Source organism: Spermophilus citellus (assembly GCF_964194105.1).
Source record: "Spermophilus citellus genome assembly, chromosome: 13".
NCBI classification, from domain to species: Eukaryota; Metazoa; Chordata; class Mammalia; order Rodentia; family Sciuridae; genus Spermophilus; species Spermophilus citellus.
In genome coordinates, this window is record NC_138193.1 from 20341842 (window position 1) to 20486020 (window position 144179).

Sequence of the window (144179 nt, forward strand, 5' to 3'; positions counted from 1 at the left end):
TGGTGTGTAGACAGACGTCCACAATGTGCAGTGGTCAGACCCAGCTGTCAAATGCTTGTCATTTGTCCCTCCCCTTATGGTCCTTCCCCATCCTCTGTTCCAAGGTCCCTGATCCTGTCACATCTCTATTCTCTATTGAGCAGCTCACAGCCAATTTGGTCTTTTGGTCAAACTTCTTGAGTTTACCTTGATTCCTGGTGAACATTTCTCAGCATCTAGACTTCTGCCATGAGCAGGTTAGTCTGTCCTGTAGAGGAAAATATTGTGCACTGGGTCCCCACAATGTGGTCTGGCATTGACAACAGATGGGCAGCAGGAAGAAAAAGATCCAGGGTTCCTCATCCTGGTGGGAGAAGGTGCCCACCCTGCAGAGTCTCCCAGGTCAGTGGCTGAGCCTTTGGGGGTCTGTGACTCAGTCTCTTGGTTGCTCACAATCATAGTCTCCTCCTGGTCCCAGAGATGAGATGGACATGGTCTAGAGCCCAGCTCTTCAGGAGCTGAGGACACCCTCTTAAAATTAAGAAAGAGAAGGTGGAAATGAGTGGATTCAGACCTCCAGCTGCACTCAGGATAAAGAAGTCCATCCTTCCTTCCCTACAGACAGCTGTACTCATATAACTGCATTGCACCTGTGACAAGGACATGGACATTAGTGCCCTGTCCCCTCCTGTCTCCATGGCATTTCACATGTGCTCAGTTGCCCCCTAGTGTCTTCTGTAGCAAATGGCCCAGTGAAGACTCCCCAGCTGCTGTGGAGCCAGGTCTCCTCAACCTGTTCATCCTGGGGTGGCAGCCTCTGCTTCCTTGGATCTCGTGGTCCTGTCTCTGTTGAAGGTGCTGTGCCAGTGGCTCTATAGAATACCCTCACTGAGGACACAGTGTCCCTCAGAACTGAATTCTGCTCCTGCATCCAGCATTGTGGTCACTCTGCTGCCATAAAATAGCACCCCCCCCCAACATTGGGCAGCTTTAAAAGAAATGGACTTTCCCATGGCTGGAATCTCAGGCAGACATTAGGGCACCACAGGTTGTTCTTCTCTCCTTTGGCTCTCAGATGGCCATCCTCCTGTGTGTCACGTGGTCTTTCCATGGTTTCTCTGAGAACTAATTTATCTTCCATTTTGACACCAATCATATTGGATTAGACCTCTTGGTGTCTTGGGAGTTCTCCCAGCTCAGATAGCAAGGCAGGTCTACATGTGTCCTCATAACCCACAGGGTTGAGTTACACTCACTTGTTCCTTTGTAATCCTACCCTTTCCCTCATTTTAATGGCTTCTTCCCAATAAAAGGATTCAGCACATGCTCCTTTTTTTATTTCCACAGACTCCCATAGGTCAGAAGAGTCATCTCAGGATCCCCCCAAAAGGTATTTCTCTATCTCTGTGTGGTAATTTCGTGCATTCCAGTTTACTTGGAGTGATCTTGAATGTTTATTCATAAGACGCGACTACCGCTGAGCCACAACTCCAGCCCAGCATTATCATTTTATAAGCTACATGTTGGATTTTTTTTCCACTAACTGAACCCAGAGGTATTAACCACTGAATAACATCCTCAGCCATTTTTAATATAGACAAAATGTTTGACTAATTTGCTAAGTTGCTGAAGCTGGCTTTAATATCATGATTTACCTGCCTCAGCCTCTCAAGACACCAGAATTACAGACATGCACCACTGTGCCTGGCTTTGATATGGACTTTCTAAAAAGCCATTTCAGATCATTTTCTCTCCAGTATAAATGTAGTAAAATGATATTGGAGCAAAAGTTCTCAGTATTTCAGGAAGTACTGACTATGGTACAGGAAGATAACTTGTCACTGATGTTTGAATTAAGGTTGAATAAATTTTCTTGAGTATGTAAGATACTGGTTTCCCCTCTAATTTCTTTTGTTTATCATTCTCTATTTCACAAGGTCTTTCCCCTTGTTCCTCATCAGTAAGTATGTGGGATGTACAGTCTTCCTGAACATCACCTAACTTTAACTCTCTCTATTGGGTTCTTTAAATAAATGTCCCTTTAGTTGTCCTCCCTCCCTTATTGTGTTGTGGAGAAAATGCCTTCACTGGTGATCAGTGTTCGTCAGGCAAGACCATATCCACTCACTTTATTTCTGTCATAATCAGGTGTTACCTGCTGGTGACCCTTTGTTCTGTTTCCTCTTTTCTGATATTTGCATATCCTCAGTGAGTTGACAATTAAAATTGAAATACTTTATTTTGAAAATGGACCACTGCACTTTCTACTTCTCACAAAAGGATTATCAAAACCTCATATGTAAATACAGGGAAATAAAGACAGAGTTGTGGTGGGTCATTGATTTTTAAAATGAAGGTATCTATGTCACTGAGTGAGGGCCATCCAGGCATAGCTCATAGCTGAGGTATGACAATCCCCAGTGTTTTCTATTTGTTTTAGTAGACAGGCATTGCTTTTCTTAAATATGGTTACATTTACAGGGCAATTTACCATATAGAGAAGTGTTCCCATATGCCTGCTCTACATACAGATTTTCCTATTATTTACATCTTGCATATTTATGTTAGATTCATTATCATTACAGAAACAATATAATGGTAACCAAGACATTATTACTAACTGGACTACTTGTTTTTTATTTCTGAAGAAATTGATAAAATATACTGTTGAGTGTCCATCATTATTCCATATTATTAACAGTGTCAGAATGTAAAAGTTCTCTGTTCTTCATCTCTTCACTGTCTTCTATTGCCCCTGAATCTCTGGAACCATTAATACTTTATTGTCTATTTTTTTTTTTTTTTTGCATTTTTCAGAGTGTCACATAGTTGAAGTCACAGAGGTAAGGCATTTAAAACCAGCTCTTCTTTAAGCAGTATGCATTAAATATGCCTCCGTGTCATTTCATATTCGTTAGCCCATTGATTTTGTATTTTGAACAACACACCATTTAATGGAAATGATACTTTTTAATTAAAAATATGTAAGTGCTTACTGAAGGATATCTGGTTTGCTTCCTGTTCTGGGAAACTGTGAATAAATAAAGTATGAATATTTTTATTTTTGTGTAATCATGGAATGGAACTCATTAACTCATGCACACTAGGGAAGTACAGTACCACCTTGCTGTATCCACAATTTAAGACCTTATAAAAATGTGCATGTAGGTTTTCATGAAGGCATTAGATCTCAATACCATTAGAAAAATATCATAAATGTGGTTGTGAGAATTGTGGTTAAGACTGTGTTTGGCTTTGTAAGAAAATGTCCAACTCTTCCAAAGTGGCTGTACAATTTTGTTATCCTGCTAGGAATGAATGAGAGTTCCTGTTGTACCTCCACTTACACAAAGCAGTTGGTATTGTCAGATTTTTGGATTTACCCATGCTTGTTTTTGTAATTTCTAGTTCTAGTAATCCAGCTGCTGAAGAGGCTGAGACAAGAGGATGACAAGTTCAAAGCTAGTCTCAGCAAAAGTGAGTTGCTAAGCAACTCAGTGAGACCCTGTCTCTAAACAAAATACAAACCACAGATGGGGATATTGCTTGGCGATCAAGAGCTCCCAAGTTCAATCTTCTGTACAAAAATAAATAAATTATTTTTTTTTAAAAAGCAGTATCTTTAGTGTGGCCTTGGTCCTCATGGTGTGAACCGTGCAGCATGACATCCTATGACATAGAATGCTAAGCAACTTTTCCTATGTTTATTTTTTGTCTCTATATACTCCTGCTTTTTTTTCCTTTTATTTTTTGATTGCTTGTAGTGATGTTTATCACAGCAGCTAATACTTTTTGACTATTTATATGCCAGACATTGTTTTTGGTGAGTAACTAATTTCTCTTTTCCCTCACATTATCCTTATTAAGTAGTATAATTATGATCATCATTTTATGAACAAAACATTTGAGGTCCAGGCTGGTAAAATAATTTACTCAAGATTTTACTGCTACTAAATAAGTAGAATCGGATAGAATCAGATCCCAGGTAATCTACATCTTGTACAAATATCCTAATTATTATACTCTGCCCCACTATGGAAATGAACAAGTGATACTAATCAATGCATTGATACTAAGCCCCACATTAGCCTTTGTAATATGCTAGCTAATCACTGCATATCACTGCAGACAATAGTATGACTCAGAGATGTTTATGTCCCTGCTTGATAGCAGAAAGAACTGGGAGTACTAAAATCTCATGTCAAATAAGCTGCATGGTTCACAACATGAGGACCAAGAACACATTGAAGATACTGCTTTATCATAGGGAATCTAGGATTCAGAAAATCCTTTTTTTTTTTTTTTTATACTGGAGATAGAACTCAGGAGCACTTGAACATTGAGCCACAGCCCAATCCTTTCTTTGTATTTTGATTAGAGAGAGGGTCTCATTGAGTTGCTTAGCACTTAACTTTTGCTGAGACTGGTTTGAACTTGACATTCTCCAGTCTAAACCTCTCAAGCAGCTTGATTACAGGAATGAACCACTGTGCCTGGCTCGTATAATGTTTTATTAATCTCTCTGTCAAAATGTATTTTCTACAAATTTATTTTGAACCTGTCAATAGGTACACAGGGTGCCCAAGAATCCACTTCCCCCCACACTTCTTGTCTTTGGTTTTCTCATTTATAAAACTGAGCACCAGATAATGACTCTCTTATTGAAATAGGGTCCTTTTTTCTATTTTGTTGTTTTTGCTGTTGTTTGGTTCATATATTTGTATATAATGGTGGAATGTGTTGTTATATATTCTTACATGCACACAGTATAACAATATAATTTGACAAATATTATTCCCCAGCACTTCCCTCCTCCCTCAATCTCCCCATTTCTTTAATCTACTGTTCTTTGCCAAGGGAAGTATATGGCTATAGGTAGTATTATCTAAAACTCTAAGGTCAGCCAAACATGACTTATTTTGGCAAGAGCAAAACAGAGGGTTTAGCTGTCTGGATTGTAGATTTTATTACATCTACTATAGAGAAACAAATGGGCAGAGTAGATATGGATATTCTGGCATTTCCGGTTATGGTTAGCTCTTAAATTTATGTCAGAATCAATAAGGTTGGAATTAATAGAGAAAAACTTATGTAAAGTTCCTTCACAATTGGCCACTGCTACAGAAGGTGGCTTAGTGACCAAAGCTCAATTTACCTGATGTGAGGCCTAACTGTTAGCAGTGAGAGGTGCATACAATATGTTCACCATCATAGGTCCAGGAATGAGGTTGCCACCAGGCAAAGGGGCCAGTCTGGTGGCTTGGTCAAAAAGGTATTTAATATTACCCAGGTTACTTTAGGTGAGGTCAATTTGCATTGTTGAAATTTTGCCTTCAGGGTTTTTCTACAGAGTTAGTTTCTTCATCTTTTTGTTGATGGTTTTAAGGGTCCAGGTATTGACTTTTATGGTTAACAAATACAAACCCTCAAACTCATGGTTAGGAGGATCCCTGAACCATCCCATGCATTAGTTATAGGATCCTTCCATGAGACCATAGGTCCCTGAGAGGGGGACCCAATCAATACAAGATTTTGACATTGAAATTAAAATTAAAGCAAACAAGGTTTGGTTCAAGGCATCAAGAGGGGATTTGTATAGTTTTCTTCCTCTATTTTGTAGCATGGTCTTTAATTTCTCAAACATTATTTCTACGATGCCTTGAGCCTGAGGGTTAAAGGAGACCCAAGTTATGTGGCATATTTACCAATTTTTGCAAACCACCTGAAAAGTCTTGCTAGTATAGACTGGGTCATTGTCAGTTTTAATAGACATGGAAATATTCATATTTCCAAAACATTTAAGTAGATGGGAGATGGACCTCTTTTGTGATTTCTCCTGTGGAGGCTGTGGCCATTACTCAGTCTGAATAGGTATCAATGACTACATGAATATACTTAAATTTCCAAAAATGCATAATATTTGGAATCCATTGGCCATAAAGCATTAGATTTTAACTCTCTGGGATTTACTCTAACAGGTTGTAAACCATCAATGGGAAGAAAGAATGCACACTTTTTGCAGTCTCTGACTAGGTACATATATGAATCTACCCCAGTGAATAACATCATCAAGTAAGTTAAAAAAAGTGGGGGTTCCAATTAGAATAATATATATTCCATTCTTGTATAATTATACCAAAATACATCCTACTGTCATGTATAAGAGACCCACTAATTTAAAAATGCTTATTTTATTTTTTAATATCTTTAATTAGTTTTTTTTTTTTAATGTTGTGCCAAGGATTGAACCCAGAGCCTCACAAGTACTAGGCAAGCATGCTACAACTGAGTGACAACCCCAGCCCCTTGCTTATTTTAAATATATAAATGCTTCTTAAACTTAAATGACACATTGATTTATTATAATTTCAATAAATTTTCTGCAATGAAGAAGAGCACTTTACAATAACCTAGCGAAAATATAAATTTTTTTCATGATAACTATTTTCTCTTGTATTTTCCATTCAAATCTTGACTGATGGTGTTCTGGGTTAATTGTTTTAACAAAAATATTTTCCAAGTGCAGTTTCAATCAAGTCACATTTGCCTATTCATGAAGGTACATAAACCAAAACCTTCAGGAATTTGTTTGATTTAGATGAAGAAGGAAATGGTAACTAGATCATAAGAGTGGAGATGTTTTGCACACTGGTTAGCAACTATCTAAATACAGCCATTGGTAAGAAAGTGACTTTAAATTTGAAAACATGGGGCAGATTTTGTAAAGAAGAATCAATACCCCAGGTGTTTCAGTGCCTCAATGAATATGATGTAAGAGAAGTCATATAAAGAATGTCATATAACAAATATTCTAGCATCATACAAAACACAAGTTTTCCAATTTTCTTAAACTTGTTTATAGGAGACAGTTCTTTTTTTCCCATTGGTGATAGATATTCTAACTGCAATGTTACAGGTTGAATTTAATAGGTTGTGAGTTTGATAGAATCTGATTTAAATGAAGGTCATGTGGATGAACAAAAATATTGTAAACTTTTGAAATTCAGCACTTGAAATACAAAAAAAAAGACTTGGAAATGGGCATGTTGGGATCATTTTCCTAGAAGATTCCTATATTGTTTTAAAAAATATTTTTATTTGTAGATGGACACAATACCTTTATTTTACTTTTATGTGGTTCTGAGGATATAACCCAGTGCCTCATGCTTGTTAGGCAAGCACTTAACTACTGAGCTAATCCCCAGCCCAATATTTCTTATTTCTGCTTAACCAAACATGAAATCCATATTTTGTGGTAAATAATCTTTATGTAAGCAAAAGTACTTCAGATACTGTAGATACAAGCAAAATAAGACACCATCTTTAATTTTAAGAAATTTGCAGGGAAGATTGAAAATCAAACAAATACTGACCATTAAATAATATAACTTATGATACAAACTAAAACATAATGTATTCAGGCTCAAAGACAAGGGTAAGATCTGAGCAATTTCATGAGGTAAACAGAAGTAAACAAAAATATTACTCTGAAGAATAAGGTATGTTTGATTTAAAATTTATTTTTTACTTATTTTTATTTCCTTTTCTTTCTTTCATTTTTTTGAGCTGCAACAAGGGCTTTCTTTGTGGTAGGCCATTGAAGCTCTTGATGTGAAATTAAGATCAAGAATAAAATCCTGGGGCTGGGGATGTGGCTCAAGCGGTAGTGCGCTTGCCTGGCATGCGTGCGGCCCGGGTTCGATCCTCAGCACCACATACCAACAAAGATGTTGTGTCCGCCGAGAACTAAAAAGTAAATATTAAAAATTCTCTCTCTCTCTCTCTCTCTCTCTCTCTCTCTCTCTCTCTCTCTCTCTCCTCTCTCACTCTCTATTTAAAAAAAAAAGAATAAAATCCTGCTTTACACAGAGGGTAGTAGATTGACTGAAAGCATTTTAATAAAAATCCTGCTGCAATCAAATACTCCTATTTTTCTTCCAAGAATCCAGATAAAGATGAACAAATATTTCATTTGTATTTCCATAAGAAATACCTTCTATCCTCAAGCTGGAATTGGAATCTCAGCAGACACATTTCTGCTTTGCCTTTACATTGTCACTGTCTTTGTGGGACCCAAACCCAGGAATACTGACCTCCCAATCTCCCACATGGCTCTAACACACATCCTCATGCTCCTTACACATGGGACTTTTGGTATCTACAGATTTTGGAGAAGTGTAGGACAGTTCATGTCAGTTCAAATGCAAAGTGCTTGTCTTCCTGGCCAAGGTCATGAGGGGACTCTCCATCTGTACCACCCACATGCTGGGTGTGCTTTAGGCCATCACCATCTACCTCAGTGGCTCCTAGTTGGCCTGCTTCAAATTAAAAACCACAAATGCCCTCCAGTGACTAATTGTTTTCTTATTAATCCTCACCATCTCCATCTATACTAATCCAGGTTTTTAATACTGTGGCCAGACCAAATAAAATGCAGCCTGGTCTTCTATTTCTCACTGACCACTGTTCCTTTCAGCTCATGAACTACAAGCACGGGTTCCTCTTTTTATTGCACTGATGGCATACAGTGATCTCTAGTTTTGAGGCTGTATGGTTCTTTCAAGCAGATACATAATAATAATCTTTCATAGATGTAAACAACAATCGTGTTTTTTCAAAGCTCCAGATTTTCTCCATAAAGTTCCCCAGAAAAAAAAAGAGCCATTCATGCCCTTCTGCTGTCCATCATGTGTTTTGACATCTAGTATTGTTTGAACTTCATCATCTTACCATTAATAAGCATAGTGTGAGCAACTTATCTCATCTTGAGATGTCTTCAAAGGCTTGGTATCAATGGTGATGGCATGCTCAGTCCTTTTGTGCTGATCTATGCTGACACTCAAATAATAAATCTATGCAAATTAAATGTAGAAAAAAGTATGCTTCTGACAAAACTGATCAAAAGCAACTTTGTCATTCTTATTAAAATATTATCTATTTCAGAAAATTTTACCTCTTATAAAAATCAATGAAATAGAATTAAAATCTTCTATTACAACAATGTTATCTAAATAGATAACAAATAGCTTGTGAAAATTTTTTTTCTGTATATGGATCAGTTTTTTCAACATTTGCATTAATTTTCACTGTATCTTACACCATTTGTGTATCATAAAGTTTTATGAACTTTTTATGTAAATTTTTATGTACTTTGTATCTTAGACACTCATATTTGGTCTATGTTTTTTGTCTTCCTGCATTAAAGTTCCTGATATTTCTTTCAGTGAAATTCTATTAGAGGAATATTGATGCTTTTCTCTTTTTGTCTATTAATATGCACATGCTGATATCAAAGCTACTCAGGAGTCTGCAGTAGTATTGCAATTTTGTGGAAACCTTGGGTAACTTAGTGAGACTCTGTGAACACAACAGGTAGAAGATGGATCTCGTTGGTGGACCACCTTAGAGGTTCACTTCCCTATACAAAACTACTACAACAACAAACTGAACAACAGAAATACAATAAATACCATGAAATAGTACTTCATGAACAAGAGAATGCCGGCACTATTTTAAAAATAGAAGTGTTGGTCACCATGTGAACCAATTAGAAGCCACACACTTCTGTTCAGAATATAAAAAAAATAGTATAGTAGATATAGAAAAGAATTTGATGATTACTAAAATTTTAAACAGAATTACCACATGACCTACCAATTTTATTTCTAGCTATATTTTCAAATGAACTGAAAACAGATATTCAAACATTTGAACATGAATATCAATGACATCACCATTTCCATTAGAAGATATATGAAAATCTAAATTTTCATTAAGAATGAAAACAAATGTGTCTATGTATTTATATGTATCCTTGTCTGAATAAGCACATGTACATATATATGTTCATATTCATATATCTATATCTCTTTATAGCATCCATATATGTTTGAATATTATTCTGCAATAAAAATGAAATTGTGTTACAAGTGACCATGTTGACAAATCTCAAAAATATTAAGAAAAGTAGACAAAATCAGACATGAAATTTCACCTGTGCTATAACTACATTTATATTAAATACTCAAAATTTGTAAATCATAGAGTTAGAAAGGAGAGAGTTTGTTGCCAGGGGCTTGGAAGGCATTTAAGTGAGTGTTGATTAAGTGATTATATAATTTATTTTCAGTATTTAAAATGTTTAAATCAAAATAATTGTGGTAATTATACCACAAAAGTATAAATGTGACTACTTAACTTATTTTTGATGGGCTCTTTTATGAAAATTCAACCTCAATAACACCAATAAGAAGAAAAAAAATCTTTAAAATACTGAAGTCTATATAATCATAGCTAGAGGTGACAGAAATGAACTATGGAACTGGAAATAACTTTCTTATCCTTGTATTGGAACACATGACCACAGTAACTGCATTATGTAGAACCACAAAAATAGAATCCTATATACAATGAGTTATATTCTATGTATGTATAATATGCCAAAATATATTCTATCATCATGCATATCTAAAAAGAACAAATACAATTTAAAAAAAAAAAAAACTATGGATTTATAGTCACCCACATTTAATATGCATCACCAAACTAAAGCATGGATGGTAACACTGGATACTAGAAATCAAGAGCCTTCTCTGTGTCAGGCAGTATTCTTGATTCATTATTCATTTTGTCCTTATCTTTCAAGTATCATGAGTCCTGATTGGAAGACTTCTGATCTCACAGATGAGCAAACTAAGTTTGAGGGATCACTGATTGTTCCAAGATCACTATCTATGCAGACTAAGGCTCTGACAATTAATTTGTGTGATTTCCAATTTACTGTATCATGTATCACAATACAAAGTCAGTCAGGTTTTTATGTTTGTTTGTTTTGTTTTGTTTTTTGTTTTTGTTTTATTTTGTCCTCCCCCACCCTTGGAGGAGGAAACAAGAGGTAGAAATACAACAGGGCACCAAGAACCATCTGCATAAACTATCAATGTTAAAAACTTGATTGTGGTCATTGTTACACTGGTAAATAGGTATCTGTAAACATGAATTATATATGTATGAATTATATGTGTATAGTTTATTGTATTTCAGTTTTATCCTAATACAATTGTTTTAAATTTGAATGAAAGAAATAAATATATTCCTCAGAAAAACAAACTATATATTTGGAAAGCATAGGAAAAGATGCTGAATATTATATGTCATTAAAAAATTACAGAGCAGCCACTGCCATGAAGGTCAAGCTGTGCAGTTTTAGTGGGTACAAGATGTATCCCATATACAGGAGTCACTATGCAAGGACTGACGGAAAGGTTTTCCAATTTCTTAATGCAAAATATGAGTTGGCTTTCCTATCCAAGAGGAATCCTCAGCAGATAAACTGTACTGTCCTCTACAGAAGAAAGCACAAAAAAAAGCCAGTCAGAAGAAATTCAAAAGAAGAGAACCCAACTTGAAGCCAAATTTCAGAGGGCCATCACTGGTGCATCCCTTGCGGATATCATGGCCAAGAGGAATCAGAAACCAGAAGTTTAAAAGGCTCAATGAAAGCAAGCTCTTAGGCTGCCAAGGAAGCAAAACAAACAAACAAACAAACAAACAAAAAGGCTAAGCAGGCATTTAAAAAGATGGCAATGGCTGCTGCTAAGACTCCCACAAAGGCAACACCTCAGAAAAAGACTGAAACCTGAGAAGTTTTCTGCTCCCCGAGTTGGTGGATAATGCTAAATTGGCAGATGAGATTTTAAAATAAAGATGTGACTCTTTTAATTGGAGAAATGTTAAAATAAGGCAATAAAGATGTATGATTGAATGCTAGCTTTGCTTTGATGTGTTTAGGACACACTACACAGACTGAAAGTAGTGGAATCTTGCATAGATTTAATCCAAGTTGACTATTCAAATGCTCTTTTCCTGTCATTTCTCTATCCATGATGGGCACATTTGGTTTTTTATTGGGTTTGAGTTTTACATTGGGAACCCCCCCTTCTCCCACCATTAGCTATTATCTGATTTGATGGTGCCAAAAATTAATAGCTGTATTAATCTCTTTCTCCCAGAAAATAACATCCCCCTTTCTATTCTGGCTATATATTCTGTCTCTGAAACCAGGGACACTGAATAAGAGTATATTTTACCTATTCCCAGTCCTAGTTTGTTGAGCTAGGACTTTTGACAAAGCTGTGCCAAATAAAATAAAATTGCCTTATGATCAATAAATGTGTAATGAGATAAGAAAATATTATAATTTGTGAACAGGCTTGTACTCTATAGATGTCTTTATTATCTGCCCACCTGTGCTGAGTTGCAAGGATACAACAATGCATAAGCCATGTCTTAAACAATTTTTCTCAAGGTAGAATTATGGTGCATGTCAACATTTTCTTCATCCCCAATTATCCAAGTTAATGGATTACTAATTTTGTTTCTGGTGCATGTTAAATTCAGGCATTATTCTAATTGTTGGGTATAATAAATAGGTTTGGGGAGAAAAAAAAAAAATTACAAATTAAACAGACTTATAAAAATTTATAAAATTTTATACCTGACAATATCAAAAGCTGTCAAAGATAGGGAACAAGAGGAAATCTCATACATTGCTGTTGAGATAGCAAAATTGGACAGCAACTCTGGAAGACAGTTTGGTAGCTTCTTAAAAATCACAATATACACTTAATATGGCCCACTAATTGTATTTCTCAGTGTTAATTCCATGGAATTGAAAGCTATGTCCACATACAAGTGTCCACAAAACCAAGATACAAAGGTCCACAACTTCTTCACTCATGATTGCCAAGAAAAGAAAGCAGCTAAAAGAGATTTCAGTAGCCATTTACCTCTTATTAATGTAAAGACTTTGATACATCCAAACACTGGAGGGTCACTCAAAAAATTTAATAAAATGAAATTTACTATCAAACATGAATACACATGGAGGCATTATTAATACATATTGCCAGAAAGCATATATTGTCTAAAATGCATTCTGGAAAAGTAAAACATTAAAAATGGTAAACATTGCCAAGAAATCAGCCAGAGTAGATGTTAAAGAGGTGAAGAACAGGAACTTCTGGCGTGGTGAATCTACTCTGTAAGATGCCATCATGATGAAAATTGACATTATTCTTTCTCAATGCTTTAAAAATTGTAAAATTAATTTGTTAATATATAACTAAACTATTTATTGCCGTTAATAATTATTTAGTACCATCACTATTGGCAAAATATTTTGATTTTGTACTTACATCAAATGTTTATCAGTAATATACAAAAAAAAAGTGGAAACTCTGAATAGGGAAGGCATATGGGAACATGGTCCTATATGATTAATTTTTCTGTAAATCTACAACTCTCCTTAAAATAAAGTCTGTTCATTAAAACAATCAAAGAAGGCTTCATGATATTCCTAGCCTCAAAAATATCTGGCCCTAGGACTGGCCCTCAACAATAATATTTGTACTGATAATTAATAATTTCCAACAACCCTTTCTTTCTTTCTTTCTTTCTTTCTTTCTTTCTTTCTTTCTTTCTTTCTTTCTTCTTTTTTTTTGTATATTTTTTCTGCGAAGTGTTGCTGATCTTTTCCAACAAGAAAGTCAAGAAAATCTATTTTTTCTGTTTTAATTATCTTCTTAGAGAACAGTGAACATAAGCCCTTGGTGAATAACCTAGTACCTTACATTAAAAAGATGCTTATACCTCAATAAAAATAATTATTTATCACTCTGCTCCACAAATAGTAAATCATTAAATACTAAAAAAAAAAGATGTTCTAAACTTATTTTACTAAACTCATATTCATGAGAAAATTATCTGATATATTTTTTAAGTCCACCTCACTTCCAATATGCTACCTATAAAATGAGATTACTTTCTTTTTCTTACCCAATACACTTCTGGTTGAAATAAATGAAGATAGTCCAAGTAAAGGGGTTTGCTGATACACATTAAGGGGCAGATAAATTGTGGGTGATATTACTGAGAAACACAGTCCTATTGATCAGATAAATAATAGGCATTTGGTGATAGTGATAGCTCCATAATCTTTCTTCATTTTTTTAAAAAAAATACTTAACAGGGGATTCCAACATGGCGGCAGGCGCAGAGAGATCAAGTCTCTGACCTCTTCAGCTGTGCAGGCATAGGGAGTCGTAAACAACCTAAATCTGTTTGCTCAGGATCACTAGGCAATGCTGAGCTGACATGGATCTGGGGCGAACAGTCTGGGCCTCTCAGAACACACTCTGAGCCCGCATCAGCTGAATTCAAGCTCCCATTCACCTGCTTCCCGAAGACAAACAGCTGTGACTCAGCACTAATCCATCCAGCTGAAACAACTGGTCAGCCCCTCTGATCCCATGGAGGTAAATGCCTACCGAGCCTTCATAGGTAGTGGCCACATGTTTGAAATGGGGCTTTGGAGAGACAGTAAGGACCCACCCATTGCATTGGTCGCCCGGCAAAGGGAAACAAACTGTCACCATTTGCAAGAGATACCACCATGGCAGAGAACTGACGTCATCAGACTGTGGCAGAGGAGATACCTTCATTGAAACCTGCGGCTACAAGTGTGTAATACCCTAGCCTTCCCTCTCCACACATCAGGGAAACCTTAAGGGCCCCTCCCAGCTCTCCCGTGAGGGCCCCTCCCAGCTCGCCCATGAGCACGATAGCCAGACCCAGGGAATCAGAGGTGGCGCGGGACCTGCGGCACGGAACTACCGCTCCCACAAGTGCTGACAGCTGAGTTCTCTTGCACCAGCTACCGGGGGAGTGGCTACTGGAGGGCAAGTAAAATTCGCTGAGGATTCTCAGCCCCAAGCTCTACAAACTTAGGGTCTGAGGGAATGGCAAACTGGAAGAGTGGGCCCAGTCGTTCATGAAAACAGGGCTCCCGGGAGTAGCGGACCTGGCGTGTAGCCAGTATTATGGTAAGCGGCACCCGTGAGAGGGGCCTGGCCAGAGGAAAAGTGGGAAGTGACTAGACACAAGAGGAGGCCCTAGGCACTCAGGGTTGAAGACTCGCCCAGTCTGGGAGGAGCTGCTGCACAGTGATTGGTTCCCGTATATTGACAGGAGAAACTTGGCCTGGTTGGCACAGCGCCACCTAATGGAAGAGAAGTTAATCAAACTCTAAGACTGCATTTATTAATTTTTTAAAATTTTTTTCTTTTCTCTTTTTTTTTTTGATTTGGGTTTTTCTTTCATTCTCATTTTTATTTCTTGTTGTTTTTTTAATTTTTTTACAATTATTTTAATTTTTTTCTTCTAATTTTAATTTTAATTTTTTTATAATTTTTTTTAATTTTTTTTCTTTTTTATTTCCTATTTTTTTCTTCTTTTGTCTTTTCATTTCTTTTCAATTATCTTATCCCCCCTTCCTTGAATTCTACCTGCTTACTCTCATTCTCTTTAGTGACTTCTTCCCTTACTTTCTAATACCTTTCCTCCCAAGCATCTAAAAAATTTATAGGAGTAAAGAGTAATTCATCAGTCAAAGAGAACAAGAAGTAACATGAGCAGCTTCAAAAAGCAAGGAAGAAAAGGAGTACCAACAATGCAGACAGCCTAAATATTCAGGAGGACCTAGAGTCATCAGTAAAATGGTCATATAAAGAACTCAAGGAACACCTTAGACAGATGGAATGGAACCTTAAAGAGGATACAAGACAGCAAATTCAAGCAGCAAAAGAACACATTGAGAATGAATTACATAAACAGATAAAAGAAGAAGTTAAGCATCTTTATCAGGAGGTAGAGATTATAAAAAAATAATCAAACAATAATTCTAGAAATGAAGGAAATGATAAACCAATTTAAAAACTCAATTGAGAGTATCACTAACAGAGTGGAGCAAGTAGAAGCCAGAACATAAGATAATGAAGACAAAATATATCATCTTGAAAACAGTCTAGCCAACTCAGAAAGGCTGGTAAAAAATCACGAGGAAAACATCCAAGAGTTATGAGATAACATAAAAAAAACAAACTTACGAGTCATCGGGATAGAAGAAGGCACAGAGATTCAAACCAAGGGAATGAGTAATCTGCTGAATGAAATAATTACAGAAAACTTTCCAGAAATAAAAAAGGAAACAGATATACAAATTGAAGATTCATACAGGACACCGAGCACACAAAATCACAGTAGACCAACGCCAAGACACATTGTTATGAAGATATCCAATATACAGAACAAAGAGAAAATATTAAAAGCTACAAGAGAAAGGAGACAGATTACATTCAGGGGTAAACCAATAAGGTTAACAACGGATTTTTCATCACAGACACTGAAAGCAAGAAGGTCATGGAACAATGTATTTCAAACACTGAAAGACAATGGATGCCAAATAAGAATTCTGTATCCAGCAAAATTAAGCTTCAGGTATGAAAATGAAATAAAAATCTTTCATGATAAACAAAAGTTAAAAGAATTTGCAGCCAGAAAACCAGCATTGCAAAGCATTTTGAGCAAAAAACTACATGAGGAAGAAATGAAAAACAATAACCAAAACCATAAGTAGGAAATGCCTCGGTAAAGACAGAGGGCGAGGGGAAAGATAATCATGGAGAAACAAACTAAATTAAAAAAAATAATAAATAATCAAACATGGATGGAAGTACAAACCATATATCAATAGTAACTCTGAATGTTAATGGCTTAAACTCTCCAATAAAGCGACATAGGCTGGCATCATGGATTAAAAAAACAAATCCAACAATATGCTGCCTCCAGGAGACACATCTGATTGGAAAAGACATACACAGGCTGAAGGTAAAAGGATGGGAAAAAATATACCATGCACACGTTCCTCATAAGCAAGCAGGGGTGGCCATCCTCATATCGAATAAAATCGACTTCAGGACCAAGTTAATCAAAAGGGATAAAGAAGGACATTATATACTGTTAAAAGGAACCATTCAACAACAAGACATAACAATTATCAATATTTATGCTCCAAATAATGGTGCTGCGACATTCATAAAACAAATTCTCCTCAAGTTCAAGAATCAAATAGACCACAACACAATAATTATGGGTGACTTCAACACACCTCTCTCACCATTGGACAGATCCTCCAAACAAAAGTTGAATAAAGAACCTATAGAACTCAATATCACAATCAATAACCTAGACTTAACTGACATATATAGAATATATCAACCATCATCAAATGGATATACTATTTTCTCAGCAGCACATGGATCCTTCTCAAAAATAGACCATATATTATGCCATAGGGCAAACCTCAGTAAATATAAAGGGGTGGAGATAATACCTTGCATTTTATCTGATCATAACGGAATGAAACTGGAAATCAATGATAAAAGAAGGAAGGAAAAATCCTACATCACATGGAAAATGAACAATATGTTACTGAATGATCAATGGGTTACAGAAGACATAAAGGAGGAAATAAAAAAATTATTAGAGATAAATGAAAATACAGACACAACATATCAGAATCTATGGGACACAATGAAAGCAGTTCTAAGAGGAAAATTCATCACCTGGTTGTCATTCCTCAAAAGAAAAAAAAAAAAAAACAACAAATAAATGAGCTCACACTTCATCTCAAAGCCCTAGAAAAGGAAGAGCAAAACAGCAGCAAATGTAGCAGAAGGCAAGAAATAATTAAAATCAGAGCGGAAATCAATGAAATTGAAACAAAAGAAACTATTGAAAAAATTAACAAAACTAAAAGTTGGTTCTTTGAAAAAATAAATAAGATCAACAGACCTTTAGCCATGCTAATGAAGAGAAGAAGAGAGAGAACTCAAATTACTAACATACGGGATGAAAAAGGCAATTTCACAACAGATGCTACAGAAATACAGAAGACAATTAGAAATTATTTTGAAAACCTATATTCCAATAAAATAGAAGATAGTGAAGACATCAATAAATTTCTTAAGTGATATGATTTGCCCAGACTGAGTCAGGAGGATACACACAATTTGAACAGACCAATATCAATGGATGAAATTAAAGAAGGCATAAAAAGACTACCAACCAAGAAAAGCCCAGGACCGGATGGGTATACAGCGGAGTTTTACAAAACCTTTAAAGAAGAATTAATACCAATACTTTTCAAGTTATTTCAGGAAATAGAAAAAGAGGGAGCTCTTCCAAATTCATTCTATGAGGCCAACATCACCCTGATTCCGAAACCAAAGACACCTCAAAGAAAGAAAACTACAGACCAATATCAATAATGAACCTAGATGAAAAAATCCTCAATAAAATTCTGGTGAATCAAATACAAAAACACATCAAAAAATTGCGCACCATGATCAAGTAGGATTCATCCATGGGATGCAAGGATGGTTCAATATACGGAAATCAATAAATGTTATTCACCACATCAATAGACTTAAAGATAAGAACCATGTCATCATCTCGATAGACACAGAGAAAGCATTCGACAAAGTACAGCATCCCTTTATGTTCAAAACATTAGAAAAACTAGGGATAACAGGAACTTACCTTTACATTGTAAAAGCTATCTATGCTAAGCCTCAGGCTAGCATCATTCTGAATGGACAAAAGTTAAAGGCATTCCCTCTAAAATCTGGAACAAGACAGGGATGCCCTCTATCACCACTTCTATTCAATATAGTTCTCGAAACACTGGCCAGAGCAATTAGACAGACAAAAGAAATTAAAGGCATAAAAATAGGAAAAGAAGAACTTAAATTATCACTATTTGCAGATGACATGATTCTATACCTAGAAGACCCAAAAGGGTCTACAAAGAACCTACTAGAATAAATGAATTCATCAAAGTGGCAGGATATAAAATCAACACGCATAAATCAAAGGCATTTCTGTATATCAGCAATGAAACTTCTGAAACGGAAATGAGGAAAAACACTCCATTCACAATATCCTCAAAAAAAATAAAATACTTGGGAATCAACCTAACAAAAGAGGTGAAAGATTTATACAATGAAAACTACAGAACGCTAAAGAGAGAAGTAGAAGAAGATCTTAGAAGATGGAAAAATATACCCTGTTAATGGATAGGCAGAACTAACATCACCAAAATGGCAATATTACCAAAAGTTCTCTATAGGTTTAATGCGATGCCAATCAAAATCCCTACGGCATTTCTTATAGAAATAGATAAAGCAATCATGAAATTCATATGGAAAAATAAAAGACCCAGAATAGCAAAAGCAATTCTAAACAGGAAGTGTTAATCAGGCGGTATAGCGATACCAGATTTCAAAATATATTACAGAACAATAGTGACAAAAACAACATGGTACTGGTACCAAAACAGGCGGGTGGACCAATGGTATAGAATAGAGGACACAGAGACTAATCCACAAAGTTACAACTATCTTATATTTGATAAAGGGGCTAAAAGCATTCAATGGAGGAAGGATAGCATCTTCAACAAATGGTGTTGGGAAAACTGGAAATCCATATGCAACAAAATGAAACTGAATCCCTTTCTCTTGCCCTGCACAAAAGTTAACTCAAAATGGATCAAGGAGCTTGATATCAAATCAGAGACTCTGCATCTGATAGAAGAAAAAGTTTGGCTCCGATCTACATATTGTGGGGTCAGGCTCCAAATTCCGTAATAGGACACCCATAGCACAAGAGTTAATAACAAGAATCAACAAATGGGACTTACGTAAACTAAAATTTTTTTCTCAGCAAGAGAAACAATAAGAGAGGTAAATAGGGAGCCTACATCCTGGGAACAAATTTTTACTCCTCACACTTCAGATAGAGCCCTAATATCCAGAGTATACAAAGAACTCAAAAAATTAGACAATAAGATAACAAAGAACCCAAGCAACAAATGGGCCAAGGACCTGAACAGACACTTCTCAGAGGAAGATATACAATCAATCAACAAGTACATGAAAAAATGCTCACCATCTCTAGCAGTCAGAGAAATGCAAATCAAAACCACCCTAAGATACCATCTCACTCCAGTAAGATTGGCAGCCACTATGAAGTCAAACAACAACAAGTGCTGGCGAGGATGTGGAGAAAAGGGTACACTTGTACATTGTTGGTGGGACTGCAAATTGGTGCGGCCAATTTGGAAAGCAGTTTGGAGATTCCTGGGAAAGATGGGAATGGAACCACCATTTGACCCAGCTATTGCCCTTCTCAGACTATTCCCTGAAGACCTTAAAAGAGCATGCTACAGGGATATTGCCACATCGATGTTCATAGCAGCACAATTCACAATAGCTAGACTGTGGAACCAACCAAGATGCCCTTCAATAGATTAATGGATAAAAAAATGTGGCATCTATACACAATGGAGTACTATGCAGCAATAAAAAATGACAAAATCATAGAATTTTCAGGGAAATGGATGACACTAGAGCAGATTATGCTTAGTGAAGCTAGCCAATCCCTAAAAAACAAATACCAAATGTCTTCTTTGATATAATGAGAGCAACTATGAACAGAGCAGGGAGGAAGAGTAGGAAGAAAAGATTAACATTAAGCAGAGACATGAGATGGGAGGGAAAGGGAGAGAAAAGGGAAATTGCATAGAAATGAAGGGAGACCCTCATTGCTATACAAAATTACATATAAGAGGTTGTGAGGGGAATGGGAAAATAAACAAGGAGAGAAATGAATTACAGTAGATGGGGTAGAGAGAGAAGATGGGAGGGGAGGGGAGGGGGGATAGTAGGGGATAGGAAAGGTAGCAGAATACAACAATTACTAATAGGGCATTATGTAAAATTGTGGATGTGTAACCGACGTGATTCTGCAATCTGCATTTGGGGTAAAATTGGGGGTTCATAACCCACTTCAATCTAATGTATGAAATATGATATGTCAAGAGCTTTGTAATGTTGTGAACAACCAATAAGAAAAATTCAGTTGGAAACAAAAGAAGCTAGGGCAGAGACTGCATTAAAAACATAAAAAAAAAAATACTTAACACTTCCCATGTTGATCTTCCAATTCTGAGCTATTGTAGTTACTAACACTAACCTACCAGAAACAAATAACATGGTCTGTGAGTCATATCTTTCCTGATCAAGTTCCATTATGCTCACAACAATATTTAGTAGAGTTTTGCATGATCAGGGCCAGTCAGCACCTTCCCTTACATTTCTCAGACAAGGTTAACAGAGAAGTGGTTCTCATTTTCGTTTCTAGAATGGGAAAGAGAAAATCCTGCATGATTGGCATCAACGTTTTTTTTTTTTTTCCACAGTTCTTAAACTACCTGCTCATGGCTAAGCTGGACTGTACAGTAGCTGAAGAAATTATCTTCAAGCACAGATTGGTTAATAATGACAATGTATATCTGCTAAATGTTCAATATGATGAGGGTGAGAGAATGAGAAGATAGACTACAATGGAAAGGGGAAATTGAAAAAAAAAAAAAAAAAAACTGGCTCCCTCAGGAAGAAGGTGCTTTAACCTATCTCCATTCCCAAATGAGAAAAACCATTAGTCAAATTTCTTCCTTCCTTTCTCTCTTGTCTACTTTCTTCCTTCCTCATTTCATTGGTTATTTTCTTCTTATTTCTCATTTTCCATCCCTTCCTTGATTTCTTTCTAAGAGAAGATGTCTCAGTTCATTCTTCATATTTACTTCTCAGAAACTAGTCATTTGGAAAATAAAGCTCTATGAGAAGCATATCCATTTATATAGGGTGTCATTACTCTAAATTGTTTTCAATTGAAAGACCTGAAAAATATATTGTAAGAGTATACACACTCACATGAAACATTAGTTTGGGATTTATAAAAAATTATATTCTTATACACCAAGCCATACATATCTGGGGTATAGTGAGAGGCCTTACATTGTTTTGCTAGGATCAGAATAAAAAAAAAGAAAAAGAAACATGACAACAGAAATAAAAACCAAATTATTTTCTATCACATTACTGACTTTTCTGTAATAAAAGCAGTTTATGATAATTTAAAGTTATTTTGTCTTTTCTTGAAAAATATTTAAACTTTCAAATGAATTTTTACTTATTTTTTACCCAAATACCAAAGGATGATTTTGTTCACTGAAAACTTTAAAGAAAAAATGTTTTTCAAAGACAATTTAAATTCATTTCATGAATGACAGCAGACTTTGGGTGTTCAAGTAAAGTAAGTATTTTCTTTTCTTTTCTTTGATGGATTTTTATTTATTCATTTATTTATATGTGGTGCTGAGAATAAAACCCAGTATCTCACACATGATAGGCAAGTGCTCTACCACTGAGTTCCAACTTCATCCCCTACATATATACTTTTTGCTTGTATTATTGTACATAATAGTTGGGTTTGTTTTTACATAATCATACATACATGCATGGGATATAATTTACTCCATTTCAGGCTCCAGTTTCTCCCCTTCTCTCCCTTCTCCTTCTACCTATTCTCCTTCCTCTACTCTTAAAGTAAGCATTTTGTATAGAAGTTTTTTGGTAATTTTAAAGAGAAAGGTAATTGGGTCATCAGAGTACAACTTTGCCCCAAATATCTCAATCCATACATTGATATCAGGATGGCCAAAGCTTGGGAAAAAAAGAAAATTTTTCTTGAAGAAAACTCAAAGCCCTGGGTACCTACTTTGTACCCATGAGTCTTTCAGGCACTGAGTGACTATTCTAGATGAGGCACCAGAGTTAAGGAATACTGCAGCATTATTCAAAGTATAGCCATTTATCTGAGAAGACTTTCTGTTATTACTGAATTTATTCATGGGAAATAGTCATTTTCCCTTCTCAGTCATAGATGTGTAAAGAACAGTTTAACAAGTTGAACTTGACAGTTTCTTCTACCACAACCTGGTTTATTAGTTTCCCTTGAAATGAAGAATTTTTATTGAATTTATTAAAAATATGTGTGTAAACTATTGCCTTCTACTCTGTCCTCAGCAGCAAGAGAACTGATGTTCTATTTGCTTAAGTTCATTGCTTTCTACAAAACATCTCTAGGCTTCACATTTGGATTTCCAGCTAAATTCAGCATGATGTTTATGATAGTGCTTCCCTTATTTCCCTATCTCTTAACACTGTGATCTTTTCTTATATTCTCCTACTTTACAAACACCTAAATATTTTACTGTAGTAATTATCCCAATGTGTGTGCATGCATGCCCACACACACACACACACACACACACACACACACACACATGAAAAATGTTGATTCCACTTCTCATGGAACTTAGCTTTAAATTCAGAAGCATTTCATGATCTACATCCTGCTCCCATGGGACTCTGTCACTTCCCTTGACTGATCCTCATGTGTTTTATTTATTTCAAAGCTTTTTACCTTTATTTCAGGAGCATTATGTCAAGAGTATAAGTAACATTAAATTTCATTGGAAATAAATTTGTAATATTGGAGAGTTAGATTATTAAAATATTTTATCCCATCATTTCATACTTCCATGCAGAGACTCTGATAGAAATTATAGCTACTTTAAGTATTGTTTGGATCAAAAATTTAAGATGTGGGCTAAAAACCTTGAGTAAAATACCCAAATTGGAGTCATGGCTGTGTTATTTAATGCAGTTTTACTAAGTGACCACAAAACTCTGGAGACACACACACACACACACACACACACACACATTTTTAAAGAAAGGAGTCTTGGAGGTGTCAGTCCTCTCCTGGGGAAAACAAAAAATGTTTAAAAATATATTGGTTTTTGACAACTAACATTTGTCAAAACAAGTTAATTTAGGGTAGTCATTTATCCTCTAAAGCATGAAGTCTTGAGTGTACTACATTGATTCTCCCAAGCCAGGCTTTATCACAAGCCTAACAACTAAGATAAACCCAGCATCAGAGGAATTATCAGCCCAGTTCTACAAGAAGTTGAAAAAAGAATGAACACCAATTGTTCTAAAATTATTTTATGAAATAGAAAATAGCAAAACCTTCTAACCTCCTTCTATGAAACTAATATCAAACTGATGCAAAAGCCAGATAAAGACAAATCAAGGAAAGAATATTTCAGACCAGTATTCCTGATGAACAAAGATGTAATAATTCTCATTAAAATTATGGCAAGCAACATACAAAATCATATTAAAAAGATATTACAACATGACCAGTAGGGTTTGTCCCAGGGATGCAGGATTGGTTCAACACATGGAAATAAATAAACATTTTTTAAGTAAATAGATGTAAAGGCAAGAGTAAGAAAATTATCTCAATAATTGCAGGAAAAGCATTTCACTAAATACATGGTCAAAACATTAGAAAACTATGTATAGTAGAGATATATCTTAATACTATAAAAGCTGTCTATCATAAACACAAGGGAAACTTATACTGAAAACAGAAAACTGGGAGAACAAGGATTACAAACAGGAATGTGGACCCACAGCAAAACAAAAACAAAAACAAAAGAACAAAAGGGCAGAGGGCAGGGGTGTTAGAAGGACAGAAGGGGGTAGCCAGAGCAAGGAAAAGGCATAGTATTTTTTTCTTCTTCTTCACATTTCTTTCAAAAACAAACACAACACACATGCACACACAACTGTTTCTTCCCTATTAGAAACATAATTAGTGCAAAATCGAACACTCTGTTCTTCTCTCTTCAAAAGGCAAAAAAAAAAAAAAGTAAAAGAAAAGGCAGGCTAGAGGCTGCTCCCCAAGAGCCCGCTTACACAGGAGCAGCCAGGGCGCTCAGGTTTGTGCAACACAGGGAAGCTTGGGCAACAGAGGCAGCTCCAGGTGGAACAGAGGCAGCGTGAAGGGGGCGTCATTTGCTCGACCCCTAAGGAGCAGGGGGTCCAGCTTGTCAAAGTCCAGGGTGCCCTCTCCAAGTTCTGGGAACCCCCGGGGATATCCCTGGGGACAATGCTCTCTCTGTGTCCTGGGTCCTGGGCATCCTCAGGGAGGGGGTCACCAGGGCCACATCCTCTCCAAGTACTGGGAGCCCAAGCCTCCCCATCAACCCACCCCTCAAGGAGGGGGTCACACACACATCAAATAGAGCAGTAATCTCCAAGATATATGAAGACCTCAACAACATTAATGTCAAAAAAGAGACATAACCCATCAATAAATGGACTAAGGAACTGAACAGACACTTCATACAAGAAGAAATACAATTGATCAAAAAACATATAAAAAAGACCATCATTTTTAGCAATTAGAGAAATCCAAATCAAAACTATTTCAATACTTCATTTCACTAGAATGTAGTCATAATGGCAATTATCAAGAATACAAGCAATAATAGTGTTCATGAGGATATGGAAGAAAAAGTACACTCATACATTGCTGGTGGTCACATCAATGTAGAGTAGGTCATTTCACAATGTCTAAACTAGGGAACCAACCTATCTCCCTTCAACAGAAGAATACATAAATAAAATGTGATACACACACACACACACACACACACACATACATACACACACACGCGCGTGCGCATGTGTGTGTGTGTAATATTACTCAACCCTCAAAATAACGAAATTATGCCACTTGCAAGCAAATGAATGGAACTTGAGAATACCATGCTAATCTAAAAAAACAACAGAAAAGTTCCAAGCACTGAATATTTTATCTGGTGTGCAGATGCTAATTCACAGTCAAAGGGACTAGAGAATATTAAATGCACTTTGGATTAGAAAGAGAAAAGAGTAGGGAGGAAAAGAGGTATGAGGTTTTGAAGGATAATGAAATGGATCAGATATTATTACCCTGCATGCTTATACAATTACATGACTGGTGTAATTCTACATCATGTGCAACAAGAAAAACGTGAAGTTATACTCCATTTATACATGCTGTGCCAATGCATTATACTGTTATGTATAGATAATTGTAACAAATGCCAAAAAGATAGAATCAAACAAATTGCAAACTATAAAAATTAAAACACTGTTGTACTGAAATAGAAGGCAATGTACAGACCAATGCACAGAAAAGAGAACAAGGATAAGCCCGGACATTCACTTCACAATCATCTTTGAGGAGGGGGTCAATAATACAGAATGGATAAAGGATAGTCTCCTTAACAAATGGTGCTGAGGACACTCTATGTCCACATGGGGAAGAAAGAAAACCAAGACTTTTCTTACACCATATCAAAACATTAAGTCAGAGAGAAAAAAATATAACAGTGAGACGTGAGTCTGTAAAATTCCTGGAAGAAAATACTTGGGTTCCATTTACTAATCTTTTTCCATCCTACTAAGGTGGCAAATATGATATTTACTCTGATTTGATCACTACACAGTGTTGCATGTATCAAAATATCATGCTATACCACACAAGCAAATGAAGTTGCTATTTTTCAATCTAAATTAAAAAAAAAGAAAGAAAGAAGAGCATAAGTTTGTGAGCAAAATATAAAAGAAAACACAGAAGAAACACTTTACAACATTGCTTTAAGAAATGGTGCTTTGGCTATGACAGTAAAACGACAGAGGACAGAACCATAAACAGACTAGTATAATTTTATTAAACCAAAAGCTTCTGCACAGCACACTAATGCATGAACAGGGAAAATATTTAACTGTTAGAATGAGAGAAATTAATTACACATCACCTGAGAAGAGTATAAAGTCTAAAACACACACAAAAAAATCCCTATGAAAAACCAGTACACAAGCTGGTCACATTGGGACATACCTTGAATATCACTGGTTTGAGAAGCTGAGGTGGCAAGATCACAAGTTAAAAACCAGCCTCATCAAGTTAGCCAGGCACTAAGAAAGCAACTGAATGAAACTGTGTCTCTAAATTAAAAATAAATAAATAAATAAATAAAAATTCTGGGGATGTGGCTCAGTGGTTAAGTACTGTGGATTCAATCCCTAGTGGCAAAAACAAAAGGAAACAGAATAGTATGTTGTTTCCAAAGGAATGTGATTCAGGTAAAATGGGTGCTAATCTTCAATGGATATAAAAGTTTAATAGTATAAGATAAACAACTTCTAGATATTTGCAGAATATTTCTGTACTTACACTTTACAATACTATAATGTTAACTTATATATGTTTTCAGAGTACATATATCCTACTTAGTGTTCTTACTATTGTGCAAGAGAGGAATGAAGGAAGCAAGTGATGGCGGGAGGAAAGAATGATGGAGAGAGAGGAGGAGGCAGAAGACAGAGAAAGGAGGCCTAGCCCCATGATGCTCTTCTACATAGTCAGGATTCCTGCTCAAAGTGGACCTGTCCTTTATTGAATATTGTGCTATTGCTATCATAATTTTATTGATTATATCTTACTACTTACTTTTCATAAGTAAATTCCAAGAAGACTTGGACCACAGGTATGAACACAGCACACAAATGTAACCTGCAGATATATCTCATTTGGCCACCTCATGCATACTGAGATTTCATTCCCATCAATATAGAAGTCCAGTGGGCCAAGGAAATATGGGAGCTAAGAGAAAGTTGGGTACAATGTGACCATGTCCTATCCACACGTAAGTAAAAAAAGGGAGGATGATAAAACCCAGGGAGACCACACATTAATGTCCAAACAGAATTAGATTTAAATATAGAAAGAAGACAGCTTTGCCACTCAAGGTACTTCACTGTGTCAGCCCATCTCTCCAGTTGAGGATAAGGGAAAGTAGGGTGATCCACAGTCACTTTTCTTCCAGTTATTTCAAACTCATTAACAAACCAGGTGGAGAAACTTTCACAGTTATCAAGGTGTAGTAAAAACAATTGCACTTGTTCTGTGTAACATATTCACTTCTTTGGTATTAATGAACCCAACATGTATGTGCAAGCTCTACAATGTGACTTGTTAGTAAGTTTGCATTTAGACTTGATGTGGTATACTTAAAGATGAATGTTAGAAGTCTTGCTAATAATTAAAAATGTTATAATAAAAGGACAATTATAAGACAGACAAACTGTACCATGATATATGAAGAGATCACAGAAGAAAGAAATAGATTTCTATGGCATGATGTCAATGGAACAGGTCACCTGCTTTTAGACAGGGACTCTAAGTTTTCATTTTGCATTGGACCTGAAAAAGTACATGTTTCCCTAAAAATACCAGTAAAAAGGTGTATATTTCCCTGGAGAAAGTGCTGATTCTAGGATCTGGTAAGATAAATTAAAAAATTAGCCTTAACATATGAAGGAGGAAGAGAAGAAAGAGTAGGAGGAGAGTCTCCCAAGGTGTCCCATATGTGGATTTCTGAAAAGTGACATAAGAACTAAGGTAAAAGATCCTGAAATAGTGAAAGTTGGAAAAATATGAGCAATAAAACAAAAACCATTTACAGTAAATTATAAGTGAAAGCAGCAAATGAGTCTATATTTACTGATAAAACATAATAGACTTCATTGATAAAAAGTGATGGAAACAGACAACTCTTTTATATAGAAGAGTTCAAAACAATGCAGGATAATAGCATCCCCTCCTACATGTGGAGCTTAGAATCCTTGTCATTTTATGGATGGGCAGATTCAGTGACTTGATTGCAACAAATAATGAAGGAATAAGGAAAAAGTATTACATTCCCAAAGAATGAACCTGGCACAAATGACTTTTGACAATGGATGGACTGTAGCACTTTAAATGTTTCAGTGACCATCAGGTAACCTCATCATGCTGTGACAACAAGGCATAACAAATCCATACTATTCCTTCCAAAATTATTATTTTTTAACAAATAACATAATTTTATTTTCTCATAGTTCTGGAGACTGGGATGCACAAGATCAAGATGCTAGCAGGTCCGGCTCTCTGGTGAAAACTTGAATACACATTCTTCTCATCAGTGCATGGAACAGTCTCCAAGATAGATCATAAGATAGGCCCCAAAATAAGTCTCAACACATGTTAAAATATCAAATTAATGTCATTTAATTTTTCAGTAAAATGTAATAAAATTAGAAATTGATAACGAGAAATTATTTGGTTTATTTTTCATATATTTGTATAGTTTCCAGTGTTTCACCTGCATTTGACTTGATTTTTTGCTCCCTGCAATTCTGTTGACAGTAAGTTGACATCATTAATATAAGACTTTGATTATTTGTGCCACTGTTGCCTTTAAAACATTGAAAATGGTTTAAAGATGAGCTATTTTTTCCCCCACTGGCGAGAATTAACTCACCCAGTTCAAGGAAATAAAGATTTGACCTGGAATACAAACTGATATGTATAGCTTTACTTAAGATTAAATTTTATTTTATTTTTTTATTAGTTGCTCAAGACAATACAATTATCTTGACATATCACACATTTGATTCAAATAGGGTATTAATTCTCATTTTTCCACGTGTACAGATTGCAGGATCACATTGGTTATACATCCATGAGTATACATACAGCAATCCTAGTGTCAGTTGTATTCTTCTGCCCTCCCTATCCCCCCTCCCCTTCCCTACCCTCCCATCACATCTCTCTACCCATTCTACTGGGACACTTATCTCTCTCTCTTTTTTTCTTCCCTTCCCCCTCAAACCGTCGTATATGTCCATATATGTATGTTGTGAAAACATTCGGATCTCCCTCCATCTTCCATGCAATTGCCCTTCTCCCTCCCATTCCCTCCGACCTCTTTTCCTTCTTTCGTGGTAATCTTCTTCTCATGCTCTTCCTCCCTACTCTGTTTTGAGTCACCTCCCTTATATCAAAGAAGACATTCAACATTTGTTTTTTAGGGATTGGCTAACTTCGCTTAGCACAATCTGCTCTAATGCCATCCATTTCCCTGCAAATGCAATGATTTTGTTATTTTTTAGTGCTGAATAATATTCCATTGTGTATAAATGCCACATTTTTTATCCATTTGTCTGTTGAAGGGCAACTAGGTTGGTTCCACAATCTAGCTATTCTGAATTGTGCTGCTATGAACATTGATGTAGCTGTGTCCCTGTAGTATGTTCTTTTTAGGTCTGTTGGGTATACTCAGAGAAGGGGAATAGCTGGGTCAAATGGTGGTTCCATTCCCAGCTTTCCAAGGAATCTCCACTTATTTAATTAGTTCTCTTTATAGGTGATTGACAGTGACCATTTTCACAAGCAGGTAAAAAACCATAAAAATACTCTCTCCCTCAGTGTTGAGTGCCTACCTTTCAGTGATCAAATAGAATAATTAGTTTTAATTTGTTTTTAATTAACAAATATTTATTGCATATGTTAATGGAAGTGAGCATAATAATTCCAAATGCATGGTACACAGGGATCATATCAAATTATCTATCTTCTACTTTTATCCCTTTCCCTGCCCCAGCACCCTTCCTACTATCCAGAAATTACTACATGGCTTCCATATTCCTTTTAAAAAATCAACTTCAGGGTATAGGTAGCAGACATGGTAATAGAAAAAAAGATTTCTGCAGCCACAAACAAGCAATTGCAGGAATTATCTCTTTCCACATCTCAGAGATCATAAATGTTAACATCTGACTAAGTCTCCCTTTATCTCATTGTGCACAATTAGAAAAACAATCTCCAGCTATTGCCTTCACTAAGCTGACCTTAATTTTTCCATAAATCATCCAATTGCCCTCAGTTCCCACAACCTAAAAACAGGAATTTCAATGAGATCATCATAAACCACTATGGTGCCAAATCTCAAGGTCTCTCCTTTGCCACCCTGTAGTTCACTTTTAGTGGTTTCCAGAACACAAGGTTCTGCCTTTCTTTTTAAATTTATCTCTTCCAGAAATCCATGTCATTACATTTCCCTGGTTTTCTATCTCCTTAACTGGATGTTCTCACTCTCTGCCTTTTTCATAGACTTTTTCTTCTCCATTGATAAATATAGGTTTCTCTGAGCCCTACCTCAGAGAAATGGTCCCTGTACTTCTATATATTCACCCACACCCAGGGTCATGCTCAGTCTCATGGCAGTATTTTCCAAATTCCTCTGCCTCCCAAATATTCATTTTCTTCCCTGTCCTCTTCTGTCACCTTCAGACATGTTCAATTGGATATCCAGGAGAAATCACAACATCAACACAAAAGCTTTCTTCAAGACTAGCACTCTTTTCCCTGCCTCATGTGGTCTTTCTACCCCATACAGGATTGGGTATCAGCAACTACCCTAGAGTGCTCAAGTCAAAAATTCAGCAATTGTCCTTGGTCTTTTCACCATTACACTCACCCCAAACCATCCCCAAACTTGCTTATCTTAAAGACAATATTATAAACACATATGTGTGTGAGACAGAGAGATTCATATATTCAAAATCATAAATATATAAGTATACAATTATATGTATATTATATATCTATAAAATATATAATTATAAATAAATAAATCAGGTTAAACTACTTTTATTCCTATTACCAAGTCATGCCATCATATTATATCATACATATTCTATTGGTAGTCATACCCATGGGGACAAGTTCTGCTAAATGGTCACAAATTCTCATATCAAGGAACTTAAAATCTGCTTTTGCCAAAAAAAAATGATTATTCACTTAGGCCTACAGATGCCCAATAAGTGAGATAAAACTTGACATCTCTGAGATATATTTATTCTATTTATTGGCTTATAATAATCACAGCATAGAAAAGAGAAAGAAATACTTGCAATATTAGTAAGGACTCCTGAAACATCCCAGGCACAATAGGTGTAGGAAGAGGCCATGACTGAATTGAAACCCTTACCTCACTTCTGAATAAAATTTTGAAAAAAAATACACATACAAAATACACAGACACACACACACACATACACACACAAAAACATACATATATACACTGAGTAGTAAGTGTAATACTCCCTTCCTTAGCTGAATGATTAATTTCATACATGCAATTAATGAAGATTTGTACGAAAAAAATGAAAAAGCTGCTTGTAAAACAAGTAGTGAAGGGCTTTTTAATGTTTCATAACCAAGCCAGCCAATAAGTAGGCAGACACTCTGGTGGACACTAGAAACCTAAATGGCTTTGCAGATGTGTAAATATTCATAATCAGTCTCATTTCATCTCTTTGTACAACAACAACAACAACAACAACAAACTACCACCACAATGTTCTACCATTTGTTTGATGGTACACGAAGCTAAAGCCTTAACAGTATTTTTAACTCATTAGATCATTCGAAATTAAGCACTCTTTCGAGTTAATCTGCAAATTAAAAAAAAAATTATAAAACTAAATGTTTTTTTTTCATTTTATATCCTTTCACACTTTTTGAATAAACATTATATTAAAAATGAAGCTAGATCACAAGTTAATAAATGTATAGATATTTATTTGCTATCAAGTTAGAATGATTATTTCTCCATGAATTATGCTGTAATTGATAACAATTAAGAAGAAGCTTAATTTAATCTACCTCCCCATCCCTAGTACAAATTTCTCTCTAGCACTTCTGACACCTTTACCTATCATACTGTGTTCAATACTGCAAACTTCTGGAACATTTATGTAAAATGCTCCAAAAGTTTGGAACATTTTCTTAGTGGTATCTTCCAGAATGGTTCTATGAAACTTTGCACTAACATTTGCTCAGCCTAACAATTTCTTAAGACAATGAGATATTGATTCTTCATTTTTTTTGTTTCACCCAAACTTGAAAAGCATCTGTTATGATTAAAATCAATATAAAATGAATATATAAATTACTTTTCATAAAACAAATGAAAAGTGATAGCAGCTGTCACATTTTCTAAGGTCATTAGTAATTTTAGAATTTTAAAACATGACTTTTACATATATTTCAGGTTTGTATTCCTGTTTCAATAACAAAAGTAGAAATACATGCTAAATAAGCTTAAAAACAGTCTGCATTAAAACAGTGTTTTTTTAGACCTAGTTGGACAAATAAAAAACTGGGCTTAAAGAGGAGACTTGATTACTCATTTATGCCACAATTACTTAAATAATTTCAATTAAAATCTATTTAGCAAATTGTCTTAGAAATATCTCTTTTGAACATCAAAACAAAAAAGCTTACTCTTATACTTACAAAAAAATTCTTCATAAATCTTTACATAAGTACAGCCACTTGGCAGAAAAAATATATTTTTCTCCAAGATTACATCATTTCACGATTTTTTTAAAATTATCATCCTTGACACCTTTGCATTCAGAATATTGTCTTTAGATTAAACATAATTAGTTTTTAAAAATACCAAATATTCTTGTTAGCCACTTAAATCTACAAACAAAGAAAACCTGTCTACCATTATACAAATATATCGAATGTAAGATAGGCAAGAACACCTAATCACAAAGTGACGATTCTGTAATAGATTGCTACTATTAGACAAAAGTAAATAAAACTGTCATGATAAGATAAAAGAATAAATATAAATAAGCTGTGATTACTGTTTTGTCATTAGAGAAAGGAATATCCATCATAGCTCAATAAAAATTGGAGGGAAAGCCCACAGCTGCACAAGTAAAGAACAGGCCTGATCAAATCACTACTAGAAGCTAGACACAATTCAGGGATAAGAGTGACATCTAAACATCTATCAAAGAATAGAACAATGGGCTGCAAAAAGAAGGCAAGTGTTTTTTTAGGTTCAGGGTATGCAACATACTGAAGAATAATATTACATGGGCACTGGGAAAAATAATTAAGCTATTCTCAAAACAGCTCTTTATTAAAGACTGAATTAGGACTATTAAGTGAGGATATTCTTTTCAAATCATTGGTAGTCTTAATTTGGTCACTTAATATGTAAATGGTCCCAGCAAGTATAATCAAGTGTGTCTCAAACTTTAATGTTTAGAGCAAATTAAAATCTAAGGACACAGAGAAACCCAGGAAAATGTCATGCAAACCTGGAGACAGAAGATGGCAATCTACATGTCAAAGAGTGCACCTCAAAGGAAATCATTCCAGCAATTACCTTGATATACAAATTCTAGAATTAGAACAAATAAATTTCTATGTAACCCCATCAGTGCATTGTCTTACATCAGCCCTGTGAAACTAATGCAGCCCATTTGGACACACATACACTGTCCCTCCCCCTGGCTGAATGAATGTACAATTGGATCACATCACCTTTAAACAGCATTGAAAGTCTGACCTACTGCAAGAAAAGACATTTCTTACTAGAATATTCTTTTTTTTTAAAGAGAGAGTGATAGAGGAGAGAGAGAGAGAGAGAGAGAGAGAGAGAGAGAATTTTTAATATTTATTTATTTTTTTTAGTTCTCGGCGGACACAACATCTTTGTTGGTATGTGGTGCTGAGGATCGAACCCGGGCTGCACGCATGCCAGGCGAGCGCGCTACCACTTGAGCCACATCCCCAGCCCCTAGAATATTCTTAATGTATGCAAAAATACAGCTCCTTACCTGTTGGGGATATAGAGATTTGTGGTATGGCACACTAATACAAAATATATACTATTTTACCTCCTTAATTAAAGTAACTCTTACTTCTCTTCGTGTCAAAACATTCCTGGTGAGGATGTTTGCATATAATTTTCATAAAAGAACTAGAAGGCCAATGGAATTTACTGGTACATGGGCTACCTGGGGCAGATGGCTAAAACAAAAACAGTAACATTACAAAAGAAATATTCAGTGCCCCCAAAATACTGAAATTGATGTGAATGTGATTTTTCTGTTATTTCTACTTGTATGTAATCTGAATATCACACCTATTATGTTGTCAGGAGAAATAATACAGTCCAGATTATTTTGGAAAAGGCATGTAGGTCATTCAAGTGGTAAAGTTCTAAAAGTTTAGAGGATTCCCAATCATAGGTATTTGTTCTGGCATATTCTGACCAACTCCAGGTTTTTCCTGTGGAGACAATTCTCCAGAAGGCTCAGCTAACCTCAGACCACAGATACCATTGTGGGTTTTGTGGTGCACTTGCTCTTCAGGAGACAGAATTAAAATGTCGCTTCTTGATGGTCTACAAGAAGCTCTGCAAAGAGTTTGTCTTACATGTAGGACAGCAGTTAACCATAACCATCATGGCTGTTTCCACAGGTGAAACTCCCACTGAAAATTTTTATACACAGATTAGAAATAGATGAATATATGCATAGGCCTCCATATATTGGATTACAGAATAAGGTATTTGGATAATTATTTCAGTAGAAAAACTAGAATCCAATATTTAAATATCCACCCTACCACACATGTCCCAATATAACCTAATTCTGCCATTGCATGTGCCTGCAATTACTACCCACCCCTACACACAGAGAGAGAAGGGGGAGGTCAAAAGACATTCCAGTTGTGATCCAAGATGAGGACATGCCTGGATTGCTCTTCTCTGGATTGCTCTCTTTTACCTGTAAATACGTCCTGATACCCCGGTGTGAAGGCTGAGACAACATGTAAATATGCTCAGGACATTTTTGTGCCTAGAACCATGGAAGGTTTGCATACATCATAAAAACATATTTTTCTCTTGTGCATCTCCATTTAAATGAGAGGAATAATGCACCCTCTCTGGAATGTGTGTGGCTGGTTACCAGAGTTCTAAGTTCTATTTGGTTATAATGCTGAATAATTGAGTTTGATTCTTCAAAGTTTCATCACCTAGGCCACTTCCTATACTAAGACCACGACAAAACATTCTTAAGAGTGCTGAATTTTTGTTTTTTTATCTGTGTAAAAATACATAAATGGATATGGTCTTTTAGTCTCTTGGGAAGTTGTCAATACATCTTGTAAAAGAACTATAAGCCCAGTGGAGTTGACTGGTACATGGGCTACCTGGGGTTGGGAGCTAAAACAAAAACAGTAGCAACAGAAAAGAAATATTAAGTCCCCAGTAAACCCTGACAATGATAAGTGCACCCATTGGTGAAGGCTTCCAGCAGGCTCGGCAGGTGCCCTAGAGTAGACTTGGACCTGGATGGCAACATTAGAGCTTGATTTTTTCTGAGTTTAATCTGGAGGCAGAATGAAAGGATCAGAACAGAAGAGACATCAGAGAGCACAGACATGTGTACAACCCAGCTGTCTCTGAGCTCCCTTGCTCTCTTGTGAGGCATTTTTTAAGAAAAATACCTGTGGTTGCCGCATGATGTCAGCATTGCACAGACCAAGGCAAACCTGTGCACTTTGTCTGGCTCCCCCCCCCGCCCCCACCTCACCTGAAACTTGGGCCCTGGGCGCTCACCTGCCTTTCCTCAAAAGCAAAAAAGAATCTGCCCAGGGGTGCTCTGCCCAGGGGTGCATCCATAATTAGAGCTGGACACTCTGCACTTTACAAAGAAAAAAAAAATAGTATTATTAACTGCTAACCTTTGCCTGCTTGTTTTGATGCAAACAGAGCAGATCTGATTCAAAGCAGAGTTCTGTATCTTACTCCCCAAATATCAGGGTTTCAAAAAACTCACATATTACAGACAATACTAATTGTTAAGAGAGTGTCAAGGGTCTCTCTCTTCAAAGAGAAAAAAAAATATTTGTCTTTCATTGTGAATTCAGGAAAACTAATTCCAGATTTTTCTAATTCTATGAATAACTCCATATATGTGCCAATAAAAAAATAGCTGAGCTTAATGCTAGCACAGACCCTTGGTCATGGCACCCTGCTCCTCTGTGCCCTAGTTAAACCATGGGCTTCCTTGAGATTACCTGCGTCCTTGGATTCCTTCACCTACATATCAATGCAACAGGGGTGCAGTCCCTTCTGCTCCTCTTTGCAGCATTCTGAACTTCTACCTCATTTTCAGGACTGAACACCTTTGCATACTCCACGTGGGTTGAGACTCAGAAATTTCTGGAATAAACCTAAAGACATTTCATTATCAGACAATGATGCTATCAATTTATTCCTATGTTCCTATGCGTTATTTTTAAATTTACGTTATTTTAGTTGTTCTTCTTAATTAAATATGTCATAGAATTTATTTTGGTAAAATTAAACAAGCATAGAAATTCCTATTTATGATTCATAATTGCCAGACACATGTGAAGAACTGCATTCGATCCTCAGCACCACAAAAAATAAATAAAATAAATAAAGGTATTGTGTTCATTTATACTTATTCTAATTCTGAATCTCATTGTTGTGGGTGGATATGATGGTGGAATTTATTTATATATTTTTATATGCATACGGCCTAAGGTATGTTACATTCATTCTTCTGTCATTTCAATTCCTATCTATTCTATCTTTCTTGAATGCTTCTTTGGATAATCTACTGAACTTCTCCTCTTTCCCTCCCTCATTTATTGTGGTTTAGCCTGGACACGCCAGCAAAAACATTTCACCTATTGTTTTTTTTTTTTTTTTGGATTCTCTTTTTTCACTTAGCATATCAGTCTCCATATCCATTTATTTACTGGCAATGTCATAGAGTCATTCTTCTTTACGGCTGAGTAATATTTTATTGTGTGTATATATACAACAATTTCTCTATTCATTATCTGTTGATGGGCATCTAGCTTGGTCCCATAGCTTAGCTATTGTGAATTGGGTTGCTAAAAACATTGGTGTGGCTGTGTTACTGTAGTATGCTGATATTAATTCCTTTGTATATATGCCAAGGAATGTGATAATTGGTTCAAAAATCCTAGTGTTTTTTTTTTTTAATCTGCATACTGCATTCCACAGAGGTTACACAAATTTGAAGTCTCACCACAATTTTTGAGTGTTTTCTTTCCCCCACATCCTCACCAAAATTCGCTTTTACTTATATTCTTGATAATTGACATCATAGTTAGTATGAGATGGTATTTAGTTTTAATTTGCATTTTTCTAATTGCTAGAGATGTTGCCTTATTAGTGTTTTTTTTTTTTTTACTTTTGCTTCTCAGTAACAACATCCATTGTATTCTGGGGACCAGTTTTGCTTTATTTATGAAGTGGGGACAGGATTTCACTTGAAAGATTGACTGGGAAGTTTAAGGCACATGACCATGAGTCCAGGAATGACTTGTACACAGTTGTCTTGCCCATGATTATGAGAAAAAAAATACATATGGGGAGAGAAGGGAAAAGGGAGAAGGGAGCAAGAAAGGAATGAAACATAGTGGGGCCAAAAACCACACCTTTCCTAATGAAGTGTAGGTGAATGAAAACCAGGCCTGGTCCTCAGATCTTGGGGAGAGAGATGGGTTATTTCCCCAAAGACCAGTTCCTTAGCTAAGCCAAGCTTAGACTGGTAGCAATGTGCCCAAGATGCTCCCAGCTATGGTGTGCCATGTATCTCTGGAAGTAAAAACTTGAGGTAAGTATCTTCTTGAATTTTCAAGGTTAAATTAATGCAGCAAGCCTTTAGGGGCAATTTGGTCCAGGAGCTGAGCATAATGCTGGCACAGACTCTTGGTCATGGCAGACATGACCCACACTACCCTTGTATTTTCTGGCCAGTAGAGGTAGCAGTCCCAACAGGGAAGGGGACCACAGCTCTAGTTTTATACCAGTGTTAACAAGTAGCATGTCAAACTATAGCTTTACACAGAGCTCATGAAGGAACTCCCTGTGTGATTCTGTTGGCAAAATGAGCAGCAAGAAGAGAGACAGAAAAACAGACACAGAGAACTGCGGCTGTGGCACATGGCAGGTACTAGTGACCTTGAGTTCTCTTACAATACTGAAAAAGGAGCAAGATGTAATTGTATACCCCCTGAGGTCAGGGTCAGAGCTCAACCCCCAAACAACACAAACACATTCATTCTCATTGGAATGTCCATTCTAAGCCTTAAAATTGAAAAAAAAAATCCTCAAGACCACATACACTCTGCAAAATACAGTGTCATTCTTCTTGGTGTGGCACCTCCTATGAAGCAGGACAGGTTAGGCACCTGGATGAGCTTCCTAGCATAAATTCTTAGGGACAGCTGTTTAGGGCATGCAGGCTGGAGTTGGGTATCCCAGGCCACTCTGAGGCACTGAGTGGTAACAGGGATTAGACTTGGGTCATATCTTTCTATATTTGAATGCACTAGTCCAGAAGTTCACTAGGTGCACTATAGTTGTATATGGGTTGAAACATTTTGCTCAAGAAATGTAGCATCACCTAGCACAGTAGTAATCTCATCACACATGCAATTAACTATTTTTTTTTTTTACATATGAACATTATCTGAATTAAACCATCCATATTTTTAAACCATCATTCTTGGGTCTGCATAAGAGCCTTTAGAAGAGTTGCACCATAGATACCCAGCCATATTGCTATCTTGGATGATTAGGTACCTTATGATTTTTAGCTATTCAAAAAATAATCTGTAAAATATAAACATTTTACCCCAAATAATAAAACAAGAAGTGAGTGTAGAGAAAGTATTCTTGGTTGGGGAATGATTTCTGTTCTCTCCCATCCCTTTTCAACAAGATCACACTTTCTTGGAATTCTAGGTTTTTGGGAGAATATCTGTCCTTAAATTGTTTGGACCTCTGCTCCTTAGACTCTTTGTGTCTCTCACCCATACTCAGCTGTCTTTCTGGTGTAGTTGTACTGAGTTTGAGTAGATGGGATGCACTGACCCCCTAAGGATGACCCTTACCAAACTGAGAGAGGAGCCAGACTTAAACCCAGTTGTGAAACAGGGCTGAGAAGAAGGGAGCTAAGTGGCCAACTGTGAAAGAAAAGCCACAACCTGCCTTCTTGGAGACAGAATGACTTCATATTGATTCCTGAGACAGAGGAAATGTCCTTTATGTGCAGCCTTCTGGTTTAAGCAGTCACATGAAGCCTTCTCCACCCACAGGATAAAAAGTCTTGGAGTCTTCAGGATGAGGGCAAGGTGTGGTGGGGTTCTTTAGATCCTTTTGTTTTTTCAAGTTTTTTTTTTTTTTAATTTCTATTTCTATAGGATCATTAGCTACTAGGATGTCATGTGGTTCATCTGCTAGGTGAGAGAAAGTCATTATGACTACATGGCTGTTCCACAGAGACTAAACAATTTTAGAAGGAGAAGTTTTCACATTCTACCCTTAGAGAAAGGAGATCAATGTCATTTGTGATAGAAATAATCACAGTTGAATAAAAGAAAACCTGTGCAAGGAATCAGGGGATATTGATCAAATATAGCTCTATCACAGCTGTTTTTGCAAGATAGTTAGACCAGGTCCCTGAGGACTGACTTTTTTCTCTTCACAGTGACTGGTATTTGTTCTTACTCTCAAAGGCCCTCCTTGATTTGGGGGTTCGTGGCCTCTGTGTCTTCCCTGATATTTGGTCTAAGACAGACATTTGTGCAGCAGGTAGGCAGAAGAAAAGTGGGCAAATATGTGTATAGCCTAGCACTGCCGGGCTTCCTGGGTACACTGTGCAAACCTGGTGACTTCTTCCCTGGGCACTTAAAGCAATAATCACACTAAAGGTAAAATGGGAATTAAAACATGATACAATGTTCAGGCAAAATAGTGCTAGAAGAAACGAAGGCCCCTGAATAAATTTATATACCTATAAAACTATGTGTTCAGGAACTAGGGTTGCAGTGGCCAGGACCTAGAGCCTGAGAATAAGGTGTGGAGACTTGGACACATTTTGCGTAGGATAACATGGCATCCTGGTTTAGAGGAGCTGGTACTTCCTTAGACTTGCTCTTAGAGTGCAGAGGAAATTGGAGGAATGGAAAACTGCATGTGCAGGAGGAGCATAGGGTTCATTTGTGTTCTGGTGTGACCTGGTAGCTCTAATTTTCCAAGTTGATTCTGAAGACCCCACCTCAGTTTTGGGATGATATTAAATGGTGAACAGATGGCTAGCCATTCATTTAATACTTTTATCAAATTTTAAAACTATTTTTTATTTGAGGCAAGCATTACTCATTTTGATTTAAAACTGCCACAAACACTTAAGGTTTTGAGGGCATTTCTGTAAGTATAACAGGCAAGTTGACTTAAGAAAAATAAGTGAACAAAAAACAATACTAATGCCAAAACTGCAAAGGTGATGTGGGAATATATATATGTATCAATCACTAGAAGGTATCAGTAGGCAGGAAGCCTCCCAAACTCAGGAACAAACTTACCAGTACAGGGCCTATGTGAAGTTTTATCAGGGAATCTCTATCTTTCCTGCTACCCCTCTTCCTCCTCTATGTCAATGAGAAGCTTCTTGTACTTGATACAGACTAGCCTTGAGCTGGGAGGTCAAGACTGATTCAAAACAGTCTGGATTTGTCTTTATATTCAGGTCTACCACGTTCAAGGCCAGTGGCCTTCGACAGGAATTTTAACCCCCTCTGAGCTCTGTTTTCCTCATCTATGAAGTGGGGATGTCCTGAGCCCTGAGTGCTTGAACAGTGTCATGAACTAACATAGACTTCTCAGCTCCACAGTATAGACAATTGCTTCCCTGAAGATCAGAAGGGAGTCTAATGTGTTATTTGTCTCCAGTGTCTGTTTTCTCTTCTTCCAGAAATTGCTTGTGTTTTTTCCTGGGAATCCCCTTCTGCATTCCACTCCATATGGGGTGAGTCAGACAGGTTACCCAGACCAGGAAGTCTTAGCATGAAGCCCCCTGAACAAGCGGCTCTTAACCTGCCAAGTTGGTTTGAGCTGGTCAGAACATACTGTTCAAGAGGCCACAAATAACTGTAGAAAGTGTAGAAAGTGAGCATGGAAACCTTATTGCCCTGTAATGAAATGGGAAAATGAAATGGGAAGTGAGAGATGAAAGGACACTGATTCCTGAAATCAGCTGTGCCTAAGTCAGAACTACCTACAGATATTTTACTTGTAATAGAAAACAAATTTGGGGCCAGGTGCAGTAGCACATGCCTGTAATCCAAGTGGCCCTGGAGCCTGTGGAAGGAGCATCCTGAGTTCAAAGCCAGCCTCAGCAATACCACAGTATTAAGCAACTCTCTCTCTAAATAAAATTCAAAATAGGGCTGGGGATGTTGCTCAGTGGAGAAATTAACTCTGAAAGTGTTTGTTTGTTTGTTTTATTGTATTAAACTCACACTTATAAGTGGGCATACATTTATAGCCAATAATTGTTTTTAGTTTCAGGCAAATTCTTTTTTTTTACTAGTTCTGCAATGCATATTAAAACCACATCAACTGAGATACTTTTCTTGAGTGAGTAGAACAGGTAAAGCAAGGTTATTGTTTCCAGTTTCTTGAGTGGCCCTTGAGCAGGGATAACTTCTGATTGGCTCTATGTACTAGTGGTTTGAATAGGCTAAACAGAATTTGTGCGTGGAGATCAGATCATTGCTTATTTCTAAACTAAGAGTTGTTTATTGAGCCAAGCATTTACCAGAGCCCCTTATGCTGGAGATACAGGATGGAACTGATTCTCTGATGGAATTCTTCTGGTTATCCAGTGCACAGCCTTACCATTTGTTTTGATAATTTTCTAGCATAAAACACCTCACATGCAAATCTTTATTTGAAAGTGATGAAAATGTACATGTATCTTGTGGAGACATCTCATTCCTGGCCTCAAATACTGTGGATGATGACCATCCTAACCTCATTGGTTATTTGAACACAGAAGTGGGAACCAAAGATCTTTGCTGCACAGGAACTGGACTCAACCTTATCTCCTGGTGGTCCTAACCACTAGAGTATGAGGAAAAAGACAGTCACACCATTTAGCTTTATCTTAGCTCTATCTTTTGGCTTTTTCTGAAAGAGCTGGAGACTACAACTCTGTAAATCTTGAAAGTGTAGCTGGAGCAAGTTTAATGTAGATCATGAGAACTTTTTAAATGTTTAATGATACAAGGTTGGTGACTTCATATAAACTGAGACAGTAAGAAGGCCCCCTTCAAACTCTAATTTTTGTAACTAAGAAAGATTTCAGACATTTCACTCAGAAAAACAAGCATTGGTTTATTGAAGGGATAAACAGGGAAAGGGGACACTCTCATAGTAGATAATGGGTCCTCTGAGAGGAGAGAGAGACAGGGTGCCTTTCATGCAATCCACTTTTGTTGGGTATCCCAGAGAAGTTTCCAAAAAGTACTACCCAGGACAACTACTTGACTTTGAACTGACAGCTGGATGACATCCAATTGTCAAGTCCCCACTGCTATGATAACTTTAGGTCACCTTGGCCAATGCAACTGATTCTCATTGAATTCTTTTTTTTTTTATTTATTGGTTATTCAAAACATTATAAAAATTACAGAATCACATTGGTTACACATCCAATTTTGACATAATGCCATATTAGTAACTGTGGTATTCTGCTACCTTTCCTATCCTCTTCTATCCCCCATCCCCTCCCCTTCCATCTTCTCTCTCTACCCCATCTACTGTAATTCATTTCTCTCCTTATTTTTTCCCATTCCCCTCAAAACCTCTTATATGTAATTTTGTATAACAATGAGGGTCTCCTTCCATTACCATGCAATTTCCCTTTTCTCTCCCTTTCCCTCCCACCTCATGACTCTGTTTAATGTTAATCTTTTCTCCTGCTCTTCCTCCCTGCTCTGTTCCTAGTTGCTCTCATTATATCAAAGAAGATATTTGGCATTTGTTTTTTAGGGATTGGCTAGCTTCACTTAGCATAATCTGCTCTAATGCCATCCATTTCCCTGCAAATTCCATGATTTTGTCATTTCTTAGTGCTGCGTAGTACTCCATCATGTATAAATGCCACATTTTTTTTTATCCATTCATCTATTGAGGGACATCGGGGTTGGTTCCACAGTCTAGCTATTGTGAACTGTGCCACTATAAACATCGATGTGGCAGTATCCCTGTAGTACACTCTTTTAAGGTCTTCAGGGAATAGTCCGAGAAGGGCAATAGCTGGGTCAAATGGTGGTTTCATTCCCAACTTTCCCAGGAATCTCCATACTGCTTTCCATATTGTCTGCACCAATTTGCAGTCCCACCAGCAATGTACAAGAGTACCCTTTTCCCCACATCCTCGCCAGCACTTGTTGTTTGACTTCATAATGGCTGCCAATCTTACTGGAGTGAGATGGTATCTTAGGGTGGTTTTTATTTGCATTTCTCTGACTGCTAGAGATGTGAGCATTTTTTCATGTACTTGTTGATTGATTGTGTGTCCTCCTCTAAGAAGTGTCTGTTCAGGTCTTTGGCCCATTTGCTGATTGGGTTGTTTTTTTATTGTTTAATTTTTTGAGTTCTTTATATACTCTGGATATTAGGGCTCTATCTGAAGTGTAAGGAGTAAAAATTTGTTCCCATGATGTAGGCTCCCTGTTTACCTCTCTTATTGTTTCTCTTGCTGAGAAAAAAAAGAAAATTTAGTTTAAGTAAGTCCCATTTGTTGATTCTTGTTATTAACTCTTATGCTATGGGTGTCCTATTAAGGAATTTGGAGCCCGACCCCACAATATGTAGATCGGAGCCAACCTTTAGTTCTATCAGATGCATAGTCTCTGATTTGATATCAAGGTCCTTGATCCATTTTGAGTTGACTTTTGTGCATGGTGAGAGGAGGGGATTCAGTTTCATTTTGTTGCATATGGATTTCTAGTTTTCCCAGCACCATTTGTTGAAGATGCTATCCCTCCTCCATTGCATGCTTTTAGCCCCTTTATCAAATATAAGATAGTTGTAATTTTGTGGATTGGTTTCTGTATCCTCTATTCCATACCATTGGTCCACCTGCCTGTTTTGGTACCAGTACCATGCTGTTTTTGTTACTATTGCTTTGTAGTACAGATTGAAATCTGGTATCGCTACACCTCCTGATTCACACTTCCTGCTTAGAATTGCTTTTGCTATTCTGGGTCTTTAATTTTTCCATATGAATTTCATGATTGCTTTATCTATTTCTACAAGAAATGGCGTTGGGATTTTGATTGGCATTGCATTGAACCTATAGAGAACTTTTGGTAATATCGCCATTTTGATGATGTTAGTTCTGCCTATCCATTAACAGTGTATATTTTTCCATCTTCTAAGATCTTCTTCTATTTCTCTCTTTAGGGTTCTGTAGTTTTCATTGTATAAATCTTTCACCTCTTTTGTTAGGTTGATTCCCAAGTATTTTATTTTATTTTTTTGAAGATATTGTGAATGGGGTGGTTTTCCTCATTTCCAGTTCAGAAGATTTGTCGCTGATACACAGGAATGCCTTAGATTTATGCGTGTTGATTTTATATCCTGCCACTTAGTTTCTTTGTAGACCCTTTTGTGTCTTCTAGGTATAGGATCATATCATCTGCAAATAGTGATAATTTAAGTTCTTTTTCTATCTTAATGCCTTTAATTTCTTTTGTCTGTCTAATTGCTCTGGCCAGTGTTTCAAGAACTATATTGAATAGAAGCAGTGAAAGAGGGCATCCCTGTCTTGTTCCAGATTTTAGAGGGAATGGCTTCAGTTTTTTTTTCCATTTACAATGATGCTAGCCTGAGGCTTTGCATATATAGCTTTTACAATTTTGAGGTAAGTTCCTGTTATCCCTAGTTTTTCTAACGTTTTGAACATAAAGAGATGCTGTACTTTGTCAAATGCTTTTTCTGCATCTATCGAGATGATCATATGGTTCTTATCTTTAAGTCTATTGATGTGGTGAATAACGTTTATTGATTTCCGTATATTGAACCAGCCTTGCATCCCAGGGATGAATCCTACTTGATCATGGTGCAGGATATTTTTGATATGTTTTTGTATATGATTTGCCAGAATTTTATTGAGCATTTTTGCATCTAAATTCATTAGGGATATTGGTCTGTAGTTTTCTTTCTTTGAGGTGCCCTTATCTGGTTTGGGAATCAGGGTGATATTGGCCTCATAGAATGAATTTGGAAGTTCTCCCTCTTTTTCTATCTCCTGAAATACATTATGGAGTATTGGTATTAGTTCTTCTTTAAAGTTCTTGTAAAACTCTCTTGTATATCCATCCGGTCCTGGGCTTTTCTTGGTTGGTAGTCTTTTGATGGCTTCTTCTATTTCCTCACTTGATATTGGTCTGTTTAGGTTGTTTACATCTTCCTGACATTGGATTCTTAACCATAAATTCTTGCAGATTTTAGAGCTAGGAAAAAATATTTTTATCTCTCTGGGTTTAAGAATGTGGTACATGGAAAGAGTCACAAAAGTTCCCTTCTTAAGGGTAACACAGCTTCTTCTTATGGACATTATTTTATACCCGAATTTTTCCTGCAGATAACAGTTTACTGAGGAATGTGATATACCCTGAAAACTTAAGTCAGGCTGGGTTGCAGGTTAATTTCTTCATGATAGAAAAGCATGTGGGGGTCAGCACAGTGATCCCCACTTTTATAGAATTATTCCCTGAACCTCATGCTCTCCCCACTCAAATCTATCCCCTATCATTTAGCAAGAAGTAGTTTAGCCTAAGTCATACTATGGTTGATCCTGCGTCCCAAAGACTGGGCCCCAGACAAACATCAGTTTTACCAGAGAACTGGATAGGAATGTGAATTCTCAGGTTGCAGTTCAGCCTTCTTATATGAGACTCAGACTGGCTCAAAAATCTTAATTTTAATTATCCATTCAGTTGTATGGTTGGGGCTTCAAATCTGTGCCCTGATTTAGTCTCTACTCCAAGAACAATTTTTTTCACCACTTTACAAAAAAAAAAAAATTATTATGACCTCATTAACTTACAGCTTAATGACTTGCATCCAAAATTGTCTAGTTTCAGCCCTGATGGACAGACCCTGAGATTTAAGGGGCTGGGTGCATGGATCTCTACTGCTGAGATGTTCAGGGAATCCTGTTGCAATGACCGCATTAAGACCATCAATCACAACACCCACAGCTAAGAGTCAAATCCCTGTAAATATTTTAACTGTTACTTCTCTTCCAGAGATTAAAGCAACACCAAATCTCTTTTTTAAAAACTCTAAAGGGGGCTGGATTTGTGATTCAGTGGAAGTGTGTTCTCATAGCATGCATGAGGCACTGGGTTTGATCCTCAGCACAACATAGAATTAAAATTTAAATAAATTACATCCACCTCAAACTAAAAACAAAATATTTAAAAAAATAAAAAAAAAAAGAATCTCTAAAGGCCATGTTACTGCACTATAACCATGATAACCATGGACCATGGTTTTCTTAAATAAAGATTCTGGATCATGATGTACAGATACCCACAGTTGCCTGATAAGACCACTAGATGGTGAGCATGTCTTTTGTTTTGTTTTGTTTTCTTTTGTTTTTGCCAAAGGAGTGCGCTCTGCAGGTGACTGGGGGCTTCTGTTGGTTGCTTCCATCATTTTCCCTGAAGTGTCCTGTGCTGGAGGCAGGTTTTACTTCAGATTCTAGGAAGTTATATGAAGCTAGGGTCTTTGACTACAGTACTACTATAGTACTGTAGCTGGAAATTTATTTAGAATGGTACAGGTCCTCCTCCCCATATAGGACCGGCAGACTATTTCCCCACAGACTGAAGTCCTGGTGGTGGCAGAGATATGGTCATAGGCGCTAATAATACCAATCTGGGGGAGAAAAGTAGAGACAATATTTTCTTCTGCTGAAAAGTATAATCTGGTTTTATGAACACCCAGAACATGTGGCCTGCCTTTTTTGATGCTTTAACATGTTTATAAGGAAGGTAACTGAGAAGGTAGGAAGATATCTTGAATTTGAATCTTGGCGTACAAGCCTAGCTCTACTCCAGACTATTGTGGACTTTATCTGCTAATGTATCTCTTCTGCAAACCACATTTACAACAATGGTGCAACAGGAACAGTGCCTGCACAATTCCCACATTCCAGGTGCAGTGCCCCCCCTTTCCACTCACCTCTGGCAGCCCTTTGTGCTCCCCAGCTCTAAGAGGGGGAAGGCCTAAGAGAAAGAAGGGGCTTCAGTGCCTCCTCATGAAAAAGATCAAGTGGTACACGTTACAGATGTAGTTGCTCTGGCCCTTTAGAGATTTATAGATTTTCCATTGCCCTAAGAGTGCCTTGAGTTTGTTTTAAACATATGTAGAAGATGCACATACAAGCAGTACTGAAGAGGCATTTGGGAAGCTCCAGGGTTGGTCAGGAGATGAGGGTGTGGGAGATGATGGATAAAATGGGAAAGAGACTTTCTTGTATCTGTGCAGGAAGAAAAGATGAGAAAGCATAAGTGGATTTAGGCTTAGTATGTCATAATTTCAGTGAGCTTTAGGGTACATGAGCCATCTCTGTTATTCTGGTACCTGGACATGCCATGATTAGATCAGACAAAGCTGACTTTGGATGCTGGGAGCGTAATAGGAAGGATATTGGTAGTATGGAAATAATATTAGTTAATTTTCACATGAACAACTTGGGAAGATGGCTAACTATTTCTAAGAATTAACTCTCTACAGAAGGTCATGACTGGGTGATGTAGAGTATGCCTGGGTGTGGTGGTCCATACCTATAAATCAAGGGATTCAGGGGACTGAAGCTGGTGGATTTGAAGTTCAAGGTAAGCCAGAACAATTTAGTGAGACCCTGACTCACAGTGAAATTTACAAAAACACATCTAGGTATCTTCTTCCGGTATAGTAGAACAGCTGTAGAATGCTCTTGAGTTAAATCTCCAGTACCTTCCTCTGCCCCCAACATACACACACACACCCACACACATACACACAGTCAAATAATTTATCCCCTTCATGGTCAGCAAAGCCCCATTGTCAAAGAAAGAGAGTCCAGGCTGTAAAAGGCTGTGGTAACACAAGTACATTCTATTTCCAGAAAAAAAAAAAAAAAAGGAAATGACTCTGTAGGTCCTTCTAGAGGCTTGCCCTCTACTCCCTCAGGCAAGAACCTGTTTGTGATTATTATTTTTTTTTTCTTCACTGACCCTATAGACCCTTCTGGGTGATTGCAGAGCAGCAGGACTTTTTGTTATAATAGAGTATCTTCCAGTGAGGCATAAAGCTTGGCCAGCAGAGCAGAGAAATCTAATGACTGTCCACAGTCTCTCCTCTGTCCTTTGGTCCTCAATTTATCACCAAGTGATACCTTCCTGGGGCAAGCTCAGGATGTTTGGGACAAGGCAAACTACTCAGGTAGAGAGATGAGGGCAGGGGCCTGGCTTTGAATCTCACTGGACCTTTTTTCCCCTCTGGTATAGCAATGTGGAAGGGGAAAGTGAAACACTGCACAGAAAATTGTGGAATGTGCAGGATCAGAAGTTAAATGTTTTTCTTGTAGATGGCAAGGTAATGTCCCAGGCCCCCTGCTTCAGCATGGAGTTGCAGATTCTGATCGTCTGAATATGTGTGTGTGTGTGCACGTGCGTGTGCGCATGTGTGCACGTGAATGCAGGTGAAGTCCTCAATGACTCACTATTCATTCCTGGAATAGAAGAGCTGGAAAGACTACATCCTCAATGGGGTTTCTGCTAAGGAAGAATCTTGTCTGATGTTCAAGTACAGGCATCTGGCTCAATATTGACAACTGACCTGAGACTGGTAAGGTTTGGGAAGGATGGGAGAACTCTTGGTCAGAGAGTTAATAGCACCACAATCAGGGCCAAATTAATAATTCTCCTGCCTTCAGGATTTAGGTTTCTTCTGATAATATGCTGTGTTTCTCCTTTTGCTCCTTCTTTTGTTTCTTTCCTCCTTCCTCACTACTTAGAGACAATCACTGTGCTTAAAGCACTGGGGAGAAAATAATAAATTAGAAAAATACCAGTGGTTTTTTTTTTTTTTTTCCAGCATGTATGATCTACCCCAGAGTTCCTGAGCCTAAGCATGGTTAAACTTAGAGACCAAAGACTTATTTTTGGCAAGGGGCTTGCCAACCATGATGATGTTTAGTAAACCTACTCCCTACCTTGAAAATAAAAAAAAGCCTCTAAAATGCTCAATGTCCACTGGGTGTAACCACTGCCATGGCTGAGAACTTCTGAGCAGTGAGGTATAAAGCTAAGTTCACACCTGCAGTGGAGTTTGCAAGGATGTCTCTGTGTCTTCTCGGGGTCTCTTTTATTTAGAGCTATGATCTTCCTAACTTCCTAAGCTTTGCCACATTATTGATATTTGTATGGTTTCTCCCCAGTATGAATTCTCTGGTGTTGTTCTTTTATTAACCGCTTTGTCACCTTCTTTACGTTTCTATGGGTTTTCTCCAGTGTGAATTCTCTGGTGTTGACTAAGTGATGATTTTTGAGTCTGAATTGTGATCATGAAGTAACTACAGCTATTATCATTTTTTTTTAAAAAAAAGCTTTTTAAATGTTGCAGTTGTTTAGACTTATGCACAGCAAAAACCTGAGTCTGATGACCAAAAAACCTGAGTCTCTTTGTCTTTTTTTTTTTTGTTTTGTACTTGGGATCAAACCAAAGTGCTCTCTACCACTGAGCCACATCCCCAAATCTTTTGATTTAGAGTTAAGATCTTCCTAAGTAGCTTAGATTCTTGTAAAATTGCTGAGGCTGGTTTTGAAACTGTGATCCTCCATCCTCAGCCTCTCCTGTTGCTTGGATGAAATGTTTGTAGCACTGTGCCCAGATGAAGACTGAGTCTTCCAGAATCCTGAGAGAACCTGAAGTACTGCAGTGGAAGAGATTTCCTCATACATTATTGACTGTTAAAAACATCATTCCCTGGAAAGAAGCACCTTGAGGAGCCGAGGATGGATTCTGGGAAAGATGTTAACTATCTGAGCTTTCACAATGTGGCTTGGGACAGACATTTTTCTTGGGTGACACAACTGTATCCCTGCAAGTGTTACTGTCAGGATGGACTCATCAGTCCAAATGCTTTTCATTGACACCATTTTTTAACAATTCCTTTTTTTTTTTCAAATGTAACACAATCATTGATTTAAAAAGTGTGCAGGGCTGTGGTTTTAAGAGAAAAAAGGGCAACAATGTTTCAGCAGGAACTGGCTCAGTGTTCTCAAAAACAGATGTCAGATATATGCAAGCAGAGCAACATATTGGTACAAAGACACACAGTGCTACCCCTGGTCTGCTAGTATCTGCTTTAGTATGTTCAGGGGTGGAAAAAGGTAGTATGCTTCTTTCTCATATGTGCAAACCCTCTGGAGGATCAGGGGCTCAAAGTCATGGATGGAGTCTCAGGGCTCTCAGGGTCATAGACAGGCCTCCTGCTGTCTATTCAGTGTGAGCATTCATACCCACTACATGTGTAAATTTAACCACAACATATATTGTATTTTGCTGTTTAAAATCTTTGTTTCTCAGCACCTGGTTTTCAAACTTGTGAACTCTGCATTTGATGTAGAAACCTAAGATGTATCATTTGAAAAGCTAGAATCTGATGCCTGAAGTGTGACAAAAATATCTTTTTAATGCTTTTTATGCCCATAAAATCCTGAGTGAAATTTAACTAACCTCAGAGCAAAAGACATTGACATGCATGCTTGTCATCCAAGCAGCACAGGAGGCTGAGGCAGTAGAACCACAAGTTCAAACCCAGCCTGAGTACTAAAAGTGAGGCCTTAATCAACTCAGTGAAACTGTGCCTATAAATAAATACAAACTAGGGATGGGATGTGGCTTACTGTTTGAGTGCCCCTGAATTAAATCCTCAGTATACCCCCAAAATAAAATAAATAAGACATTGACAAAGGAACATGCTGTCCATCTGAGGTTATGGGAAAAACATTGATGTGATCATAGACTTCTGGCATAAGATGGTTTTATTAATGTGTCAGTTTGACACAAAAGAGGCCTTTAAGTACAGAGATAGCTTTGGAAAAAAAAATATGATTTGAATTTAATCAATTCAAACAGAAACTGATGAAAGGACAAGTGAACCTGGAGAGGTCCACAGAAGGAAAGAGGGCCAAGGGTCCAAACATGCTTCCTGCCCACTTCCATGGGCTCCTGTGTAATGGCCAGTTGGGCAAGGGTTGAGGTTTCATGGAGTGAGCACTGCAGAGCTATCTCTGAACAATTGTAATGTTTCTTTCCAGTATGAAGTTTCTGGTGACCAATGAGGTGTGATCTTACAAAAAATGACTTGTACAGTCTATGGATTTGTGAGAATTGTCTCAAGTATGAATGACCTATTTCTTGTTAACAATTGAAGCACACTTAAAACTTTGCCACATTCATAATATTGACATGACTCTTATCCAGTATGAATATTTGGTGAACAACAATACTTTTCCTAATAAAATAGCTTTGCCACATTCTTTGCTTTTGTACGGTTTCTCCCCAGTATGAATTCTCTGGTGTTTAGAAATGTGGGATCTTTGATAAAGAGCTTTGCCATATTCTTTACAATAGTATGGCTTTTCCCCAGTATTAATTCTCTGGTGTCAAATAATGTATGATTTTTGGTTAAAAACTTTGCCACATTCATTTGTATGGCTTTTCTCCTATATGAAGTCTCTGGTGTTGACTAAGGAGTGACTTTCAATGAGAAGCTTTCCAACATTGATATTTATATGGTATCTCCCCAGTATGAATTCTCTGGTGTTGCGTAAGGTATAATCTTTTATTAAAAGCTTTGCCACATTCTTTACATTTGTATGGGTTTCTTTCCAGTATGAATTTTCTGGTGTCTAGTAAGATGTGATTTTTGAATAAAAGCTTTTCCACATTCTTTACATTTGTATGGCTTTTCTCCAGTATGAATTCTCTGGTGTAGAGTAAGGCGTAGTCTATAATTAAAAGCTTTGCCACATTCTTTACATTTGTATGGCATTTCTCCAGTATGGATTCTCTGGTGTACACTAAGGTAATATTTTGAATTAAAAGACTTGCCACATTCTTTACATTTGCATGGCTTTTCTCCAGTATGAATTATCTGGTGTTGAGTAAGGCTTAGTTTATAATTAAAAGCTTTGCCACATTCTTTACATTTGTATGGCTTTTCTCCAGTATGAATTCTCTGGTGCTGAGTAAGGCCTGATTTTAGATTAAAACCCTTGCCACATTCTCTACATTTGTATGGCTTTTCTCCAGTATGAATTCTCTGGTGTTGAGTAAGGCGTGATTTCTGATGAAAAGCCTTGCCACATTCTTTACATTTGTATGGCGTTTCTCCAGTATGGATTCTCTGGTGTTCACTAAGGTGATATTTTGAATTAAAAGCCTTGCCACATTCTTTACATTTGTATGGCTTTTCTCCAGTATGAATTCTCTGGTGTTGAGTAAGGCTTACTCTATGATTAAAAGCTTTGCCACATTCTGTACATTTGTATGGCTTTTCTCCAGTATGAATTCTCTGGTGTTGAGTAAGGCTTAGTCTATAATTAAAAGCTTTGCCACATTCTTTACATTTGTATGGCTTTTCTCCAGTATGAATTCTCTGGTGTTGAGTAAAGTGTGATTTTCGATTAAAAGCTTTGCCACACTCTGTACATGTGTATGGCTTTTCTCCAGTATGAATTCTCTGGTGTTGAGTAAGGCCTGATTTTTGATTAAAAGCCTTCCCACATTCTTTACATTTGTATGGCTTTTCTCCAGTATGAATTCTCTGGTGTTGATTAAGGTGTGATTTTCGATTAAAAGCTTTGCCACATTCTGTACATTTGTATGGCTTTTCTCCAGTATAAATTTTCTGGTGTTCAGTAAGGTGTGATTTTTGATTAAAAGCTTTGACACTTTCTTTACATTTCCAGATTTTCTCTCTGGTATGATTACTGTAGTGTTTAAAAAGGTTTGAGTAACACTTAAAGACATTTTCACATTTCTTCAATTTGTAGGGTATATCTTCATTGTAAAGCCTATGGTTTTTAGTAATGGATGGAATTTGAGTAAAATATTTTTCACATTCTTTACTTATGGAGGATTTATCACTGCTCTGATAAACAATTGAGGGATCTTTAAATGCTTTTACATATTTTTTAAACTCGTAGGGGTTCCCACCAAAATTAATTCTCTGGAGTTCAGGAATTCTTGTAGTTTTATTAAAAATGCTTTCACATACCTTATATCTGTAATTTGTCTCTTGATTATGAAAGCTTGGATAAATAAATTTTGGGCATGGATTAAAAACTTTTTCACTTTTATCATTGTAAAGCTCTTTTAACTGATCACATGGGTGTTTTCTAGGATTTAAAAAAAAAAGGAAATTTTAATGACTTTCACAGAATTTACATTGTTTTACACCAAATCTAATATACTGCTAATTACTTTGGGTAGAGATTGTCTACAGGTCCTGAACAGAAATATTTGTGGATATTTACAAAATGGTGCATTTCAAATTATTCCACTTACTAACTAAAGAATGAAATTGACTACATAGAAAATTTTGTATCTTTTAGAGGAAGGGTATAATTACAAAATGCTGTGCAAATATATTTAAAAGCACACATGAGTCCTCAAATATGACTGCCATATGTGTTGTTGTCTCTTTCCAGCTAAGCGAATGCCCCATATCCCTACAGTTCCAACTTGCCTCAAACACACAATTGTTTGGTTTTAATTTGCGGGAAACCCTGCAGACACTGGAACATAAACATGGCGCTTATGTGCCAGAGCATTTTCATTAAGCCAAAGACCAAACTGCATCTGAGCTGGGCTGCTCAATTTTCCAGCAAAAATATATATCACTGAGGGTGTTGTTAAAATTCTTTCTATGTAACTAGCTCACTGAAATCAGTTAGAAAATACTTTGGATTTGTTGAAAACATATTCCTTGAGATGCACAGATGAGTAGTGCTATGGCCTGAGATTTAGTTCACTGGGGACATGTATAGGATCCAGGAAGTCTCTGGATCCTACACTTGGAAACTTTTTCTCATTCCACCCACAACCACAGAATGCATAGATATTTTGGGTATTCACTTGGAGACTGGTCAAAATCCCTATTGATATGAAAGATGAAGCAGTGCATGTCAGATGGATCTGCTTGAAGATATCTATGAACTCTGCATGGAATTTTTTTTTTAAAAGCATGGAATCCATTAGGAGAAAAAGACTGGTATCTGGGAACTCACAGTTGAAATCCAGCTTGTTTGAGACTATCCAATACATGTTATATACTACCTAGTTTTGTCTAAATTCAGCATGGCACTAGAGATGGTATCATCCATTGGAGCCACATAGCCACAGCATCATAGAGATGGGTGAGACTTGCTAGAATGCCAATCTACATGTCTAAAGAAAGAATTTTACTGTTGAAATTTTATTCCTACCTTTGATGTACACTCCCTTAAATAAAGAATGGAAAAACCATCTAGTCATCTTTTTTTAGATCTTATGTGGTCTAGAGAATTTATAAGGTGCTTTACCTCTTTTATCATAAGTTATGGCCTTGTGTCATATTCCTTTATTTATTTATTTCAGATATTCATTTTTTTTTCAGGTGGCTCATCACTTTCCAAGAAGGAAATGACTCAGGTGGAATGCTTGAAATCCCATGACATGGAGTGATTATGCTAACTTGTAAGTCATGAATAGATAGGTAACTACACAAAGAGTGCTTCAAGTTGAATTAAAATTATAAATATTTACAAGCAACCTTGACTCAAACCATCAAGTTTCAGGGAGAAGGGTCTACAAAAATGGTATCCTGAAACAGTAGACAGAATCATGGATTGACAAAGACATTATAGATCTTTGTTCCCTAAGGAGGAGAAATTTCATGGTTAAGACATGCCCCATTCAAAGGTGGTCTTACCTCACCAATGTGGCTGTTTTAATTGTCTTAAAAGTTTTACAATTACAAGCTTTAGTCTTTCATTGTTCTTCATTAGCCCCACACCTTCCCTACTGCTTATGCACAAGGCATATTTTCTACTCCTCAGCATGAGCTCAGAAAAGTGTCAGAAGACTTACATTGTTCTCATAAGACCCCCATGTCTGCTTTTGAGGTGTGATGCATTCCTGCAAGCCTTTTGGGCTTTGGGTTTTCTGGGAGACTGTGCTAGAAGTTCCTGAGTCTTTCCTTTGTTTCAATTGCTGTACATGACAGATGAGCTGTATGCTTATTTGATGTGTTTTAGAAGGACATTGCTGCTCTCTTCTATTAATCATTAATGCATTTAAAAAGCAATGGCTACCAAACTTTCACGTTAAACATATTTAATTAATCAATAGTTCTTTTCAACAGAAAGTCCTAGTGAGGCTTATTGCAGCATTTCCATTTCTCCTTAATCTGAATATTTTTCTTGTCTCTAAGTAAAAATACTATACATGTGTTTAAATGATGAGACAATTTGTCTATATTGTGTAGAAAATCACCTTGTTATAACTTCATAAAAAAGATTAAAATATTGCAATTTTGTATTAGTGATCTGTAGACTTTTATCTAATGTGCAATCACATAGAGATTATTAAAAGTTAAAACATAACTGATTAATAAGCATTTTATAACTATTTAGATTTTTTTCACTAAAATGCCCATTTCTATTCTAGTTTTATTTCTAAAGCTTCCAAAACTGGTTGTGTCTTTATTTTCCGGAAGGTATTTTAAAGACTCAGCTTTATAATGGCTTGTAAACATTGAATGTATGTGTAGGTTGATACATGTTTTTGCATTTGAAAATACTGTGCATTGTAGTGGTTGTATAGAAAATATTTTAAAATTACAATAATGTACTTAAAAATTTTAACCAAACAAAAAGTGGCTGTCACAAGTTGAGGAGTCAGTCTTCTGAGATGTTTGTAATAATGTAACCTGATTAATTTGTAATTTTGTGTATAAATAATTTTCATTATTTTTTTCTCTTTATTAAAAATTTTTTGAACTTTCCTCTCTTTTAATTTCTATTTCTTGTTTAAAATTAAGTATATAACTCTCTTGGTATCCATACCTGCTCTTTATCAAGTTTTGCACAAAATATTTTATTTCTTCTTCTTCTGAAAATTCTTGGTTTGGATTAGAAGTCATACCTGAAATAAATTAAAATAGCAAGTTATTCCACTTATGACACTATGGGGAATACACTGCAAATATATAAAAACTTATCAAGGTGGGGGAGGGGAATAGCACCAGAACAGAATAATTTAAAGCCATTATTACTCAAGAAATATACAGAATTTACTATAATATGCTGACAAAAGCTGTGAGAACTTTGAAAATCATCTTAAGAATTTGTAGCACCACAGATGAGGACAACATTCAAACTGACTGATATCACAATCACAGCCCTTCACTTCAACATATTTAACTCCACCTGTGACTCAAATGTTGCAGAAAATAAATTTCTTATTTAGTTTTTTTTTTCTTTTTATCTTTTTGGGAAGTATTTCTTAGGATTAAACACAGTGATATTCTATCACTAAAATACATCCATAGACCTTTCTATGTTTATACTTTTTTTGAGACAGTTTATTACAACAATGCTAAAATTTATTTCAACCTGGCATTCCACTGCCATAGATTCCCAATTATATGGAATTACATTTATATATCATTGCACATGATCTGTTTTTGTTTACATTGTAACTTCCAAATATTTTCCAAAATGACTATGATGATTTAGCTTAACATATTTTAAATAGAAAAATCTCAATGAAAATAATAGCTCACACAATAAAGGGTATAATCTACTCAAGCAAACCAAAAGTTGAGAGTTGGAAAATTGATGTTGTTAATTATCTAAGCAATGCCCAATAACCTCTTGAAAGATATTTATTAAACTAAATAAAAATGTAGAAAACTGAAAATAAATTCAGAAAAATAGGAACAGAAAAAGTAGAAATTATATACTAGAAATATTCATTTAAAAATGTCTCAGGCTGGAGATACATTTTAGATGGTAGATTACTTGACTCACATGCAAAAGGCTGGGCTTGATTCCCAGCCCACCCCCCCACACACACACAGTCTCATGAATTAAAAATTTGAGGAATAAAATATATCAAATGCTAGAATTAATTAAAAGACACAGGTAGTGTTGGACACAGTCGTGCATAACATTAACCCCAGCACATCGGGAGGCTGAGACAGGAGGATCAGGAGTTCAAAGACAGACTCGGCAATGATGAGGCAGTAAGCACCTCAGTGAGAACCTGTCTCTAAGTGAAATACACAATAGTGATGGTGTTGTCACTCAATAGTTGAGTGCCTCTGAGTTGAATTCAAAATAAATAAATAAATAAATGAAAAAAGTTAATAAATTTATAACCAAACTTTTAAAACTCTTCAAAAAATAATTGATATCAAAAGATATAAAAAGAGAAATTTTATTTACAAAGATATTCTTTTATGATTAACAGTTGATTTCTTTACAGAAGACTTCCAGAAAAGAATTGGGATATATAGGTATGTATGTTGAAAGAAAAAGAAAATATGAACCTAGAATACTTTATCTACCAATACCATTTCTTTTAACTTTATGAAAAATACATCGTTAAAGATATGAAAATATTCAAAAATTGCTTTACTTCTTGATCTGCTGTAAGAGAAATAATCAGTGGAATATTTGCAATAAAATATTCTTCACAACAGAAATCATATAAAATTTGAAAGCTCTTGTGGAAAAGAAAAATATATAAATATATATTTTATTATACCTTCATTGTTGTATGTAAAACATTTCATTCTACAATAGAATGTGGAAAACTAAAGCATAAAAATTATAATAAATATTTGCTAATTAGTATAAATTAGAAAAGCAGGTGTGACATCAATAACAACTCATGGCAACGCATGTAAAGAAATTGATTGTTTTAGAAAATCAATAAATTTAGAATAAAATGTAGTGCAAACTAAGTACTTTATTTTTTCATTAATTTTCCTTTAGTTATACATGAGAGTAGAATGTATCTTCATATATCATACATTCATAAATTATAACAATCTATTCTTTTGGTGGTAAATTATGTGGAGTTACACTGGTTATATATTCATTAAGAATATAAGAATGTAATTTCCAATTTATTCTACTGTTTTTAAGCACTTAAATAATTACAAAGTAATGACAAAATAAACATCAAGGATAAAAAAGTAGAAAAAAGTAAATTATCACCATAAAAATGTATGAGCTACGCATTAAGGCATATTTTAATAGTAGGAAAAAATATAAGAAATCAACAAAACTTGAAAACTATAGAAGTTTTTCCTCATCACTAATTTCAATATCAATAAACAATTTTGAAAAAAAAACTAATCAAAACACAATATGACCAACAAGATTAAACTACAAAAATTCTCTTTAGATATAAGGTCACAAAAAGATTAAAAACAAAAGGATAAAACAAGTATTACATGCAAAATTGTTGATAATATTTATATAAATAAGAGACAAAGTAGAATATTATATAAAAATAAATATGCCAAATCCTTAGAATACAATCATATGGAATATATTTGTAACTCAAATAATGTTTTTCATCTACAGAAAGAAAAGACAAAATTCAACATCATAGAAAGCAAAAACATAATAATAGGAGACATCAATCCCCAATTAATGCAAAGAATAAAAAATAGAATTGCATTATTACCCAAGGAATAAAAAAAAAAAAACCTTCAAATAACATTAAAAACCATTTTGGTTTACAGAGGCAATATTCTCTGTAGTCTCTGGAATATTATTCCAAAGAAATCAGGTTAAATGCACAAAACAAATGTTAACAGATATTACAATATTGAAGTTGCATTCTAACATAACATAATAAGACAGAAATCAAAAGCAAAAGTGATATTTAAAATTTATGAATATGAGTTTAAAGCCAAATTCAGCAATTAAGCAAGGCCCTAAGCAACTTATCTAGACAATGTAACAAAATGATAAATAAAACAGCTGCCAGCCAGGCGTGATAACACACACTTTTAATTCAAGAAGCTTGGGAGTCTGAGACAGCAGGATTGTGAGCTCAAATCCAGCCTCATCAAAACAAGGTGGTAAGCAACTGAAGAAGACCATGTTTCTAAATAAAATACAAAATGGGTCTTGGGATGTAGCTCAGTGGGCAAGTGCCCCTAAAGTCAATCCCCAGTAACCTTCCCAAAAAAAGGGGTGTAGATGTGGCTCAGAGGGTAAACACCTCTGTTACAGAAAAAAAGCCTAAAGAACCCAAAGTAATCTATGAAGTCTACGTAATACCAATCAAAAAAATCAATATTATTTTTGCATGTACAAAATAAGTTATTTGAACAATTCTATGGAATATCCTGGGTACATATATAACTACACATATTAATATAAAAAATGCTTCCTTACATAAATACAATAAAAGTTACAATATTCAATAGAGCATTTTAACTTGAGGTTAAATGAGGAAGACATGAGTAATAAAACTAAAAGACATCAATTAGCCCTCAACTTGATGGTCAAATCAAAATATATTTACAGATCTATTCTCATTAAAACAACATTCAACAGAGACCAATGTGGCAAAACAATCAAATTATATTTCACATGAATACATGCAGGCAATTTGAAATGAAATATGAAAACTTTTAAAATTTTACAAAGATAAGAAATTGTATAATATTTACAATGATCAACTTTTAAGATAATATCTAAGTGAAATAGTAATACCAATAAAAAAAAAAAAACAAATACCAGGTAACTCTATGTATGAGAGATATCTACTGTAGCCAAATATAGACACCAAAAAGAATGGCATCAGGGATGAAAATGTGAGACAAAGAATCACTTGTTTGGAGGAAAAATAAACTTACTTTTTATGTGATACACACATTCTAGAAAAAAAAATCTTACAAACCAATTTATATGAATACTACTGAGCAGTAAATTCAAAATATATAAGACAGTAAGTTCAAGAAAGTTATATAGTATATAGTTTTTATCAAAATTAAAAATTTGACAAATACATAAAAGGTAAACAGAATTGGAAACATTTTTATGGTACCTTTAAAATACTAAAGTCTTACTCCTAGACAAAAGAACAGATTCATATAGAGAGAGATAATGAATATGCCATTAATTCTAGCAACTTGGAAGAAAGGCTGAGGCATGGAAATAGAATTTCAGCTTCAGCCACTTAGCAAGTGTCTATTGTAAACTAAAAGTCAAAAGGGCATGACAATGTAGCTCAGTATTATAAGAGTTCAATTCACTGTGTGTGTGTGTGTGTGTGTGTGTGTGTGTGTGTGTATGTATAAATATATAAACTTAAATACATTATATGATTAAGCACAAGAACTGAGTATAAACAATCAATGTACTATATAAAATCATATATAAAAAGGGTTAATATTTATACATGTAAAAGAAAATCATAGAAAACTTGATTGAAAATTGGAACATGGTTCATGTGCAGTTTAACTTCAACTAATGTTTTCCTAAAGTGACAAATCATGATAATTTCTGTTCAATTATAACATATAGGTATTGAAATAAAAACAATATCACTGATGTGAGAAAACCTAATGAACAACACTGAAGCTCTCTATAAAGTGAAACTCAAAAAAAAAAAAAAAGAATTAAAAAAATGTAACCCACAAAATTCTGGATAATTGTATTACAATAGAAATATTTCTTTTTACTTTTTTTGTAGTGATAGGTGGACAGAATGCATTTATTATATCTGTTTATTTTTATGTAGTGCTAAGGATCAAACACAGTACCGCACACATGTGAGGAAAGCCCTCTGCCACTAAACTACAGCCCCAGCCCTGAAAATTCTTCTTTAAACCACATTGATCAGCTATACTTACATAACCATTAGGAGCAGGTATTATGAAATACTGCTATTTATTACATAGCAGAAAAATAATAAAAAAAAATACATGTGCAATGTCAAGGTGCTATGTCAATTCCCTACTTGAAAATGCTCTTCACTAGAGTGTTATCAGCCTCAAATATGATCTCTGGCACACAGCTCCTGGGAATAAAAGAACTCTCTTTATAAATAAGCCCGATGTTTCACTGAGCCTAAAACTGTCTACGTAACAGTAAGTTTATACAATGGACTTTCTTGAGAGCTACACAAAACTCCTAACATTGCACATTACAACTTAGTATATAACTGAGGTATAAGGTGCATAATGTTGCTAAGTTGGTAACCTGCCTAGTAATAAAATGAACAATATGTAGTAGTGATGCCAATGAACTAAATTAACCTATTGATATGAGGCAGCTTGGCCTCCTTGCCATTATCCCACCTTTCCTGCCCCTTGACTCTGTCTTTTTTTTTTTTAAACAATGCTTTGTGCATTTGAATGTAGGGAGATCACTGGAGAACAAAAATGAGCTTCAATAATTCATATGCATGATAAACATAGAGCATGCAATGCTCTTTAATTATTGCAACAGAAATAAACCTAGGCTTGAAAAAAATAAATTTTATGTCAGATTTTAGCTTATCAATTAACATTTTTAAATGTGAACTCCTCTTTGACATTTGAACCTCTTATCTGTATTCTTTGCTTCAGTGATTTCTACCCACTTTGATATATGTCTGCTGCCAATTTTCTCTTCAAATTCCAAGGTTATTTCTTTGGGGGAAAGAAAGGTGACCAAGGATAACTTACAGAGAGCGAGATGTTTTTGATGGAAAATGGAGTATGTCACATTTTGTTATTTTCTTGATAACTACAGAAGGCTTTTTAATATTTTCCTCCATAGAAAAAAATAAAGAGAAAACACCCTTAAGATTCTACACAATTATTTTCCAAATCATTTTTCAGACAAAAACACTAAAATACTTTGAAAACATTTTTATTCCCTACATTGTGAGCAATAATTAGAAATGATAAGTTAAAGAAAAATATTTAACACTTTATTTTCTACAAAAACAAATGCCCAATCTTTGTCCTAAAAAACAAGAAACTAAAACTTTTTCATGCAAAATAGAAGCTGGCATAAGATACTCTATACAGTTAAAAAATTAAATATTGGTTTTGAATTAGAAGTTCTGAATAAAATTTAGGCTCACCAATAAAGAGTAGGTGTCTACAGATCTCTAACATCACATCTCCATATAAAGTCTGCTGAGAAGGGTCCAGGCATTTCCATTCCTCTTCTGAAAAATCAATGACCACATCCCTTAATGTCAATCGTTCCTGAAGCAAAAATGAATAAATACACATCACATAAACCATATGATTTATGACACAGTATTTAACTTCACAAAAATTTTAATGAGTTAAAAGAGGTGGTTTTCACATATGGTAGTGATGTCAACCGTTCAATAAGATACTTTTTTAATGGTGCTGGGGATTGAACCCAGGGCCTTGTGCATGAAAGGGAAGCACTCTACCAATTGAGCTATAACCCCAGTGCCAATAATTTGTTATAAGCAGTAAAATTGGTGGATAAATTTGGTATAATGAAACCCAGGGAGCAGCGCATGAGAAGCAAAACACTGAAGCAAAAAAGTGGAAAAAATCCAACATAATTCCAAAGGATAAATAATAGTTGCAATTAGTTATTGAATATTCAAAAGAAGCACAACAAACAAAGCAATGATACTTGAGACATACATAGAAAAAATATAAGTAATAACTATACTTATTCAACAGTGATCACCTTAGCGTGTTGAAGACATAAGAGATCACTAAAGACACACCAAAACTTTCAACAGTCCACATATTTATTTGAATGGTTATCTCCAAAGTTGTCTATTTTCTCATTATTTAAACATACCATAAATCTATACTATCTTAAAAAATATTTTTACTTCTGCAGACCACAATATCACACTTCTAAAATGATAAAATTTTTAACTATCAAACTATTACAAAACACTTAGGTACTTGGGTCATCTTGAACTACATGGAACAAAGTTATATAACAAAAAATAAAAATAAAAAAAAAATTAAGTGAACAGACTGTTAATCTCTCAGTTCATAAGGAAACTGACACATCAGGTTTAACATTCCCAGATTTGTAAAACCACTCTGTGAAACTGTATCCTCACATGGCTCATTTCAAAGTAGAAAGTGAGAGAATACTAAGCAATTAAGAACAAAAATTCTGAAAGGTTCTGGCACCCTAAATGCCTCCCTGACTACATAGAAATACATCTTTTTTCAGAATCTCACTTATCACTAGTGAACCAACACATACATGAAGTTAGTTTAACATTCTATGTGATGTCTTTCTTCTGAAACAGCATTATTATTATTATTATTTTTTAATTAGAGATTTAACCCAGGAGCTCTCTACCCCTGAAATGCATTTCAAGAAGTTTTTATTTTTTTTTAATTGTGATAAATGGGCTTACAAAGTTGCTTAGGGTCGCTATATTACTGAGATTGGACTCAAATTTACTTTCTTCCTATCTCGTTTTTCCACATCACTGTGATTACAGGTGTGAGCCATGACTCCTGACTCTGCAACCACTTTTGATACTAAATGTGCAAACAACAACCAATATTTCAACAATTAGTAGTCTCATAATTCAATTCTGATAACATCTAGTACATATCCCACAAGGCTGGTGTTATGCCTATAAAATTTTCCTAAATGAAGTGCCAGTTTCAAGTCCCAGAATAGAATAATATTTATATTTATGATTCATTCCCTATAAATTAGGGGTCTCTACATCTACACAAACAAGTTACTTATTCGGATAAAAAAGAACACACTTATGTATACCCGCTTCTTATAAATTATATAAATAGGGAAGTTGACAATTGAAACCTTGGATAGAATATAAAAAATGACAGAGGAAAATGGGACACCTTATAGGCCATTTTAGGAAATAACTGATTGAAGATATTACCTCCAATTTTTCTGTTCTACTACAGAAGAGCTCCCTTCCCAATATGATTTAGAAGATCCTCACTATTTTAAATATGATGGTTTAGAAACTCAGAATATTCACATTCTTGTCCATAAAAAAATTAATTGAACACTTTTATATTCAGGGGTAAGAAGAAAATATTTGTTTAAAAATAAAAAAGTGAATCTTAAGTCTCTCGTTTATGTGAAACCCTTAGAATATTAAGCCATCTCATGTCAGCCCAAAACAACATATACACAATTTTCTTAAAACTCCTAAGTATTTGTTGGCTTCAGGGTAAAGGAATCTTCATCTGGAATTTTGATTTATTTTTTGGTAAGGGGGCATTCTACAACTAAGATATATTCTAGGCCTTTTATTTTTTTAATTTTATTTATTTATTTATTTATTTATTTATTTATTTATTTATTTATTTATGTTTTTTTGAGACAGTGTCTCACTAAGTTGCTACACTAAGCTTCAGGTTTGATCTTTCTTTCTCAACCTCCAGGTTATTTTGATTAATGGCATGGCCTAATATGCCCAGAATTTTATGAATTTTATAACCCTAACCTCCTTTGGTCCATTTTACTTTCACCTTATTTATTTGCACTATTTCTTCTAAAAAAAAAAATCCCTTGACAGCATAAGATTTTGGATGCATCCATATCTTATGTTTGATGACACTGAAGTATTGCAATGTAGATTTAGAAAAACAAAAGCTGCTTATTACCTATCTCTGAATTTTCCTAACCTGAAATTCTAGAAATAGCTCTACAGCAAGGAATATTATAGCCATAGATACAACTAAGATCTTACTTAACCTTCAATGATGTTCTTTCACAGGCTCAAAAAATTCCCTTAGTTTGAATACAATTTTATTTGAAATTTAACTCTATCTTTTCTCTTTGCAAACTTTTTTTAAACCTTTCAAATATTAGTGATAAATTACATTTTATATGTAATAAAAATATTAGAATAAGTGAGAGATTCTCAAACCATATAGTATTTACTTAAATATTTAGTTACCACCTCAAACATGGGGCACTACATTATGTCTTCCAATTAGCATATAGTGAGTTTTTCCTTGAAGACATCTGCACAAACACAGTAGGATTTTTTTTTTTTTTAAATCCTTGCTACATTTTATTCTCCTTTCAAATTCTGGCACCTTATAAAAAATCTTCCATAGATGAGTATGAAAATGGAAGTCAAAAATCATATGTGCCTTTCTTTTAAGTTACAATATCAATGGATCTGAGCAGCAATATATTTCTGTGGAGCTGAACCTAATAACATTTTGGGAAAATAATATTAATATTCCAATGTTTGATGTTTACATGAATCCTATAAAAGATATTTCTGTAATCTCTAGAGTATCTAGAGTATTCATCTAGTTCAACAAGGTGCTCCATTTCCTGACCACAAGGTACTCTGTAAGAAGAGAGGATTACACCCAGTTTGATATTCTCTAGGTAATTCAACATGGGAGCTCTAGGTACCATGGGTTAGCTTCATGTAATTTTTACACCATGGCCACTCAAAGACATGGCAGATACTCAAGAGACATCATACTAAAGTTTCTTAAGGGGACCCCAAACTTGCTATCTATGTTTATGAAAGACAAATAAACAAAAGGTTCAAAGATGTTTTTAATTTTAATACTAAAGATTAAACTCAGCAGTGTCTACACACTGAGCAACATCCCCCTCCCCTTTTTATTTTTTAGTCTCAATATATTGATCCTCTTGCTTCAGCCTACTAAAATACTGAGACTATGAACATGCATCTTCACACACAGCATTAGGTACCAATACTTTTTAAAGAGTTTCATGTTTTAACCCCATGTTTCTCTCATGTAGAAGTACAACCATACACATACACATACACACTCACTCACTTTTAAAAATTCCATCTAAAACCAAGGAAAAGATGAATTAAAACTATGTGCTATTTGAAATGTTCCAGGGAACCATACTTCATAATATAGTGAATTAGCTGAGAAAAGATGACATTTAGGAAAATCATGCTTACCACACATTTGGAAAATGCACTTTAAAAATTGGGTTCCACCTGGTAAGGAAAAAGAAACTGAGAATTCCTTGGACCACAGCTCCTCCCAAATATGAATTATTTACATGAGTCAAAATTCTCATGTCCTGATCCTGTCTATAACATCCACTCTGAAGAGGTGTAGGCAAGAAAACACAGAGTTACTTTCAGGCCAGGAAGAGGTCACCAATCTGGAACAGGACAAAAAGTAGAATCCTCACTGTCAACCCCATTCTTAGTTCCAGAGGTGGCAGTATATTGAGCTTTATCAAACTTAGAGTAGGGTTAAAAGATTACAAAGGTGACCTCAGGAAAGCCTAGGTTCTCAAAATTAGTTCAGACTACTTTTACTCAACCCCTTTCTTCTGCTTCATAATGTCGAGCACTGCAGACTTATCATTTTAAAAAATACTCAAGGGCCTGTGGTGGTGGCTCTGGTAGACTCTTGCCTAGCATGCATGAGGCAATGGGTATGCAAAATGCACTCAGCTCTTGTTCAGGAATTTTGATGCAGCTAGAGCTTAGAAAAAGTAGATAATCTTCTATAGCATCATGCATAGTTTAAAAAATAAAATGATAAATATGTATAACTGAGCTTTTAGATGCCATAAGTAAAACAAATAAATAATTATAATAATAAATAAATGTCTCTAAATTCTTATAATTTATGTTACAACAAATAATTTGTACTATACAATAATTTAAGATATAAAATAATTTAAAATTTTTATTACATAAAATTATGATTATAATTTCTAGAAAAAATATTTATATTTTAACCCAATATTATTCATAATTTTATTATTCTAATAGACAAACAATGAAAATTGTTAGCTAACTACATGTGTTTTTCATTAAACTTTCAAATCTCACACTTCTTTCCACTTGTAATACTTCTCAAGGTAGACCAGCCATATTCCAAGAACTCATTAGCCACATATGGCAAGTGGCTGTGACATCAAAAGTATATATTAAGGGCTGGGGATGTGGCTCAAGTGGTAGCGCGCTCGCCTGGCATGCGTGCGGCCCGGGTTCGATCCTCAGCACCACATACCAACAAAGATGTTGTGTCCGCCGAGAACTAAAAAATAAATAAATATTTAAAAAATTCTCTCTCTCTCTCTCTCTCCTCTCTCACTCTCTCTTTAAAAAAAAAAAAAAGTATATATTAAGTGCTGTGGTTTCCTACACTGCAAAAAATTGAATGACTGAAACCCTCTTTTCTTATCAGAGTTGAGAAAACATGTTTTCCTTAACAATATTTCTCCTTTAAACCAAATGAGAAAGAAATAATATTTTTAGACCCAGGAGGCTGCTATGAGAGTTGCCTAAAGCCGGCCATTCTTTCAAACTGATAACTGTTATAGAAGTTGTTCATATATTAAAGAGCAAACAACTGATGATGCAAATCCAGGGGGAAGTGTCCTCATATATCTTCATGTCTGTATATACTTTTTAGTTGTGAACAAAAAAGATTATATATTTTCTAATTTTTTTATTGGGCCTTCATCCTAGTGATCCAGCTGTGGTTGTCTGGCTTATCTTTTGTTGTAGAGTATGCTGTGAGTTAAAGTACTTGTAACATTTTCATGTCTATATGCATTTTGGCATTACTCAAAATTATTTTACAGATCTTTTACATTAAATCAAGAAAAATAAATTCAGTGCTTCTTCCATGCCTAAATCTATGCAGTTAATTTGAAATTATTATGTTTTGAATTCTGGCTTCCTGTTTCTATTAAATGTATTTTAAGCTATCAAGTATTACAAACTACCAGAAAACTTACTAATTCATGATTCAAATGAACAGTTTTTGAGTAAGCCAAAATTATATTGATTATCTGAGCTATTCTGATTTCAGCAGAAATTTTACATGTGTATGCTCCACTATTTGACATGGTTACCCTGTTCCTGGAAGAGAGATGACTCTCCATTTTGGTCTTTTCATTCTCATCCACATGGTCTCTTCTCCTTTATAATACTAATATGAGCTTCTTCTTCTTCTTAAGATGATGAAGTTTACAAAGATAAAAACTGGAAGAATTCAACATACTTTAGGTCTAAGCACAATACCAGTAGGTTTCCATATTTACCCTCTTCTACTGGATGTAATATAATAGCCATACTTTTTATTAACATATTGGCAAATATATACTACCTCTTGATAAGGAGAGCTATAACACAGAATTGCCAATTTGCTGGGATACAGGGAAGTATATGAAACTGGAGATATTTTTGCATTGCATACTCTTTTTTTCTTTTCTTTTAGAGAATATCTGTATGTCTATTGTAAATTAATACAATTTTACAATACCACAGGTAGTAAGAGGCTATTCAGGTTTTCAACTCAGAATCACAACTGTCTGTCTCAAAAACTCAAAGATTTTTCTAGATTATATAATCATGCTACATTTCTATGGCTCTTAATATAGTTCAATTGATAATGCTTGCCTGAATGCAAAAGACCCTGGGATAAATTCCCAGCACCAAAAAAAAAAAAAAAAAAAAAAAAAAAAAAAAAAAACTTTTCGAGGATTCTATGAACTAAAAAATTACACCTCTGCTATAGAAGCACATTTTTTAGCTTCATATCTTTAACTACTTTTTACTATTCAAATACTTTCAAGAACACTCCAGTATTTTTTTAACAGGGTATAATTTGGGTAAATCAATTTGGAATATGTTTTGAAAATTAAGCTAAATGATTCATTTTTATTTCTCACCATGAGATAATAGTAAAAATGTGCATAACATACAGTATATCTTCAACGTAATTTATTTTTTTTGTATTCATAGTCTATTGTAATTTTGAACCTAGTCTAAACCTAGAAATTCTTTTTATGAAATAGTTTCTTGATATGAAAGCAAGGGAACAAGATAAATCTACTGAAAAAAAAAATACTTCCTCAGCAAACAGTTTGTGTAAATATCTCAAAATTTAAGAAAATCATCCTTTCATTTTTTTCAACATGGCAAATCTGTTTACTATAAACCCCCACATGAAAGGGTGAAGTGGACAAATCCACACAGCACACAAGGTAAACACAGAGACTTAAAGCATTTTCAACTGGAAACCAGTGGTTTCCAATTCTGTCTTAAGTGTACAGGCACTTGAAGGGCTCTTTAATTTTAAAAAGAAAAAATGCATTAAAATAATATAATCCATAACCCTGGATTTCATATGCCTGGAGAAAAACCCACCCATCAGTGTTCTTGAAAGATTGGAAAAAAAATTACCATGTATAGTAAAACTAATAAACACTACTTTAAATTAACATCTTTTAAAAAATGAGTTGCAAAGACATATAAGATATATGCTCATGAATTTAGCTACACAATTTTTCAGTTTTTTGTTTTGTTTTGTTTTTAGCTATGAAAAGTACTTGTGATAATCAACTAACAAATAGAAAAAATCGTATTTTAAATAAAAATTCTGGAGATTCTTGTTGATATGGTACTGGTATTACAGCTTTATATTTGAAGTGAGTAAGCACATTATGGCAGGAACACATGGCATAAAATTGCACCAGGTGTCAACAATTTGTTCCAAATACATACTCTACCAAGAATTAAACAACTCCCAATAGATGTTACCTTCTAATGTTTTGACTAAATAAAACAACCTTAGGAACAGACTTCTAATACATGGACCATTATGAGGCAGTTATTTAAACCACAGAACCTATATTGTATTATCGATGTCCTTTGCATACACTGATCTTTGATAGTCATTTTTCCCCATTCAACTCAGTTAAAAATTACTGGTAATACACCAGGCACAGGACACAGTTATAAGTGTCTTGATTATGAAACACATCATTTTATCAAAGAATTTAATAGGAGACAATTATTAAAGAAAATTTCTTAAGCCATGGGTTGTGTTGCATGCCAATAATCGTACAATGAAGGTGTCTGGTACTGCTGGATTGCAAGTTCAATGACAGGCTTGGAAACAGAGCAAGGTGTCATTTATGGATGCACTTCAAATTGTTCATTTAAACATTCAAGAACATTTGAGTTATCTCTTATATTGAACCATTAGGACTAGTGGGGCCATCCGTAATTTTAAATAAAAAATTATTCCATTCAGCTTATTCTTTCCTGGTATTTCAATGACACTATATTTTATTTTTACTGGTTGCTATGAAAATCATAATTTCCATCTTATCATTTCAACTTAATTAGAGTCAATATTATATCTGTTTACTAAATACAAACTAAAAACCTTACCACAGACTGTTTATTTTCTTGAACCCTTTGTGCAATTAGTAGAAATATTAATGTACACATTGTATATCCCAAAATACACCATATAATTTTTGTACAAAAAATCATAGATTATTATAAAACAAAGATAAACAAGTATCAATCATAAGACTAATAATGTATGCTATCCATGGTGGTACACACCTATAATTCCAGTGACTTGAAAGGATGAGGCAGGAAGATCACAAGGACAAATGTTGCCTCTGTTACTTAGCAAGGCTCTAAGTCATTCAGCAAAACGCTATCTCTAATAAAAATATTAAAAAGGTGTAGGAGCTTGGGATGCAGCTCAGTGCTTAAGTGTACCTACATTCAATCAATGGTACCAAAATAAAGATTTCTAATATATTATAAAACTTAGGCTGTACGGTAAAACTAACAGAATATATTATTCTTTGTACTGATTGTTGTATGTTCTACAAGATACTTTGCTTTCAGCTTTCTAAAGTTTTTAGGAAAGTGAATTCAAGAATTCCAAAGTCACTAAACACTACACAATAAGGAGTATAGAGATCCTTTAATACCCCTGGTGAAAACTCTAAAACACATTAGAGATGAAAAACAGTTCTATGTGACCATTGTTAATTTAAGTCTTCACTCTTAAAATTGTATTTACACAATAAAAACACACTTTAGATAACATTCAGCCAGAAATTCACCACATAATACACATTAATCAGAAGCCCAAGTGCATATGCTTTGTTGACTTTTTCATTTTCTCTAAAGTATCCTATTTTTATACACTTCATTTATGAGGACCTTGAAAATATCTACTTTTTAAGTTCTGTCATTACTCATTTAAGGAAAGAACAAAATTAATATAGCAAGAGATAAAAAGATCTTACTTTCACCATATTAAAAACATTGGTGAGCATCTCACAAACCTACAATTCAGAAACAAACAAACAAACAAAAAAGACCACTAAAGAGACACAAATACATCCACTCAGAGAAAGAAGTGAAAGAAACATGAAACAGTAAATTTCCTGTTCTCAATTAAGTAGATGACAGAAGCAATAAAGAATTCCTTCAATCTTTAAAAATAACAAATATTTTCAGAAAGTTTGTCAGAATCAGCCCTACATGTGAACACTGCAAAACATAAAATATATTCAAAAGTATTTTATAACAAAATACTTTATAAAGAATAAGTAGTGAGAAGTTATATAAAACATAGAATACTTCCTAAAGTCACGTCTACAGTAAGCAGAAGTTAAGAAATTAAAGGAAAAAAGTTTAAATACTGAAAAATTTGAAGAATTTGCTTTACCAAGCTGTTGTTTCTGTTTCTGAAAATATGATAGGCACCTTTCAATTATAATTTGCAAATATATGCACTACCTGAACAACAACTATTTATATTTGATACTTACCATTTTAGCATCATTCTGTTTGGTCACATCATCAATTAAACTTGCAAAAAATCCCTAGATTCTCATTGCTACCAAAGGAAATAATCACAAATATAACAGTTTAAAATAATAGAAACTCATACTTTTATAGACATGGATGTTTTTATTATCACAACAGAGGATTAATATCAAAGTATTACCAAAGCCACACTCTTTCCACAAACTCTGGAAGAGAATCATTTTAGCTTCTAATGGCTATTGGTCTCTTTTCTATGGTTACATGTTTCCCTTCTTTTTTGTAGTGATGCAGCCTTCAAAAGAGTAAAGAGAGACAAACTCTCTGTAACTATATCTATCTATCTATCTATCTATCTATCTATCTATCTATCTATCTATCAATCAATCTATCTAAACATTTGTAACCACAGAAAAGATACCACTAGCCATTAGAAGCTAAAATGATTTTAGAAAGATAGATATACATAAGGATAGATATAGATATAGATAACAGAGTGTGAGAGAGAGCACATGATGCTGTCACAGTAAGTTATGACATTCAAACTTCATAGAATCTGAGAACTGTAGAAATATAGAATGCAGATGCTGCATTGAGTTATTTTATTCTTGCAGAGAATAATTGAAAGAATCACACAAAAGGATATTTTATGCACAGTGGATGAAAAAAGAGAGGGAACACAGAGCCAGGAGAATGTAGCAAAAGTAGGTTAATTATGCACAAAAGTGAGTGTAATGGGTAAAAAATGTGACATTATACACTGTCTCTAGATGCAGAACAGAGGACAGAGCCATGTCCAGAGTGCGAGTCTTATTTGTTTTTTCTTGGAACCCTGGAAACTCTCTCAATCCCATGGGGCATTGGATTATTTCAACTAATACTCTATTCATACTTTCTGCCTGTCCTTGATCATCCTCTTACAATAAGCATGCATGATACTTATTTGAAAACTGGTAAAGGAGAAACTGCATCAGTGAACTCTTTTACTTAATTTTTAAAAATTTTCCCTGTATATTTCCATGGATTTATGTACCTAAAGGGCATTTTTTAATATTTTAGAATGAGGAACACTCAGTGATCAAAGCTAAAATATAAATTGGGAGAAAATACTTGCAAAGTACATATGTAGCAAAAAAATGATATGACAGAATGAAAGTGGAGTTATATTTGTGAAAAGACATACCAAAAGAGTATGTGACAGAAAAAAAAAAATTCTAAATCCACTTAATGAAAGAAGAAATATTCAACCATCACATAAATTTTCAAAAAAAGAGTATAAATCACTACAACTGAGACAAGTTAACACTAAAGCAAATTCACTATTGCATATCAATCAGGAAGGAAAACATGAAAAAGAAGGGGAAAAAAAGATTGAAATTACAAACATGCTAATTTATTAGAATTGTCAAATCCTTTTCTTTGTCATGCAAAAATTTAGAGCCTTGTGGAAAAATTGATTTGGTACTGCCTAAATAGGTAAACATTAATGAGTCATCAGTTCTATTCTTGGGCAACAAAATATTCTGAATGTTTAAACAGGTAATTGCTACTGCAGTTTTCATCATTAAAATAGACTGCATCTACAGTGACCTTCTACATTCCAGATTCCCTAAGTCAAGGCCCTGGTTACCAAGATTCCCATAAGCCTGTACCCAGTACCACAACAATGTCAGAGTAAAGCATAAGGAATGTGGCATAGTTGAGAATCAAGGATCTGAACCTAGACACAATGGAAGAAAATGCAAACTAGAGAGAGTAGAAGAAAAAGTGGTGAGTGAGTAAAAGAATGGATCTGAGGAGGAAGAAGAAACTGTGAACTGTGTATTAGATGAGAAAAACATTCATCCCAAGTGAGAGAAAACAAACATATTGTGGCAGCATAATATTTACCCCAGTGGCCTCATATTTAGAAATTTCTAAAAACTAAAACTTAAAGGTGTAATAGTGTAATCAAACAAGTATGCAACACATCTGGCTTCCTGCCCCTACCAGAGATGTCACACTCTTTTTCTTTAAGACTACTAATTTCTTCCTCTCCAGGCACTGCTCATCCAACTTAAATCTGTTGTTGCTCCACTTCTGGACCTGTTCCATTTAAGCTCCCTCAGATTGTCTCCAGTAACTCATACCTATTTTTTTTTCTTTTTCTTTAAACAACCCCACCAAATCCTTATACTCTTGTAATGTTTCATACCTGAACTCATTTTTTTTTTGAGGTTGGATTGATTTTACTAACCACAAATTACAACACATAAACAAATGCTAAGTAATTCTCCTACAAATTTTCTAAGTTACACTTCCAGGTCAAAATAAACATCTCACTTAAATTGAAAATAAATGCAAGAGACAATTTTTCTGTCAAATACAGCATCTGAGAAGGTTTAATGCACCATCCCTGACATTTTGAGCTACCCCTCTTTTTTTTTTTCTGACTCCTGAATCACCCTCCAATTAGTTCCACCAAAGCTTTAAGCATATTTGGTGTAAGATTGTGTTTCCTACACAATGCATTACATATTTTACTCATCTTTTATATAATTAAATAAATAAATGGTCCCACTCCTGTATATATTAATTATTTTAAAGAATAATACATTAAAAAAACAAGTTGGAATGGAAAAGTTGAAGTTACCACTAGGGTGACTGGAGGGTATATTGAAAGCAATAGGACATGAAGCTCTTCTCTGTAGCATCATTAATGTTCTATTTTTTAATAGAAATAGTAGTTACATAGTAGGTTCCACTTTTAATAATTCATTGATCTGTAGAGTTTTGGTGCATTTCAAGTACTTGCATCATTAAATAAGATCAAATTATTTCACAAAAGGTGGTGGGGAAGAGACTAAAAAAGGGCACTAGAAAATACTTTGGTGTAATGAATGAATTAATTCATTATTGAGCTGAAATGTGGTAAAGTGCTTGCCTCACATGCATAAGTCCCTGGGTTCTATTACCAGGACCAAAGAAAAAAATTTGTAAACTTTTCAAAAATTTGTTAATTTGTAAATGTTTTTGGAAATTAGACACATTTTGAAAAATATGTCTAAGTTATGGTTAAAAAGTAATTACACTATTAAATTATGAATTTAAAATGAAACTAAGAATTCATTAGCTGTATATCGGTCTCAATATTTTGAGAAAGCATATTTTTATAGGTAGAGAGTAGAGGAAAAATACTAACAAAGAAGTAATATTTAAACATATTAACAGTGAATATAGCATAAAAAATAGCAGTAATTCCAAAAGTTGCATTGAGAATACAACTAAAATTAAAAGAATTATGGTAAATTTCACACATAAAATTTTATATATTAGTAAAATTTTAAAGTATTATTTATGTATTATATACTTTTAAAATGTATGGTGTGTATAATGATGCCTCATTTAATGATGTGGATGCATTCTGGAAAATGCACCATAAGGTGACTCTGTTATTTTGCTCTTGATGCAGGGTACTTACATAATTCTAGATGATATACACCACTATATACCTAGGTTGTTATTTAGCCATTAGAGTACATAAAACATTGTGCCACACATGACTGTAGGATTTAAAATGAGCTAGATATTTAACTCATTATTCTGCATAATTACATAAATAAATCATAAATATAGATCTCATAATGAGGTGAAAAATTAGCCCTGTGGAACTAAAGATATAATATTTAAAAAGACTGGCAATTTACACAATGATAAAACACAGAAATTGAACTACAATAAAGCAGAAAAAATGACAACGTTTCCAAAGAAAGTTGTATAAAAAATGGAGTATATGAATAAAAAAATGCCATTGTATCATTTCTTGGTATGACTTAATAAAGCATTCACTGGTAAAAATAATAATAATAATTTAATATAAAAGAAAAATATAAAATATGCAAAGTTTTTATAAGAAACAAATTTATACAGTATATCTAGTGGTGGTGACTATAAAACCAGATATTTAGAAGGAAAATAAAGAAAAATTTCAAAATCAAGATTAGCTTAAGCATCTTAGTGAGATGCTTACTCAAAATAAACTTGACATAGGACTGTCAATGTGCGTGAGTAGTATGGTACACCTTTCTTTAATTATCTAAAATAATAAAATAAGAATGATATTAACAGACAGAAGTATGGTTGTTTGTTTCCAAAGTTAAATGTTACCTTTATAGCAAAACAGATTGTCACATTCATAGAACTAAGAATACAGAAAAAAATGATACTTATCTATGTTCATGCAGGGGCATCCATGGGCTTAAAACCCTGAGATCAGGACAGAGAAGTTAAATCACAAATAATTTGGTTTATGCATTTATGGGTGTTCAGCACACAAAGAGCTCCAGTCTCCAGCTTGCCCGTCTAAAAATTTCATGACAGCCAACTTTTCCCAGCAGAAAATTTTTTCTTCACTGACTGATGTAATCTCTTAACATCTTCCATTCAATGGAAGAAAAAGTCCAGAGTTCCGAATTTGAGGTCCTGCTTCTCAGACATATAGAAAGCACAGGAGAAAAAAGCAACTCAGTCACTTATATACCAGCAACACTTTTATGCAGAGAAAAAAAAATACATCTGGATTTGGGATTCTCTCTTGATGATCATACCAATCAGTACCACAAAATCTGAGGAGATCCCATGCATCCAGAACAAAGCTGTCCACATATGCTCCAATCCATGGCTGAAGATACCATGATTGGATAGTACAGAATGTTCAGAATTTCAGCTGCTGATGTTTTTTCCCACTGATTTGGCCAGAGGAGACTAAGAATGAACTTCTCTATAAGATGATTCATTTTTGCATGGAGTCTGCTGGGCAGTTCCCATCTACCAAAACCACTTCCAGCCAGAGTAATTGCAGTTTGTAATGTCTTTAAAGTGTACAGATACAGTCTAAAAACTGTGCACAGTCATTATTGCCTGGCTTTCAGGGTGACTTGCATTCTCTCTATAGATTATTTTTATTATCTGGGTAGAAGCAGAATCTGGTTTTCCTGAGCATTGAGAAGGAAGCCTAGAAATGAATCTGAAAGAATGACAAGCTCCAGAAATTAAAACTCAAGTAGACAGTGTAAGTCATACCTTTTGTACTTATCATATGTTGGATTGAACAATTATCACCCAAGAGCAACTGAATATAAACTGCTGCCCTCTTAGTCTGAATCCACTGAGCCTACTATCCAAATGACAGGAGATGGCACCACCTCCACAAATGAATGAGGTCAGAAGGAGTCAAGATAGGCAGGTTCTTGGGTACATTTACTTCACTTTTCTTTTAAGGTGATTAGAATTGAGTACAGATAACAGCTTTTTTAAAAGGCAAGTTTTTCCAAAAGTGATGGAGTCTAGCCATGCAGTAGTATATTTAAATTAAGCCTTTTATATAGGATAATATCAATGTATGAATTATATGCATACTTATTGTTAATTATTGGAAACCATATAATTGGCAATAACTTTTTTTGTATTTAACTTTTCTGATCTATTTTCTAAAAAGGCAGTTAGAGCTCTCAACTGGGAAGTAACCCCCTAATGTCCAATACAAATAGTGTTAGGCACAGGTGTAGTTTTTAAGTATTTTAATATATACAATTAAAAAAGACATAGTTGAAATTTATTTTAATCACAAAACTGAATATATCAAGAGTAGTATTATTATGTGACAAATATATAATTACTAATAAAGAAGATATATGTATTTAGAACTAAATTCTCACAGCTCCCTCTATTTTAAGGCTCTAGAACATCTTAATTCATAGTGGTTACATTCAGTTTTCAGAATATGGCTCTTCTGACCTTGGTGAATCAAAGAGCCTGGACCCCTTCATTCTATGCAAGAGGTGGGAGAACACACTTTTTAATCAATGCTTTTCCACAAAACCAAATAGCAAAAGTGGCACTACCCTCAGAAAGAGAAGGAAGACAAAACAGACAGGGTCCAAAAGATAATGATGTTATTTCAATTTGATGCTGAACACAAACTTATTTCCATTTCAGATGTCAGACAGCATAAAAGAGAAGACAGAGTTCCAAGAGTTGGATGTCTCATTTAGGTATATCTTTTCACAGCCTTGACTCAAAAACTTAAATATATTAAAGACAAACATCTTATTTTGCAACTTAGCCTTTCACCTAATGCCTAGGATGTGATAATGTTTCCTCATTTGATATGAGGTACTGTGAGAGTTTTAGCATCAATGTGATGTATACATGTCTGCATAAGCTAATAGCACCTCAATAATGGTCCGGACTTAAATTAGGGAAAAAGAAAAACAGTATCAATAAGGCAACTGCTGTTTTCCACAGAATTTTCTCAAAGTATGACAGAATCCTGGTTTCCAATTATAATTGATAGATGAGTCAGCGTAGAGATTATTAGATGATGATTGGTCTTCAATTAATTCATGTTGGCCTTATCTGTTTTTTCATGGTAGAAACACTTAGCTGATGACTGCTTAACTTCAGAGGGTAAGCTATCATCCTCACCAGAAGCACCTTAATTCTCTGCTTTGATAATTCCTCCTCTAATGTGGGCTTGTTATTTTGTACACAACAGGATTTGAAAAGCAAAATCAAAAGAAATAAAGACCTTTTGATTGTAGGTACCATACTATTCACTTTCATCTTTACTGGTTGCTATGAGCCACAATAAATTAAAAAAAAAAAAAAAAAAAAAGAATGCCAGGCACAGTGGTGCATGACCAAAATCCAAGTGGCTTAGGAGACTGAGGCAGGAGGATTGTTAAAAAAAGTTTAAACTGAGCCTCAGAAATGTCAAGGGACTAAGAAACTCAGTAAGACCCTGTCTATAATAAAATACAAAATAGAGCTGGGGATGTGGCTCCGTGGCCAAGTGCTGCTGAGGTCAATCCCTAGTACTCCATACCCCCACAAAAAGAAAGAAACAAAGAAAAAAGAAGGAAGGAAGGAAGGAAGGAAGGAAGGAAGGAAGGAAGGAAGAAAGGAAGGAAAAAATAAAGAAGTAAAGAAAGAAAAGAAAGAAGAAAGGAGATAGGGAGGAAAGAAAAGAAAAGAAGAGAAAAGAAAAGAAAAGAAAGAAATATTAGATCTTGGACTTGAAAACAGATTCTGCATTTTAACAGGTCAAGATAAAAAACACAATACCTAGTTTATAAGTACAGAAAGGAAGAAATAATTGCTTATATCATGCACTCTATATCATACTACCCTATTTTATACATGAAGCTTATATAATGATTTGAAGAAAATAAATGTGTTCAAATATCCACAGCTATTAAGCAGACTAGGTAGAATTCAGAATCAACTATGTATGTGACTCTAAATCCCCCAAATTTCCACTAGACCACATACCACATGCAAATTCTCTTACTCTTTGAGGTTTTGAATAGAGACCAGAAAAACAGGATCTTTGTTCATATTATGTATATCACTGATGGAAATAATATACTCAAGAGTGTTCTTCTGAAGCTTCTAGAAAGGACTTGGAATAATTTTGAGTAATGGCTGAAGTCTCAATTTAGAAAATCAAAAATCAACAATACATTTTCATGAAAATACTACAATGCATTCCACAGGAATGGTGATAAAATATTCTTTAGAAATTCTAGAAAGAATACTTCATCTGTTTCCCAAAAGTGCTAAAAATGAAAATTTGAAAACCCATAAAAGAGAGTGTAGCAGAACCAGTGCTTTTAAATAAGATACCAAAGAATGCACTAGAACTCTCTGATGAGATTACTATCTGGGTCTTTCTATATAAGAACATGAAGCTACATGGAACTTGTGTCAATACAAAATGATTTTTAAATGACATAAATTGGAAGTAAATTCCATGATTATGATATATATGCATTGATAGGATAACATCTTAAATTTAATTGCAAGAATTATTCTAAATATTTAATGCAAAAAATCCAAATATTAGTTTTAGTTAAAAAATATGAATACAAATTAATGAAAAACAAATAATAATTTAAATAAAAATCAATTCTACAACACACCTGATGTAAGTGAAGCCACCCCTGTCACAAGAGTGGATCCTGGTATAGAGATGAAAATTCAGTGTCAGCTATCAACTAAAGAGGCCACATTTATCCTAAAGTTTTTTGATTACTAACACTTCTGTTAATAAGTGAGAATAATTTCCAATAATACAGGTGAAAAATATTGCATCACTGTGAAATACTTAAACTAACCAAGAATGGTAGCACAAACCTAAAATTAAAGTGGCTCAAGAGGCTGAGATAGAAAAACAATAAGTTCAAAGATAGTATCAGGAACCTAGTGAGGCTCTAAACAACTTTGAGAAATTCTGTCTCTAAATAAAAATAAAAAGGTATTGGAATGTGGATCAGTGGTGCAGTGCCCCTGGGTTCAACCCCAGGTACAAAAAAAAAAATGAAATATTGTGCTTCAATTTTTCTCACTAGTTGTTCTTGTTTATGTCTCATAAAATTAAGTAAAAATTATCTATTGTTACATAGTATATCTTATTGACATTGATATATCCTATCACCTTAAGCATCATAATTATTTGAATATTCAGGTAGTACATATATGAACAAGATCAGAAAATACAACAATGAAAAAAAACTGAAAGCCTATAAGTAAACTTCACACTTCCAGTCAATTTAATTTTGAAATTTTTGTTAGAAATATTAAATGGAGAATAAGTAGTCTATGCCTTAAGCAAGATTGATATAAATGCATATTTATGTTTCAAGTTATGTTATTGGATTTTAGATGACATTATGTACAATATTTAATATGAAATGTATCTTACACCAGAATATGAGTTAAAACTATAAAACTTAAGAAAAAAACAATTACATATTTCTAAATCAGATTTATGCTTCCAAAGTAAAAATAAGAAATAATAAATTGGACTTGAAAAAACTTCTGTACAAAAAATCACCTCAACATGAAAGTGAAGACATAATTATGAAGTTTTCCTTTTTGTTTTCAAAGAAGTATTTGTTCCAGTTTCTCACATTGGCTAGAGGGCAGTCAATCCTCCTTATTAAGAACCTGATTGAGCCCACAGCCTATATATATATATACATATATATATATACATATATATATATATATATTTACACCCTTCATAATTACCCCACAATAAGAGACTCAACCATTGAAAGATGTTATACATCCCAGAGACCCTCAAATTTTTCAGGCTGTTAAGTCAATGATAAGTCCTAAGATCTAGATGACTTCATAGCACTTGACATGTACAAATTTCTGACACAGTTCTAATTTCTTTTTGTGAGACTGTTGAATAAACCACTATGTGTTTATTTTCTGCAGCATTCTTTTGTTCCTTTTGCCTATCCAAATGCAACTATTTTACATTTTGTAAAAAAAAAAAAAACTAACATTTGCAAAAAAATACCCTAAAATGGATCAATATGGAAAAGAAAAATAGGTCATTATGCAGAAAATTGAAAATCTCATTCCTCTTTGATATAAAAGTAAAATTAACTTGGTGATTTTTTGGTACAATAAAGAATTACTAGATGAACAAGCAGTTACCTCTGAAATATACCAAAAGTAATTAGAAATCTGTCATTCATATAGGAATATTTATCGCTGGACTATTCATAAGAACCAAAATGTAAAATCAATGCAAGGTAAATAGATAAATGGAAACATGTAAATCCTTATAGTAGAATATTACTCAGCAATATTATCTTTCTGATACTCGGAATTGAACTCTGGGCCTCACGCAGTCTAGAAAAGCACTCTACCTCTGAGCTGTTATCCCAGCAATATTGAACAAGTATGTTTCATGAGAGCACTAAATGTTACAATAAATGTGTACATGGAAACCTTAAGCTAACTGAAAATAAGCAGAAAAACTGTAATGTGTTTAACAATTAATATTATTTGTAATTTTCTGAGCAAGTAAATTCAAGAAGCAAAAACACATATTAGTCATTGCCAAGAGCTTTCTGAAAAAGAAAAAGAAAAAGAAAAAAGAAAAAACTGCTAGTGGACACTAATTTCTTTTCATCTAAAATACTTCCTGAAACTAAATTTTGGAATGGTACACATGTGAATATGCTAAATGATAAAGAATTACACCCTGAAAATATTTATAAAGTTAATTTTATGTTCACATGTTCTTTGCAGAAATTAAAAGATAAATAATTTATGGAATGCATAAAGCAGTCAAAATTCTAGCCAGTAAAATAGAAAAATAAAAATGTAACTGATTATTGTTCAAAAAGACACTGATTTTCATTATGAGATCCACTTACACTTATGTGAATATACTGTGGCTTTTTTAATTTTCATTTTTACTTTATAATTTTAATAAGTATATAAGAAAACTATGTCTATACATCAACCACTATTGTAAAGTTGTCTAGTTTTTAATATTCTTATGTTAATAAATATTTATCTGTGTGTGTGTGTGTGTGTGTGTGTGTGTGTGTGCATGTGCATGCACTGATGGAGATCAAACCCAAGATTTTGCACAAGCATAGCAGGTATTTCACTGTTTTGCCACAACCCATATACAAATGTATGTTTTTAATCATGGTTCGTTCTCTCTCTCTCTCTCTCTCTCTCTCTCTCCAAAACCCATGTACAAACACACATTTTTAATCTTGGTTGCCTCTCTCTCTCTCACTCTTTCTCTCTCTCCTTTCTTCTCTCTCTCCCTTTCTGTCTCTCTTTGTCTCTCTCTCTCTCAGCCCCTTATTTTCTATCTTTCTCTCACTCTCTCTGTTTTGCATTTTTAGACACAGAGGGCACCTTGGGGTCATATACCAATGAATTACATCCCTAATCCTTTTGATTACTTTTTACAGTGGCAGACAGTTTTTCTAAGTGTATTAGGCTGGCCTCCAATTTATAATCCTCCTGCCTCAGCCCTCAGTCCTGGGATTACAGGTATGTCTTGTGATATCTGTTTATTTATCTCTTTTTGAAAGGATATCTAATGCCAATTTTTAACTTTGTATTATATATATTTCTTATTGCTAAAATTAACCTTTATTATGTTCTAATGAACATTCTGCTAATAATCTATTGATTGTTGTTGCTGTTTTATGAGTGAATAAATATTTTACCTGATTAACTACTATCTTCTAATACTTCACACATATGCTTTCTTGTATTGCCTATTTATTTTATATAGAATATAAACTTGATCTCCCTGCTGATTAGTGTTCTCAGTCTCACACACTCCTCAGTTCTCTGGGTTCCTCAGCCTCCTCAATCCCGCTTTTGCTCTAGTTAAGTGTCAGCAATCTTCTTATCTATGCTTGTGCATATGTTCTGGGTCTTATTCTAACATAGCAAGGCACAGGTCTGTGTTAAAACAAACAAAAATCATCTATATCTCATGGCCATGTTTTCCGACAGAAGGAACTATGCATAGGGACAGTCAGATTTATGAAAAAGGAGTCACAAGCATTTACTAAAAGACAAAATGAAAACTGAGAAATAAGTTTCTGAGGATAAAGTTCCCTAATGTTATTTACACATATATGAGTAATACACAATTTATCATACATCTGTAAAACTGGCAATTTTGGAAGCTGAGGCCAGAGGATTACAAATATAAAGCCAGCTAAGCAAGGTCATTCTATTTCCAATTGTGCTCTCTTAAAATCTAATAACTGTAGGGGGGCAGTGGAACACTACTGTAATCACAGAAATGTTGAAGGTTGAGTCAGGAGGATTGCAAGTTGGAGTCCAACTTTAACAACTTAGTGAGGTCCTATGCAACATAGAGAGACCATGTCTTAAAATTGAAAATACTCAGGCTGTGACTCATTGGTAAAGGGTCAATGGGGTCAATCACCAAAACCCCTAAAATAACTAATACCTGAAATTTATTAAAAATGAATTATCTAACAGTTCTTTAAATTACAAAATCAGCACTTAGTTCTTAGGTGAAAAAAATCTGCACTAAACGTTGTTTAGCCTCAATTTTAATTTCTACTTGAAGGAGATAAATTAAATTTGCAAATGAAAGGTATATGATATATATATTGTAAATAACTGAAGAATTGTAATCCCCTGAGACCAGGGTATATATACTACCTTTAGTTCATTATCCAGATTCATGAAGCCTAATTATTATAATTGTATGGGTTTAATAACCAGTGATATATATATATATATATATATATATATATATATATATATATATATATACACATGCTTTGTTAATGGACTTTTATTTATTTATTTATGTATATGTGATGCTGAGAATTGAACCCAGGACCTCACTTGCTCAGCAAGCACCAGGCATGATGGTGTACATCTATAATTTTAGTAAGTTGTGATGGTGAGGCCAACCAATAAGTACAAGACTCCTTGTTATGATGGTGAATTTCTGTAGTAACAGTAGCTCAGAAGGCAAAAGCAGGTAATTCTCAAGGTTAAAGGCAACCACAGAAATTTAACAACAAAAAAAAAGTTTTTGAACTAACTCAGTGGTTAAGTTTCTCTGGGTTTAATTCCTGATACTAATGAAAGTACAAAACAAATTGGACAACATAAGCAGACATGATTTTGCTCAATTATAGAGCACTGCTAGATTTGATCCCCATTACAAAGAAAAATAAAAATAAGAAGAATAAAATAATGAGCCACATATTTACTTACGCCAATTCCAGAATACAATTAAAAAAAAACAATTAATTAATTAATCAGTGCCTTAGTTACGTTGGTGGGCTTACAGAATTCACAACAGAGCATTGTTCCTACATATTCACTAAGAGAAAACCTGGATTAAATGAAATTGAATGATAGTTTCTCCTCAGCCCATATGAGGGCTGATTTCCACTGGTGAATAACTAATGTGGCACTAAGTACATGCTAGACTAGAAGATACACATCCTGAAGCCTTTGGTTGCACTCTGAAAAAATAAGTGTAAATTAGTAGAATTAAACCAGGATTTTTATACAAAGTCAAATGTATATGTGTGCATGTGTGATGAATAAAAATGTTAAACACTAAAGTCTGAAGATACTCTCTATTTTTTACATGTTTTTCTTCAGAAACCCCAAAATATGTATCAAATAATATAAAGAAGAATACTTAGAATGCTTTCCACATAGTGTGAGTTTTTTTTTTTTTTTAATTTTTGAGGTACTAGAGACATATTCTAAATATGCAGTTTTATACGTTGCTTTCAATATCCATTAAGAAAGTAAAAAATGTGTATTTTTATTGCCTTTTATACTTTTGTTTGTAACTTTACTTGTCTATTTTCTTGAGCTACATTTCTGGACCAGAAATTATAAGTAGTTAGATTTTTTTTTTCCTGTTCATTAGTTCTGCTGGGCTAAACATTCATGTATATCATCATGCTTTCATGCTAAAGGTCTCTCAAAGATCATATTTTAAAGAATGTACACTGAGTAAATTATGAGCTGTTTCTAATGGATACATTGTGGTAACATATTAATTACTAAAACAACTCACAATCACCTATGAAGTAGGCACACTACTATGTTCTTTATAGGCTTATCAGATGTGATGATAACCTGAATAAATACAATTAAATGATTCTATTTTGAATGAATCTAAATTTTTCATTGACTTACTGATCATAAAATGACAAATTTGTGTACAAACACTAAAAAGTGTGTCTGAAACTAGCTACATTGGGGTCATTTAAGATTGAAGAAATGTGAGCTTATTTATTTTTAGTTACAAGATAGCTATAAAAATATTAAATGCTGTAAATAATATTAAATTTTTGTAGTTACAAGATAGCTACAAAAATATTAAATGATATATCATGTTAGTGCCAATAACATGATACATTATATATTTAATTTAGTAAGTACAACAGAGAAATTAAAGAGAAACATTACTCCCCCAAAAAAAATTACTACCACAATAATAGTTTAATATAATAATGGAAATATATTTCTGTGAGTGCAATATAGTTGTATTTGCAAGTTTAAAATGACATCAAATTAAAATGTGCAAGATCTAGCTGGGTAACAGGGCTTAAGCCTATAATCCCAGTAGCTCTGGAGACTGAGGATGGACGATTTCAATTTCAAAGCTATGCTCAGCAGCAAGACACTAAGCAAATCTGTGAGGCCCTGACACTGAATCAAATACAAAATAGGCCAGGGTATGAGGCTCAGTACTCCAGTAGCACTGAGTTTAGTTTCTAGTTATCCCCACCACCAATCAGAGACTTTGATGGGAAACTTTGAAGAAACCAATATCAATGAGGTAGAAAATTAGAGAATGAGGCCATAAAATTGAGCAAATTACATTCACTTGATGAAATAAATGATAGGAATCTAGCCAACAAATTGACCAAGTTTAAATTGAGTAGGTTAAAAACCTGAAAATAAAACAGCCAATCTCCAAAATATAAAACAAGAATGATCAGAATATATATAAGAGTAGAAAACCTCATTTTGTGAAAAATCAGTTTTTTTAGTTCCAAATAATAAAATGTATCCCTATTAGACTCATGAGAAAATTATAGTTAAGACAGAAGTTATCAGAAGTAACTAAAAGCAAAGAGAACATGTGTCTAACATGAAAAGAATAGTTTATTAAAGAACACCAATAAGTTACATCACAAAGTAACTGGTATTTCTCCCTCACCCTCTCCCTCTCCCTCTCTCTTTCTCTCTCCCTCTCCTAGTGCTAGGGATTGAACCCAGGAATTGTGCATGCAAGGCAAGCACTCTACCAACTGAGCTATATACCCAGCCCTGGAAACTGGTACTGAAAAATGAATCACAAATACATTTATACTACTATTCAGAAATTTAAAGCTGCTTCTTCAACCTGTTTCTGACACTCTTAAAAGGCAGGGAAGTTTCAATCATGTTTTATAGCAACTTTGTTCAATGTTCTCTTAATTCCTACTTAATGCTGATCACATTATCATGATGGAAATTTGAATACATATATTTAATTTGCAGTAATTTCTGATTTTTAGTATGGCTAAAAAAAGAATTAAGTCACTTATTGAAATGAAATAACCAGAAATTATTTTTTAGATTATGGATTATTTAAATACAAGACTTTCACATTGTGACAGTGAGTATATGAATTTTTATCAAAGTGATGAAATAGCCATACTTCCTATAAAAGTCTTAGAGAAAACTATTCCTTGCATTTTCTCAAATCTCATAGCTTCTAGTGTTCTTTAGCTTGTGACCACAAATGCTTCTCTTCTGAGTTGGTGGAGTACTCAAAACACAAAAGATAGATAAGCCTTCTCACAGGGAAGATGATAGTAACGTAGCAGGTGAATACCCTCAATTCCCACAGGGTCTGAGAACCATATTATATGATATGGAAGACCCTCCAATAGACTGACTATTCCAAACATTGCTTACAAAGATAGAGAAAAGTCAGTTACAATTATGCCAGTATACATATACATATAAAAATATTGACGAAAACATAAATTAACAAATATACTTTTTGAAAAAATTGTTAAGGTTTTTTAAATGCTCAAGAAAAAAATGATTCATAACCTACTAATAATAATTTTGGGTAGCAGAGCAAGGCTGCACATGTCTATGCTTCCAGTGGCTCAGAAGGATAAAAAAGGAGAATCTCAAGTTCAAAACCAGTCTCAGCAATTTGGCAAGGTCTTAACCAAATGAGTAAGATGCTGTCTCAAAAAAGGGAAACAGGGTGGTGTATAGCACAGTGACAAAATGCCCATGGGTTAATCTAGAGTGACTCAATAAATACAAATAATAATAATAAATCTAGGTAAAAAGTGACATACAATCCCGTAATAATATTTCTGGGCATACATCTAAATGAATTGGAAAACTTTTCTCAAGAAATAACTGCAATTCCATTTTCATTGTAGCTTTATTCACAGTATCTAATACAAAAAGAATATGAAATGCCAGCCAGGAATGGTGGGAAATGCCTGTAATCCCAGGGGCTTGGGATTTTTAGGCAGAGGATGAAGAGTTCACGCAGCCTCAGCAATGGTAAGGCACTAAGAAAATCTTTCCAAAGGAAAATGTAATAGGGCTGGGGATGAGGCTAAGTGGTGGAGTGCCTCTGAGTTTAATTCCTGGTATGCACCCCCAAAACAAACTTCCTTTTAAATGAAAGGAACATCAGAAGATTCCTTCCAGCTTCACAGCATTCAACTACTCCACTTAGATGCTACACACTTATACTTCAAACTGATCTCTAGAAGACAAGACTTCTAAATAGGCTAAGAGACATTAGTATCTGTGGACACCTTATTTCAGACTGTTTTAAAACTAAGGACTGGACAAATATGAGAGGTTGGAATGAGAACACAACACACAGTTAAGTTCTTCAAAGGGAAATCATAACTCAGACACTGTGATATCTGAAACCACAGTTGAAGATAAAATTAGATTCTTTGCTTCACTGATTTCTGGGTTATCAATTCAATCCAAACATATATTGAAAAAGTATTAAGGCTACTGGTCAATGTCTATGTAAAACAGGTTATTAAAAATGTACCAGGTTAGTGCTGGGGTTTTGGCTCAGTGGCAGAGGGCTTGCCTAGCATGTGTGAGGCACTATGTTCAATCCTCAGATCCATATATCAATAAGTAAACATGCAGTCTCACCAGGCACACCCACAGAGTCCTCCAGTATGGCCTAAAAAAAGTTAATTCCCCTCAACCTGATAAACAGAGTGAAATATCTGGCAGGATATACTTGCCTTATAAGAGCGAAAGGGAAGAAGATCAGGGTGCAGACCACAGACCAGAATATTCTGACCCCAGGGTAAATGAGGTCATGGAGAAATCCCATGATTTCTAATAAGAATTGCTAATAAGAATTGAAAGAGAGGTCAAAAGCCCCCAAATTTAGTATAAATAATAGAGCTAATGAACAGGGGTTTAGCCAGCTGAAACAAGGATGCACTCAAGGTGAAAAGCCTGATGAGGACCTGACATCCCATCACTTGTCATTGTTCTTCTGATCCTCTGCATGATTTTCTCATCTCTCAAACTCTATCACTTCATCTGGACTTTGGTGAAAGCCACAACTTCTACAAAGGTCCTCACCTCAAGCTGTTGTCACTCCAAGCCAGGAAAAGCCTGCCTTGGTTCTGGACCTGGACACCACCTGAGTGTGCATCTGCTGGATTAAAAGCCTAAGGCTTAAGAATTTTGATCTGACATTTAAACTTAGCATACACAGGGAATATCTGTCAATAGCCTGTCATGATTAAGTGAGTTTTTCAGTGTTTAGAATAAATCTAGGTTTGTTAGCAGTAAATTAATCAACCTATTATTTTTGCTTTGAATGGATTATGTCTACTGCAGGGACTAGCATTCAGGATTGTTATTTTCTTGAGTAAGAACCTATAGAGTATAAATGCATTGAGCAATTTGAGTGAATAAAGCATTGAAAGGGGCAAAAGAATTTGGACATTTTTATTTCTCTCCTTCACTGCATATGTTGCAATTTTGACCCCTGGCAACTGGGACATGCTAACTATATTATTTTATTTATGATAAATTTGATTACAAACACTAAAAAGTGTGTTTGAAACTAGATACAATGGGGTCATATAAGATTGAACGATTATGAGCTTATTCATTTTTAGTTACTAGATAGCTACAAAAATATTAAATGTTATAAAAAACTGTCAATAACATGACATTAACATGATATATTATATATTTAATTTAGTAAGTACAACAGAAAAATTATAGAGAAACATTACCCCCACCCAAAGAAAATGGCTACCACAATAATAGTTGCATAATAAAGGGAAAAATATTTCTGTAAGTGCAACATAGTTGTATTTGCAAGTTTAAAATGACATCAAATTAAAACATACAAGATCTAGCTGCATAAGGTGGCTTAAGCCTAGAATCCCATTAGCTCTGGAGACTGAGGATGGAGGAATTCAACTTCAAAGCTATCCTCAGCAACAAGGCACTAAGCAAATCTGTGAGGCCCTGACACTGAATCAAATACAAAAAAAAGTCTGGGTATGAGGCTCAGTACTCCAGTAGCACTGAGTTTAGTTTCTAGTTATCCCCACCACCAATCAGAAACTTTTGAAGGGAAACTTTGAAGAAACCAATATCAATGAGGTATAAAAGTAGAGAATAGGACCATAAAATTGATCAAACTACATTCACTTGATGAAACAAATGATAGGAAACTAGCCAACAAATTGACCAAATTTAAATTGAGTAGGTTAAAAACCTGAAAATATAACAGCCAATCTCCAAAATATAAAACTAGAATGATCAGAATATATATAACAGTAGAAAACCTCCTTTTGTGAAAATCAGTTTTTTTAGTTCCAAATAATAAAATGTATCCCTATTAGGTTCATAAGAAAATAATAGTTAAGGCAGAAGTTATCAGAAGTAACTAAAGCAAAGAGAACATGTGAGTATCTAACACGAAGAGAATAGTTTAGCAAAGAACACCAATAAGTTACATCACAAAGAAAATGGTATTTCTTTCTTTTCTTTTTTTTTTTTTTTTTTTTTGTGTGTGTGTGTGTGTGCTAGGGGTTGAATGCAGGGCCTTGCACATGCAAGGCAAGCACTCTACCAACTGAGCTATATCCCCAGCCCTGGAAACTAGTACTGAAAAATAAATCACAAATAAACTTACATACTATTCAGAAATTTAAAGCTGCTTCATCAACCTGTTTCTGACACTTAAAAAAGGCAGGGAAGTTTCAATCATGTTTTATAGCATCTTTGTTCAATGTTCTCTTAATTCCTACTTAATTCGGATCACATTATCATGATGGAAATTTGAATGCATAGATTTAATTTTCAGTAATTTCTGATTTTTAATATGGATAAAAAATTAAGTCACTTATTGGAAAGAAATAACCAGAAATTATTTCTTACAATTATGGATTATTTAAATACAAGACTTTCACAGTGTGAATGACTTTGAGTATATAAATTTTTATCAAAGTGATGAAATAGCCATACTTCCTATAAAAGTCAAAGAGAAATTTATTCTTTGCATTTTCTTAAATCTTGTAGCTTCTAGTGTTCTTTAGCTAGTGACCACAAATACTTCTTTTCTGAGTTGGTGGAATACTCAAAACACAAAAAGATAGATAAGCCTTCTCACAGGGAAGATGATAGTAACGTAGCAGGTAAATACCCTCAATTCCCACAGGGTCTGAGCACCATATTATAGGATATGGAAGACACTCCAACAGACTGACTATTCCAAACATTGTTTGCAAAGATAGAAAAAAGTCAGTTCGTTGAACAAAATGAGTGAAGTGGGTTTGTGCCTCTGCAGATGAGAATAGTTGTAAAAGAGCAACAAAAGTAAGTTCAGGACTGGGCATTACAAGACATAGCTGAGGGCTGGGGATGGGGCTCAAGTGGTAGCGCGCTTGCCTGGTATGCGTGTGGCCGGGTTCGATCCTCAGCATCACATACAAACAAAGATGTTGTGTCTGTCGAAAACTAAAAAAATAAATATTAAGATTCTCTCTCTCTCTCTCTCTCTCTCAAAAAAAAAAAAAAAAAGACATAGCTGACAAAATCCTGAAAACAAAACAAACAAACAAACAAACAAAAAAAACAACAAAAACTCAGAAAGCACTTTACCCAGCTAAGCTTATTTGAGAGAATCAAATTCAGATGAACAGCAGAGGAAAGAGGCATACCCAAAGGGATATAACAGTATCTATTTTTATTAAATTTTATTATCATTCCCCACAATTATAGAGTTCTGTATCACCTCAATTACTACTTTCTTCATCTTTTAGGTGTTATCATTACCTTGTACATACAACTCATGTACACTGAATTTACCCCTGCATTTATGAGCTTATCATTTACCTTTTTCTCTGTTTAACTGTATATGTATGTTTATATTTTTATCCCACATTTCCAGGATTCTGCCATTAAAATTTCTTTGATACCACCTCCATGAAATGCATTTTTTTCATTTCAGTTCAGTACATCTAAATGTTTTATTCCATGTAGTTGGGAAAGATGGGGCTATTGCAAGGTCTTTCTTATTTTACTAATTATCAACTAGAGTTAAAGATCAACCTTGGTGCCTCCAGAGGATTTAATTCTCATTCACCTTTCTTATACATAGTGTTTTATTTTTTATGCAAGCAGCAGTAACTGTATTTAAAAGGTGAGTAAAATATTCTGATATGGACATAGTGCTTTAGAGGTCCCCAAATCCCTAGGGTGGTGGTTCTGACACCACCTTACCACTGAAGCATCTTGATTGCATTCCACGTTGGACACTGGTACTATGCTTCCACTGAAAGTGATTCATTAGTTATGAATATTGTTCTTTTTCTGTTCTCAGTACTCTTGAAATGTGGGGATTTGTGATAGGCTTAGAATCATATTTTTCAACACACTTATCATAGACCCATTTGATAAGAAGAAAGAAGAGAAAGAAGACCATTTATCAATCCTAAAGTGGTAACAGAATAAACTCTGGGAATAAAATAGCAGTCATCTTATAAATTTGTTTCAAAAAATATTTTAGATGGTAATATATTACTACATTAGAAAAGAGTGATGTAAATGCAATTTCAATTATTAGAGTTGTGACTCATTTTTTAAAGAGAATATCAAAAGCTCTATGCAGTGGTGCATGCCTGTAATTCTGGAGTCTTCTGAGGCTGTGGGTGAAAGATCACTAGTTCAAAGGCAGCCATCCTCAGCAACTTAGTGAGGCTCTAAGAAACTCCCCAAAACCCTTTAAACAATAGTGGAATTGTTGATGAAAACTCATCTACATTTATTAAATGCTGAATTCAGAAATTAGTAGGTTCTCAAATATATATAAGTGAGACAGGAGTCCTATATTAGGTGTAAATAGGAACAAAGAGGAGATTTGACACAGCTTTTAATTGACCCAGATACCCACTTTAGTTTGTGATTGGAATTATGCTCATGAGATAGATCCTTAAGCTGTTTAAAATAATGTGTTTTTATCAAGTATTTATAAAACAAGATTAAGATTTAATATAAATGAGGCTTGGCAAGGGGGAAATTGTTCAAATAATAAGTATATACATAAACACATAAACCAATATTAGATAAGTTAACATTCAGGATATTTATGCCATCATATAATCACTAGGAATGTAAAAACAATGACAAGAAAAAGTGAGTAAATAAAGAAACAAATAATTGAATGAATGAATGAATGAATAACTAAAAAGTACAAAGGTGTAATGTGACTGGAATTGTAAAAGAGAGCTTGTAGCCTCGAAAAAGTGTAAAGGTACTTTGATATGGTATTCTACTACTTACTGAGGAATACCTTATGAACTATCAATTCTACTTCTAGATGGGAAGAGTTAAAAACAGAACCCACTCACCTGGCTCTCTCACTTGGGAATAGTGCAACAGTTACCTTTTTCTTTCTCCCCAAATTTTATTTCTGCTTCCAAGAACACTACCCCTGTAACCTCATAATGACATTGTAGACTTGTTGCATCTGAACCCTTCTGCTGCTCAAGTTTTTTTTTTTTTAATTGATCTTTTTCTCCCTACCCTCATATATTCCACAATTTTCAATGTGTTTATTTTCAGTTGTAGTTGGACACAATATCTTTATTTTATTTATTTATTTTTATGTGGTGCTGATGATCAAACACAGGGCCTCTTATGTGCTAGGTCAAAAATCTAGAGCTGAGCCAAAAACCCAGCCCCTCCACCAATACTTAAAAACAAAAAATGTCACCTACATACTTAGCATCCACCAGTCTTTCATTCTGCTCCATCCATTTCCTGCTTTGTGCATGAATAATTTTGAGATTTTTTCCATTCAGACATCAATAGTCCAGAGTGCTCAGAATTGGGGGTAAATTTTACAGAATATTAGATGTCAATTACACAACATTAAAACTTTATATAGTGGAATGCACCTAAAGCTGAGGATAAAAAGAAAATCTACAGACTTCACTAGTTAAAATAAAACATCTAAAATTCATGAAAATGAATAATTTTGAAAAGACAATTTCATAAAAAGGAGAGTAAAGGGCAGAAGATACTAAGCAAAAGCAAAATTTTCACACCATAAAAAATGTACATCTGTAGAGTGACATGTGTGGGTGCTTCCAAAAGAAAAAAATAAATTGAAAGAGATACGATTAATTTGAGATGTAGCAATAAAATATTAATTGTATATAAAAGTAATATATATGTACCTGTACCAAATATGCCTCATTTAATAATAGGTATACATTGCAAGAAATGAACTCTAAAATTTTAACTTTTTTTAAAATTTATCTTATTTATTTTTTATATGTCATAGAGAATACTGACATCTAGAATTTTGTATTGCCAAATGTTCAGGCTACATATTATATTTACTTGAAGTACATCACTGAACAAGATGGATTTTACCACACATTGTTGTACAATATGAACTTATAGAAATGATTAAATACCTTATAATAAAATGAATAGATATGTGTAAGTAACACAGAACCTTTATTAAGAAAAATAAAATGAAACAAAACAAAACAAACAACAAGAAACTTGAAATTTAGAGAAAGTTTGCAGTGCATTGCAAAAATGGAAATATGACATTCTTTCCAAAAAAATCATTGGGACAAGGAATTATTTGAGAAAACTATTATATGCTTTATTAATACCAGAAGAACCTCATTTTCAGAAGTATTATATTCTTCAATATAAAAATAAAATATATCTGTGGATGGTATTACACAAATAATCTCAAAGACTTGGGAGGTAGAGGCTGAAGAACCAAAAGTTCAAAGAAAGCCTTGTCAACACAGGAAGGCCATGACCACCATGAGGAAGTTTCTGTCTCAAAATAAAATATTGAATGGCCTGAGTGTGTGGCTGTGGCTTACGGGTATACCTCCCCTAGATTCAATAATCCATATATATCTGTCAAAAGTTACTATAACAAGGAATTTATGCTAGGTGTGGTGGCACATGCCTGTGCCGCAGTCTTGGCTGGGCACAAAATCACGAGCCATCACACACCTTGTAGATTCAAACAGCAATTCTTTATTCCCGAACTCACACAGGCCTCTACACACGTTCTCGGGAAATCCAAGTTCTGCCACGGCCCAATTCACCTACTCCAGGAGGCTTTTTTCAAATACTTTTTGAATCTCACGAGAACTCAAGGGGAACTGAAGCAGCAGGAATGCCCTATTCCCAGCAGCAATAATCTTCAACATCCAACTTCCCTAAAACCCATATTGTCTTAAACCGGGAATGCCCTAAACTTGTCTTAAGCCAGGAAAGCCTTAAACCCAAGGAGCAGGATACTTCCTCAAACTGCAGGATACACCCTAAATCTGGATCCACCCTCATCCTTGAGCAGGGTCACCTTTCTCAAACACACATGCAATGTCAACAGCGAAATTCCAAGGCAAGTCCATTTAACATGGGGTACGCTGGCAAGGAAATTTCGATGCATCATTCCTACTTGCCAATGGCCCTCAGCATGCCTGCAAGCCCAAAACTCTGAAGACTGAGGCAGGAGGATTGTGAGTTCAATTTCAGCCACAACAAAAAGAGTCACTAAAAAGCTCAGTGAGATTCTGTCACTATATAATATTTAAAATAACCCTAGGAATATGATTCATTTGTCAGTTGCCCCTGCATTCAATCCCCAGCATGAATAAAAGGGATTCATATTGAAAATGTCATAGTACTTGCCTATAATGCCATCTATTTGGAAGACTAAGGCAGAAAGGTTAAAATTTCAAGGTTAGCTTGGCCACTTGCCAACAACCTGTCTCTATATAAATAGATTTTTTATTTTTTGAGTTCTTTGTATACTCTGGATATTAGGGCTCTATCTGAAGTGTGAGGAGTAAAAATTTGTTCCCATGATGTAGGCTCCCTATTTACCTCTCTTATTGTTTCTCTTGCTGAGAAAAATAAATAAATAAATAAACAATAAGATAACAAATAACCCAATCAACAAATGGGCCAAGGACCTGAACAGACACTTCTCAGAGGAGGACATACAATCAATCAACAAGTACATAAAAAAAATGCTCACCATCTCTAGCAGTCAGAGAAATGCAAATCAAAACCACCCTAAGATACCATCTCACTCCAGTAAGATTGGCAGCCATTATGAAGACAAACAACAACAAGTGCTGGCAAGGATGTGGAGAAAAGGGTACTCTTCTACATTGCTGGTGGGACTGCAAATTGGTGAGGCCAATTTTGAAAGCAGTATGGAGATTCCTGGGAAAGGTGGGAATGGAACCACCATTTGACCCAGCTATTGCCCTTCTCAGACTATTCCCTGAAGACATTAAAAGAGCATACTACAGGGATACTGCCACATCAATGTTCATAGCAGCACAATTCACAATAGCTAGACTGTGGAACCAACCCAGATGCCCCTCAATAGATGAATGGATTAAAAAATGTGGCATTTATACACAATGGAGCATTACACAGCACTAAAAAATGACAAAATTGTGGAATTTGCAGGGAAATGGATGGCATTAGAGCAGATTATGCTAAGTGAAGCAAGCCAATCCCTAAAAAACAAATGCCAAATGTCTTCTTTAATATAATGAGAGCAACTAAGAACAGAGCAGGGAGGAAGAGCAGGAGGAAAAGATTAACATTAAACAGAGACATGAGGTGGGAGGGAAAGGGAGAGAAAAGGGAAATTGCATGGAAATGGAAGGAGACCCTCATGGTTATACAAAATTACATATAAGAGGTTGTGAGGGGAATGGAAAAAAAAATAAGGAGAGAAATGAATTACAGTAGATGGGGTAGAGAGAGAAGATGTGAGGGGAGAGGAGGAGGGATAGTAGATGATAGGAAAGGTAGCAGAATACAACAGTTACTAATATGGCATTATGTAAAAATGTGGATGTGTAACCGATGTGATTCGGCAATCTGTATTTGGGGTAAAAATGGGAGTTCATAACCCACTTGAATCTAATGTATGAAATATGATATGTCAAGAGCTTTGTAATGTTTTGAACAACCAATAAGAAAAAGAAAATAAAATAAAAATAAAAATAAAGAGATTTTTAAAAAATGCCTGGGGATGTTGATGAGTGTAATGGCAACTTTGGTTTAAATCTCAAGAACCACAAAACAGAGCAGTTATTTATTTTCAGAAAGTTACATAAATATGTTAAAAAAATATAAATTTGGCAACATTAAGAAATAAACTTTTTTTGTTAAGTGGTACAAAGATGGGCTGGAATTCTGGATCAGTGGCAGATCACTCACCTGGCACATGTGAGGCCCTTGGTTCCATCCTCAACACCACATAAAAAGAAATAAATAACATAAGGGTATTTTGTCCAGCCACAATTAAATAAATAATAAAATAATTTTAAAAGTTATAAAGAGAAGTGGGAGAACTCATGAGCTCACATAAAAGTTAAGAATATTTAATAAAAAAGAAAATGACACTTATGGTAGGAGAAATGTTCAAAAATTAAAACCTCTTAACATCTTAACAAATTATAAAAATGCAAACTAACATCTCATGCCAAAAAAATTACACAGTGTTGATGAGGGCAAGAAACAAATTCTCTTGAATTAGAGAAAGAATATAAATTGCTATTTTTTTGTGTAAAGTGTTTATTTAATATACATGATACTCCTCAAACAGTAGCAAAGCCTATATAAAATATTGTGTTTCTGATCCTGATAATATGTAGTTATATGATAGCATAAGGCTACAAATATGTTCATTCATGCTGTTGAAACCAGAAAAATAGGTGCAAAGATGAAGTACACTCAAAATGAAATAAATACTATAGTTTGAAAAAACTGCTTTCTTGGGATCAGACACATTTTTAGTTTCATTGAAGTAGCTCCTGTTTTCTCCACAGAAATTTTTAACTAGGCTTCTCCAGAAAACTTGAACTTGGCTGATTTTTGGACTGTCACCAAAAGAGTCTCTACAAAAGAGCTCAACGTAGGTAAATTTTCAATTTCAATGTTGCCCTGTTTTAATTGGCCAATGGCTGGGACGAAATCAGCACTCCAGGTACTGTACACCCACTTACTAGTTTCTCACAAACATGTATCCAGTAGAGTAGTGCGTACAAAAAAAAAAAAAAAAAACATGTAAAAAAGCCTCTTGGCATGGAGCTGGGGCTTCACACAGCTGTTAACATTTCTAAGATAAGAGAAGTTACCAGTTGGGCTCCCTAGTAATAGCAGGCAGGAGGAGGAAAGAAAGGGGAGAAGAATCTCTCCCCTTCTCAGGTGCAATCCTTAAAGGGTTAACTTGCTGAGAAAAGTGAAAGAAAAACAAAACTGCTTTTATGTGAACTTCTGCATACTGTGAGCTTCTGAGCACTCCACTTATATGCTGGGTATAGAACTTTGAAGCTACCCAAAATTTGGGTTAAGGGGTTTGATTGATTATACCAAAAGCTATGCCCTCTGAACCTGGCTGCAGCCAAAGAAAACTGTTTCCTGTTATCTTCCATGACTTGCATCATTTGTCCCCACAACATAATTTTATTCAGTTTAATTAACAGAACAAAATATTGCATAAGTATTATATACAGGTGATATCTGTGTAACACATTATATAGAGAGGCTTTCAAGGAAAATATGTGCAATTTATCACAAAACAAAACTTTACAGAGGACATAAAATGCTCCATTGTATATATCATGTGTGTAAATAAAACTCATAATTACAAAGAAAACCATTTATCTCAATTTAATGTATAATATTTTCCCATTAAAATTTTAGTATGCATGAATTGTTCTTTTGAAATTTATGTAGAAAAAAATATGTAAAATAGCCAAAAGCCTTCTATTTTTAAGACCAAATAAAGTTGCTATTGTTTTGTGACATTAATGTGTACTATGAAACTGTATGGCAATAATACAAACAAATAAATCATAAATTATCCAAATCTGAATCCACAAATATGTCATTTTTTGGCATTGTTAAGAGCAATAGGAAGGCCTAAATAAAAACTATCAATATGAAAAATAATATTAGACATGAATAGTAAAATTATCCAATATGAAATTGGAATTTGGGACTAGTAGCACAATTTATAAGTAGAGTGTGTATGTGCAGAATGTGCAAGGTACTTGGTTCCAAACTTAGAAACACAATTTATAAAAGGCATATGTTAATGAGGGATGATGTTAAAAATAAGGCAGAATATTAAAATTCTAGAGCTTTCCTCCATCTACAAATATAATTAATAAAAAGCTACTCATGTTCTGAGTGTCTCTTTCACAAAGTTATAAATGAATAGAGAGACTGAAATACATTCAGCAATTTAGAAAATATTTACCTTCAATCAGAATGAAAATCTGGGGTACACTGAGTATTAGCCCAGTCTTGAGCAAATTACCGCATATGAGAACAAATCCCTAATGGCCAATATCACCCACAGTCAAACAGAAGTGTGGAAATAGTGATACAGAAGTGTCTAAGCCACAGAATGTATGGTGATTTCTAGGGGCAATGAAAGCCTCTGCAGTGTTTTATCAGCTGGGATCAAGGCCAAATATCAAAGTTGTTGTTTATCTCAAGAAAACATTTGCCAACATATTTTCCCAATTGCTGTTGCTGTCAGATTATATTCCCCTAGATTTTATTGTGGATATAATAGGAGGAAATACAATGAACCCCCTGGTACCCTGAGTAAAATTCTAGCAGTTCATGAGCCCAGCCCCAACCCTGCTAACTCCAGTAATAAAGCCAGAACTACCAATTGCTCCTAGGAGGAGTTTGCTTGGATACTAAATTTCTAAACTTAAACATCTTTTGTTCAAGTTACTATGTCCTGAACTTCTAAGCTCTGGAAGCAAAAGAGACTGAGAATGTGCAAATCCACATAGATTGAAAACCAATAAATTACATTGTATTTCTCTCACCTTTATGGACTATGATAACCAGTATTAGAAATCAGAAACCACAAATCTGTTTCTTCAAATAAATCTTTACAGAACACTCCTACACTGGCTACTTCACATAAACTTGCCTCAGGAATTTAATGTATGAATTCAATCAATTTTCTGTGCCCTCTGCAAGGCTCTTAAAATGTCTTTAGGTAAAATCTGAGAGCCAGGTGTGGTGGCAGAGGCCTGTAATCCCAGAGGTTTATAATTGTGATTTGAAAGACACTCTCAGCATCTTAGCAAGCCTCTAAGTAACTTAGTTAGACATTGTCTCAAAATAAAACACAAAAAGGACTGGGGATGTGGCTTTGTGGTTTGCACTCCTGGGTTTATCTCCCAGTGCAAAACCAACTAAGGTGAACAATTTCTAAAAGATTACAATTATGCCAGTGTACCTATACATGTAAAAATATTAGTGAAAATTAATAAATATATTTTTTGAAAAAAGTGTTAAGAAGCTGGGGATGTGGCTCAAGTGGTAGCATGCTCACCTGGCATGCATGCGGCCCGGGTTCGATCCTCAGCACCACATACCAACAAAGATGTTGTGTCCGCCGAGAACCAAAAAATAAGTATTAAAAAAAAAATTCTCTCTCTCTCTCTCTCCCCTCTCTCACTTTCTCTAAAAAAAAAAGTGTTAAGGTTCTTCAAAAGCTCAAGATAAAAAATGACATATAATCCACTAATAATAATTTTGGCTAGCAAAGCAAGGCTGCATATGCCTATACTCCAGTGGCTCAGGAGTATAACAAGGGAGAATCTCAAGCTTAAGACCAGTCTCAGCAATTTGGAAAGGTTGTAACCAAATGAGTGAGATGCTGTCTCAAAAAAAGGGAAACAGGTTAGTGTATAGCACAGTGACAAAGTGCCCATGGGTTAATCTATAGTGACTCAAATAATAATGATGATGATGATAATAATAATAATAATAATAATAATAATAATAATAATAATAATAATAAAATCTGGCTAAAAAATGCCATATAATCCAGTAATAATATTTCTGGGCATACATCTAAATGAATTGGAAAACTTTTCTCAAAGAAATAACAGCAATTCCATTTTTATTGTAGTTTTATTCACAGTATCTAATAAAAAAAATAAAATAAAATGCCAGCCAGGCATGGTGGGAAATGCCTCTAATCCCAGGGGCTTGGGAGTTTGAGGCAGAGGGTGGGGAGTTTAAAGCAGCCTCAGCAATGGTAAGGCACTAAGCAACTCTTTCCAAAGAAAATGTAAAATAGGGCTGGAGATGAGGTTAAGTGGTGGAGTGCCTCTGAGTTTAATTCCTGGTATGCACCCCCCAAAGAAACATCCTTTTAGATGAAAGGAACATCAAAAGACTCCTTCCAGCTTCACAGCACCGAACTACTCCCCTTAGATGCTACACACTTATAGTTCAAACTGATCTCTAGAACACAAGACTCAGATAATGATATTTTTTAAATAGGCTAAGAGACACTGATATCTGTGGACACCTTATGTCAGACTGTTCTAAAACTAAGGACTTGGCAAATATGGGAGGTTAGAATGAGAACACAACATAGAGTTAAGTTCTTTAAAGGGGAATCTTAATTCACACACTGTGATATCTGAAACCACAGTTGGAGATAAAATTAGATTCTTTGCTTCACTGATTTCTGGGTTATTAACTCAATCCAAACAGATATTGACAAAGTATTAAGGCTACTGGTTAATGTCTATGTAAAACAGGTTATTAAAAATGTATCAGGTTAGGACTGGGGTTTCAGCTCAGTAACAGAGTGCTTGCCTAGCATGTTGAGTCACTGGGTTTGATCCTCAGATCCACATATCAATAAGTAAAATAAAAGTCCATTGATAACTAATTTTTTTAAGTGTACCAGGTTTCTCACATGGTTTTTGATGTTCAGATTCACTATGTACTCTAGCCCTTGTGATTAAACTTCCTTATAGTTTAAATCAAGTCCAGTTCCACCTTTATTTTCCTCCACACTAGGACAAAGATGTTTGCTGGAAATGTTTGGAATGCTTCTACAGGTCATTTTAATAAAGTGGTCTTACATATATGGAGGGAAGAACATCAATTAAGGTCCCATTACATTTTTTAAAAGTCTTTAATTGGGACTGTGAGGATGGCCTTAGCCCTGAGCTTAAACAACTCCATTTTAAAAACTCCAGTTTGAAACATGCAGTCACACCAGGCACACCCAAAGATTCCTCCAGTATGGCCTACAAAAAAAAAAAAAAGTTACTTCCCCTTAACCTGATAAAGAGAGTGAAATATCTGGCAAGCTATACTTGCCTGATAAGAGAGAAAGACAAGAGAATCAGAGTAGAGACAAAAAGACCAGAAGTTTCTGACCCCAGGGTAAATGATGTCATGGAGAAATCCCATGATAGATAAGAAGAATTGAAAGAGAGGTTAAAAGCCCCCAAATTTAGTATAAATAATAGAGCTAATGAGCAGGGATTTAGCCAGCAGAAACTAGGATGCACTCAAGCTGAGAGCCTGATGAGGACCTGACATACCATCACTTGTCATTGTTCTTCTGATCCTCTGCATGATTTTCTCATCTCTCAAACTCTACCACTTCATCTGAATTTTGGTGAAAGCCACAACTTCTCCAAAGGTTCTCTCCTCAACATGCTGTCTACTCCAAGCCAGGAGAAGCCTGCCTTGGTTCTGGATCTGGTCACCATGGTCTGAGTGAGTGTGCATCTGCTGGACTAAAAGCCTAAGGCTTAATAATTTTGTTCTGACCTTTAAACTTAGTACACAGAGGGAATGTCTGTCACTAGCCTGTCATGATTAAGTGACTTTTGCAGTGTTTAGAATTAATCTAGAATTCTTAGCAGTAAATTAATCAACTTTTTTGCTGTGAATGGATTATGTCTACTGTAGGGCCAAGCATTCAGGATTGTTATTTTCTTGAGTAAGAACCTATAGAGTATAAATGCATTGAGCAATTTGAGTGAATACAGCATTGAAAGGGGCAGAAGAATTTGGACATTTTTTATTTCTCTCCTTGACTGCATATGTTGCAATTTTGCCCCTGGGGACTGGGACACATTGACTATTATTTTATTAAGAAAAATTTCATCATTTTTAATATCATCTAATTTTTCCCTGCTTTTTTCTTATGTGAAAGTCTCACAAGGATAAAGCAAAATCTTTTAAAATTGCCATCCAGTTCTTGGAGAAAAAAAAATACAAATAAAGCATCCCTTTAAAACAAAACATGGGAAAAAATAATTATGTTGAAACTGAAGTTTTGAGATGAAACTAAATTTCCCATTTAACCAATTTTCTCTGGGATCTTCCCTCACAAGTTTTGAAGAATAAAATCTATGGACACTCCGTGAAGGTAATAGTAAAAAAAATAGGATTTATTTTAGCAAGAAGAACTACAACTTCCAAAATGTGGGAGAGGGCATGATAGCAGAAGAACCCATTTTTTGTGTCAGGTTGGAAGTTTAAATATGGTTTTTGGCAGAGCATTGGTTAAAATCTACTTAAAATGAGTATTGAAAAAGGCATTCTTATTACCAACTAGGCTGAAGTTTGTCCTTTTGGTATCCCATCCTCCTTCCAGTGACTTCCAATTGTGTTCACCCCAAGGACAAAGAATTTGGTTGAAGGTACTCCCACAAGTGAATCTCAAGAGTTCTTTTAATTTGAATAGGCCTTAATGGTGCTCATTAACATATCTATCCATTAACCTTCAGGTGTGGTTAAATAAGATGTCCATTATACAGCTGCCTTGTCATTTTACTATCTATTTTATTTTATTTTTTCTCAATCAAGTTGAGCAAGAAACCTGTTTTGAGAATGTAAAGAGAGCTGGAAATGTGGGATTTAATCTCAGACCTATAAATAGCTTAACTATCAAATAGCCATTCAGGATTTGAGTTACTTCTTAGTCTACATTTAAAAAGCTCAAGATGCATGAGGATGTTGAGTTCAAAAACAGCTTGAGCAAGTTAGTGAGGTTCTATGAAACTCAGTGAGACCTTGTCTCTACATAAATATATAGAAAAAGGTTGAGAATGTGGGTCAGTAGATAAACACCCCTGGGAATAATTCCTGGTCTAAATAAATAAACATATATACAACAACAATAAACACTTAGGAGGAACAAGAACAGGGGTCCCTAAAAAGGCCACAGCTTCTCTCACACAGGAACACAACTAATGAAGTTGGGGTCTTCTTCTGATGATTATCCCAGTCTTCACCACATATTCTGGGGACATGCTGAGATAATGGCACACAGATGCCCACATAGGAATTCAGCAAGGCCCTGAAAATACCATACAATTATGGAACAAAAGACTTGAGGTCTCAAATACTGATCTAAGCTCCACTATACTAGTCAGAGAAAACTAAAGGCTAAGCTGCCTGTAAGGGTCCAGCGAAACATCAGAGAAGGAGAGACCACAGGAGACTAGCTCCATGCAATGGCAAGGGGGATTTATTAGGGATCCGTTCCAGCGCGCTGGGGCTCCGTGCTCACTCAAGAAGGGAGAGCAGCCCAGAGCCCAGAGCAGAGGACAAGCAGAGCTTAAGTACACTTTTTGGAGAGGGTGGGGGGCTTTGCATACATCAGAACAAATCATCATGAGGCACGGGAAAATTGAACAACAACTCTGATACATGATTAGTCCATTTATTGGCGGGAACAGGCTGGGCAGGGGTGATTGGTCACTTCTAAACTGGGTACACATTCAAACTGATTGGTTCAGGCCCTGTGACAAACTGCACAGGGCCCTAGGCTGAATGGCCAGTAGGGCGTTGTCTTAACTATCTCAGGAATCTGGGTGTAACAGAGGAACTTAATAATACCTAATCTTTTACATTTTAATTCAAGCTTTCCAGCTTAGAAACTTTACCCTTTCATTCCCCACTCCTTTTTTTGACTACTTTTAATCTTAAAAGTAATGAATCATAATTATTGGGGAGTCTCATTTTTCATCTCTGTCAGTGGAGCATATTGCCTTCTGATTACCATGGGTTGTCCTGTGTTTCCTGTAATCATTTTTAGCATGGCCTGCATTTTAGATTTCACTTGGTATTAGACCCCGATTTATCTAACTACACTGACTACCTAACTTTAAATCTGGCTTCATTCCCCCCTCTAATTTGGGAACTCCTTACTGCTGTGAGGAAGGGGGACAAAGAGGATCTCTCTGGCTTCTTCAGGCTGAAAAGGGACGGTGTGGGGCAAGCAGTTTGGAGTCCCCCTTAAAAATATCGGGTCTATCGAGTGGTCCATGCTAAAAGTCCAATTGAGAAGTAATAGGCTGGAGGGCCATTCGAGTGATAGGTGGTTTATAAGAGAAAAAAAGAGTTCATTAGTACTGGCACCAGATTGATACAGCAAGAAATGCCACAGCACAGAAATATGTCAATGAGTATAATGGCCAAGACAAAGATCAACAATGTTTTCTATCAGGCAGTACCAGGAACTAGGAGTTAAGATACTGTTTCCACGACAATATTGCTGAGGACATGGCTTCTATCTGAGCATGTAAATCTTTAAGGATATTTTTCACATTGTCAGAGATGTCAGGGATGTAAACAGAACAACTAACATTTAGGTTTACAGAGGTCTTTTTCCTTAAGATATAGTTTAATAATTTAATGCCATCTGATCCTGCAAAATCCTTTTACTAGTATGACCTCTGTGTCTAATAGAGAAATCTTTAATTCTGCTACTCAGGGCTGGATAACCATATTAGCAAACATCAAGCCTACCTGCGTTGGTTAGAAATAAAGGCCTTAGACTAAAACTACTCTAGCAGTCCCTTTGACAGTTATCAGGCATTTCTGTTCTAAGAATCTCTTTTGTAGCCTCCAGTCTACTTATTTATGGAAGTTACATTTAACTATTATTATCATTTAAGATGTCCAGGAACATCTGTGCTTTGGCTTTGACTGTCTTTGCTAAGTGTTTAAGATGAAGCAAGTCAAACTGACTTCTGTTTCTACCTATTGTTAACAGTCAGCTGAGTCTCTGGGAAGTCCTCGGGAACTTCACAGCAGCTTCTCAGTTCTGCTAGTGCCATTTGCGCTAGGATGGGTCCAGGCCTTGCTTGACCATGTGGCTTCCCTCGGAAGCATCAGGGATATCTCCCTTTTCTGATGACCCTCCTCTTCACAGCAAATGCACTGACTGGCTTCCTGTCCTCCACTGGTCTCATTAATCTCCCTGATCGGGAGGTTATGTGGCCTAGAGTTGCAGAGCCCTTTGAAGAAGTCCCCTATTCCCTGATTCAGACTGACTCAGAGGGCAAGAGCCAATTTTTTAATTTTAAAACTTAATCTTAAACATCCAGCAAAATAAGTTAACAGCCTTATATTAAGGGTACTGGGCTTTAATGTCTATCTCTCTATCCTGTAGGTGATAACTTCTTGTCTTAAGTTAACCCAGGTTGTGAATTCTTAGAGCAGTACCTCTTTAAAACATTAACAGGCAATCCTTAGTCCATCTAAAAGCAAACTACAAAACAAGACTAACTAGGGTAAAAACATATTTAGTCTATGTAATAGCTACCTAGAATTTTGGCAGAGTACATCCCCTGTTTGATATCCTGGCAATCGTGACAAAAACCAACTTTTGGGCACAACTTTAAATGCACTAAAATCTGGCCTACTTTTTTTCATAGTCATTTTCACATGCAGTGAGATGGGACATAGAGCCTTATCTCAAGTAAGGCAGGGCTCATAAATCTCAAATACTATATAGTTCTGAAGCTGATCTTTGCTTTTTAGACATCATCTTACAAAGCCTACATAAACTGTTGCTCAAGTTCACATGAATATTAGCTAACACAACATAATATCATATCTAAAACATGAATTAAAGAAAGGCTGAAAGCTTTTAACCTCTTGTAGGAAAGTAGCAAAGCACTTTTGTGTTTTACAATAAAACCTTTACCCAGATTAGGCTCTCATTAACTTAAAAATACATTTAAATTGTGTCTCAGTGTAGAAAGCAACATAGAACTTTACATATCTTACTGATAACAAGTCCAGTTATAGAACACAAATGATATAATTGAATCTCCAACATGTTTTTTTTTTTTTTCTTTGAACCTAAAATTACCATACAAGCTTCTACCTTACAGACTTGTATACCTGGAAGATATGAACACATTAGTAACATCACAATTACATTGATGATTTTATGCTAACCAAGTTTGGCTTTTAAAGAAATAACATAGCACAATTCTCTAAAACAATAGCACTTGTTTAACCAGCTGCTTAATTTCTTTAAGATTACTTGCTCAAAAACTTTCTTATAACCAACTTGCACAGACCTTTTTTATCACTTACTTAAACCCTCTTAATTACTTAATCACATAGACTCTCTTATCCAGAAACACATTTTCCCTCTATTAAATCCATATCTAGAACCTTCTAGTTTCTCTTTTCTATCTGTTAACCTCCTTCTGTTCACATCTTGAAACAATACTTGTAAACTTTTTAATTTAAGCAGAGTTAATATTTTATTAGGGCCTTTTTGAACACCTAGAAAAACTTATAAGTTTAATTTTAAAGACATCTTTACTTTTATCTGTTTACCCAATCTAAATTGAACCATTTGAATCAAGTGAATCAAAGATATCTGGATCCATTTTTAATTTTTTATGAGTGCTCCTCATCTGTTAATTGTCATATCACTGCAGGATATTTGGACACACACACATACAGACATACCGACATATAACACATAACAAGAGTAACACATAACACAAAAGGCCTTGCAGATTTCTCAGGTGAAATCTCATTGCAATGTTTAAAAAAGAACTCCAGTTGATCAAAAATAGAACTTATCAGAAAAACATTAACTTGTCAGTAGGATAAAAATCATGAGCTCAAAAAAAACATAGAGTCTAAGAAAAGGCAAAAGTCCTAGAAAAAATTGACCTGCCAGTAATTAGTAAATGCCATACAATTTACTCTTTGGTTTAATCTAGTTTGAGTTCAGGTAAAATAAACCTTTACTTTTTTTTTTTTTCCTTGGGCCTCAGATCTGTCTCCTACTGAGTGCTCCAGGCTTCTTCTATTTTCATGTCAATTTAAGTCCTGGCTGAGGTCTGGAAAAAACTGGGAAAACTGGAATTTTGAGCAGAAACTTCATGTCTAAGGCATTTTAACCATAAGTCACAATTTTCAGGTTTGGAAGTTGAAAATATGGTAAAAGTTTAAGATACAATTTACAAAATTTCATCTTTATATCTTCCTACACTAGAAAAACTTGCTCACACAAAACTGAAAATAGGATCTTTCTTGATAATATAAAAGCCACCATCAGAAGAAGTTCCTTCACGATCATTAAGCTACTTTCTTTGTTCTGAAGTTCCTAAAGTAATATTAAGTTACATTAAATTTGCCCACACAGTACCATGTATATCTGAAATTAAGCTTTTAAAAATTCCCAAGACTATTGCTAATTAATGTCATTTCAATAAGCCAGACCAACATTTTAATTTAACACGTTTTTTCTAAATCTTACACACTGAGAGAAACAGATACCAAATCATAATTTACTATCCTTGCCCAAATCAATGCACTGTATACCTAGTGAAATCTCCTTAGGCTACCCAGTTCAAAAATTGAAACTCTTTAGAACTATCTGAAATCAAACTAAACAATTGCTTAAACCCAACTTTTAACTGCAAGATAGTGCAATGCTTTAGAAACCCATTCAGATACCAGATTGTTACAATAAAAAAATTATGTTTTAGACACACATTTAACCTAGTTTATCTTTAAGAAACAATCAGACAACCAGATAAGAATATATCCCTCCAGGTTTTGAACTCTCATTTAATTATGACTCCCATCAGTGGCACCATAGACTTTCCCACAAGTGGACCAGATGTTTTCACCTAGGGGCAACAATAGGTATAAAATCAAGGGTCTCAGTGTGACTGGCTTTACTGCATTCAGTGTCCCTTCTTTTTAAGTAAACAAAGGTGGAGTAATCCTTAAGTGCAGGGAATTATGAGGAAATCTCCCCAAAGCGAAAATGGCTCTGGCAGCTGCTGGGAATTCCTCAGTTTCCCTTTCACTTGCAAGATTAGCTCCTCCAGTTTGGTTTGACCTTAGGCACTAGGCATTTTTTTCCTAACTTTTTAGTAGCCAGCTCCCAAAAAGCTCATCCTCTGCTTACAGTTGTTTCGAGTGCTAGGCTTCCCCAAGAAAGCTGAGTGGAGACTCCTTAGAAGTCTCCTCGGGAGTGTTAAAATTTGTGAGTGAAAATTTGGTTCCCATCTCTAAAGCCAATTAACACCAATTTAATAATGAGGACAGGGCTTTGAGAAAAGTCAAAGCGAGAGGTCAAAGTTGTTAAATCCCCAGCAGGCATCTCTATTTGCATTCAAGCCGATTACGGGAGTGAAAGAAAACTTTGCTTTCCTAGTCTCAGTATTTAGCCTTAGATGGAATCTATCATCCGCCTTGGGCTTCATTTTCAAGCAGCCCAACTCGAGGAAGACCCATTTGATTCTTTTGCCCCGGGATTTGGTGATCACTACAGCCGGGGAGGGTTTGGGGACCCGGTCCCTTCTACCCCCACAAGGGAGGGAGTGGGCCGGGTGCCCCCGAACCGCTTTTTTCAGCTCGCCAGCTGGACGGGGGGGCGGGAACGCAGTCCCCTGCAGGCTCCTACTCCAACCCCACCCACCCCACTGTGGTGGAAATACGCCCGGTGGCAGCCGGTTGCCGGCAGAGGAGGGGGAGGAGGGGCGGTCCCCCGCCGACCTCACCCCCGATTCCGTCTGCCCGTCCACCGCGCCCGCTGGAGCACCCCTCTCCCCTCCCAGGAGGGGAGACGGCCAGGGGGCGGAGACGACAGGTGGGACAGGGACAGGACAGATCCGCCATACCGCCGGGTGGAATCCTCCCAGCGGACTGCGCGGACCCCACCCATGCAGGAAGAGATTCCCAGAGGTCCTGAAAGGTTAGAAGCCATAATCTAGATGGCCATGCGGCCCTGGCTGAAATGGAGGGAATCTCCTGGGGGCCATTCAACTCCCAGGGTGGGCCACTCTGAAGCCAAGAGAGACAATACAAACGTGACGCAAACACGGACACACAGTAAACGTTTAACACAAATTCAGAAGCAAAAATTAAAGACAGACAGTGAGTTCAACAGAAAGAGTTGTCGGCAAAACCAGACGGGTTGGCAGCAAAATACACCGACGAGGGTTCATCCGCCCCTCTACCTGATGGGGGGCACCTCCGTCCCCCGAGTCCCCCAAAGCGTCCCTTGGGGGTGTGGCCTGTTGCTCCCTAGACACGTCTGCCTACCACCACCAGGGGAGCTTACGCTCTCCACTGACAGCCACACACACACACTGCCAACCCCACCCGCGGCTCTGAGAGCTTATGCCCTCTGGGGATTTACGCCCACCATTGAGCCTCCAGAGACCAAACCTGAGCGATCGCACCTGAGAGAAGAAGGAGGGGAGAGAGAGAGAGAGAAAGAGAGAGAAAAAGGCACCTTATTTACCCCCGAAGCTGTTCGTTGGGTCTCCCTGTCCGGTGATGCGCAGTTCCTGGCCAACGCACCAAATGTAAGGGTCCGGCGAAAAGTCGGAGAAGGAGAGACCACACGAGACTAGCTCCATGCAATGGCAAGGGGGATTTATTAGGGATCCGTTCCAGCGTGCTGGGGCTCCGTGCTCACTCAAGAAGGGAGAGCAGCCCAGAGCCCAGAGCAGAGGTCAAGCAGAGCTTAAGTACACTTTTTGGAGAGGGTGGGGGGCTTTGCATACATCAGAACAAATCATCATGAGGCGCGGGAAAATTGAACAACAACTCTGATACATGATTAGTTCCATTCATTGGCGGGAACAGGCTGGGCAGGGGTGATTGGTCACTTCTAAACTGGGTACACATTCAAACTGATTGGTTCAGGCCCTGTGACAAACTGCACAGGGCCCTAGGCTGAATGGCCAGTAGGGCGTTGTCTTAAATATCTCAAGAATCTGGGTGTAACAGAGGAACTTAATAATACCTAATCTTTTACATTTAAGCTCCACTATACTAGTCAGAGAAAACTAAAGGCTAAGCTGCCAAGGAGAGACCTTCTACCCACCAGACTCTGGAGACAATTATGAGGAGTTTCCAGCCACCATTGCCAATCTCACTGGCTTCAAACAGCCTCCCTACCCAGTCTCAAAATAAGAACCCACACTTACCATTTCCTGGATTTCAGGATGCTTAGTGTTCCCCTTATATATATTTTTTTTTTCAGCTCCAGTGTAGCACGGAAACCTGGAAGCATAGAAATGGATTCAATGAATGGCAGACTCCAAAAACAAAAGGAATAGAACACTATGGAAGTCTGCCCCCTCATCACTGGCTGTGTCTTGATTGGACAGTTCTCACCCAGAAGGCAGATTGGAAAGGGCTTCAGGAACTTCCTCCAAAATTCAGGCTGGTAGTGACACCACTGGTAACTAATAACAAGTCTTACTTTTCCACATGTTGAAGTTTGAACATTAGAGAAGCATGTTCAGGCAAGCATACAAAGCAGGGTTTATTTAGAAAAGAGTAACATAGACTTCTCCTACAAGGGAGAAGTGGGACATAGTTGGTATCAGGGTATCCCAAGAAGCAAGGTGTTCTACCCTTTTTATATGTCCTAGGCTTCCTTTGTTCTCCTGCCTTTGCCCCCTTATCTTTCTCCTTCCTGAGGACATGTCTAGGCCCAAAAATGCTTGGTTGGATGGCCTAAAGTTGGGAAATAGGTGGGCTTAAGGGGGGAGGGCAGGATGGAGTACAAGGACACATTAACAATCTTATAGCTCTCTGTAGAGAGGGAAAATTCCTGGGACAGGTTACCTTGGCAACAGGTTGGAGCAAGGGCAGTTTCCTGATAATATCCCTCAGGGGATAGTCTCCAACTTTCCAGATTCACTCAAAATTGGCTTCCTAGATTCAACCTGATTTGATTTACGAATCTATACTGTCTGTCTGTTTAATTCAGTAGGCCTACTGTTTGAGTGATAGTAAATTTTATCCATATCAGAATCAAATAAGGACACAAAGACAGGTTTTTGTCTGCTCTGTTTTTGTTGATCAAACACTGGGAATCTACCACATGCAGGGGTGCATGCCTGTAATACCAGCAACTGGAGAGGCTGAGGCAGGAGGACAGTGAGTTCAAAGCCAGCCTCAGCAATGGCAAGGCACTAAGAACCTCACTGAGATGATGTGTTTAAATAAAATAGAAATAGGGCTGTGAGTGTGTTCTCAGTGGCCATGTGCCCCTGAGTTCAATTGTCACTAGAAAAAAAAAATACTGGAGATCAGATCCATGGGTATTATTCACTACAAAGTCCCAGGACCACAGATGAAGGGATTGAAGGATTAATAGAAACATAGATAGAGTCCTGGGGAAGGGTCTCAAATTCTCCTCTGATGGCTTTTCAAGTAACTGATATTACAATATTACAGGCATGCTCCACAGCCTTGGAATCTTTTTATTTATTTTATTTATTTATTTATTTATTTATTTATTTATTTGCTGTGAATTGCATTAAATGCCTCAGGATAAAATTACTTCATGGCAGAGTTTCCTCCCAATATTTAGATCTAGCCCAGACAGAAGTGCATTTATATAAAAATTAAGTATCACAATTACTTTAAAATTTTATTTAATATTTCTGTTCTCTGGCCTTATGAGAAAAGAGCTTGAGACTTCAACTCATAAGTAATTCCCTGAGGCAGCATTGTCCCTACTCCTCTACAAAAAATGGGGCAAAAATAAAATTTTAAAGTTTCTAGTTTAATAAAATAAACAAGAGGTGAACAGTGCCAGGTCTCTAGATCTCTCAGTATTCCAGAACCTAGAGTATAAGGAATTAAAAAATAAATTATTTGCAATTTTGCATTGAGCATAATAATAGAATTATGATGTCTGTTTTTTCTTTGGTATGGGGTACTATGAGAATATTAGCACAAATCACATGCATTATGTCTATATAGATTTTTTTTTCTATAATTCAATACAGCCCATCAACAGAGTCAACTTCAAATTTAAATGAAGAAAATTTTAATTATTATTTCCAGTGTCCAGCCAGAGCAGGAATCCAGGGGTCCTGAAGTATGAATGGCATTGGGTACTGAAGGATATGTGGCCTCAGCAAAAGAAGAGGAGACAGGATGACAGGTTGAATGTTACAAGCAACCTTCAGAAGGATTTGATGCCCATAGAGGGGACTTTATTTTTATACCTTTTTTTGCAGGTATTTATTCATGTAGTTAACATAGCATCAAAGCCTAAAACTTCTTTCATTTACATAATTTTCAAGAGCTGCAATCTTTTCTGACATATATTAACTTCATAAGATATTGAACACATTGTTTAAAATATGTTCCTGTAACCTTAGCCAATCATGATTAATCTTTTACATTTTCACTTCAATCACTAAGTACTAGACTATGCAACTTGACTACCTGTATCATGACCTATTATTAACTTTTAACTTTAAAGCATACCTATGGTTATTGGTAAGCTTTTTGCTTCTATACTAAAGTCCTAATAATACACACTTAAAAGAGTGAAAGCCTATTACTTAAAAGCCTACTACTCTGAACTGACTTTAAAATATATCTATATAAAATTTTACATTATTCTGTTTTTCCAAAGTAATTTTCTTTTTTCACATGACCTATTTAACTGCTTTTTGAAAGAGTTTCTTTGGTCCTTCATCAAATTTTGAATTTTTATCTCCTTATAATTTTTAATTAAAGAGCAGACTCTGCACTTCAACTCATTTGCTATTACTATTAACTATGTGTTTCCTATTTTCATCATGAATTCCTGTGTAGGGCAAAGAAAGCTCTGTTAGTAAAAGGAATGTATGTTGGACAGATTGTGGCTTTAGAATGAGGGGCTTAGTGTAAATTGTTAAGCTTTTCTCAGGAACCTTAATTTGCAATCTTTTCCCTGTGAATATCTTAAGAAATAACACTATTGTTTGTATTGTCAGAGATACTAAAATACATCTCAGGACATATCTTATTTGTATCCTTAATCTCATTCTGGGAATTTTCCTGCAATCTCAGGCAACATGTACTTTTATTATTGACTATTGTATGCCCTATTATCTATCTCATGAGTGTCATAAACAAAACACTAAACATTACCCATTGTGGTGCAGCCCTGCCACAGAATCCCCCACACTGTGACCCTGTCAGACAGGAGGTGCAGGAACATCTTCACCACACTGTCTATAAAATACCAGGTATTTTCCACATAGAAACTAGCTGGTATCTTGTGATTGAATTGTGGCATCCAGTCAATAGTGAGTGGATTATTTATCTGTCATTGGATAACAAGTCATTCTAAAATGTATTCACTCACTGGAACCCTGAGCCAAATCTCAAGCCATATTTTGTATTTTATTTTGAGAAAGATTCTCACTGAGTTGCTTAACACCTCATCTTTGCTGAAGCTAAAATTGAACTCATTATCCTCCTGCTTCAGCCTTCCAAGATACTGGGATTACAGGAGTGCACCATTGCACTCAGCTCTGTTCACATATTTAATGCCAGCATTCCCTCTTTGCCTTATCAATTGTTTTTTTTTTTTCTATTGTACATTTCAAATAAATTCAGTATTCTCCAAGAATTGGATGTCAGATTAAAGATTTTTGTTTCTCTTTGTGAGGATTTCACATGAGAGAAAAGCAGACAAGTGTAACTTGACAATTTTAAAACTAAGAACAATTTGTCTCTGCTCTTTGTCTTCCCAGGTATAGACAACTTATCACAATATCTGATTTGAAATTCCTCCTTTAAGAATTTCTGGTGTGATGTGTCCTCATTCTAACCTCCTATATTGTACTATTTGTGGTTTTCATAACTGTTTAACAAAAGGTTTGAACAGCCACCATGTCTAAATTCTTTTGGAGTGCCTAGTGAATATCATTCCCTGCATCTTTTCCCTCTAGAGAGCAGTATAAACTATGAAGTGAAGACACTCCAGGGAGTCTCTGATAGCCCTTCAGCTGGCAAGGATCTTTTAGTGATACAGGGCTGGGACACTCAGAAAAACAGATAGAATGAAGACAACCCCCTTCAAATGCAGACTTTTTTTTTTTCAATCAAGATATAATTTTCCAAACTTATCAGAGTGGCAGGCAATGAGTTTATTAGAAGTGATGTGAAGGAATAACAGGGTGACACTCTGACAGAAGAAAGTGTGTTCTCTCTAAAAAGATAATAGCATGGCTCTCTTGAACTTCAGTTTTTTTGAAGATCTAAAAAAAGATCGAAAAGAATCTTGACCAGGTACACTTCTTGACTTTGAACTGACAGTAGGATAACATAAAACTCTCAAGTATCATCTGCCATGACAACTTTAGGTTAATTAGGCTCATGTTCACCATTTCTAATTGAATTCTTAAGCACTAATTCCAGGAAACCCCTTTGAAATAAAAAATTTTATTTACATTCCATTCCTCAGAGGGTCATGTTCTTCTCCTGTAGATCCTCAGCACCACATAAAAATAAGTAAATAAATTAAAGGTATTGTGTCCATCTAAAAAAAAAAGTAACACCGGAAAACTGGGCACACAGGTGCCTATAATCCCAGCTGCACAGGAGACAGAGACAGTAGAATGATAAGTTCAAGGCAAACTTCAGCAACTGAGACCCTGCCCCAAAATAAAAAGGACTAGGGATGTAGTTCAGTGGCAGAGCATCCCTGAGTTCAATCCCTACCACTGCAAAAACCAAAAGAAAGTAACAAAAAAAAAATAACACTTAGGATTTGCTCTCACAAATTATTTCACAGATTTCAACAAAGTAAGGTACCCCAAACATTAGTTTCTGCTAGTTCCTCTTTTTTAAAATCTTTATTTATTTATTTTTATGTGGTGCTAAGGATCAAACCTCATGCCTCATATGTGAGGGAAACACTCTACCAATGAGCTACAGCACACTTCTCTGTGCCTCAATATCGGTATGTCTCAGGGAGGAAATAATTTAAATCACAATCTTCAAAGAAGCATATTTTATGTATAAAAATTTTTAAATATGGTAAAAGAAATAATTAAATTACATGCAGAGAGTAAATGAGAAAAAGAACTAATGAAGAAAGAGCAGAAAGATCACTAAACAAAAACACAAAAAAGTAGAGAAAAATAAACTAATTAAATGCTGGTTCTTGGGCTGGGGTATAACTTAGTAGTACGGTGTGTACTTACCATGTGTAAGGCCCTGGCTTGATCCCAAGCACACACACACAAAAAAAAAAATAAATAAGAAATTTTAAAAAATAAATAAATAAAACACTGTTTCTTTGAGAAGACAGAAAAAAAGTGGAAACCTCCAGTTGGGCTAATGAGGGAAAAAAGAGAGAATATACATATTACTAATATCAGGAAAGAAAAGATGATATCACCATAGTTTGTAGAGATATGAAAAGGACATATGCCAATAAATCCATCAACCTAAATAAAAACAACAAATTTCTAGAAAGATACCACCAAAGTCGCCTACAATAAAAACCTGAATTGAGTAGTCACAGGTTTATATTTAAGAGAATTTGTATTTAAAAAAAAAAAAAACAAAAAAAACAAAAAAAAAAAAAAAACAAGGGAGAGAATTAAACAACAGCAGATGGGGTAGAGAGGGAAAATGAGAGGGAAGGGGAGGGGGGATAGTAGGGGATAGGAAAGTTAGCAGAATACAACAGTCATTAATATGGTATTATGTAAAAATGTGGATGTGTAACTGATGTGATTCTGCAACTTGTATTTGGGGTAAAAAATGGGAGTTCATAACCCACTTGAATCAAATGTATGGAAGATGATATGTCATGAGCTTTGTAATGTTTTGAACAACCAATAAAAAAAAAGTAAAAAAAAAAAAGAGAATTTGTAGCTTGAAAATCTTCCCTTAATTTTTTTTTTCAGATCCAGATAGCTTCACTGGAAAATTCCAACAAACATGTAGGGAAAAAAAGAATTATACCAATTCTATAAGAAAACTGAAAAGGAGGAAATACTTCCTAACTTATTCTGAGGCCAGCATTAACCTGCTATCAAAGCCAGACAATGACATTACAAGAGGTTGTGATACCTCTCATGAACACAGGTGCAAAATCCTATACAAAAATTGTGGGGAGAGTGGGGGGTTGTAAAAAGGGATAGAACCCAGGGCTTCACACATGCTAAGATAATGCTCTAATGTGGCTAGGCTAATGCCACATCCTCAGTCCTTTTTATTTTGATACAGGGTCTCACTTAGTTACCCATCATAGCCTTGAGCTTGTGAACCTCCTGCCTCAGAGTAGCTGGGGTTATAAGTGTATGCCACCACATCCAGTTCCCAAGCAAAATTTAAATGAATAAAATACAATAATATATAAAATGAATAATACCTCATGACTAAATGAGATTCATGCTAATATTTCAAAGCTGGTTTGCCATTCAAAACATATTGCACATCATTATATTAGCAAACAAATAATAGCAATCCAATACCCATTCTTAGTTCAAAAACAACAATAATAAAAACCTTAGGAATACAACAGTCTCATTCTGATAAAAAGAATCCACAAAATAAACCTATATTTAACAGCACACATAATTTAAAAAAGATTGAATGTTTTTCTTTTAACATAAGGAACAAGATAAGGATGACCACTCCCATCACTTCTATCCAACAATATACCAGAGATTCTGCTTACTTTAATAAGGCAAGAAAAAAAACTGACATTCAAGTGAGAAAGGAAGAATTCAAGCTATATTTTTAAATGATGAGATTATCTATATAGGAAAATCCAATGAAATATACCCCCAAAAAAACTATTGCTAGAAGGTGAGTTTGGCAAAGCTGCATGATACAAGAGCTAGATATGGAACTGAATTGTTCTGTTGGTAATGAAAAATTTTATATTGACTTTTTTAAACATACTATAATAATACCAAAAATGTCAAATATTTAAGACAAATTTGAAAGGGATATGCAAGACTTCTACTTTAAAAGATTGCTGAGAGAAATTAAAGAAAATCTAAACAAATGGGAAGAAATAGCATGTTCATTTGTTGGAAGACTCAATGATGTTAAGAAGTCAATTCTCTCCAAGTTGATTCATAGATCCAATATCTCACAATCCCACCAGGCTGTTTTGTATAAACAGGTAAGCTGATTATAAACTTCCAATGCATATGCAAAGGACCCAGAACAGTCCAAAGAACTTTGCAAAAAAAAAAAATCATAAGACAAACACTATTACAAAGGTAAAGTAATTCAGACAATGTGGTACTGATATAAAGATAAACAAGTAGATCATGGTACAAAATAGAGGCCAAAATAGATCCATGTACACAAAAACTTATTTTGGCAATTGTACAAAGGCAATTCAGCAAAGAGACAATGTTCATTTTTAATAAATGTTGCTGGAAAACTAAAAACCCATATACAATAACTGATGAATTTTTACCCCTGCCTTGTACCACATACAGAAATTAACTCAAAATGGGTCATATTCCTAAGTGTAAAACCTAAATCAATAAACCTCCTCAAAGAAACAGGAGCTACCTTATGTGACTTGGGTTAGGCAAAGAGTTCTTAGATACGATACCAAAAGTGCATTAAAGAACAATTAGAAAATTGAATTTCATCAAAATTAAGAACATCTGTTCTTTGAAAGACACTGCTAGGGGAATGTAAAACATGTCAGCCTGGGACAAAATATCATAAATCTGATAAAGAATTTGTATCCAGAATATAAAAAGAACTTTTAAAACTTAATAAGAAAACCAAATACCCCAATAAATAATAGCATAAAAGATTTGATACTTTACCAAAGAATGGCAAATAAGCACGTGAAAATATGCTCAACATCATCAACAGCCAATAGGAAAATACAAATAAATATCACAATGAGGGGCTGGGGTTGTGACTCAGTGGCACAGCACTTGCCTTGCACATATGAGGCACTCGGTTCAATCTTCAGGATTGCATAAAAATAAATTTAAAAAATTAAGGTATTGTGTACATCTGCAACTAAAAAAAAATTTTAAAAATCACAATGAGGTAATACTATGTATCTATTAGAGGAATAAAATTTAAAAAGACTACCACAGTAAGTATTTAAGATAGAGACTTGGGGCAACTGATTCTTCATTCACTGCTGGTAGGAATTTAAAAGGAAACGACAACTTGGAAAACACTTTTGCAGTTTTAAAAATTAAAAATATCCTACCACATGGTCTACTTATATCACTTCTGGGTATTTTCCAAAGAGAAAAGTGAGCATAAATCCACACAAAGATCTGTAATACAGTTGTTCAGATATATTTAGTTCTAAGAGCCAAAAGCTGGAAACACCCAAATGGCTGTCAATGTTGAACAGATACATCCATACAATGGAATACTTTGAGCACTCAAAAGAATAAACAACTGGTATAATCAGAAACAGAGACAAATCTCAAAATAATTACACTGAGTGAAAGAGGCAAAAAAAAAAAAAAGAGTACATGTGATATAAATTCATTTACATAAAACACTAGAATAAGTAAACTAACCTATAGTGACAGCAGATCAGTAGATTGGTGGTTGCCTGGAGAAAGGGACAGAGGACCATGAGGAGAAAAAATCATAGAAATTTGGGGTTGTGATGGATCTTTTCATTCTCCTCATTGTTATGATGGTTTCTTGGGTGTGAATATGTGTCAAAAATGATTAAATCATACACTTTAAACATGAAGTTTATTGGATGTCAATTATACCTCAATAAAACTGTCTTTAAAAAGAGCTACCTGAATTATATAATATCAATTTTACATTGTCCCTTTTCCGTTAGCATACCGAAAATTTTCACTGTAGCAAACTTACTCATGTAACTGCTTCAAATACACCTTTTCCTTTGACATTTACTCTATATAAGCATGACTGTAAAAGTAAATTACTGGATTATGGATGTGGCTCAAGTGGTAACGTGCTCACCTAGCATGGGTGCGGTGCTGGCTTTGATCCTCAGGACCACATAAAAATGAAATAAAGATGTTGTATTCACCAAAACCTAAAAAACAAATATTAAAAAATTCTCTCTCTCTCTCTCTCTCTCTCTCTCTCTCTCTCTCTCTCTCTCAAAATAAACCTAAATTACTATTGGATAGAAAAGTTAACAAATTGATCTCCCTGGATTGCACAGTTGTCTGTTTACTAGCTTCAAATGAACTCTGAATGTTTAGCTAAGCTATCAGTACTGAAGGCTCAGTCACTGAATACTGAAAACACTGTGTTTGAAAGCAGCCCTAAAGCAATTCATTAATTCAAATAAATGTTTACTGCACATGTGCTCTCTGTATGTTATGGTTAAAAGGGCTGGATTTTTTGCAGAATGGACAGTACCAAATTACAAAGTTATTCCATGTCTCTTTTGGAATAATTTGTAAGGTTTAGCAACACTTAAATCACATAATGAAAGAATAGCAATGGAAGCAGACCACAGACAGCGAAGAACAGTGACTCTTCTAATTAAAGGTTAAAATAATAAATTTCAATAACATGACTGAAGAACTGTATACTAACAGCTTAGAATTCCAAAATGACAAGTATCTCTCATATCTTAAGTGAACTCAGAACAAAGATTAAAAATTACTTCCACACACAGCAAGTATGGAGTCTGCCAGCTCTAAGTAGTGATTCTGGCTTAGAAATATAAAAGGACATGAAAAGACAGACCCCAAATTATTATTTTTTTTAAATATCAATAACAAATAGAAAGATTTAAGTAAATTCTCTAACAGTTGGTAGCAAAAATAATATTCTGTAACAGCATATTCTTCATTACTGAACTCAGCTAACTGGGCCAAGAATGGAAATTACTATATTTTATAGAAGATACAAGCTTAATTATTCACCACAAATAAAACCATCCACAGCTCTGCCATAATATACAAGACCTTTTACAGCATAGCAAGGGCAGCCATTTGAAAACCTTCCACTATCTTTTTCCCTTGCAATGATACTACACTTTAAGGTTGTTTATCTAAAAGAACCCAACATCTCCTCCATTTGTGTATAATGAATTGAAGCATTTTCTTCTGTCATGTATGACTGATTACAACTAATGAATAATTAAAAAAAAAAAAAAAAGAAGCCAGGAACTCATGCCAGGTACCCAAAAATCTATAAAAATCATTTGTTAGTGGTAACTGTGGATGGTATGTGCTTCAGATTCCCTTAAAAATTTACTCTTTTTCTAAATTTGTTCAGATTCTTCAAAACTGTCATGTTTTGTGTCCTCAAAGGTATAATTTTGCTAAACAATGAGCTTTTAATGAATTTTGACTGACATGATTTCTCCACACGTCTTTCAAACACATCATACCCAAATTCATATCTACATTAAACACTACTAATCCTGAGTGTTCAGTAACCATGGAATCTAGACAATGAGTTCTGCAAGCACAATATCCAAGTATTCTTATCTTCACTGAGAAGCAATATGCTAAACAAAAGATGAAGAAGACAACCATAGTATTCAGTTATTGCATCTTCTATTTATTGATTTTTTTGGAGTTTTACAAATGAAAATGGTTTGCTTTAGGTAAATTGGTGAAAACAAAGCAAAGACATTTAACCACGTATAATTAAAATTATGAAACATTACATCTCATCTCTGATACTGATTATAATTAATATTGTGAAATAACAATACAGCTTGAGTTCCATTGAAGCTAAGAGCCAAATTGTGGTTCCTCTTGACACCTCCACTGTCAATTACTGCCCTCCTGTAGCATTTAAATTTGAAGAAAACCACTGTATCTTACAGTAATTTAAAAAGCTGAGATGCTATAACTTAATTTGAATTCTTAGAAATGTCTATTACAACTTGCTAAAAGACACTGCTGCATCTGAAAGTTTTTTGGCAAAAAAAATTAAGTAATTTTTTTTTTAAAGGCTCACATATACTGCAGGGAATAGGAAGATTTGAGACAATAAACATAATTGTTAAAAACACATTGGTGGGCTGGGGTTGTGGCTCAGCATTAGAGCACTCACCTAGCACATGAGAGGCCCTGGGTTCAATACTCAGCACCTCATAAAAATAAATAAAGATATTGTGTCCAACTACAACTAAAAAAATAAATAAATATTTTAAAAATTGGTCTTCAATATTTCAGGGTTCTACATGCATGGATTTGACCAACTGCAGATAAAAAATATTTGGGAAAAAAAACATGCTTTTGTTCTGAACATGTACAGACTTTTGGGAGGGTCATTATTCCCTAAGTAATACAACATCACAATTATTTACACCATATTTATACTATATTAGATATTTTAAATAATCTAGAGACGATAGAAAGTACATGGAACAATGGGTATAATTTACATGCAAATATCACATCATTTTATATAAGAGAGTTTAGCATCTGCAGATTTTGGTGTCCAAGGAGGGTTCTGAAGCCAATTTCCCACATACACCAAGGGACAAACAAATATGCAACTGACTATGATATTGTGGTATATCAATGATGTTTTTATGAAATTTAATAATAAAAATTATGGCATACCTAAGCTAACAATAATTTGGCTTTACTGAATATGGAGTGAAGACAGAATTAGAAGCACAGTCATCTCAAAATTAAAGAGTAAAAATATCAAAGTTGAATTCCATTCTATCCTGGTATTCCAATAACTATTAAGAGATAGGAAACAGGAGTCAGATTTCAAGATGCCAAAATATGAAATTTGTAATCATTTTATTTTTGAATAAGAAATGGAACTACGTTAACTTCTGCTACTCAGAATACACAATCTTGACATCAACTGAATTCTTACTTTTAAGGTGAACTTTCAGTCATTTCCATTCACAAATAAGACCTGATTTATTAAGTTCCCTGATTTGCATCTCTAGAGTAGATCACAGCACATTTTCTTAGTACAATATATATTGTTCCAAGTGTTTTATAAACATCTATTGTGAGAGTTTACAGGAGTGATCTGAAATCACTTCCAAGATTTCATCCTATAACTGTTATTCTTAAAAAAAAAAAATAGAGTTTCTCTGCCTTATCACTTTCATTTCCCTATTTATCACAAGTCTGATTCTAATCTGCCCCTCACACACACACAAAATCACTGGCAGGATTATCAACAGATAATTACTGGCATTAAATTCTAGGCAGGGCAAAAAGGCACAATTTTGTTACTTAGACATGAAAATTACAGGCCCACACCACAACTAAACTTTCATAAAAGTCTTTTAGCCAATAAGAATAAATCTCAAGACTTATCAATCACTTAGCTCTACATGGGGCTCCTAAATCTATATTTCTTGATCAAATGATCCATCCTGTGCCTGCTATGCATGGCCACCTATATGCATTCATTCACAGATGTGGAAAGTACAGTAATGCAAGGCTCTGGAAGTCATAGCAAAGAAAATAACCAGTCCCTAGAGAGGCTTCTATTAGTGAATAGAGTCAAGTGAATAGTCACAGGAACATAACATCTGGACAGTCACATCCCAAACTAAGCTGGTCTAAAAATGAACTTGGTTTACTTCATGCATTCTAGTCTACTCACGTGTGAACCTTGATCTTGCACAGAAATGCTATCATGACAGGCTACTCATTCCACAAACTTCTGAGGCATTCTCAAACTTCTGCTTCAAATCTTAATAACTGCCCAAGCCAGATTGAATTAAAAACAAACAAACAGATGGCTCTACTCCACAATGCTTCCCAAATTCTGGGAATGCTAGTGATGATAGCAGGGAGTTCCCAGCAAAGCTTCTGCCTTAGCAGGAGGCAATAAAACCAAGCCTACAAGTAATCTTGGGGGCTGGGGTTGTGGCTCAGTGAGAGAGAACATGTCTAGCATATGTAAGCCACCAGGTTTGATTCTCAGAACCACATAAAAATAAACAAAATAAAGTTCATCAACAACTAAAAAATATATATACATTAAAAAAAAAAGAGTGCTCTTGGGATTTTAAAAAGCACAGCTGGGAGGAGACCCTCTTTCCTCCCTCTTGTTGGAGAGTCTGAGGATGACCCCTGCTCTGTCACTTTTAACCCCAAGGGCCTAAAATCTTGCTGGCTTCTGTGGCATTTCATTCCTTTGAAACCTTCTTCAGAAATATTTCTTCTTTAGTAATCCTCCTTTTAACTTATGATGGTTGATTGCAGCCAAGCATCCAGATTTGCACGTTCAAAAAATTTCCAGTCTGTGTATTCACCTCAACCATCAGTACACTAGCTCAGGTCTTCATTGGCGCTTATCTGGACTAGTCCAACAGCCCCACAATTCTCTTATTTCTAGTCCTCACAATCACCATCTGTGATACAATAACAGGAAAAACCATGTTCCCCACACACACCCAAACTCATCAATAGCTCTGCATTATTAAAGAAAGATCTAAAATCTTTAACAGGACTCACCCCACTCTCTATACACAATCTTCTCTCCAGCCAAACAGCTGTTCCTCCTTGACTCACATTTTAGCTCTGACTAACCAGAACTACTTGGCTTTGGGCTGGACCTCAGAAATCCACACCCACCAAACTGAATTAACTAGTAAGTAGGAAGTTCCCATTCTTGAAAACCTGAAGAAATCAAAGAAAAGTGGCTTTCTTCAGGTTTGCTCCTGGGTATCAAAGTCATCACAATGATGTCTACATTTCATTACATCGATATCCATAAATATTGCTGTTACAGATCACTGGTGCCAATGTACACAACACACACAGCAGCAAGTATCTGAAAGGAAGAATCAAAGACTATAACAAAAGGTTCTGATCATCCATGCATCTCTGCAGACAGAGCACCAGCACTGACTCGCTCTGAGGATTTCTCACCCAGACAGTACCCCTTATCCTCCAATGGTGCCACTACCCTCTGTAGAAATCTGTAGCCTGGCACATGACTTCTTGTTTCTAAAGGACAGGACCATGTCCCCAGCATTCCTGGATCTCCAAGCCCAGTCAAGTCCTCAGAATACATTAGATACCTATAAATATTTACAGAATAATATGTGCATTCTGAGCTAAGCAGAACACTCAAAGACATTTTCTGATTTTAAAGAGGGCACTAGATATCAGGTTTGAAATCTTGGGCTTCTCCCATTAATTTCATGAAAATATTTGAAAACACAATTTTTTTTTAATATCTCTAACCCATTGTGTAGTTAATGAAATGACCATTATTTCTGTAGAAAAAAAAATTTAATGGGAGATTTGAGAAATAAGGTCTGAGGTTTTTTAACTTATAGAAAATTTCAGAGACTGCATAAGGAGACAAAAAAAACTGGTAAATTAGACTCCAATAAAAAACCTACATGCTTCATAAGATGTGAAAAGACTATAGAATAAGAAAAATATTATACTTCACATATCTGATAAGAGTACATTTGTGTACATCCAGAATACATAAGAACTATTACAACTGAACAAGAAAAGAACAGCTCAATTTTAAAATTGGCAAAGGATCTGAATAGTCATTTGTCTATGAAAGATAAACAATGGCAAACAATTACATGAAAATATTCAATTTCATTAGTTATCAGGGAAATCCAAATCAAAACCACAATGAGATGCCACTTCATACCCATTAGGATGACTACTATGGAAAAATACCATGGTAAAGTGTTGGCAAGGATATGGAGAAATGGAATCTTCAAACATTGCTGATGGGAATGTAACATGGTAGAGTCACTTTATAAAACAGTCTGGCAGAGTTACTTATGGCCAATAAATTTCACTCCTAAGTATCTACCCAAAAGAAAACATAAGTCAACTCAAAAACAAAAATATTCACAGCAGCATGATCATAAGAACCACAAAGTGCAAGTCACCCAAATATCCATCAACTAATAAATGGATAAACAAACTGCAGTGTATCCATATAACAGACACTATTTTGCAATAAAAAAGGAATAAAGTTCTGTTATGTGCTACTTCAAAAACAGGCTAAGAAGCCAGACACAAAGGGCCATATATTGAATGCTTACATTTATATAACATGTCCAGAACAAGTAAATCCACAAAGAGAGAAAGTAGATTCATAGCTACATGGAGTAAGAGTGAGTGGAGTATGATGACTAAAGGGTATGGGTCTTCTTTGAAGGTGGTAAAAGTTTTTCAGAATTAGACAGCAGGATAGGCACACAACTATGTGAATATACTAAAACTCAGTGAATTGCACATTTCAGGAGTGACCTTGATGGTAATGTGAATTATATATCAATAAAGCTGTTATTTTTTTAAATTGCTACACAAAGTCATATAGTAACACCTCTGCACAAGGCTCTGGTGAATCACTCTGCCTGTGACAGAGTAATCTGTCATAAAAACATACAATCTGTTCAAATGGGGAAATAATCTATGTTCCTACCAATAAATCCCTATTGCAACCAATCATAAAACCAGATCCAAAGTAAAAAGAGCAGAGAACAAAAGAAAATACAATTCACAATTAGCTGGCAGGTTACAGAATGAAACTAACCAAGGACTACAAAAAGAAAAACGTTTATTAAGATTATCCAGTTCTTATCAATTACATGGATATAAACAAGTCAAAATCCTGTATACTCATAAAAAAAAAAAACCTGCCAGCTTATTTATTAGCACAAAGCAAGGAAAAACAAGCATTCTCTCCTATAACCAAATTAACATCCCACAGAAGGTCTGTTTGTACTTGGCAGCATGAACCTTTCATTTTGGAGTGCTGCTAAATTAAACAAGCCTATGTTGTATTGAACACAATGAGCCAGACACCCTGGCATGCTCCTAGACTTCATTAGTTGATGCTGAGGAACATTAAAAATAAAAAGGATAGTATGAATTAGGGCAAGGGTGGTGAGAGAATAAAGTTCTTGTCAGTCTTTTCAATATTTCCATTATCTACAATACAACAATGGAAACAGTCTAACAACTTTCTTTTTTTTCTTTTTTAGTGGAACTGAGGATTGAACGATACATGGGTGTACTATAAAGGGGCTAAACCCCCAGACCTTTTTATTTTAATACATGGTCTCACTAAGTTGCTGAAGCTGGCCTTATACTATTGATCTTCCTGTTGCAGCCTCTGAAGTCCAATACAATTTTCTAAGATTCTACCAATATGCTTCTCTGTATGCATTACCCTTCTCTGTATGCATAAGAAAGCACTGTAACTTAGATAGAGAAATCTGCATTCAAGTGATATTTTTTTGTTTGTTTGTTTTTATTTTTTTAAACCTGCTAGCTACATGCCCAAGGACAAATTTCACAATTTTACTGAGTCCTTATTGTTTTGAGAACAAAATGAAGTAATAATGCACACAAAGAGCACAGTGCAATGCTCAATCCAAGCCCACCACAAAAATCCTCACTGTTCACAACTCTTCACAGCAAATACTCATTTCAGAACTTATACCAGAGTAGGGGTAATTAATATTGGCCATCCTTCTACCTTGTAAACATCTAAAGATCTATGAAGATTTAATATTGAATGAATAATCTTCCTCTTCCATTCCCCTCCCACATAGGTTTTTGAAAAGCTATCAATAAAGTCTCTAAAAATATTGAATCACAGCATGACACAAAGCATTCATTCACCTAAAAGTTATTTAAAAGTACTGAACTGAGAGACAGAAAAACATGGAGAGAAACACTCTATAAGAAAGAAATGCCTATTTTGCAGTGCAATAATTGGTAATCTTTCCATAAAGATTGATGCAATGTTTATAATTTCCAAGTGTCAGTAATCTGTTTTTAAGGTAAAAGAAAAAAGAAGTGGGATGGTTTCAACCACCAAGAAAAGATGTGAGAAGATATCCTTTCTCATTGACAGCAATTAATGTTTGAGTGATGGCTTCTAGAATGTTCAGACTGAAGAAAATTGTTATATTAGAACAGACTGAAATATATCTAAAACAAAACACAGGGTGTTTAACATACACAAACACAATCTGCACCTAGGTGTCCTCTCTAAACAAACCAAAGAAGGAAAAGCTTGTGTGAAATTCCAATTGCACTGCTATAGATAATGTGTGGGGGTGGGGGATAGTGGTTTTCAGCCATATTCTCATGCTGGATTGCTAGGAGCCACAAGCAAATAATTTGATGCATGGCACCTTTGGTTGTAAAGTGACGCCAGCTAGCCACTGAGATGATATGATTATGTTAAGATTTACATTCATATGCAAATTGGACTCCTACTGTTCACCTTGGCCTGCTACAGGACTCATGTTACGGGACTCTTGGAGAGTTCCCATTGGTTGGGGAAGGATAGTAGGAGGAAATTCTGGGGGAGGTCCTGGCCCCCCGGTTCCGGGAGACGCGCGGTTCCAACAGACGCCCGCGTGGGAGGACCAGATTTGGCTTGCCGGCGCCTACGGAGTATTGGCGGCTTTTTCAAAAATAAAGTTTTGTTCCTGCTTCAGTGGCTCGTGATTCTGTGCCCCAGCCAAGGCTGCGGCAATTGGCGGCCCATGTGGGGAACGCCTGAAACTTAGAGGTGAGTAAAATTGCTCGCCCCTGAGGGAAGGCGACGGAAAGGGTGACCATTTCAAAAAACAATGTGTTCTTGTTTTGATTTATTTTGTTTTTACTTCAAGCTCCCTAGCCCTAGAATTTTCTCAGGTGAACTGCGAAAAATGGTTGGCTCAAGGTTTGAAGTTATTCGGCGCTGAGAAAAAGAAAATTGATATAACCATTCTCTGTTCCGTTTTTGTTTCATTCTGTTTTGGCTTTGTTTTATGCTATCTTATTGGGTTACATTACCTTTATAGTAGATTAGAATCTAGTAAAAAACAAACCAAAAAACTGTTAAGTAAATTGTTAGAGGTCCAAACTATGGTAGAAAAAACGCTAGGTCAACCAAAAGAGAAGGTCTCTCAAGCTAGTCAGACAGAGGAAAATTTAAAAAAGAAAGCTTAGAGGAAAAACAGCCATCAGGTGGAGAATTACAACAGGAGGTTGCTACTAACTCCGTTCTATCACCAGAGGGCATAATTCAACCAACAGCTCCATCTACAACTGAGCGGCCCTCAACTCCCGTAGTTGATGGACGGAATTCTGAGGCAGGACCCCAAAGATTAGCATGCCCTATACTTGAGCAGGCAATAAGGCAACGAATTTACCGTGCTTTAGATTTCAAAACAGTAAAGCAATTAAAGGAGGCTGTAACAACCTATGGGACACAAGATCCCTTCACGATAAGCATGGTCGAATCTGTTACCAACATGGACATGACACCAGCAGATTGCGCTAATATGTGTCAATCTGTGCTAAACGGAAGACAATATTTGTTATGGAAGGTTGCCAATGAGGAATTTTGCATGGAGACAGCTAGGCGAAATGCAGAAGCTGGTTACCCTCAAAGAAATATAGATATGCTATTGGGAAAGGGACCTTATGAGGGTCAAAGACAGCAAATTGAATATGACCCTGGCGTATACGCACAAATTGCTGTAGATGCAGTTAGGGCATGGAAAACTTTACAGGGGCATGGAGACTTACAAGGTCAATTATCTAAGGTAATACAAGGAACTAATGAACCTTACGCTGAATTTGTAGATAGACTTATCCAGGCAGCCTCTAGGATATTTGGAAATACAGAACAGGTAATGCCATTTATAAAACAACTGGCTTATGACCAAGCAAATCGTTGCTGCAGAGAGGTCCTTAGACCATGGGGACATGAAGATTTAAACACATATATTAAATTATGTAGAGACATTAATGAACAAGGGCAAGTCTTAGCAGCAGTACAACAGGCTTTAGATGCCAGGCCAAAAACATGCTACAATTGTAATCAAACAGGACATTTTAAAAGGAGTTGCCCCATAAGAGGAGGGTTTAACAAAGCTGGGTATCAAAGGAATAGAATACCGGGTATTTGCCCACGATGCCATAGAGGGAAACATTGGGCTAATGAATGCCGTTCTCAAACCACCATAGAGGGTATTCCGTTATCAAAAAACGGACAAGGACCAAGTGTTTACCCACGATATCGTGGAGAAAGGTATCAAACTCCATTGCCAAAAAACGGACTAGAGGGCCCAATGCCCCGGGGCCCAAAACCACAAATATATGGGGCAATGGAGGAACCCAGCAGCACCATCAAGGTAGTGCCCAGGATGCATTATCCATTAAATCCCTCATCAGACAAACTAGAGGGAGCGCAGGGCTGGACATCTGCGCCTCTGCCAGAGCAGTACTAACTCCAGAGATGGGAGTTCAAATCATTCCCACAGGAGTAAAAGGACCTCTTCCCCAGGGAACAGTAGGCTTATTATTGGGACGCAGTTCTTCTACACTAAAAGGACTTATGATAAGTCCTGGGGTAATTGATCCCGATTATGAGGGTGAAATAAAAATTATAGCTAGTTCTCCAAGAGGTATATCAGTAATTTCACCAGGAGATAGAATAGCACAGTTATTAATAATACCCAGCCTGCATGATAAATTTTCCAGTTGTAATGTAGAAAGAGGTTCCAAGGGATTAGGCTCCACAGGTGTAGATTGGGCTATGCTGTCTTTAAATATAGATTCTCGCCCAATGCTAAAATTAAATATTCAAGGACATGACTTTAATGGGCTGCTGGACACAGGAGCTTACCTCAGCATCATATCTCATCAAGAATGGCCAAAACATTGGCCATTACAACAAGCCACTCAAACGCTTTGAGGCCTAGGAGTGGCAACAAATCCCCATAGAAGTGCTATGGTATTAGATTGAAGGGATCCTGAAGGATGTGAAGGAACTATACAGCCCTATGTATTGGATCATCTTCCCATAAATTTATGGGGATGAGATGTCCTAGATCAATTAGGATTGACATTAACAAATAACATCAATCCTAACACGCCCACTACTAGGGCTAAACAAGGCTTTAGGAAAGAAAAAAGATTAAGAGAACAAGAACAAGGTATGACAGCACCTATTCAAATAGATCAAAAAATAAGTAGACATGGATTGGGTTTTCAGAAAGGGCCACTGAGACAATCAAAATTACTTGGAAATCAGAAAGACCAGTGTGGGTTCCTCAGTGGCCCCTGACTAAAGAAAAGATACAAATAACCCATGACTTGGTCAGACAACAATTAGCGGAAGGACATATACAACCTTCCGTATCCCCCCATAATACTCCCATTTTTGTCATTAAAAAGAAATCTGGTAAATGGAGATTATTACAAGATTTAAGAGCCATTAATAATGAAATGGTTATTATGGGACCTGCTCAATCAGAGATTCCTCAATTGTCTGCTTTACCAAAAACCTGGCATGTTTTAGCTATAGATATTAAAGATTGTTTCTTTTCAATTCCAATTCATCCCGAGGATAGTCCACATTTTGCATTTACTATCCCTGCACTGAATCATGAAGGTCCTAATCAGAGATATGAATGGAAAGTACTCCCTCAAGGGATGGCTAACAGCCCAACTATATGTCAAATTTATGTTAATAAAGCAATCCAGCCACTTAGAAATCAAAATCCTGAACTACAAATATTTCACTATATGGATGATGTGTTATTGGCACATAAAGATAAAAACACATTACTAGAATGTTATGCCACACTTACAAACTTATTTAAAAATTATAATCTAGAGATAGCAATAGATAAAGTACAATTAAATCTTCCAATTAATTATTTAGGAGTTCTATTATCCTCAACCATGGTCCGTCCACCAAAAATTCAAATACGAGTAGATCAACTCAAATCACTTAATGACTTTCAAAAGTTATTGGGAGACATAAATTGGATAAGGCCTTATCTAGGCATACCAACAGGAGAGTTAGGACCTTTATTTGATATTCTAAAAGGTCCATCAGATCCAAATTCACCCCGCATGTTAACGCCTGAAGCAAGAAAAACATTAAAAATCATTGAAACATATATGGAAAATATGCATTTGGATAGAATTGATATAAGTTTGCCTTCATTATTTATTGTACTACCAACAAAAAATATTCCTACAGGAGTATTTTGGCAAGAAGGTCCATTATTGTGGATACATTTATCTTATTCTCCTAACACTATTCTTACTAGATATCCTGAGGCTGTAGGACAATTAATACTCAAAGGAATAAAAGCAGCAAAGGGAGTGTTTGGGATTTCTCCCAATAAAATTATTACTCCATATACTATGGATCAAATTGATGAGTTAGCTAATGAGTTAAATACTTGGGCAATAATCATGTGTAAAACTAGTGTTTCATTTGATAATCACTTACCATCTAATCCTTTGTTGTCTTTTTGGTCTAAGCATCCTGTAGTTTTTCCAAAAATGACAAGAAAAACCCCTATCATAAATGCTCCAAATATATTCACTGATGGGTCAAATAATGGTACAGCAGCAGTAGTTACTCCTGATCAAACTTTTACATTTTTAGTACCCAAACAATCAGCTCAAAAGGTAGAGCTTAATGCAGTATTACAAGTTTTTATGATGTTTAAAGATTCTGTATTTAATTTATTTTCTGATAGTCAGTATGTAGTTAATGCTATAGTATCCCTTGAAGATGCTGGTAGGATTTCACCTTCTTCTACTGTTTTCTCTTTGTTTTCCGCTATACAAAGTCTAATCTGGGACCGAAAAGATCCATTCTTTATAGGTCATATCAGGGCACATACAGGATTGCCTGGAGCCCTTAGTATGGGCAATGAACTAGCAGATAAATCTACACATGACATACATATTTTCCCCACAATAGAAAAAGCCATAAATTTTCATAAAAGGTTCCATGTCAATGCTAATACTTTACAAAAGCGTTTTAAAATAACTAAAGAACAAGCTAGACATATAATAAAACAATGTCAAAATTGTGTGACATTTTTACCACAAGTTAATCTTGGAGTCAATCCTAGAGGACTGATACCTAACCATATTTGGCAGATGGACGTCACACACTTGCCAGAATTTGGAAAATTAAAATATTTACATGTTAAAGTTGATACTTCTTCCTGATTTTTGATGGGCTCCCTTCATGCCGGAGAAAAAACTAAAGATGTTATAGCTCATTGCTTACAAAATTTTGCCACTGTGGGCGTTCCAAAACAGTTAAAAACGGACAATGGTCCTGGTTATACTTCCACCTCTTTTAAACAATTTTGCTCATCATTTGGTATTACTCACATAACAGGAATTCCATACAATCCTCAAGGACAAGACATAGTTGAAAGAGCTCATCAAACTATTAAAATGTACTTATTAAAACAAAAGGAGGGAATTGGAAAGGGGTATATATCCCCCAAAGATAAACTTAAAATAACCCTTTTTACTCTAAACTTTTTAAATTTGGATTCATCGGGACTTAGTGCTGCGGAAAGACATTTGTACCCAAAAAATGTACATAAGCCTAAAGTACTTTGGAAAGATATTCTAACAGGACAATGGAAAGGCCCGGATCCAGTGATAGTCTGGAATTGGGGCGCTGTCTGTGTTTTCCCACAGGAGGAACAGCAACCAATTTGGATTCCAGAGAGATTAACTAAAACAATTTCTACTGAAAAAGATGATTTGACTCAAATCCATAACAGCTGACATCCAGAGCTCCAGCTTGCCTATTCTTACATCTGTGACAGTGATTAACCAAGGTGTTTTTTTTTCAATATCTATTTTATTATTGCATTTTTCCCACATCATAAAGTTCTATTTTATTTTTGAGCTCATACAAACCTAGGTTAATGTTTTTCTGATCAGTTTTATTTTTTGACTGTGTTTTATTTTTTGACTGTGGAGTTTTTAAACATTGCAATGGAGATTTCACCTAGGTATAGCTACAAGGCCTTTATTTACTATTGTCTTATGTGTTGTATGTTGTGTGCACACTTCTGTTTTGTGTTGTATGTCTGTATGTGTGTATGTCCATATTTCTTATATGAGGAGCGCTCATGAAAAAAACAGATCCGAATTTTTTCTTTATTCACGTGATTTATATGGTTTAATTTAAATTAGGTGAACAGCTGTTAATGATTGTTTTTAAAGATGGTTAACAGATCTGTTTGTTTACTAATTTAAATTAGGTAAACAGCTGTTAAGGATTGTTTTTAAAGGAGTTTAACAGATCTGTTTGTTTACTTTCACCTTTCATTTTCATTATATTTAATAATTCTGTTCAGGATAATGTCTCTTTAGCATCATTACCAGAATTTCCATCTCCATCCCAATTCCGGTGAAGACTGAGATAAAACCAAACTACAGCTTCTATGATAGCTATCACAGTAAACTGTATAAACTGATGCATCAATGAATATAACTCAACAAGTAATGCTCAATCAAGGACTTGATTTACTTTGGGAGGAAATGAACATATTGATAGACTCCTCCAATTTGAACTGCTTGCAGAACTTGCCTGGACTATATATCAGTTGCATACATTGTGAAATATCATCCGGTACACCAAATTGTGGTACTGCTGGCATATCTTTGCTGATGGTGTCACCAGTGATGCAATTTCCTTGCCAGCTCACCCCATGTTAATTGTGGTAATGCTGGCATATCTTTGCTGATGGTGTCACCATTGATGCAATTTTTCCAAAGGAGCCATCAACTGGCTTGGTGTCGTGGCATTTCTGTATCCTCCCCCCTTCTACTAGTGATGGTCTAAAATTTGGGGGCCAACAGAGGTGAGGCAAAGAACCTCACCCCCGCACTGGCACCAAGGCAAAATTTGGGGGCCAACAGAGGTGAGGCAAGAACCTCACCCCCCCACTGGTGCATAGGCCTATCCACAAGCATGGTTGTGTGCTGGACTGGTAGTCAGTGACAGGTTGATCTGATTACAGTGGATTCAACCTAAGACAGGAAGCTGACACCTAAAGGTTAGTTCTCCCATGACAGGTAAGAACCATATGTTGAATTGGACAACCTACCAGACACGGTCCCTAGCCACATTGCTTGTTGCTTAATTAAACAGAAGGGGGCAGATGCTAGGAGACACAAGCAAATAATTTGATGCATGGCACCTTTGGTTGTAAAGTGATGCCAGCTAGCCACTGAGATGATATGATTATGTTAAGATTTACATTCATATGCAAATTGGACTCCTACTGTTCACCTTGGCCTGCTACCAGACTCATGTTACCGGACTCCTGGAGAGTTCCCATTGGTTGGGGAAGGATAGTAGGAGGAAATTCCGGGGGAGGTCCTGGCCCCCCGGTTCCGGGAGACGTGCGGTTCCAACAGACGCCCGCGTGGGAGGACCGGGTTTGGCTTGCCGGCGCCTACGGAGTATTGGCGGCTTTTTCAAAAATAAAGTTTTGTTCCTGCTTGAGTGGCTCGTGATTCTGTGTCCCAGCCAAGGCTGCGGCACTGGATGTCCAATTAAAGACAGCATCTAGACTCTGTAGTAATAGACTTGCTCTGCCTAGCTCCACACAAATTTGCATTGTGTCACACACTGGACAAAACTTTCAGGGTTAGGAGGGAGGAGATTTCTCAGGGGAATGGGATGTTCAGAACTTTGGGAGTTTCACTAAGCTCTGAAATAATTATGGACCTTGTGCCCCAAAGCTACTGTTATTCCCTCATCTTTCTAAAACTCCACTCATAAGACTTTGAGGTAACAGTGCCCCTTGGGAAGATCTGGTCAGTTGCAAAGTCCACAGAAGGAACCCTGAGTGGCTCTTATCTACAGTGTACACCAGCACTTGGCATCTCTCCTCCCACTGCAGCTCAGTACTACCACCTTGATTGCAAAGCTGTTTTATCTCAAAGAGTACAAACTCTCAAATTCTTCACAGGAAGACTGAACTTCTCTGTCTACCCAACTTTCCAATAAAATGATCACTTACTATGCCAGTCTAAATTAAGCTTTATGCCTAATATAGGAAGAAACTGTTTCAAATGCACAAAATCCAACCCATGTTATATGTAATGAAGTATTTTTTTTTGATAGTTGTAGAAGAACATAATAGATTGATTGTTTGATTGATTGATTTATTGATTTTTTTGCTGAGGATCAAACCCAGTGTTTCACACATGCCAGGAAGGCACTCTACCACTGAGCCCCAATCCAAGCACTGTAATAAAGTCTTAATATCTATTTAAATGTAGTATAAAAATTTTAACAAATGCAGCTGACAGGAGAAATAAAGGATAAAGCCTTCATTTTAATTACAACTTATATTTAATCCCTCACTTTTCAGGAATATTTTTAGTAGGCATTAGGGTACAAAATAAAGAAATGAACTGATCAGTATAATAAAAGGCACTGTATAAACAAATTCCTCTACTGCCACAGAAAAGACATTCAAGAACCTCAAACTTCAAGATTTTAGAAAACAAATAAGATTACATCATTAGCCACAATAAGATCCCAGAAGGAAAACCTCAGAAAAACCTCATTAATCTTGCCCAATAATGAAGACTCAATAATTTCAAGTCTGCCTTGATTTAATTTTGGACTACGTATTAAGAAATAATGCCTAGGGGCTAGTGTTATGGCTCTGTGGTACAGTGCTTGCCTGGCACATGCAGGGCTGTGGGTTCAATACTCAGCATCACATATAAATCAATAAAATAAAGGTATTGTGTCCAACTAAAACTAAAAAATGAATATTAAAAAAAGAAACAATTGCTAGGCAAATTAAAGTGCAAATAAAAATTGCTAGAGGATTATTTGATTTTAAGATTTTCACATGAAAAATTACTTCTGCAATAACACTAATTAAAACTAGTTACATTTATTCTTTAGAATCCTGTATTCCAATAGAAATAAACTATACAAAATACAGAATAAAACACTGGTTAAATCTATTATAGCATTAATTTTTCCATCTCTCTGTTTACTTTGGCTGTAAAAAACTGGTTTAGGAGTCAGAAAAACTTTACAGACAGGTCCCAGACAAAGACTTATTCATTCTACTCAAATACTGGCAATCTAATTCTCTGCTTTTATTTTTTAAAAAATGTAAACCATACAATTATATTTACTTTATTTGTGGGGTGGGCATTTACTTTATCCTTATTTTCAAACAACATATTGTGAAAAATATTGCCATGCCTATACTGGGAAACATAAACAGATCTTAAACAAAATCTAGCAGCATACCTAGTTTAAATACTTACTCTGCCCATAATGAAAAAAAAAATTAAAATACATGGCTTATGTGATTTTAAAAATTAACTAGAATATAGTACAAATCAAATTTTGAAACATAGTACCATCAAATGAAATAGTAGCAAGTGCCATAGAGTTATTCACATCTAAATTAAATGAAACTATGTTAGTCTTCTCTAAATTAAAATGTATGGGTATTGACTTTCACATCTTTAACCTAATAATAAATACATATCAACCATTGGGAGATTGAGGCTTAGGCAGGAGGATCCTAAGTTCATGGCCAGCCTTAGGAACTTAGTGAGACCCTAAGCAACTTAGCAAGACCCTATCTCAAAATAAAAAAATTAATAAACAAAAGGGCTGGAGATGTGTTTCTGTGGTAAAGTACACCTAGATTAAATCCCCAGTACCAAAAAATTAAACAAATAAGTAAATAATGATTTGGGTGTCTGTGGATGCCCACCAGGTAGGTAGGTACTCAGTGCTGAATAAAATCTGGTGAATAAATCACCAGTTGGACCATATGGTCCCAACCTTGGGGTACTCTGTAGACAATGTTAATTGAAGTGAAAACAAAAGCCCCCTCAGGAAAGGCAATCAAGATGTACTTTATGTATAGAAGACAGTTTAATGTTTTTTTATTAAGCCAAAGAATAAACAGTAGGTCAATGACAAAGTTGTGAATCTGCTTCATGTGAGGCCATCCTTATATGTAACTCTTATTTGATTGAAATAAAATCTAAAGCAAACATAAAATTAACGTGATAAAATCTTTTGGACAGAAGAAATACACATAGGTTTAATACACATAGGTTTACACATGAACACACAATCACATAGTTTACATGACTCAAAAACACTATATTATCAACCAATTATGGAAATAATATTCTGTATGCTATTCAGCCATTGGTATCCATGTTTGAAAATTGTTAAAAAAATATTTTATTTTCAAAGTTACTTTAGGCTTCTCTTCAGGGAATAAAACACAAAAGTACTGCTCTTTGCAGAGGAAAACTTTCTGTATTCAAAACAATTATAGCTGGTTGATCAAGTTTTCAATTTTTTTTTAATATTTACTTTTTATGTGGACACAATATCTTTATTTTAATTTAATGTGGTGCTTAGGATTGAACCCAGTGCCTCATAAATGCCAGGCTAGCACACTACCACTTGAGCCACATCCCAAACCTCAAGTTTTCAAATATTAATATTGATTTAAAATCAAGGCAAAAGACAAAAAAACAACTCAATATATTTAAATATTTGCATCGCATTTATGCCTAAGAATATCTGACACATAAGAGTCACAAGTATGTAAATAAGGAGAGAATTCTCTGTTAATAAGAATATTGAATGAAAGAAATCTTTGAATAACACAAGGTTTCCTTCAATAGTTGAATACAGTGGAACACACCTGTTATCCCAGAAACTCAGGAGACTGAGGCAGGAGGATCACAAGTTCAAGGACAGCCTCAGCAACTTAGCGAGGCCCTGTCTCAAAATAATAAAATAAAATATAAATAAAAGGTTCTGGGAATCTAATTTACTGGTGAGGTGCCCCTGGGTTAAATCCCCAATACCAACTAAAAACATGTAATCTCAAAAATGTACTTTTTCTTACCTATTAGATTAGCAAAGATTAAAAAGATTAACAAAAATTGGCATGAGCAACGGTTTTGAAAATAAGATTCCCATGGTCATTGAAGGGGATAGTTTTTACAGATAACAGCTTAGCCATAGTTATCAATATTTAAAACATATATAATGTTTGACCTTGCAGTTATACCTCTAAGAAGATAAATGAATAAGTATATTATCATCAACATACCATTATTCACAAGAAAGAAAAACAAGTAACAATGTAAATGGTTATCAAAGGAGTAGATAGATAAAGTATGATGCCTCTAAATGATGGAAAACTAGGCAGCAAAGGGCTGGGGTTGTAGCTCAGTGGTAGAGCACTGGCCTGGTACCCGTGAAGAACAGGGTTTGATTCTCAGCACTGCATATATAAATAAAGATCTACTGACAAATAAAAAAAAATAATTAAAAAATAAAACTAGGCAGCCAGTTAATTGATCACCCATGATTATGCACATCAGTTTCAACTCACAAATAGAGATATATAAAACATACTAAAAATGACCACATAGCTTCATATAGAGAGAAACTGCTATTTATTGAAAGTCTTTTATACTGCTATTTATTTAAAGTCTTCTGTATACTTTCATATCCATCAATAATTTTCCAAACATGAGTTAATGGTGGCCATTTCTTTGTGAAGGAATTGAGGGCTTACTATTGTTATTATGTTGTTTTTATGGGTAGATATTTTTCTAATTATTATAATAAAAAAATCACAACAAACTTTTAAGATAAAGAAGTGCCTCTATATCACCAGAATTACTTCAAGTCTTTTCAACCTCCTATTTAAGAGGAAAGAATTCATTGAATGTTGCTAGATGTAATACAGGATCTCCTTCTCAGAACCACACTTTAAAATGACAAGATAATAGAAATTAAAATATTAGAGTCAAAGAGATAGGGAAAGACAAACATCATTATTCAGACAGCTCACATTATTGGCATCCACCTTACCACCCACAGGTTCTATGAACTGAAACCACTCCTAAAAAAATATCCCTTTTACAACTTAAAGAAGCAGAATAAATAATAATAATAATTAAAGAATTTTTAAGATGTAAAAACATAAAACACTTACCACAGTGAAAATATTTAATTATCTTCCTGTCTTACATTCTTTCTTAGCACTTGAAAAAAAAAATGTTTGGAGAAGTTAAATAGATTTTAAATGTATACATTTAATCTGATGTTTATTTCTTTTAGATTTCTGTTTTTCTGGGACTAGACAAAATAGTTCAAAAGTACTCATGGAAAAATAAGCAAGCAAGAATTCCCAGGAATATGAAAAGCAACAAGGGGAAACTAGTTTTAAAAGGTGTTAAAACTTTTATAAAACCAATAATGTGATGCTGGTGTATGAAGAAAAAGACTAATAGAATACAAACCCCAGAGACACCCCAATACATCCAAAAGTTAACAATACCATAAGAGTATTCAAAGAAGGGCTCTAAAATCAACAGGTGAAAATACCAGGCACACGGAAAAAGATAAAGTTGAACCTATGCATCATTCTGAACACCAGAAAAAATCCTAATTTGAACATTTAAATATAAAAGTGATAACATAAAAGTACTTAAAGAACCATGGGCAAATTCTAAAAATCTTGGAGGCCTTTCAGTGACTTCAAATCCAGATACCTGGACTGGAGCTGTAGCTCAGTGGTAGAGTGCTTGCCTAGCACTTATTAGGCACTGGGTTCAATCCTTAGCACCACGTAGAAATAAAGAAAAATTTTTAAAAAAATATCAAGATACCATAATGAGTAATATAAACTGTAGAATTCAAAGAAAAAAATGTAAGGCTTCTGTATATCAAAATATGTGAAGGTAAACCAAAAATAAGTGAAAATTTGGGGAAAAACTACAATTCATATCACACAGGGCTAATCTCTACAATTTATAAATTTCTAGAAATTGATAAGGGGGAAAAAAGCAATTTGAAACAAAAATGTGAAAAAAAAACATGAATAGAGAGTTTACAGGAAAAGAAGTAAAACTAGTTTTTAAGCATAGGAGCTCAACCTCATTAATAATGATAGCAATGTACATTAAAACAACTCTATATTGATAATTCTCATCCATCAAACTGTTAACAAATTCAAGGGTTGTAAAGGCACAGTACATTGGAAAGGCCCCAGAAAAACAGGAACTCTCTCATACACTTCAATCTGCCCTCCTGTATCTGTGGTATTCAGACTGGATTTAAAAAATTTAAAAAAAAATATCATACAGAACACATACTAACTTTTTTCCTTGCCATTAGTCCCTAAATAATACAGTGTAACAACTATTTACATGGCATTAATATTGTATTAGGTCTTTTAAGCAATCTAAAGATGATTTAAAAGTATGCAGATGTGCATAGGTTATATGCAAATACTATGCTTTTTATATAATAGACTCAAGCATCCTTGAATCTCAGTATCCACAAAGGGGTCCTCAAACCAATCCTCCAAGGATAAGGAGGAGCAACTGTACTTTTGGGAGTTTAAAATGGTGCAACACTTAAGAAAGGAAGTATTTAACAAAGCCACAAATGTCCTGCCCACTGGCACAGTGATCCCACTTCTAGGAATGCATCCCACAGATGTACCTGCATATGTAAAATGATATATATACAAGCTGTTTCACCACAGTATGGTTTTTGATAAACCTAGAGAAGACCCAAATACCCACAAGGGTGGCTGGTTAAGTAAACAAGGCACTTAATAGATGCTGTTTAAACACAGCTGTTTTTTTTAAAGTGTTTTCTATAAACAAAGATTATATTCTTTCTAAATAAATACTAATAGGAAAAGATCTCAAGAGCATATAAAGAAAAAGCCATGGGACAGAATTAGTTACATATTATGCTACAGTTTATATAAAAAGAATATAGTACACTGGTATTTCTCCAACTATAAAAGGAAACAATTGACATCTATGGGAAATAAATTAAAGGAGGTTATCCAAGAAAGAGGGGTGAAGGGTGGGAGGGGCAAAGCAGTTGGAAATCAGATTTTCCCAAGCATGGCTGTGTCATTTTAACTTTTAACAAAAAGAACATTAAAAAGTTTTTTTAACATTTAAGTTTTTTAAACGTTAAAAAGAATACTTACACAAAGAAGAGAAAGAGACACCTATAGATAAGACTTAAAAACAAGCTTTAAATAGATTTTTATATAGATTTTTTGCTCTGAAATTAGACGCTGAAAAGCAATCTTGGTGTGGTTATCACAAAAAAAATATGCTTTTTCCCCCTTCAATCAAGTTAAAGGATATGATAATCTGTTTTAAAAAAGCTATTTGAAGGAGTAAGAAATTAGGAAAGCAGTAGGATCCCGAGTTTGAGACTGCTTCAACAGCTTCAGAAGATCCCATTTCAAGAAGGGAAAAAAGGGTTATAACTCAGTGGTAGAGCACCTATGGGTTCAATCCAATCCCTGTAAGTAACCCAGCCCCTAAGTGATGACATGAATGTATATTATACGCAACTCAGACATGCTATCATACACACTGCTGTCACTGCTCAACTCTTTTCTAACATCAAACTTCTAAAATGATTCTAGTGTTGTCAACATTTCTAATTTGAATTCCCATCAAACACAAACAAGATTTAGTGACAGGAAACAACTTTGCCTCCCAAGATTCTAGAATAATTGACAAAAGTGTCACTAACCAAGACCATGTCTATGTTATATGTCAGACACTTCAGAAAAAAAAAAAATCCTAGAAAAAAGTTGTTTGTCACCCCTTTCTTGTTAAAATTAAGTAGATAATGGATATGTTCTTAATAGTATTCTCAAAGAGTCAGAAATGTCCTTAAGAAAAATTTTTAGTTATCAAAGAGTTTGGGGGACACCTTGGGGCATTTAGTATTTGGGAGCCAGGATCTAGGCTTCACACAATGCTTGGGTGGGATGGATCTGTATCATCAAGATTCATCATGGTCACAAGAATTTTGATCTTAAAATGGTTTAATCAATCCCACTTTAAGTGAGCATTTCTTTAAGACATAAAATTTAAAAATAAAAAAAAAATTTTTTAAAAAGACATAATATTTAAAGCTTTTATAGGAAACCCCACAGCTTGCCTCTAATTATGTAAGACAAAGTAGTAAGGGATGATTCAGCAGAATAAGGAAACTGTCTGAAAATTAGTGCTCATTTCTTTACACTACACATTAACGCAACATAAATTTAATAATGAGTATGCATAGAGTAGTATATATGCTAACAGTATGAGACAGCAGATAAATCTCACCTTAATGAATCCAAAAATTTCAATCTTGTTAATACTTTACTGTTATTACTAGCAACTGAAGGAACACACTACTGATCCTTCAAGTAGTAGTACTGAAAGACCCTAGCCCCATAACCTAAGGCCCGATTATAAAAAGTAGAAAGTATGCAGTAAACAGGTGAGCTCACCACATGACCTGTTAGAAAGGGCACCCTGACCACATCACAGGACATGCTTGAGCAAACTGGGATCATAAGCGGGAACAGGGAGGAAACACAATGTAAACCTGTGAGATTGATGAGTTTTTCGGGAACCTATAGTGAAAAACAAGTTTATCATAGAGAAAAACAAGTTTACCCTTTAAGTGACCTGTACGTTGGATTCAAAGGGACCAATGAGACACCTGTTACTGTGCTAGGCGGGAAACAACTCCTTTTTCCCTATGAAAGATCTGTACCCCAAAGCCCGGTGTGCCAGTTCACCAAATCTTCGGCTGAGGTTTTGCTGTGCACCCGCAGGCGCCTGTGTATTAATAAACTTGCCTCTTGCTTTTGCAGCCAGTGTGATGCTAGTTCTTTGGACGGGGGATTTGAGGGTCTGGGGGACTTTTCAGTACCTCAAAGCACAAGACACAAAGGATGTTCTGTGACATAGTGGGTAAAGGGATCCATGGAAGGGCCATAGTATGACCTGTGGGTAGACTGAGGCACCCTGTAATTCACCTTGTCATGTCATCCCTACTTCAATCTAGCCTTTCCTTTTTATTAGCTTAAATAAAGTTATCCCAGCACTAAGTGTTTTCTCCCTAGTTTCCATCTTCATTTCCCTCTTTGATTTTCTTGTTTGAACTAGATCCTAATACTCCTTTTTTTTTTTTTTAACTAACTCAAACTTCTTCATTAGCAGCAGGTGCAAGCACTCAAAAGCATGCTGTCTTCCACCACAGCAGAAAGTTCTGGTTATAAGTGAGACAGCACTGCATATCATACATTGTTCTTCCCTTATTTCTCTTTTACATGTAAGTGAAAGTATCATACCCACTTTCACTTATGTGTGTAGGTAGGTTCTCTGATTTAGGAACCTCACTGCTCAGTAGTGAGTGAAGTGGGCTCTACAAATGCTCAACACCAAACCCAGGGGCCTTGTTTCTGTGGTTGACAACCAATTGTTCCAGGCTAGAATCACTGCTTCAATGGGAATCAAACTTTCTTTTGCCTGAGGCAAGCCTTGGGCTAGTGACCCCACACCTAGTGTTCAAAGGTCACTCTATGCTCACCTCTTCTCTCTCACACAGGACCAAATGACAGATTAGGGGTGGAAGACCTTCCAGGAATTGGACAAAAGGCTTGAAAAAACCCTTTCCCAATGAATTCACATACCATGCTGCATCTAATTTCAGAGTGGGTCTGACACACCATCTGCAGCCCCACCAGGACCCCAGGAAACCAGCTGCAAGCACTGCTTGGAGAAGGACCGGAGGCAAGGAAGTGGCACAGGCCTGTGCAAGTATTGGGAGCCCCATCCCACCACATCCAAGCAGTGCAACTTTGGGCAGGGCGCTGCACCTCTCTGTACAGCCCTAGCATGGAAGTGAACAAATTAAG

At 35.3% G+C, this 144179-nt stretch overlaps 1 pseudogene across 1 annotated transcript; it reads left to right on the top strand.

The window, feature by feature from the left end:
* Positions 1-11155: 11155 nt before the first annotated feature.
* LOC308632690 (large ribosomal subunit protein eL24-like) lies at positions 11156-11652 on the top strand (annotated as a pseudogene). Its single transcript has one exon. The product of its transcript is annotated as a large ribosomal subunit protein eL24-like (transcript).
* The last annotated feature ends 132527 nt before the right edge of the window (positions 11653-144179 follow it).